Source organism: Eublepharis macularius, chromosome 1, assembly GCF_028583425.1.
Source record: "Eublepharis macularius isolate TG4126 chromosome 1, MPM_Emac_v1.0, whole genome shotgun sequence".
NCBI classification, from domain to species: domain Eukaryota; kingdom Metazoa; phylum Chordata; class Lepidosauria; order Squamata; family Eublepharidae; genus Eublepharis; species Eublepharis macularius.
In genome coordinates this window covers 105,690,894-105,835,072 of record NC_072790.1, presented here as the reverse complement: position 1 = coordinate 105,835,072, position 144,179 = coordinate 105,690,894, and the positions used below count along the sequence as shown (strand labels likewise).

The 144,179-nt window shown below is 41.6% G+C and overlaps 1 protein-coding gene across 1 annotated transcript; it reads left to right on the top strand.

Annotated features, from left to right (window-relative positions):
• The first annotated feature begins 32,971 nt into the window (after nt 1–32,971).
• On the top strand, nt 32,972–143,694 carry MAN1A1 (mannosidase alpha class 1A member 1). Its single transcript, XM_054987735.1, has 12 exons — nt 32,972–34,037; nt 45,416–45,512; nt 57,517–57,632; nt 66,507–66,587; nt 76,039–76,133; nt 98,117–98,240; nt 101,186–101,279; nt 113,677–113,792; nt 120,460–120,679; nt 125,560–125,732; nt 128,489–128,604; nt 138,228–143,694. The coding sequence occupies exons 1-12, from the start codon at nt 33,411–33,413 to the stop codon at nt 138,346–138,348; spliced, it is 1,980 nt and encodes a 659-aa protein (XP_054843710.1). The 5' UTR covers nt 32,972–33,410; the 3' UTR covers nt 138,349–143,694.
• The last annotated feature ends 485 nt before the right edge of the window (nt 143,695–144,179 follow it).

The following is a 144,179-nucleotide window of genomic DNA, read 5'->3' as shown; positions in this document are numbered from 1 at the left end:
ACCAGAAATAGAATGTATTTAAAAATACACGTGCATGATGGTTGCAGAGTCTTGATAAGGGTATTGGTTTCAGAATACGTTAATAAGCTTGGTGGTTTCAGAATAATTATATATTCTTAAAGGTAAATTCACAGACCCAGTCACAAAAATTAATTCCACACAATTCTTCACTCACAAAATCATTCTCTCATCCACACAGATAAAGAATCTCTCAGGCTCCAAACAGATTGACTGACTTGACAGAATTACTGAACTGAGCAAAATAAACTTTCTCTGAGATCCACCCAGATTGACTCAGGCTCCCACACAGAACACTTTCTTTCAGCACTCTGACTAAAACTGCAGTTCACTGCAGAGTACAGTTACCATCCAATCAGAGCACACTTTACTCACCCATCCAGTCCCCCTCCTTCTCACCCCAGGAGCCTGCATTTAAACTCACAGTAACAAATATTAAAGACCCCATGTTAACCACAAAAATAAAACACACACACTTATTTACATTGCAGAACATTAAAGCGGGCAAGGCCTTTGCCTTGTGAGGCTTGTGATTGGCAGATGGTTCCCACCTTGAAATAGTTGCTGCTGGAGCACCTGGTGGATTAGTGAACTGCAACCTTCATGTGAGGGATGGATATAAAGGTCTGTTCTTCTCCAGCAACTACCCACTCTTCTTCAAAGCTTCTACATCAACACTTTCATTCTACCACCCAAGCAGCTGCCTGGAGGAGATCAAGCTGGCCACAAAGAAGAGTAAGCAATACTACCGCCATGACAGCCACCCAGGAAAAAGCAAGCTACTCAAAGTGGGGAGGGGTTATTCCCCTTTCTCCATGGCCAGTTTTCTTCAGGCACTATGGGAATCCTGATTTGCCTCATGCTGAGGAGAGAGCAAGACAGCTGAGGACAGTAGAGGCTTCCCACTGCAGGAGCCGGTTCTGATTTTGAGTGAACCATCAGAGGATGACACTGTTAGTCCCTGGATTGGGTGGCTTTTCAAGCCATCCATTCACATCCAGGGTTATGAAAAGTGATGAGAAAGGCATGTGGAGCTCTTTAGAAATTGGGATCATTTCAACGGTAACCTGGCACAAGATACAAGTAACCATTTTATTTTTAAAACTCAACTACTCCATGATAATTATACAAAGTCTGAGGAGTTGTAGCAGCCTGGATAGTCCTACTTAACCCAGGATCATCAGAGCATGGGAGCTAAGTAGTGTCAGCCAGGTTAATATTTGGATGGGAAACCACCAAAGAAAATGGGAGTTGCTACACAGAGGAAGGTAATGGCAAACCACTTCCAATCTTCTTTTGCCTAGAATGCCCCAAGATTGGGGTAAACATGAATTAGTTGCAACTCAACGGCATGATCTTCTTTTTCCTGGGGAGATGTGGGGATTCTGTGTATGAGTTTGGATCAAGAAATGCAACTAAATGAGGTGGTAAAAGGGGGCATATTGTCAGTCCCGGGCAGTTAAATCCCCCAAGTTCTCCACAGTTAACACACAGGCGTTCCAGTTGAACTAATTTTATTAAAGATTCATTCTGTACAAGGTGTTCAGACAGTGAAATTGGCAGAAGTGGCATAGGTGGGGCTATCAATGTTAATTATAGGGAATATTCCTGCCTTTGGGAAAGAGGACCGTTAACAGGGGTGGGGTTGGAGTGAAACATTGTTTTAGAGTAGACAGTGAGAAAGATGAACTTATCTTTGGTTCTCAGGAAGAATACATCTTGAGCCAGTTTCAGCTAGCATTCAAGGACACTGGCTCAGTGGAGCAAGAAACAGAAAGTAAATATTTGCGAGATAACCTACTGGCATTGCAGCAATAAAGAACTTCCCATTCTCTCAGAGACCCGAGGCAGAGCCCATATACATTCATGGCAGATATGCAGGAAGCACATATAACATACTGCCCACCCCAAGAAAGTCCTCCCATCTTCACAAAAGACCTGGTTTGTTTGGATAAGCCTTATGAAATTTATGTATCAGTTTGGGAGCATTTACATCTGAGGTTTTTACCCACTCCCTTTGTCCCTCATCAAAGTGCTCCCAGCGAATTAAGTAAAACAATTCTCCCCGTTTTAACTTAGAGTCCAGAATGTCCTTCACTTCATAGTGCAGTTGTCCATCCACTATGAGGGGGGGGGAGTTCCTCAATCCAGATGCCATTTGTCAGGAGGGGGTGCTTTCTTCAGGAGGCTGAAATGGAATACGGGGTGGACATTTTTTAAGTTCTTGGGTAGATTCACCTCTACAGTGACTTCATTTATTATCTTTTTGACCTGAAATGGTCCCAGAAATTTCCACCCCAGTTTTTTGCTGGGTTGCTCCCCCCCCCCTTAGATTTTTAGTGGAAACATACACATAGTCCCGTTTGTAGTTTCCATGGGGCTGATTGTTTTTTATCAGCCTGTATTTTGTAATCCTCTTTGGTTTTTTCCAAAGTCTTTTTAATTATTTCCCATTGAGTCTTTCATGTAGACCACCACTCTCTTAGGTCCCCTGGTGAGTCGCTGCCTGGGGTCTTTACAAAGGGCATTGTTTGCCCTCATAAGCATGTGCTACCATAAAGGGGGAGGCTCCTGTGGAGCTGTGTACCATGTTGTTATAACAATATTTGGCAAAACTTAGAAAATCAGTCCCATTGTCTTGTTGGTAATTAATGTAGCACCTTAGAAATTGTTCTAATACTTGATTAACCCTTTCGGTTTGCCCATTGGATGATGGGTGGAGCTAAGCCCTTGTTCAATTCCAGCCAGTTTCAATAGCTCCACCAAAAGTTGGCAACAAACTGGACTCCGCAATCTGATATCACTTTGTCTGGAAACAAGTGTGGTCTGACTATCTGTTGCATGAAAAGAGTGGCTAATTTCTTGGCTGTTGGGATTTTAGAGATGGAATGAAATGGGCTTGCTTGGAAAATAAGTCAACCACCACCAGAATTACAGTCTTCCCTTTGGAAAGTGGGAGATCAGTTATAAAGTCCATTGAGATCACTGACCATGGCTGAGAGGAGTTTCCAGGGGCCGGAGAGACCTGGTGGTTTCCCCCTCCCCCTGGCTTTCCCCATCAGGCACACTTGGCAAGTGAATACATATTGCGATATGTCTTTTCTCATGTTTGGCCACCAAAACTGTCTTTGTACCAAACACAATGTCTTTAAATAGCTGAAGTGGCTGGCCAGTTAAGAATCATGTCAGTGTTTCAGCACCTCCCCCCTCAAACTAGCTGGTATGTATAGTTTGCCATGATGGTACCATCCGCCTCTCTCTCCCTTTTGCAGTTCATTTTTGGGCAAGGCCAGACAGTGGTATTGGTAAAAGAGCCTTGCATACTTCAAGCTTCCCTCCCCTGGCCACTGCAACACATACTAGCTGTTCAGGGTGTCTGGATATTCCAGATGTACTTTCCAAGGTGCACCCCCTGATCCTTTCTGCGCTGACCCCAGACCCTGCCAAGCAGAGTCAGGAAGCAGAGGGGAAAGAGCACCATGGACACTTTATATCTCAAGTTTATAATAGCAGAGGCTCCAGAGGCCAGCAGAATGGCATGTCCCATCTCCGGAGAGCTCTTACTGGTCCCCTGTTTGTACATTATGTTTCTGATACAACACAGGGGCTTTCCACTATCCATGCACTCTCCTAACATCCCTTAACCCTAAGATCTTTTTGTTCCAGCAATAAAGTTCAGAGTTTTAAAAGGAAAATAAAATTTTAAAAGGAACCAATAGCCATCAGTTGTCTGATGCAGTTTACAAAGGTCCAAACAGAAAGATTTTCTGTGTCTCAAGCTCTATTTTTTTTAAGTGATAATTTAACAAAAACCTCTCTTTAGATAGATCATGCTGAGTAAATACTTTATACAAAAAAGGCTTATTGTAGCTGTTTTCCTCCTAGGGGAAAAATTTAGCAGGGTTCATTACTTCTGCCAGGTTGCACAGATGTTACAAGAGAAAATTTTAGCTACTGACCAGCTGCAGTCTCAGGAGACTTTTACTTAGATAATGCAATAAAAATGGAGTGGTAAAAACAATGTATTTGCAATTAAATTCTCTGCTCCTATAGAAAAAATAGCAAAATTTTATGAGATAATGTGCACTTTCTAGGGTTTCATTATGCAAAATTATACAGCCTTTTCATTGCTGTTACATTTTTTGTACAATGAATGTTCTCTGTTTGGTAACTGGGGAATACCCTGAATTCCCAGGTGTGTACATTGTCTCAAATTCCAAAGTTAATTATATCAATTATTGACAGATTCCCTGAAAACAAACATTTTAATTGAAGGAAAAAGTGCACTCCATAAAACACCGCTGCATATTTTCCATCCATTGGAGTAAATTTTATTTTATATAGGGCTTCTGTAGGAATTCCATTGAAATAAATGTTGTTTGTTTTAAGCTTTAAACTTTTGGATAAACATGTTATATAACAGAGAGAGAGGGGGGGGTTAATTTGATCAATGTATGATAATTAGTAGAATACAATGTATTATAGTCAGTATTGAAATACTGTTAAAATATATAAAGCAGTGATAAGATAAGGGTAATAATGAGCCTTTTCACCTAAGATGAGGAGTGGAAGTAGGTTTGAATTTTGTATGTGTTGTTTATTTGAAAATATATATCTCAAGTAAGATTTTTGTACTCTGATAGCCCTTGTAACACATCATTCTGTAATTTTTTTCTTTCTTTAAATTTTTGTCCCCTTTTCCTTTTCTTTCTGTACCCCCTTTTCTATTTTAAAAATGTAGGAAGAAAAAAAAGAAAAATGGAAGTTATGCAATATCAGTACTCAGTAGATTGTTCCCTGGGGCATTAAAGGATGCAGGTTAGCAGTTTCCATTCATAGACAGTTTTCATATCCTTGCCTTCCAGTCTTAAATAGTATTTAGTACAAAAAATCCTAGATTTCAAACAATGTTTTGTTTATCTATCAATGTTTTTGTATCTTTGCTCTTTTTGATTTATTTTGTACAGCACTAACACCTACACCCAAGGAAGAGGTGTGTCAAATTCTGTTTAACTCTAAAGGCTTTCTTATTTATTATCAGGGCTTTTTTTCTGGGAAAAGAGGTGGTAGAACTCAGTGGGTTGCCCTCGGAGAAAATGGTCACATGGCTGGTGACCCCACCCCCTGATCTCCAGACAGAGGGGAGTTGAGATTGCCCTCCACGCCGCTGAGCAGCGCGGAGGGCAATCTCAACTCCCCTCTGTCTGGAGATCAGGGAGTGGGGCCACCAGCCATGTGACCATTTTCAAGAGGTTCCGGAACTCCGTTCCCCCGCATTCCCCCTGAAAAAAAGCCCTGTTTATTATAATTAATTATTTACAAAATGTACAACCTCCTTTCTGCCTTCGTTTGGGTCACCAAGGTGACTAATAAATTTCTTACCCTTGTAAAAACGAATGGGCTTGACAAAAGCTATTTTACTTGTTTCTTTTTTAGTTCCTAGTCTACGCTGTAGCATAGTGTTTAAGTCACTGGGCTGTGAATCAGTACTCTGCTGGTTTGAAACCCATGACTGCCTTGAGCCTTGGGTAAGCTACTCATCTCAACCCCAGCTGTACTGTGGGGATAATAGTAACACTAACTTTGTTCCCAGCCCTGAGCGAGGCACTAATCTGTCTTAAAAAACAGTATATACGTGCAGTTGTTGTTGTTGTTAGGACCCAAAACTGATATCTAAATTTTTATTCATTATATTTATTTATTTCAGCTTGTTACAAGTCAGAGAAGGGTATATTGTGCATTGTGCAATTGATTATGGTTATTTTCTATTTTGATACCTATGTCTTATACAGTTTGCTTGCCTTGGGTTCTTTTCCGAGGCATTTCAATGCATACATTTTTCACTGAAATATGACTAACGATGCACATTAGGATTTATAAAGTACATGTAGTCTTCTATAGTAACAAAGCACACTAAAATAATGGTAAATTCTATGGAAACTCATAATGTCCACAGGATCATTAGGAAAACAATCAAGATAAGCTGAACAGTTCTTATCTGAATTTAAAAGTCTTTCCTAAAGCCAGTTTGGTGTAGTGGTTAACAGCATGGTACTCTAATCTGGAGAGCCGGGTTTGATTCCCCACTCCTGCACTTGAAGCCAGCTGGGTGACCTTGGGTTAGTCACAGCTCTCTGGAGCTCTCTCAGCCCCACCCACCTCACAGGGTGTTTTGTTGTGGGGATAATAACATACTTTGTAAACTGCTCTGAGTGGGCATTAAGTTGTCCTGAAGGGCGGTATATACATCAAATGTTATTATTGTTGTTGTTATTAAAATATTTTAACCACATTATCAAAAATGCCATCCAACTTTTATTCCAGCTATAAGAAGGCAAGTTCTAACAGATTCCTATTCATATGCATCAGGCACAATGGATTTATTGTTCCAGCTCAAAAGCAAGCAAAACAACAAATGCCATATGGCTATTCACAAATAAAGAGATTGTTAAAAGAGAACTCCAAAAGAGTTGCCATATGCAAGTCACTTTTGTATCCAGCATTTCACAATGCACTTCTTCCACTGACAAGAACTGAGTACACACAGCTGACAAGGTAAATCCAGGATTTAATGGATGATCTGATTAGATGCAACAGTTTATTCCCTGGTTCTGCTCCAGTTAAGACTGCCATTTTGAGTCCATGTACAATCGGTGATTAACTTCCATTATACTTGCTCAGCAGCATTGTTTTATGTATTCTGGAAAGATGTTTTGCCTTTCATTTACTAGAGAAAGAAAGGTAGCAAACATCAGTTATGGAACTAAAAACAATTAGTGGCTGGAGTGAAGAATAAATGAATGTTCTGGAATGTGTGTGTTTCAGTTCTCTGATCGTCACTGTCAATTTTGTACATTCATTTGTATTATCCATGAATGTTTACATGTTGTATGATTCTTATACATAATTTGTATACATAATTCATACATATATCTGTATATGTAGGATACTTAAATCTAGAGATTTTGGTCATGGAATGGCAAGACAGAACTTTCAACAAACCTGAGGAAAGTCCCAAGTTGGCAGGAAAAAAATCTAAAAACTAGTAAAAATGCATTGAAGGGCTTTAACTCTCCAAAATGAAAGTAATAGTATTTGTAGCTTTAAGGTACAAATACCCTCCATGGCTAAGCAACAACACCAATATTGCCAGGATTTACGCCTTGGTTTCTGTCAGTAAAAGGTAGAATGAGGGGCAGGGCCCTTTCCGGGACTATTTTGGTCCTTAAGGAAAGATTCATCAGAGCAAGGCAAGGCAATGATAGCTGACGATACCATACACCTTGCATGAGTCACCCAGGACTGGCTGCTTGCCATTGTTCAATAACAGTTATCGAAAAACACCAGTGTGATGTGATAGCTAGAGTTTCAGACTAAGATCTAAAAGACCTAGGTAGGTTCAAATCTCCAGTATGCCATTACTTTGGACCATTTACACATGCTCAACCTAACCTACCTCACAGAGAACTTGTAGATAAAATGGAGGAGAGGAAAATTCTGTAAGCTGCTTTGGGTAACCCCAGTGGCCACCATCATGCAACTGGGCCTGGCCTAAAGCTGACAGTGCTCAACTCAGCCATAGTTTTCTCAGGTAGAAGCTACCAGGGGGAGAGAATGAGAGAGAGCTGGTGATGAGGGGGACAGATGAAGGTAGGATTGTTGGTGGGTGGAAAAGAAGCAGAAGGGGAGAGGTTATGGGGGTTTTCAGGAAAAGAAAAAATAGCAGGAGAGGGAAAAATGAGATGTCCTTGTTGGTCTCCTGCTTCTCAATATATCCCAGATGGAAACTGGAGTGTCCAGAGATTGAGGAAGGAAAAGTAATTGAAGATTCAGAGACCAAAGCCTGTTCCAAGTCTCCATTGAAAGTCCTGTGCAACATCACAGGAACAGTAGGTGGTATGATCCTGCTACAAAGTTACTATAGGAACTGAGGTAACTTTTATGGATAGATAATGCTATTATCTGGGGGTTTCAGTCCCCAAGGATCATGACTGGACTGAGGGGGGTGGGAGCTTGAATTCTACTGGGCACTTCAAAGTTAATGACTATCAAACTCAGACAGGAAGATTTGAGGAATATTACAGTGATCTAGATAGTTTTGCTTCATCAGGAGAGGTTTCACAAACTAAATTCAGGGGACAAAGGACCTAGTGGGATTGTCCTGCACTCTGTTGGGCTGGCTTCCACAGGATTCAGGCAGTCACTTGGCTGACTGCTCTCAGAGGTGCAGAGTGGCAGGACCATAGGGCTTGTATCTGTTGGACCATTTGATCCAGCAATGCAGCTCTCTCAAGCCTCAACCTAAATAGGCTGACAGCTAGTCTGGCTCAGCTATATCTGCTGGCAGGTTTTGAAGCTCAGGAGGCTGTGCTGGGCAATGGCCAGGATCTTGTGAGGACGTATCACACAGTGCTTTGTTCTGAGGCTGCAGGGAAGTAGCACACTGTCAACCTTTCCCCTTACTTTCTTTGTGCTAGTTCTGCTTGGACCTTTTACCACTGCCATTCCTGCAGCATGGAAGAGGATCTTGAGGGGCTATGGGCCTATGTTCATGTCCTATCTAACGGGGGCCTAGTGGTGATCTCTGAGGCAGGTGGCAAGGACTCCCTTGCAGTCAGTGATAGGGTAGTCAGCTGGGGCATGGTCAGCAGGTGCCTCTGCAGCATTAGGCTCTCTCTGATCCCACTGGTCCCCCTGTCTTCCTGGCCCTGGTTCCTCAGGCTCCTCCTCTGAGCCCTCCATGTCAGAGTCACTGGGCTGGTCAGACTGATGACTTGGTCAGAGATGGATGATGAAATTTTGTTCTAGGTGTATGCCTTGTGGATTCTTCAGTTCATTAGGGCTATTATTAGAATACACCTCCAGAGTTCTGAATGAGGATGTGGCTGATAAGATTGCTTCTGAGTGTACCTTTTCCCCAGGAGAGTCCGCTTCCCTATTCACATGAGAGAGTAGCTGCTGGAATTTTCCAAGGACCTCAGCTGAAATGCCTGTTCTCTATTTCACATATATTCCAGGCCTCAGGAGAGCCCAGTATCAAGGGGGTATGCAATCAACCTGGGGAAGTCCCAATGACCAGCTGTCTCAGTGGGCTTCAAAGGAAGCAGGGAAATGTGAGACTATGGGAATTGCCAAGAGGAAGGAAAGAGGAAATGGTGTGGGGAAATGATATCTCCCCTCCCACAAGACCTTGTGTGTTCCTAGCTGTGCAGCTTGATCCAGCTCAGCAGCCAGCGTGATGCAACACAGCCATAGTTTTCCCAGGTAGAGATTATTGGTGGGAGGAGCTGAAGCTTGGTGGAGTGGGGCAGGGGGGCAGAGAAAGGAAGGGTTGCCAACTCTGGGTTGGGAAATTTCTGGATATTTGGAGGTAGAGCCCAGAGAGGGTAGGGTTTGGGGAGGGGGGACTTTAGCAGAGTATAAGGCCATTTGGAGGCCATCCTGCAAAATAGCCATTTTCTCCAGGGGAAATGATCCCTCTAGTCTGGAGATCAGATGTAGTTCTAGATCTCTATACCCCAACTGGACATTGGCAACCCTGGCCTACATAGGCACCATGATGGTGAACATATACACATCCAAAGGTAGTAAACCTCTGAATACTATTGCTGGTAGGAAACATCAGGGAAGGCCTTAGCCTATATGTTCTGTTTGTTAGCTCTCCAGGGCAACTGGTTGGCTGCTGTATGCAACAGGATACTAAATCCAAAAGTGGATAACCACTGATCGAGGGGACAAAATACAAGCAAGTCAATACAATGGTTTTTATAAAGTACAAAAGTGACCAAGTGCTAGTGCTAATACATAATAAATATACAGTAGATGAAAATTCGTATCAATATATTCAATAGATCAATTTCATATCAAAATATTCCACAATCAATGTCCTTAATATACAAAGTTATTAGATAGCCGAATAGTCCTAGTGGTTATATAAAGGGTATATTTCCTGAAGCACAATAATAAAGTCTGTTCTCTTTTCTTTATCCTGGCAGTTGTGCAGAAGATAAGTATACAAAGAGAAATGCCATAAGTCACAGGTAAGTGATGATAGATAAATATTAATCTCTTGAATCTCTTGAACTTGGGTCGTCAGGGTCCTTCTCTTCGCATGTTGATTCTACCTGGAAAGAGAAAGCATTCAAGAGATTTATATTTGTTTGAAACAACAATATGTTTCAAACTGCACCATAATAATTTTTAAACAACTCTATAAAGCTATCTGATAAACAGAGAAAGAGCCACCACTAAATACTAGTGTTAAAACACAATATTAAGCACCAACATTAATAATCAGGCTAAAAGAAATATTTTTGTGTGTGTTCAAGGAAACAGCTGCATGAACTGCCAGGAGAAGCCAATTCCACAACACTGGAGCATCCAGAGAAAAGGCCTTGCCCATAGCAGACACCACTATGGCATCTGTCTGTGATGGTATCCTGAAAAAGACATATCTTGAGAAGCAGAAAGGGATGTATGGGGAATAAGAATCCCTCTGGTATTCTGTGCCCAAGATACTTAAAGGCTTTTTAAAGATTTTAACCCATCTTTAAATTTTTAAAGATTAAAACCAGCATTTTCAATTGATCCTGCAAAAAATCGGAAGACAATGAAGTTTTTAGATATGCGTGCTCCCTTTTGCTTACTCCCATCAAAAGATAAGCAGCACCATTTCAAACCAATGTTTCCCAACTGCCTCCAAGGGCAGCTTCATAAAGAATGCATTACAATAGTCTAAGTAAGCAACCAACATCTAGATGAGAGCAGCCAGGTTTTTTGTCCGGGTAGTGAACATAGCAAATCAGGCAAACTTGATAAAAGGAACTTATCATCATGGAGCAGTGGCAGATTTGGAACACCCTCAAACTCCTAATCTGATCCTTCAAGGAGAGTGTAATTTCAAACAGAGCATGTCATTTCCTCAGCCACCAAATTGCTTGCCATCATCAGCTCCATCCTGTCTGGAGTGAATCTCACCCTCATGCAATCTAATACACTCTCCAAAAATTGGTTCAGAATATCTGGTACTCCTACCATTTAACTTTTATTACCAAAAATGACTTAGGTATTTTATAAAAAATAGGAGCCAAAAGGAGGCACCGAGAGAGGCCACAGACTGACAGGGCAATAGGAAGGGATGACACTCATCAGCTGGCGAAAGGCGTGTCAGCCAGAGTGTCTGGGAAAGACTTTGCTGAAGAAATGGGTCCTGCATAGATCATTTAAAGAGAGGGAAGTGGCTTCAAAAAAACAAAGGGGACTTTTCCCCCCCAGACACAGGGAAGCAGCATAATAGCAGGGAAAGAGGAAGAGAAGTCCAGCAGCAGGTAAAAGTGGGAAACTATGGAGATGGAGAGCTTTAAGGAACAGAAACTGGATGTGGAGAGTGACATGGAGTCCATGGAAATACTTAACAGGGAAATCTATACAAGTGTAAATCATTCTGAATCCAACTGAAATCTTGGGACTTCTTGATGTCTAAAAATGAAAATAACACCTGCTTAACCTCTACATTATGGCGATGTGATATGTATGCTTGCCAGCTGCAGAAGGATGTCTGCCTTTCCTGTATTATAGAGAGAAAGCTACATTTTCACCTGATAAAATTAGGTATAGTTACTTCCAATAACTGCCCAGTTGTTAGTATCTGTAATGCCATGTCTAATTGAGACAGGCAAGTCAGAGTTGGGCTATTAATAGTTACACACTGTGCCCAAGCAATGTGCTTGTTTTAATATGTATCTTATTTTCCTAGTTGAGGGAGGATGCAGTTCTTCATAGTCAAACATATTATGTTGTTACTCAGCTTCCTATATTGCACAAACAGGATGTGAGGCTAGCAGCCGGAAGACAGGCTTGTCTTGTCACTTTTTACTCCCTTTTTTAATGTAAAGCTATACTCAGCGCTGCCAAGGGGAAATGCGCAGCCAAGGAGAGGAAAACGACTGCAGTGGCTGTTCAGCTCAAGCAACTATGCTGGCTCCAAGAGTGATGAAGCCCCCATGATGGAGACTGGCAGCTACCAGCTGCCTCAGACCCTTAAAAAAAACATGTTAAATGAGAACTCCATAACATTTACACAGCTGCATTTTGCACAGCAGGAACATTTTAAATTATAGCACTATCTGGTGTCAGAACTGAATTTTTCCAACCAGTAAATATTGCAATCATCAACAGAAGTGATCATCTTGAAAGACCTTTAAATTTGGCCAGGAGAAGATCAGTAGAAATCTTGATGATCAATGTCAGTCATGTTTCATGGGAGAAACTGTATTGGAGAGAGCATTAAGAAAAATGGACCAATGCTGCTAGATTAATTTTATGTTTTAAGTTAGATGTAAGCTACTCTGAAGACATGGTAGAAAGTTGAAATGTAAGTGTTTTAAATAAAACAGAGTTATCATCCAAGGATCTGTTTTAATTTACAGAATTTTTAATTCAAAGAAATTTTAATTCAGAAGTCTTTTAAGCAGCCAAATTTGTGGCAACCATAACATGAGAAAAATGAGGTCCACAAAAAAACGGATGCAGTAGAATCCATTAGAATGAAATTTAATAATTATATAAGAGAAAATATTCACACACAAAAATTCTGTTCAGAGTTATTAACACTATTCTGTTGATGCTTGGCAGTATTTTAACTTCAAGGAAGGCCAACAAAATAAAGCTTTAAAAAATAATAATCCTCCCCTTGTGTGTGTGTGGGGGGGATTGGCATTAGTACAAGATTCTGCCTAGATCTTGTTCCTTACCATATGTTTCCTTAATGTTCTGGTAGAAAGTAGCCCCATGAAGTCACTGGAACTGCTCTGGAGTAACAGCACCATAAATGCAGTTTTAATGTCAAAGACTTTGTGGGCTATTGTTAAATCATTTTATAGCTGTTCCTTTCATTTCTATGTTCATTATGCCATCACCGAATAATTTACTGCTTTGCAATGGGCTTTGGGCAAAGAGCCACATACAATAAAGGCATAGCTTTACATAACTTCTCAAAGAAAACTTATCTTGGTAACTTGGGTGAAATGTTGACTCATTGCTTAGGGCAAATTTTTCATTTAACTAATGGTTCCATTCATTTTTTTTCTTTTTTGATAACCTATCAGAAAATTGTTGCCTTTTATTTCAAATATTTGTGACCTTTTTTAAATCTGGGCAGCACTGTTTGTTTTCTTGGGACTTCGGAGATAGTCTAACTGAATATCCATCTTTCCATTCACAACCCAATCCCAAACCCCAACCTTCACTGGTGATTTCATTCAGAGCTCTTGAGGTCTTCTTTAAAAAGATATCAGTTGTACTTGTTAAGCATAAACCAAGAGGAGTCTTGGAGCACCTTAAAAAGACAGATATACTACGACATAAGTTTTTATGGACTAGAGCCCACTTTATCAGGTAGTTTAGAATAGTACAGCAACCTAAAAGCTATGCCGAAGAGCCATTGAATTACAAAATTATAGTGACTAATGCTCCATGTAGGATTCTCCTTGATGACATTCTTAAGATAGCAGACTGCAGCCCACTTTCCTGATAGGATGGGCTGCCTTGGTTTCCCCATCATCTTCCAAGGTCAATTCAGTGTGTCAATGATGACCAATAAAGTTCTAAACTGAGCTACGGAGTTGGATGTCACCAATATGCAGATGACACCCAACTTTATATCTCGCTATCCAGGTCCCCTCAGGATGCAGTAGAAATCTTGGACTACTGCCTGACAGCTGTAGTGAATGGCTAAAAAATGAACAAATTGAAATTGAACCCAGACAAGGCAGAAGATCTTGAAGGACATTGTATTCGATGGAGTTTGTGTGACGCTTGCAAATGCGGTTAAGAGTCTAAGGATTATATTGGATCCAGTATTACTAGTAGAACAAGTTAAGGCAACTGCAAAAAACACCTTTTACAACCTCACTGTAGCCTGGAAGATGGTTTCTTACCTCAACATGGCCAACCTGGTCACCTGGATCCATGCTACGGTAACATCAAGACTTGACTATTGTAGTGCACTATACATAGGTCTCCCATCCAAGTTAACTAGGAGTCTCCAATTGGTGCAAAACGCTGCGGCCCAACTGCTATCAGGACTGAGCAGGAGCATGAACATCACTCCTATTCTGCAGTCACTCCACTGGCTACCTATCAGCTACTGTGCTCAGTTCAAGATATTGGTTATCACATACAAAGCTCTTTACGGCCTTGGCCCGACCGCCTCCCTCTCTATGTTTCTACATAGATGCAGAAGAGTTAGCCGTGTTAGTCTGTAGTAGCAAAATCAAAAAGAGTCCAGTAGCACCTTTAAGACTAATCAACTTTATTGTAGCATAAGCTTTGAGAATCACAGTTCTCTTCATCAGATGCATGGAGGGCAAGAAGAAACTGGTCAGATATATAGGTGGAGAGGGAAGGGAGGAGTAGATGCAAACAGCAGCTTCTGATATGGAGATCAGTTTGCTTCTGTTAAGGAAGTCAGTTACTTCTGATAATGAGATAACCATTCATAGTCTCTATTAAATCCTAGCCTGACTGAGTCAAATTTACATATGAATTCCAATTCAGCAGCTTCCTGTTGGATTCTGTTTTTGAAAGGTTTCTGTTGAACTACAGTGACCTTTAAGTCCTTGATGGAATGTCCAGGTAGATTGAAGTGTTCTCCCACTGGTTTCTGAATGTTGCCATTTTTAATGTCAGATTTGTGTCCATTTATTCTACATGGCAGCTTTGCTCATCTGAACAGGGTCTCCTACAGATGCCACCCTACACATCGGCGAAATCAACAGCAGCCCGTGCACAGGCTTTCTCTGTGGTGGCCCCTACCCTATGGAATGGCCTGCCTCAGGAAAGCCCCCAATTTCCACAAATGATGCAAAACCAAATTATTCAAAAAGGCTTTTGTATCATAGGGAGGGGCTCTCAGATGCTTCACTAATGAGTTAAGGACCATAGACTTCACCACTATGTTGTCTTACGTACTACCTGTTGTCTTAAATATGCGCTCCTATGAGCTACTTGTGCTTCATGAGGTTTAATGTCAGCTCTAGAATTGTTTATGTTCTGTTTCAACATATCTTCAACTCTGTATGAATTCTTACTCATGTCTTTGTAAATTGTGTTTATTTACCCTATAGCATTGTTTATGGAAATGTTCTTGGAACTGACAGTATTAATCTCACACTGTGTAATCCACATTGAGTCTCAGTGAGAAAGGCAGACTATTAATGATATAAATAAAATAAATAAATAAAATAAACATTCAAAACACAGTACCCTCCCCATCCCTGTGTTTCACTGCAACTTTTAGGGCAGCTTAAAAGCACTCTCAAATGCTTCACAACAAAATTTGACAGTAAGAAAGGGTTTCTAGATTACTGAAACCTCCACTCCCAAGTTCCAGCCTGTACACCTCCTAGAGAGGTGTAGGATGTTTTTATTCAGATGTGTTTTGTGAGGCCAGGGATATTGGAATAGAAGAACTGATACACTGTTATCTGTCATAATTGTAATAAGTCAGGCTATACATTCAATAAATTAATAATAAATGACCAGGTTTCTGTATATAAGAGACCTGGGGGGCTGTTGCCATGGGTCTAACATATGGGGGTCACAAACCACCCATAGCCCCACCCTTCCCCATTGAGGGGGGAAAGAAGCAGCCTCCTGCCCCTGCTTGGATCTGCATCTGGGGCTTGGGCAAGTGGCTTCTAGAGGTGGCAGACACCCACCTCAAAAGGAGTAAAGGTTATTCCTTGCTTAGCCAAGCTTAGCATATTTACTCAGATGTAACACTCCCACATGAGTGTACAGATGCAATAAGAATTACTGCCAACTAGTAAACACGTAGGTAAGTGTATTTAGGATTAGCGCCTCAATCTTTTCCTTGCTATAAATTATTACAATTTTATTACCCACTCTACATTTGATACATGAAATATTTTATAAGTAACCCCTTATAAGTTAGAGGCCCCCAAGAAAGAGAAGATGACAACTGGAAATTCTGCTTAGCATCAGGGTGTGAGTAACGAACTCTGGTTTCTATAAGTAGCTTCCTACTTGCCTTGTCTTGGCTCTCAGCATTTTAGTGCAATATCACAATTGACCTATAGCACTAAAAGCTGAAGCTATTCATTTAGCTACAATAGTGCAGGAAAGGGGATTTTTTAAATCTCCCCCTCTTTATGTTATACTAGTAACAAAGCCCATTGTGGGGAAAATACAATGGGCTAGGCTCTAGAAAGAGGAGAGCAGGCGGGCAGGCATTGCCTCCTCCTCCATGACTGATCCCAGTTGGGTAAAGGCAGGGGGTAGGTTTTGCCACCTGCTCTGCTCCTGATCCCAGCTGGGTGAAGGCAGGGGGTGGTCATTGCCACCTCCTCCGCTCCTGATCCCAGCTGGGTGAAGGCAGGGGGTGGTCATTGCCACCTCCTCCACTCCTGATCCCAGCTGGGTGAAGGTGGGAGCAAGCATTGCCCTCTGCTCCACTCCTGATCCCAGCTGGGTGAAGTTGGGGGTCAGGCTTTACCACCTGCTTCTCTCCTGATCCCAGCTGGGTGAAGGCAAGGGGTGGGCATTGCCACCTGCTCCGCTCCTGATTGCAGCTGGGTGAAGGCAGGGGCAGGCATTGTTGCCTGCTTAACACCTGATCCCGTCCTGGGCTTCCTGCCACAGCACACTATCGAAGAGATGGGCTGCCTCTTCTGGGCTTCCTTCCATGGCAGTGCCCTCTGGAGGCACACCAGGGTAGGAAGTGAGTTGTCTGGAACACGCTTAGCCTTTTATATAGTAGGACAGGAAGTTTGTGAGGAAAATTTGGAATCAGGAGTGTACGCATCACAGCACACATTCCCATCCTATTTTCTCTATCAATTACATACACAAAATTCCAAAATACTTTTTAAGTTGTTGACTGATCATTTTCTGCAGCTGAAAGAATGTGGGGAAGGGCAATTAATTAAGACTGAAGGAACTATTTTTCCAGGATCATTTAGCTTCAAAGACTCTTGTGGATAGTGCCCTCAAATCATAGTTGACTTATGGTGACCCCTGGTGAGGTTTTCATGGCAAGAAATTAACAGAGGTGATTTGCCATTGCCTGCCTCTGCAACCCTGGTCTTCATTGGAGATCTTCCATCCAATGACTAACCAGGGCCAACCCTACTTCTGAGATCTAACAATATCAGGCTCACCTGGGCAAGTCAAATTTTATAATAATAATATTTGATTTATATACTGCCCTTCAGGACAATCTAACGCCCATTCAGAGCAGTTTACAAAGTATGTTATTACTTTCCCCACAACAATCACCCTGTGAGGTGGGTGGGGCTGAGAAACTCCAGAAGAGCTATGACTGACCCAAGGTCACCCAGCTGGCTTCAAGTGGAGGTGTGAGGATCAAACCCGGGTCTCCAGATTAGAGTCCTGCCACTCTTAACCACTACACCAAACTGGCTATTTAATGGGGCTTATTCCCAAAAAACTGTTCTTAGGATTTGAATTGTTTTATACAATACCTTTGGTATGCAAACTTCTTGCCTGATAAATGCTAGAGAAAGTGAGAGACTAGGCAGATATTATACATGGTAGAAATAGGGAACTTCTAACCAGTTACATTGTTCTAAGTCTGTATTTCATGTAAATGATTTGATAGAGTTAAAAAACCTAGGAAGTCAAAAGAATATATATTAGATGTAATTTTGAGTGAGGCAGTTTATTTCTGAGATAACTGGCTAGCTCTCCCTAAGATATGACTAGATGGAAAATTGTATTTATGTCTAAAAATCCAGTGTTTAAATGCTCCATGTATGTGTTTCCATTTGCTAGTTTTCTTGCTAGCTTTCTGTTTTTCACTTTATGCAAACCGGTCACATTTAGAGCACGCAAAATATGAATCTCATCGCACTTCTGAAAATAGAAAATCCTTATTAAGTACTCACCAAAATGACACAAAACTGTGTGTAAAATTTCAAGCCTTCCAGAATCTCTCATTAAGCCTAAACCTGATGAAGAGTTCTGGAGAACCTGAAAGCTTATAACACACTTTTCAATGAAATCCTAAACAGAGTTACTCCCATCTAATCCAATTGAAATAAATGAGCTAGACTGGAGTAAATCTGCTTAGGGTTTCACTTTTTATGTCATTTGCAAAAGAGACTTGTTGGACTGACCACCATCTAGATAGAATACAAAATAGCCCATGCCCTATTTTAGCTTTGCAAAAGTTCAACATGATTACACAAATTGATCACCTGGTACAAAAGGTTTACAGGGTTACAGCCCATAATTTGTTAGAATACAAACTTTTTAAAAAGATAATTATTATTCCTTTATGTTGTTCATTTTGTGCCAAGTAAATAAAAGAAAAAAGTTCATTCTTGACCTCTCTCTTTTTTTCTTCAAGGAGTACGTTTTGTGCCAAGTTATAATTGCTTGCGCACCAAAAACCATTGGGCCTATGCTGAATAGCTATGAAGACGATATGCAAAACAAGAGTTTCAGAAGAATTTTAGTCAGGACTTGTGATTTTGGTAACTGGACCGGAATCAAGGAAGAAGTGGGGGGTGGCGGGGAGACAGCGGAGTTACGAAAGGGATGTACTAAAAGGGATGACAGGATTGCCCATTGAAAATAATGGGAGAGGCTTGAAGGCCCATTGGAAATAATGGGAACCAGGAATGACCATTTACTTGCATGGGCTCCATTGACACACATTATAGCAAAAAAAAAAAAAGTTGCAAAGGAAATGTGGAATGGATTTTGGAAAAAATATCTCAGGGCTCAGAGAGACTATTCAAGGACTGGAATGACAGGCCCCTCAGAGGAATGACGGCCCCTGGGTGTGACAGAAGGGCTCTAGGACTGGAATGACAGGCCCCTAACTGGAATGACGGCCCCTGGGTGTGACAGAAGGTCTCTGGGACTAGAATGAAAGCCCCCTAACTGGAATGATGGCCCCTGGGGGTGACAGAAGGGGTCTGGGACTGGAATGACAGGCCCCTCAGTAGAATGAAGGCACCTGGGTGTGACAGAAGGGCTCTGGGTCAGGAATGGCAGGCACGTTAGTAGAATGACAGCCGCTGGGTGTGTTAGAAGGGTTCTGGGACTGGGATGACAGGCCCCTGATTGGAATTACTTCCCCTGGGTGTATCAGCTGGGCTCTCGGACTGGAATGGCAAGCCTCTAACTGGAATGACAGCTCCCATGTGTATCAGAAGTGCTCTGGGACTGGAATGACAGGCTTTGGAGTTGAATGGCACCCCTGGATATAGCAGAAGCATTCTGGGATGGGAATAAAACCCCCTGGGTGTTGAAGAAGGGCTCTGTTGCCGGAATGACAGCCCCCAGTGGAAAAACAACCCCTAGGAGTAGAAATATTCATTTGCAACCAGAGTCTCAAACGATAGACAAGGAAAAATACATTTTAGTTGATATTTTTGGACGATGTGTAGTATCACCAGTTCCATCTGTGTATTTATCCTTCCTGTCAGCTCCTCAGTTTACTTTTACTTTTATGCGGTTAAATCAGCCATCTCCTCTGTTTTCAAGCATAAATCCTCCCTTTGTCTCCCTTCTTGTTCTCCTTTTCCATTCAGCAGCCTTCCAGGCTTCCATGTTCCCCTAACGTGTCACACCTTGCCTGAGTTCCTTGCTCACTTTTGTACACTCTGATAACCACTGACCCAGAACAACCCTCCATAGTCTTTCTTTGAAAAATCCCATCTCATACTCTACTTGACAAACAGTTAACCAATTTTTGAGGGTTTTATCTTGTTTTATGTGATTACTGTTTTATCCCTTTATGTACTTGGTTTGTTATTACCCGTTCTGAGCTTGCTTGCAGGGAGAGTGGAGTATAAATCCAACAAAATAAACAAATATTTCAAAGGTCCTCAATCTTTTGAGCCTTCAGATCCCTTTATAATTCTGACACACCATGGTTAGTTCAGACCCCAAATGACTGCTGCAGCAGGTGAGCCACCCAGGAAAGAATGGCCCCAGTGTGCCTTCATTCACACAGTGAAGATTCTTGTAACGTGGTGGCTGCTTCTGCCAGTGGATGGGGCCCCGGGGAGCAGCACAGTGGTGCAGCATCCAGCAGGCGGGGCCCCGGGGAGCGGCGCAGCTGTGTCCCGGGGCCAGCAGCGCAGTGTCCAGGCATGCACTCTCAGCCTTCTCTGCTGCTGGGGTTCTTTGGGAGACAGTGGCAGGTCTGGCAGCAGCCAGGTCCATGCTAAGGTTGCCAACCCTCCTGGAGATCCCCACAAATTACAGCTGATCTCCAAATGACAAATTTTAGAACTCTTTCTAGAGTCCCGTCCACAGTCCTCTAGTTTACCCATCAGAACATCATGAGGATAGGACATGCAATAATGGGTTTAAATTATGGTTCAGATCATCCTGAAGCAAAGGCTGAGGGTAAGGGCAGAGGCATGGACTAAGCACAGGAGTGCATGCCTGGCAGCCCATGGCCATCCCCCTGCTGAGGAAATGTCAGGAAAGCCCTGAGTCAGTACAGGATCTGATCTACTCCTCGTGAGTAGCAGAGATGAGTCAGCTTGAAGAAAGTAGCTTAATGAACCCAGCCTCACCTGTAGGGGAAACTCCCTTTATAAGGCTGCAGCCAGTGTGGGGTTAGCTATTCACAATCGTGGTATTCTGGACCTGGCTGTTGCTGAGCTCTTAGGCTCTGTCTGCCTGAGCCTTGGAGGGTCACAGTCTTTGATTTTGGAATCTGTTACTTGACCATGGAGTTTGACCTGAGAATCTTTGTTGCTGGCCTTGTTGTCGTCAGAACTTGCCTCCAACCTGGTGAGCAGGACAGTTTTCATCCTTCTAATTCTGTTGGTAATAACAGTGAATGAGACTCTTACATACAAAATACTAAGTCAACAATTAGAATGAGAATATAATTGTCAGATGTTTAACTTTTGCAACAACTTGTTATTTAAACAATGAGTTAACTATTACAATGAAGTCTAAGTTGTAAATTATTAAACAATAGTATAACTTTAAAACTTCTTCTAAAATGTTACCTTTCTATTTTAAATCCTAATTCCCTCTAACTTCCTAACTGCTGGTGTGTGTAAGTCACACAACATTTGATTTGCTAAAGTAACTATGGTAGTCTGGTTCTTACTTAACTATTCCCTCCCTTAAGCCTTTACTCCACCTCTCTTGTTAGTTTTATTAACAATGCTATTAATATATTGTTCTTGCTCTAATGAAAACTGGTGAATTATACATGATGTTGTGTTCTAATCTCACACCAAATGTTTTAGCTTCTCTATTCCCACCCTTCCCTTTTCCCACCCTTAAATTTTCTTCTTCCCTTTCCCCCTCTTCCACTATCTACCCAACTAAAAGGGGGGGGGGATGAAATTAAAGCCTTGTTTTCCCTTATAATATTATTTAGGTTTGCAATTTATAACAGTTCACTTGAGTTAGCGTGTTGTTCTCACAAACTAGCTCTTGGTAGTAACCAAATCTGAGGAACTGTAGGAGCAACCGTGAAAGGTCCATACCGTCCCACCTAGAGAACCCCCCTTTCATAGTTTATATATGCTAGTAAGTACAACATTACTCTTCTGATGTTTTCTGTAAGTCCTGGTCAATTAGGTGTCCCAAATTGGAATCTTACTCCCTTTTTGAGAGGAGGGAGATTGTGGCATTTTTCTTTTTTTGATTGGGTAGGTTCAGTTATTTCCACTGTTCTTGCAAGGTAGGACAGTCATGGAGCTGGAATGCCTTTGGTTGAAAAAGCTGATTGCCTTGGTTCCACCTCTGCACTCTGTACCTCTATTTAGTCAGATGTTTCTGAACACTGTTCCTCCTGTGGGACAAGTGTCTCTGGACTTTGGCCCTCTCATGGGGTGGGTGTCTCCGGTAGTGAAGCATCTGGTACTAGATCTGCACTTGGTGTACCAGTGATGGGTATCATTGAGTCTCCTCGTTCTTCATCTGAATCAGGATATGTGATTTGGCTGTTCTCTTCAGTGGTTCCCCCCCCTTTTTTCAGGTATAGCCATCTTACTTTCATTGAAGTATACAGCTCTGCTCACAATGGTTCTTCTGGTTTGTGGATCATAGATCCTGTATCCTTTGCTTTGTGCTGAGTATCCAACAAGAATTCCTTGTGAGGGAATGTCATCTAGTTTGCCTCTCTTCTCCTTTTTAATGTAGGAGTAGGCCTTGCTCCCAAAGACTCTCAGATGTTTCACACTTGGGACATAGCCATGCCAAGGTTCAAATGGTGTGGCTTCAGTAGCTTTTGTCAGCAGTCTGTTCTGTGTATATGCGGCAGTCATGACTGCTTCTCATCAAAATTGTTTTGGTAGTTGAGCATCACGCAACATACATCTCACCATGTCTAGCAATGTCCTGTTCTTTCTTTCTGCTGTTTCATTTTGTTCAGGAGTGTAGGCCACTCTGGTCTGGTGTTCTATGCCTTCCTGTCTCAGGAATTGCTGTGTGGCACTGAAAGTTTGATGTTAATTATTGGGGAATCAAATACACTTGAAGACTGTACTTTGTTCCATTGTTCATCTGTTGGTGCGTTACTATCTTGATACCACTTTTTTTGAAAGCTTAGGATTTGGGGTTTCAAAGAGTGAAGAAGGATATTGTATACTTTTGAAATTAGGCCTTTTTGAGTAGATCCCATATTGTCTAATAGTAATTCAAATCCTATTTTTAGGTTGTTCATGATTTCCTTTAAGTTTATGTGAGAGGCCATATGGTTAAGTCGGAGGTAGTGATACCATGGGATATTGTGGTGAGTTTTCTAACACTGATTTGTCTAAGATCCCTCTTTTTTTTTTTTTTGGAAGCAATATCCACCAAGTGAGTTGTTTTATATTGTCTCTAGTTTTTACTGAAAGCAGAAATTTGATGAGGAGGAAACCAGCTCTGTGACAAAAAGAAGAGAATCTAGAAATTTCAGGGGTGCGTTTGTTTCTATAAAGGTCCCATGTTTTTAAAATTGCTGTGACAAAGACATTTTGCTTAATAGAAGATGGTTGAGAGTTTTGTTTGTTCCATATTAAACCTTAGATAGACACAGGGTAGTGTAGTGGTGGAAAAATTTTAGTCCAGTCTGTTTGGACTCCTATTTGTCACATATGAAGTATATTTGTTAAACGGATTGATTTTTGATAGTCTATGTCTGGATAATTAAATCCACGCTGTGTATTCTTTAGTCTTAATGCTGTAAAGGCAATTCTTGGGTGTTTGTATTGCCACAGAAATTTGTTTAAGGTAGTTTGCCATTGATTTAGAAGTTTTGGTGGTATTGCTATAGGAATTGCTTGGAAAAGAAACATCAGTTTGGGGAGTACAAAAGATTTTATTAAATGATATCTATCATACCATGATTGTTGTAATTTGCCACATTTAATGTTATTTGTGTAATGGTTTTAATGTGTTTTTCTTGTAGAAGTTTATTAAAATCTGATGGGATTTTGATTCCTAAATATGTTAAGTGTGTTGGCAATCATTGGAAATTATATTGTTGATGATGAATCTGAGTTTCAGTATAAGTTGCAAAACAATATAGGCAGAATCTGTGATTTAGTCCAATTAACTTCTAATCCTGAAATCTAGATTTTTTTGAGGTAGGGAAAGGATAATGCGCGTTTTGAAATATATAACAGCATGTCATCTGCGAACATGCTTAATTTATTGGTGTGTGAATCAATTGTTATTCCTTGTATCTGATTGTTTTCTCTAATAGCTATTGTCAATGGCTCCACAGCGATTGCAAATAGTATCGGGGAAAGAGGACATCCTTGCCTTGTTCCCCTGTGGAGGGATATTTTTTCTGATGTTGCTCCATTGTTTTTTATTTCTGCAGAGGGATGTGAGTACATTGTCTTAATTATTTGAAGGAAGTTATTTCCAAATCCCATCTGTTTTATGTAAATACGAATGTTCAAGAGAATCAAATGCCTTTTCCATATCCAAGGATAAAAAAGCTTCTTCAGTGTGTTGTTGTGTGCAGAATGATGTTTAAAGTTTTATGTATATTGTCCGTTAAGTCTCTCCTAGGGCACCATACCCTCTTTTTTTTGCAGTTTTTACAGTACTCCACTTTCCTTGGAACCCCCCTCCCCCTTTTCCTCGGTGTGATTAATGAAATAGCTCCAAACTGTGAAACTTCTTTCTTAGAGTTTATATCATTTGTAGTAGGAGAACCACATACTGCTTCCTCAGTGGTAGTTTCAACAAAGGAATATGCATATTGTTCTTTAATTGCTTTCTGTGTACAAAGGTATTTCAGGAAGAACCCCTCTTGCTTTGCTTGCTTCTTAGTTCTTTCTGCCTTTTGTTTGAGGAACTGATCCATATCGTTGTGTTTTATCAGCCACAGCTCCCTAGAAAAATGACTATATTTCCTAAGTTAGTTGATCAGTCCAGCATTAAGCCAGGACTGTAGTTGGCACAAACCCACTTAGTCCAAGCCATTCAAGACAGGGAGACAGTTCAGTTTATGGTGACGCATGTTGCATGGGAATGAAGCTAGCCAATCATGGGGTGAGCAATAGTGAGGTTATAGTAGTATGTCAACACATGCCATGTGACCCTTAACTCCAGGCTTTGCTGCTGGTGGAACAGATCAACTAGTGGACTGGAGGATCCTTGAAAACTTTACCACAATTGTATCCTGAGTATTAGTCTGCCTTCTGCTGCCCCTTCCCCTATTTATTAATTTAGCTTGTGGCTGAGACCATATACTGGAGCCATAGTTGCTGAGTCCCAGGGGTTGTTATTGCTGACTTATAAGTAGGTGAATGAATTTGGCAGGGAATCCATTTGTTATTTTTTCAAGGATTTGATGGTGACTAACTTCTTGTGTTGTGATTGGTTGGTCCAGATATTGTTTGTTCTTGTGAGATTTTTTTTCAAATTTCCTGTGGTGATAAATAATTTAAAATACGATTAGTGTCAGGATTATCTGATGTACAAAGGGTTTGGTAGTATTCAGCAAATACACTGGCTAATTTTTCAGAATTAGTTTGAGTTTTTCCTTGGGCACCTTTAATAGCTTGTATAGAATGAGAGGTTTTTTCCTTTAATTTTCAAGCAAGTAAGTTTATAGATTGAGTGGTCACATCCAATAATTTTGTTTACTATAAAGCAGATGTTCCTGAATTTGAGAAATCTCTAAATTTTCTAGGATTTTTTTTCTGTACGTTTTGTGTTAATCTTCTAGTTTTCTTCTAGATATTTCATTTCTAATGTTTTCTTTTTGCTTTTCATGATAGGAGGCAATGGAGATTAATTTCCTTCTAAACACCACTTCCATAGTGTCCTACACATGAATTTGAGGAACGCCACATAGTGTATTTGTTTCTAAACATTGTTTAATTTCTAAAGAGACTTTAGAAGAAATTTGTTTGTTAAATAAGTGATTTATTTAGTTTCCCATTTGTTTGACGTTATTTATTAATGTACATTCTGTCCACAATTTGTCACCAATGCTTGATGTGAGAGTTTGACTAATTAATTTAGGAGATAAGAATATGTAATCAATCCTTGGGTATATATTGTGGATAGAAGAGAAGTATGTATAGTCTGTTACCAGTGGGTTTTGAAGATGTCAATAGATAAGAAAGCATAAGAGCCATTAATTGATCTTAGCAGCTTAGTAACTGTATTGCTAATTTTAATTGCTTTGTCACTATAGGCAGTAAAATTTAAAAGGTCATTCAGAGGGGAGTGATACAAATTTTTACTGCTGACACATTGATTCACCCACGCTGAATGAAAGCAGCATTGAAAGCCAAGGGAATCAAGTGCACTCTGCATGAAGACAACTCGCCGGGTTGTTTTGATCTACAAGCAGCTCTCTGCAGTGAAAGCAGCTTTCTCAGTAATCATGCTTTGCAGTATTATCCAATAAAATTTTTAAAGTTTCTATATGTATACTCACAATATGCAATGCATTTATATTTTTTATTGCTTTCATATTTATCAAAATATTTAAGTTCACAGGTCAACGAATGGTGTCACAGAAATATAAATAATAATAACAACTGTGCTTATATGCCGCTCTTCTAGACATATCAATGCCTCACCCAGAGTGGTGAACCAGTTAGTGTTGTTCTTATCCCCCACAATGGAGCTGGGGCTGAAAGGAGTGGCTGACCCAAGGCCACCTACTGAGCTCATGGCACTAGTGGAATTTGAACCAGTAGAGTGCTGATTATGGTTTAGAACATGTACTTAGTGATACATATGCATTCTAAATAACTCTGTATGAACTTTACTATAGTCCCCCCCTGTATGTTGTATAACTGGTGCTCCTTTATCTTTGACAGCCAATTAAAAATAGTGAACAGTATCAGATAAATGTTCTGTAACTGTTAGCAGGGACCAAGGATGATCTGGTCATGTAACTTTTCCTGTCATTTTTCCTATTCATATCTCTTATGTTGCAGCTGGACATAGTGTCACTTTTGGCTAGGTAGAATGTCACATGATTTGAAATAGGAATAATTAATTAAATTATGATTGGTTTGAGATTTATCTGTTATCACATGAAAAAGATCTCAGATTTCTGCATAAGATAACATATAAAAATGCTAACCCAAATAGCAGATCAGGGTTTTGGCCGAAAGAGATCTCATGACGCTCTAGGTGGGAAACTTACCCTTGTAATGTGTGGTATGGGAACTTGAATGCATTTCATAGCTAATTGGAGTTAGATTTTGTTAAGAAATGTTAGGAAACTTCATTCTTGTTGTGTTTATCTGTTCTAATTTTGTATGATTTATTTAAATAAGCATTTATATTTTGATACCTTATTTAATGAAAAAGACTAGCATTTGTTAATGAAAGAAATCATTAAACTCTTAGGAGGAATCTCTGTATCCTGCTTCGGCGAGTGCAACAAAAAGGTCCATCCCATTTATTTTGTACTGACAGTTTCTCTAAAACAGAGAAACCTGTTTAAAGTTCTCACTTGAAGGTTTTAAGCTGCTCAGGATTTAAGATAAAACCTTCAACCCATCCTCATCACCATTGTGTATTTTACTTAATACTTTTTACTTAACATTTAATAGTAATGTTTAAAAGTTGTTTAATATTTATGCCTAATATGAATTATCATGGAAGCTATACTGTTTGAATTATCTATATACATATTTGAGCTGGAATGTTAGTAAACTTAAAATTTTAAGACATTGTTACAATTTTATAACATTACAACTTTGTACCACAAGTTTTAAGTTTTGCATGTAGAAAAGGTTGCAAAAAAAAAATTCTAAAAAAAATCCCCATCCCCAAAGACAAAGACAAGTCGCAGCTACACTGCTCCCTGGGGCCCTGCCCACTGGCAGAAGCAGCCACCATATTACAAGAACCTTCACTGTGTGAATGAGGGACTGTGGACGGGACTCTAGAAAGAGTTCTAAAATTTGTCATTTGGAGATCAGCTGTAATTTGTGGGGATCTCCAGGAGGATTGGCAACCTTAGCATGGACCTGGCTGCTGCCAGACCTGCCACTGTCTCCCAAAGAACCCCAGCAGCAGAGAAGGCTGAGAGTGCATGCCTGGACACTGCGCTGCTGGCCCCGGGACACAGCTGCGCCGCTCCCCGGGGCCCTGACTGCTGGATACTGCACCACTGTGCTGCTCCCCGGGGCCCCATCCACTGGCAGAAGCAGCCACCACGTTACAAGAATCTTCACTGTGTGAATGAAGGCACACTGGGGCCATTCTTTCCTGGGTGGCTCACCTGCTGCAGCAGTCATTTGGGGTCTGAACTAACCATGGTGTGTCAGAATTATAAAGGGACCTGAAGGCTCAAAAGATTGAGGACCTTTGAAATATTTGTTTATTTTGTTGGATTTATACTCCACTCTCCCTGCAAGCAAGCACAGAACGGGTAATAACAAACCAAGTACATAAAGGGATAAAACAGTAATCACATAAAACAAGATAAAACCCTCAAAAACTTGATGTATTGTTGAAGGCTTTCACGGCCGGAGAACGATGGTTGTTGTGGGTTTTCTGGGCTGTATTGCCATGGTCTTGGCATTGTAGTTCCTGAAGTTTCGCCAGCAGCTGTGGCTGGCATCTTCAGAGGTGTAGCACCAAAAGACAGAGATCTCTCAGTGTCACAGTGTGGAAAAGATGTTGGCAGGTCATTTATATCTATCTACTCAGGAGGGGTGGGGTTGAGCTGAGTCATCCTGTAAGAGTTTCCCAGGGTGTGGAATGCTAATGGCGGGAGGCTTCACTGTATCCTGAGGAGGTTCTTTTGCATATGGATTAGTGCTTGATGTGCTAATCTTCTCTGCAGGGCTATTGTCGGGTATAGAGTGTTTTGTTAACCTGGTGTTTTTCAGAACTGGAAACCATGCTCTGTTCATTCTTAAGGTTTCTTCTTTCCTGTTGAAGTTTTGCTTATGCTTGTGAATTTCAATGGCTTCCCTGTGCAGTCTGACAAAGTAGTTGAAGGTCTTGTCCAGTATTTTGGTGTCCTGGAATAAGATACTGTGCCCTGTTTGAGTTAGGCTATGTTCAGCCACTGTTGATTTTTCAGGTTGTCCAAGTCTGCAGTGTCTTTCATGTTCTTTTATTCTTGTCTGGATGCTACGCTTTGTGGTCCCAATGTAAACTTGTCCACAGCTGCAGGGTATACGGTATACTCCTGCAGAGGTGAGGGGGTCTCTACTGTCTTTTGCTGATCGTAGCATCTGTTGTATTTTTCGGGTGGGTCTGAATACTGCTTGAAGGTTATGCTTTTTCATAAGCTTTCCCATCTGATCAGTAATTCCTTTGATATATGGCAAAAACACTTTTCCTGTAGGAGACTGTTTTTCCTTGGTTGTTTGATTCATCCTGGGTTTGATTGCTCTTCGGATTTCATTTCTGGAGTAGCCATTTGCCTGAAGTGCGTGGTTTAGATGATTAATTTCCTCATTGAGAAAGTGCGGCTCACATATCTGTCTTGCACGATCCACTAACGTTTTCATTATGCCTCTTTTCTGTCGGGGGTGGTGATTGGAGTTTTTGTGTAAGTGCCGATCAGTGTGAGTACCAATCAAGAAACACTTTGGAACAAGAAAGCACATCTACTCTGTTCTTTAATCTTTCTCCTACGCTGCAGGGACACAAGAACCATTCCATCTTTTCTCACAACAAAAAGAATCTTCAAAACCACACAGGCGAACCACATTTATGACAGTCTAGAACAGGCTCTCTTACGTGAGAGAATCCACACTACCCGCAGAGAACTTGCTGCCACAGACAAGGAGCTATTTTGCTTGCATATCAACACCAGCCATAAAATGAGAAGTCAGGATTGGGACAAGGTCGATAATCTCACCTACAGGAAGATGGAACAAGTTTTTACCAACCACACATCCAGACAGAAGCAGAAGTTTAACAAACTACAGGCAAAAAGACAGACAAACCCAATGCTCAACAATGCACACATTGTCATCAATCTGACAGACTGTCAACTCTCACCAGAAGAAACCTCCATCTTGGCAAAGGGAGGAAACTTTGCAGTCACCCCCACCAGAATTCCTGTGGAAGACATCATTGCAAATGTAGAAGCTGCCGTTCGTCATCTACCTGAAGAGGAAGCTGAGGAAATAAGAGGAGAGACAGCCAGGATTCTATGAAAGGCAAAGCTTCCCACCAGCAATATAACACGCAAGGAGAGAAATGCCATCAAGACCCTCAATGCAGATCCAGACATCATCATTCTACCAGCTGATAAAGGCAATGCTACAGTGATCATGAAAACAGAGGAATACAAAAAGAAGATTAAGGAACTCCTAGACCCCTCCACCTACAAAAAACTAAAACGAGATCCCACCTGCAAAATCACCAGGCTAACAAATGCGCTGATCAAGAATTCCTCACTACATCCCGACACGCACAGAAAACTATGCAAGACAGAAGCACAGCCACCTAGACTATATGGACTCCCTAAAATACATAAGGATTCAGTCCCACTCCGACCCATTGTGAGTGCCATTGGTTCACCGACATATGAATTAGCTAGACATCTGGCCGTTCTCCTGCAGGACCACATCGGGAAAACCTCGTCTTACATCAAAGATTCAGCAGATTTCATCAACAAAATCAGTTCTCTGAAACTCAAGCCACAAGACATACTTGTCAGTTTTGATGTTGTATCCGTTTACCAAGGTTCCAGTAAAAGACACTATTGCACTTATTAATCAGATTTTCCCAGAGGATGTAACAGCCTTATTCCATCATTGTCTGACAACCAGTTACTTCCAATGGGATAACGAATTCTATGAACAGATGGATGGGGTGGTCATGGGGAGCCCTCTCAGCCCAGTTATAGCAAACTTCTACATGGAACATTTTGAAAAAACAGCTCTAGAATCAGCACCCCAGAAACCTAGTGTATGGTTCCAGTTTATGGATGATACATTTATCATTTGGAGCCATGGGGAGGAAGAATCGATGGGGTTTTTGAATCATCTCAACATCCACCTGAACATACAATTCACAATGGAGAACGAAATCGAGGGAAAACTCCCATTTCTGGATACCTTGGTCATCCGCAAAGCAAACTTTCAGTTAGGTCACAAAGTCTACAGGAAACCAACTCTCACTGATTGGTACTTACACAAAAACTCCAATCACCACCCCCGACAGAAAAGAGGCATAATGAATACAGCCCGGAAAACCCACAACAACCTCAAAAAATTGGTTAACTGTTTGTCAAGTACAGTATGAGATGGGATTTTTCAAAGAAAGACTATGGAGGGTTGTTCTGGGTCAGTGGTCATCAGAGTGCGCAAAAGTGAGCAAGGAACTCAGGCAGGGTGTGACACCTTAGGGGAACATGGAAGCCTGGAAGGCTGCTGAATGGAAAAGGAGAACAAGAAGGGAGACAAAGGGAGGATTTATGCTTGAAAACAGAGGAGATGGCTGATTTAACCACATGAAAGTAAAAGTAAACTGAGGAGCTGACAGGAAGGATAAATACACAGATGGAACTGGTGATACTACACATCATCCAAAAATATCAACTAAAATGTATTTTTCCTTGTCTATCGTTTGAGACTCTGGTTGCAAATGAATATTTCTACTCCTAGGGGTTGTTTTTCCACTAGGGGGCTGTCATTCCAGCAACAGAGCCCTTCTTTCTACACCCAGGGGGTTTTATTCCCATCCCCGAAGGCTTCTGCTACACCCAGAGGCTGTCATTCCACTCGAGGGCATATCATTTCAGTCACAGAATGCTTCTGCTAGATCCAGGGGTGTCATTCCACCCCAAAGCCTGTCATTCCAGTCCCAGAGCACTTCTGATACACACAGGAGCTGTCATTCCAGTTAGAGGCCTGTCATTCCAGTCCTAGAACCCTTCTGATACACCAGCGGCTATCATTCTACTCAGGGGTCTGTCATTCCAGTCCCAGATGCCTTCTGATACACCCAGGGGCTGTCATTCCTGTCCCAGAGCCCTTCTGTCACACCCAAGGGCCATCATTCCACTGAGGGTGGAATGACATCCAGGGGCTGTCATTCCAGTCCCAGAACCCTTCTGATACACCCAGGGGCTGTCATTCCACTGAGAAGCCTGTCATTCTAGTCCCAGACCCCTTCTGATACACCCAGGGGCTGTCATTCCACTCAAGGCCTGTCATTCCAGTTACATAGCTCTACTGAAGCACCAGGGGCTGTGCATCCTTTCTGGGGCCTGTCATTCCAGTCCCAGAGTCCTTCTGTCACACCTTGGGGCCGCCATTCTACTGAGGGGCCTGTCACTGAAGTCCCAGGGCCCTTCTGTCAAACCCAGGGGCCATCATTCCATTCCCAGAGCCCTTCTGTCACACCCAGGGGCCATCATTCCTCTCCAGGGCTGGTTATTCCAGTCTCAGAGCCCTTCAGTCATACCCAGGCGCTGTCAATCCACTCAGGGGCCTATCGTTCCAGTTCCAGGCCTTGTCTTCTACACCCAGGGCCTGTCATTCCACTCAGGGGCATGTCATTCCCGTGCTAGAGCCCTTCTAATACAGCCAAGGTCCATCATTCCAGTTAGGGGCCTGTCATTCCAGTCCCAGAGCCCTTCTGTCACACTCCGGGCTGTCATTCCAGTCTCATATCCACTCTAATAAACCTAAGGGCTGTCATTCCTCTCAGAGGCTTGTCATTCCAGAACACTTCTCCTACACTCAGGATCTGTCTTTCAACTCAGGGGGCTGTCTTTGTCTCAGGGTGTTTATGTCCCACCCAGGAACTGTCATTCCACTCAGAGGCCTGTCATTCCAGTCCCAGAGCGCTTCTGCTACACCCAGGGGCCATCAATGCACTCAGGGGCCCATCATTCCAGTCTCTGAGTAGTCTATCTGGCCCCATGGACCTTCCTTCAAAATACATTCCACATTTTCTTTGCAACTTTTTTTTTTTTTGCTGTTATGTGATTCAATGGCGCCCACGCAAGTAAATGGGCATTCCTGGTTTCGATTGTTTCCAATGGGCCTTCAAGCCTCTCTCTCTCATTATTTTCATTTGGCAATCTTGTCATTCCTTTTAGTACATCCCCTTACCAAACTGCATTCCCAAACTCAAATACTACAGAATAAACTCTGCTAAATTCAGGGCAATTAAACACACTTAACAGTACAAGTCAATGCAACATTATTCCAGTCTAAATCTAGTGATTGCGACAAGCTTAGACTGAGGAAACTGCGCCTAAACCAACCGATACTACAGCAGGTATAAATAATTATTTCACGCCTGACGAAACCGGAGACGAAACTCTTAATCTCGCCAGCGCTAGCATCGGCCGCCTTCCTCCGCCCGCGCGCCCACCCAGCCCGCAGCACCCCCTCCCCTTCCGTTATCGACAACGGTAAACTCATTCGCATGCCCCGCCCCCTCCCCGCCAGCCCCGCCCACTGAGTGATTGGTCCACTCCGCTCCTTCTCCATCAGGCGGGGCCTCCCCCTCGCCTTTCTTCTCTGCCGGCTGTCGCGGCTGCTTCAGTTCCGCACTCCAGCGAAGAAGCGAACGGGCGCGCTCTCCCTTCCTCCCTCCCATGAGCCGGCTTCCGCGGCGATAGCGGCGCCTCCCGCCTTTCTTCTCTGCCGAGGCGCCAGTATGGGCAGCCGCCCCAGCAGCTGACACCGCCGGTATCCCGGGCGCTTCCTCTCTTCTCGCCCAGCCGCCGCTTCCCTCCGGCGCCTCCCTTCCAGGCAGCCGCTCGGTCGCCTACAGAACTTCGCCGCGGAGAAGGAAGAGGAAAGTTTGGTCCGCCGCTGGCCAGGCACGGGGAGCGCGGGCTGGCCCGGCCGCCGGCCCGGAGGGTGGCTGCGGCGGCAGCAGCGGCTGGCGGGCGGGCGGGGGTGTGGCCGGGCCGCCCCGCTGCTGCCCCGCGGCCGGCGAGGGTTGCTCGGGGCCGGTGAGCCATGCCGGCGGGCAGCCTGTTGCCGCTCTTCGGCAGCCCCGCCGGGCCGGGCGCGTCGGGCGCCTCGCTAGGCGGGGGCGCACTGGGCGGCGCGGGGGGCAGGAAGGTGTCCGGCCCCAGCGGCGCCTTCCGGCTGACGGAGAAGTTCGTGCTGCTGCTGGTCTTCAGCGCCTTCATCACGCTGTGCTTCGGGGCCATCTTCTTCCTGCCCGACTCCTCCAAGCTCCTCACCGGCGTCCTCTTCCACTCCGCCGGCCTCCAGAAGTCGCCGCCGCCGCCGCCGCCGCCGCCGCCCGCCCAGGGGGAGCCGCGCGCCCCGCAGCCGCCCGGAGCCGGCAGCAGCAGCAGCTACGCGGGTGCCGCTGAAGGGGAGGCGGCGGAGAACTTGGCCCGGATCCGCGAGGACCACGAGCGAGCCCTGCGGGAGGCCAAGGAGACCCTCCAGAAGCTGCCCGACGAGATCCGCAGCGACATCAACCAAGACAAGTCCAACTTCCTCCAGAACAAGCCGGGCAGGAGGGAGGCGGCGGCTGAGCTGCCTGACCTGCCTTTCCGCGAGCCCATCGGGGCGGTGGGGAAGGAGCCCGCAGACCCGCTCGTCGGGCAGAAGCGAGCGAAGATCAAAGAGGTGGGTGGCTCTCGCGTCCCTTCCCCGCCCGGCCGCTTTAACGTGTGTTTCTTCCTTCGCCTCTTGCTTCTCCGTTTGTGTCACCTGCCCAACTCTCCCGCCTCGCAGTGACCGTCAGGATCGCGTGCTCCTTGCAGCAGTTCTTTCGCCGCTACCTTTGCAGGAAGCGGCTCTATAAATGTGGTTAGTAGGTACATCTTTAGAGGTGACCAGAAACTTCACATGAAGGAAGAGATAAGGACACGTGTCACTACAGACGGCTTTACACTTCGGACGCCAAGGTCTCTGTACACCAATGGGCAGTTCTAAAAAGGCGGGATGACACATTGTATCGCAGAGCTTCTGCAAAGCTGAAGCGACCACAAATGATGGGAGTTCTGCCTCCCTAGGAGTTCCGGAGCTATATGATTAAAGAAAAGATCAGGGGAAAGATGATACCAATATTTGAACCGATTATTCTTTCTCAGAGTTCTTGGAAGTTTTTTACCATAACTTTTCTCTATTTTAGATAAGATAGGAAGTGGACTCACTGCAATAACTGGATTTTGATGTTGGGGAAATAATGATAGAATCGCTCCATATCTTTTATTTAAACATTATGTTTTATTGAGGGTAAAGTGAACTTGATTCACTGAAGTCTTGCTAAACTCTTAAAACCTGGGTAAGTGTAGAGAAGGAACTTTATCATACACAGTAATTTTTACATGACCTGGGCTACCCTGATCTTGGAAGCTAAGCAGAGTTGGCCCTGGTTAATATTTGGCTGGGAGACCACCAAGGCAATCCAGGGCTGCTGCTCAGAGGCAGACAATGGCAACCCACCTCTGAACATCTCTTTTCTTGAACACCCTATGGGGTTGCCCTAAGTCAGCTGCTACTTGACAGCACTTTCCACCACTAATTCCTACATCCAAGGCACATCTATGTAGAAACCTCTAAAATGAGCATGCTGAGCATAACGTGTATGCAGTGAGAGGGGAGCCTAATCTGTAAAAGTGTTGCAGAATTTGCAATACTTCTATAGCATATGAATTTACTTCTGTAGCATGTGAAGTCCACAAAACTGACACAAAGGTGAAAGATTTCTACTTTGTGCCTTGTAGTTCTAGTACAACTAGTTAAATGATTTAGCAAAGTAATTTTTGTGCTGTTGAACAGTGCATTATTCCTAGGAGATTTTTTTTTAATGAGCTAGTAGGGCAGACCTCTGCCTTATATTGAACTGATTGCTGGTGAAAGGTTGGTGCTCAGTGTGGATTGTATAAAGCTATGTAGTTAAGGGACATTCATTGTTGTATGCTTTGATCTCTGATTTTAGAGATTTCCAAATTTCATAGGAGTAGCAGCAGCAGCTCTGATTAAAATGTTCTGGCAGCTCCATACAGCAGTAGAAACTTGTTCTATGCATCCCTAGTAATGTGTATGCTTGACCAGGTTTTAGAGTTTTGTTAGAATTTGGTTAGTTCAAGTTATTCAAGTCTCCACACTAGATTGCCTGTCACTGATATGATTTGCTAAGTAAATCATCAAAGTTCAAAGCAGCTACTGTTATCAGTATTGATGTAGGTGACACATCAGGCTTGTAATTACCAGAATATGATTTCATGGGTCTGTGGTGTTTTACCTATTCTTCGTTCATGTGTGATGAAGGTAAAATGATTCTTCAGCCTTATTACAAATGGTTTGTGAAACAGACTTACGGCTAAAGCATTGAATCTATCGCCAAGATGACTGTGGTGCAAAGCATCATGCCTCTAGTACTTTTTCTGATACTTCAACATACAATTTTGTATGCAAATGACTGCAAGCTAAACATGATCTCAGGAATGCATTAATAAATGTTCTGAAATTATGCCCTGTGTGTTGAGAGGCTGCTGTAATAGTTTGTTCTTCATTCCTAATCATCAAATACTTTCAGAGCAACTTCTTGCATCGTGTATACAATTAGATACTTTCCAAGCATAGTAACATTTTCATTCATGTTGAATATGTTTCTAGCAAGTTGGAAAAAAGGGACAGTATCATAAAATTACACCGTAACCATAATGTGGTGACTATGAATAGTAACTGAAGTAGCACATTGACTTGAGTCTTTCAGGACACTCCTTCAGGTGTTTGTTGGTTTGTATCACCTTTTTTATATCTGTTTCAGTTCTAAAAGGCCCCTTTGATAATCTTTCGTGCATGTTCAGTCTATGACTTACAGGTCAAATTGTAGGTGATACAGTAGTCAGTCTAATGTTGAGGAATCCATTGTTTTGCACTCTCTAAATTTCCAGGCTTTATCTTTCTACCCTAAAGAGAAAACATCCACCGGTTTTGGAATCAAGAGGAGCTCAAAACTTTAAGAGGCAGTTGAGTGTATTTCTGGTAATAAACTGCATATTGTAACAGGCCTGCCTAAATACAACCATAATCCAGTGAATGTGTTCTAGTGATACTACTTTACAAAAGGCTTTGTTTGTCAAGCTATTTATACAGTGAAGAAAAGGAAAGGCTTTCTAAAACTTAAGCACAACTAAAATGAAAGCCTTGAAGTCAGTCCATCGAAATTCATACATTTGAAAACTATGTTTTCAAAGGCTGGGAGAGGGTGATTAATATACTTCCTTAGATATTGACAGGAGATATAGTAGGATAAGTATCTTACAACCTGCTGCTAACCTCAGAAATAGAGGAAAGACCTTGGAAAGCTATTACGTCAACGTAGATGGTACTGGGCTAGGTGAACTAATAGTCTAATTCAATAAGAGCCACTTCATATGCTCATATGAGCTAAAGCCTGGTAAATTTAAAAGGAATTAAAGTATGGAAGTAAAATCTTACATGCCCTTTCATTTCACCGGGATTTTTCTTGTGCCACAGTTTACAAAGACTATGGCCCAATGCTATCTATGATCAATCAGAACTTGTTGTTTTACTACGAATAACAGCTCTGATAGAATTTTAAGAATGTCACCAGTTTCCTGTTTCTTGAAAGACTAATCTTCATGTTTTCTTGCCACTTCATTTTCTGTTGTCAAGGCTAACTTACATGCACAGATGCAAGTTTCAAACCTTTTTAATTTTTAGAATATCATTGTTAATATCACTCTCCATTTTTTGTGTATGTCTACTTAAAAGGTGTACTTTTCTTGAAGTCACATTTCCTTGCTTGTTTGAGAATTACATAATGTTCCACAAAGTTCTAACTTTTATCACCAAAAACCTGACCTCAGATACTAGCATATAGCGCGTGTCTTTAATGTTTTATGCATCTCTTTACTATTACAAGCATACTAAATTGTAGGTCTGTACTTTTTGGGCAACTGCTGTTTTGTAAATTATTGCTTGACTTTGAACTTTAACTTTATTTTGAAAATTGCTTGTAGTGTAGATAACTGCTGGAGCAACTTTGCTTTCCTTGACCTCTTTGTTACTAATATGGCTTTTAAATGCTTTTTGTGTCTTTCCTTTCAAATATGCCTTTTAACCACCTGAAACTGCAACTTAATGCATAAGCCGTAAGAAAAGTACCTTGACAGCCCTGTTCTGTTCATGTCTACTCAGTCACCACTGAGTTTAATAAGACTTCTTAGTAAAAAAATACTTAGGATTGCAGCCAAGTATAATGTTATAGAACATGGAGTTCTCTACAACTCACACCTAGATTCTTTTACTTATAAGTAAGTCTCATTAAATTTAATAAGCTGATTTCCAAGTAAACATGTACTTAGAGGAGTCATTCTTTAGCCTTGTACTATAAAACAATTTAGAATCATTAAGCTATATGCATAATGTTTTAACTGTTTCATTTGTCCATCATCCTTTATCATACCACATTTGGAAAATGTGTCTTGTCCCACATAGTCAGTCAAAATTAATTTTCCAAGATTGCTTTGCATTTGCTACTTGGAACTATCATCTATATCTTTGAAAGGTGTATTCTAGTGACAAATATACTGAGTTCTCATATAAGCATTGAAGAATGTTGAGATGCAAAACAGACATTGTGTTCTGAAGAATTCCGGAGCAACATATGTGCCAAACTGAGATTTATAAATCGTGCCCACAGTTCAACAACAATGCTTTTTCAAGGCTTGGTTCCCCTGTGGTATAATTGTTTCAGTGGATTTACTTGATCTTTGAAGTTCAGCTACTACTCCTACACCAGGATCAAATCTTTACTGTGTTTTACTGGAGTTTATTCTGATCCAAGTAATCTTATTTATTAGTGCAGCATAATTAAGAAAAACTCTTCTGTTCAGAGTATTTACCATAAATGATAACAAAGCATCTTTTAAATTTGCATTATTAAAAAATAGTGTATTTGATGCATGTTTTCTCAATAGGCTAGTCTTATATTCTGCAGGAAATTAAACCACTAAACTTCAGGTTATAGGAGTAAATATACATAAAACAGCTTTTTGGTACTTTTTCCTTTGTAATAGAAACAGAAGTGTTTTCTGGACTTGAGTAGTACAGATTTTTTTCCCCAGGTGTATGTATGCAGAGCAAAATGGATCCTCTAGTTATGCAGGTTTCTAGTCATAAGTTAGGAGAAGTTAATTGAATTAACTCTTATAGGTTGCTCCAACAAAGATGACTCAAGCTCAACTTCAAAATCTTTTAGGCACAATGTTATAATATATGTTATGTATTGCTCTTAGTTGCCTGAATGTCTGGGAATATAACTGCTTAGTAAAATTATGGTAATACCTAGCATGAGAAATTCTTCAACATTTCTTTTTAGAAACTAAGGCTGCAGTACTTCATTCATATTCTTCTCAGTATGGCATCAGTATCCAATAATTTCAGAATCCAATATTATTAAAGGCTTCCATCCTATACTGAATCTAGCAGCTTTATGACTGCATGATTTCAGAAGCAAATATTGCATTAAGAAATTGACAGTGGCTGATGAATTAGCGTTTCACTGACTAAAATTTGCGTGCATGCATGTGCTTAAAACACTTTGTCATCATTTTTTTAGCTTTAGCATGGATAACTGCTGAAAAATTATTAAAATATAGCTTTGCTGGTTCTGTTGTATGAAAGGAACAGTTGGACTTGCTTAGGTGGTTCTTGTTCTCCACCCATCTGCAGCTCTGAGAAATGCAATTCATATGTAGCCCTTCAAGATTAAAAACAAAGTAGTTTCAGTATTAAATTCAAAATTTATAATTAACACATTGCAATGTGAAATTATCATTTATGCAGTAACTGTTTATATGAAATCTCAAATTGCTAAATCAATTTTGGCTCAACTGCAATTTTTGCTGAGTTCAGTGAACTTGCATTGTAAATTTGCAATACTAAGAATTGCCACAAAGGACTCTAGTCATATTTGTGGCACAGCTATGCTAGTGGAGCATACCATCATTCTTATTAAAATAAATACATGGTTGCAATAGTATTTACATGCTTTGTTTAACTGTGATTGACCTCTGCAGGTAGGTCTGATGCTTAAGCACACCATCTTACATGACATGTTTCCCAGTTTTTAATGTTTAGAAAAGAGTACAGCCACACACCCCTTTCTAAAATACTCATGGCAGTATCAAAGCACAGGGTGAAATTACCAGTGTCCCAGAGTAACAGCACTGCTGTTTCCACAGAACCATTTTGCTCATATGAAAATTACTGTAGAGTTGTTACTCACCTCCAAGCCCTATCAAATAGACTTAAAACTGTTTAGTAGGGTTTCTTGTGGGTATTTTTTAAAGGAAGAACATGAACTATATTCCTTGTGTATTAATCTCTTGTACTGAACAACCTCTACTCCGCAAACTTTTGAAAATACAGGTCTTAGAATGTAGATTTTTCTTGGCCAAATACACATTTTTTACAGGAAGACTAATAAATTTAAATGTTAGAATGATAGGTAGGCACTTGTTGCAGGGACCCAAAATGTAGTCGTATGCAAGTTATTGATATAGCTTATACTGGAACTCATTCCATCTTAATATAGAAAGGCAGCCTTCTACCCAGTTGTCTGGAAAATGTTAGTGCTAATCTCATTCCAAATGGCTAACTAAAACAGTTACTAGAAGTGTCGATTTCTGTAAGCTGTTGCTCTCTGTCATCAACAGATGCTCTCACTTTTTAATCACATTTGAATAGGATGAAAGCCAGAAATGTCAAACTAGCACTTCTGGGTATCTCCTCGACCACCCACCCACCCTCAGTGCTTATAACTTATATTTAGGTCTCAATTTAAGGGACTGTCAAGTGTAAACTGTAATAGACTACAAACTATAAATTGAGAGTGAGCGTAATCTGTTGTCATGATCTTTATACATATGGCATACACTAATAATTATCCAGCTAATAGCCTTCTGTCTCTTAAAGCATGGAGTGTCTAATGCACAGTTCCTAGGCAGTCAGCCAGATTAGTTTTCAGCAGTGGCATCATGTGTCTCCAGATCTGTCTTTATCACTAGTCATATCTTTTGAAGAACTGGGCCACAACACTTATGTGCTAACATCTGGTGTCTTTTCCAGTGTTCTCAATAAATGTTGGTGGAGAGCTCCCAAAAATGCACTGTAGGTTTTCAGTGACTTTTTAAAATGGGCGGAGTTTCATGATTCTAACCTCCCTCAAAGATACAAAGGCTGTATGTAAATCAATGGCATAGCCCTTATTATAAGACAGTATTTGGAGCTTCTTAGTTGTTCTACTTTTAATTTTTAAAGCAGGCTTGGACTTGCTGCTGTGTTCTTGGTGTAAAACAATTTGTATATCTTTATGAAATGATTTCAAGTAAGATTACTTACTACACTCTGAAATTTGTGTGTCAGATGAAACACATTTTAATCACAATGGAAGCCAGTTGCTTAATCTTCATCTCCTCTATCCTGTGGTCATTTTTGAATGGTATCCCCTAACCTGCTTTCCCAAGCATTAGGGAATTTTGTACAACTTGTATCTGATTATAGATCTGCCCTTCTTTTCTTTTGAAGTGCTACTGAGTCATAGTGGCTGTTCCGGAACTAAAACTTACCTTGCATTTTAGCCGTTGAGAAAGACTGGCCTGATCCTTGCATTAAATGTGTGCATTTGTATATGACTGTGCCCACTAATGTGCCCACTGTTTTTTTTTCCATTGAAATAGGTGATAAACTGACATTTTTTTCTAATAAAGAAACCCAAGTATTCAAATGGATTTTATAGCCTGCAGAGAAAAAACTGTCTTTTGGGAGTGGGGGTGAATAACATTGCTGTCTATAGCTATATGAATTTATAGTGCCCTTAGGTTTTTCAATAAACTAGTTCCCAATGTGGCTTTAGTGTGAGTGACTGTGAGAGAGAGACTGTCAGGTTGTAGCCAACTTAAGATGCCCTGTAGGGTTTTCAAGGCCAGAGGAAAACAGAGGTAGTTTGTCATTGCCTGCCTCTGTGTACCGACCCTCTACTTCCTTGGTGGTCTCCCATCTAAGTACTAATCAGGGCTGACCCTACTTAGCTTCCAAGAGCTGATGAGATTGGGAAGATGGCCTATAGCATTTTTTAAAAATAATTGGTAAAACAATGAGGTTTGATTCACATACTACATTTTTGAGAACTTAAAACAGATGTATTCTGGTATTTGCATGCTCCCCAGGCATTCATGGGCCTGATTAGGATCTGGGTTGTGGTGTATGCTGAGAGGGGGCTTCCCCCATCTTCATGCACATTGATCCCCATCCAAATCCAGGCTCATATGCACCAGAGAAGCATGGTACTCCTAGTACATGTCTGATCCAAAGACTTGTGGCAGTCAAAATGTCTCCCAGTGGGGACCTGAAGCAGCTTACATCATTTTCCTCTCTTCCATTTAATCCTGTGAGGTAGGTCATGGGTCCCCAGTGTGGTGCCTGTGGACACCATGGTGCCCACTGACACCTTTCCTGGTGCCTGCCAGGTGTTCTTAGAAATTAGGCATGGCCAAGGCTTCTAGTTGTCCATTGGAGATTTAATTGGCTGTACAGACTTTTAAAAATAGCAGCAGCCACCACAGTACAAGGATCTTCATTGTGTGACTAAAGGTGGAAGCCTTTTGGTGGCTGGCTCTGCTTCCTGCAATAGCCATTTTGTGCCCCCCCCCATGGTATGTTAGAATTCCAAAGGTGCTCAACAGGCTCAAAAAGGTTGGAGACCCCTGGATTAGACTGAATGTATGTGACTGGCCCAATATCACTCAGCAAGCTTCCATGACAGAATGGGATTCAAATGGGATCCTAATCTGACACCCTAACCACTCTACCCAAACTGGCATCAGTCCTCAATCCAGGCACAGTAAAAGGGTCTGGCTACTGTAGTTTTTACCTCTGGTTGGTTCATTGTAAACTGAAAAGGGGGTGTTCTCTGCTGGAGATGGATTCAGGTATGGTAGACGAAGATGCCTACCTGTTTCCTTTTTTCTAATTACGATGAGGGTGCTCTCAGATAAAACTGGATCCCAGGTAGGATCCCAGGTATCATGTGATATATTAAAATATACTGTCATTACATTGGTTTTGTGTTGCATTTCAGACCAATTATGCAATGGCTATTCAAAGCAACCTTGCATAATTGGTCTGAAACGCAACACAAAACGTAACCATTCATCTCTTCTCCATTTTCTTAATTCAAAGTAATTTGATTTAATTGACCTATAGATTACAGCCATGATCAGTTACCTCCCTCAAAATTGTTCAGTTTAGATCCTTCAGATGTCCATTAGCATGTACGAAGAGCTGATGCCAACCTGCTTCTTGTTTGACAAGTGAGAACTTGGCATTTGACTAACAGCTGACGTTCTAAAAGGGCCAGGAATTCTGTTAACATGGAAATGCGCAACCCATATATAGTCCAGGTCCAGTTTTTGATACGTTTCAGGAAATTAGGATGGAAAATTGGCATTTATAAATCAGAATTTTGCTTGTACGCAGCTTTTCAGTCAAAATTCTAAAATGGGAGAATGCTGAAGATTCACCAAATTAATATTTCTGTCCAGCAAAGAGAACCCCAATATTGTAAACCTCTGTCCAGATCTCACCTCTACAACAGGATGAATATGTAACAAAGGGTAGCTCCTTAATCTGTTTTCAGATAAAAAGCATATACTGCTTACTATCCTGGCTTAAGGGAACTGCTTGATGTGTTGTCATACTTTACTTGCAACTTCAACTGATGCAGTGTTCAAAGAATAAGTATATAGCACTGACTTTGGGAAATAGCTGTTTTATGACATACTGTAATGATTTTGTGTGTGTGTGTGTGTTTAAATGCTTGGTGTGGTACAGATGAAGGGGGGGTGAAAGAGATGAGTAAGTGAGTTGATTGGTTGATGAATGAGAGTGTGGGCAGAGTGAACTGCAAGTTTTAGTTACTGAGTGGAGATAAAAGAGTCAGTCTGGGGAAAGCAAGCAAGCTGTGTGCAGCCTGAGCATGTTTAAGCATTTCTGAGAGAAATATAACCTGTGTGGAAATCTGAACTCTGTGTCTGAGAGAAACTCATTCTGTCTAAAGCAGGCAAACTGTGTGTGCGCCTAAGAGAAAAATCTATAAGTATTTGAGTGAGAAATTGATATCTGAAGCAGGCAAACTGTGTGTATAGCCTGAGAGAGAAAGCTTATGAAGATCTAAGTGACTGTGCCTAAGTAAAGTAACTTTAAGAACAAATAACACTCTTTGAAACCATCAAGCTTAAGAAATAATATGAAACCAATATGCTTATTGTAAAAATAAAAGTTTATTTTGGGGTCTTTTTTAACCCAGAGTATCTGTTATTCCCATATCCCATTCAGGGCCACATAGTCCCACAAAGTCCCTCAGGGCCACATAGTCCCACAAAGAAGCCTGATGCTTGGGCACATTATGAAAGGGGAAATTTAAATTATTTTGGAATATAATTCCTGGTGGCAGCAATCTAACCAGAGGGGGCAAGAAGAAAAGGGTTAAAGGCAAAATCTAATTGAGAAAAAGAAAGGGGCTCATAACACATACACTATCTTGAAACAGCTTCATTTAAAAGGTGTGCTGACAACTAAGTTGGGAGAGGCATCAGGCAGTTAATTGGTTTGGGAAGAAGAGTGCAGATGTTTTGGTTAGAGGTGGTTGGTTGATTGGTTATAGCCCCAATTAAATTTATATGGTGGAGCCCATAGGTGCTATAAATGGTTAAATTATGCTTTGGATGATCTGATCATGGATCCCCAACATAATATGTGGTTTGGCCCTGAGATAGCTATAAGCCATAGTCCTCCATAAGGGAGAAGTAAAAAGTTTCCAGAGAACATAAGAGTTTTAGTATGTATTTAAAAGTGAGAATGAATGAACAAAGCATGTCCTTCAGTTCTGCGTGCTTAAAAACAAGGCTGTACTGCTAAGGTAATAGCATAATAGCATAATAGCATAATAATTAGACTAGGATTTGATGAAGGCTAGCAGAGCAATCTTGTATGTGGGTATTGGTCTGAAATTTTTACTTGAGGTTGGATGCAGAGTTGCTGTGAATTCATCCCTCCTATTACAGGCTTCTGAATCCACCAATCCTGTTCTGGCAGGGAGAAATCACCTGTCCCCATGAAATGTTGTTTCTGGAGGTATTTTGGGCTGCAGTAAGAGGGAGAAGCTAAGAAAGATGAGCATCATTAGTGACAGTTCCTTCAGTCACATCCATCCAATTAATTTTTGGAATTAACTTTTTTCTGCATTTTCACTTAGAAAATTTCCCTGAACTGCAGGGGGTGGGAGGAGATAGAGATGGTGGTAATAAATCCCCCTACAAAATGTTCCAGGGTGTATAGTTTCTGGCTGTTCTAACTGCAGAATCAAATGAGTTTAAGTATGGCACTACAACTTGCTGATATGTACACTCTAAATCAGAGTTTAAGCTGTCCTTCACTTTAATGGGGGTATGCTGGCATCATTGCTTTGCTTTTTCCATTTGATCATCTCTGTACATGCACATTTTTTAATCTGTAAGGTGCTGCTAACGAAAGTGCAGTCTTTGCCAGGCATTAGATTTGCTATATGTAACTTGGCAAAAGTGTTGCAGGTGCATAAAATACCTTTGCTACAGTATCTAAGCATTATAATCCTGTTACTTTATAAGAAAGTTCTTAATTTGATTAATAACCTGTATGCTAAATTTCTTAATGAGAATTAATGGGTGTGCATTACAAATTCCTAATTAACAATGGGGAATGAAATCAAATACAACAGATTCAGTGTTATAACTATAGTACCATTCCAGCAATATGATGCTGTTACAAAGTTTAACATTAAAGTATTAGTCTATAATATGATACGAATTTAATTGCCAATTGAATTAAACACATTGATCTTTGGTGTACAGTTTATTTTTGGTATTATTTACTGCATTAGCTTCTTGCTAAATCAACATCATAATCTTGCTTTCATTTCCCACCAGATGACGAAACATGCCTGGGATAATTATAAACGTTATGCTTGGGGATTAAATGAACTGAAACCCATATCAAAACAAGGGCATTCAAGCAATTTATTTGGTAAGTAGGTTGTACTTTTGTACTTAATGCCATGAGCTGATTTACTGCTTTTAAGTCGGAGATTACATTAGAAGCGCATGCGCTCTTAACCAGCTGTTGTGACATATGATATCTTTAAATTGTTTATTGTTGAACATAAACAGTAGTACCATTGCCTTATATCAGTTTTGTTCCCTAATTACAGGAACTACAACACTTATACCACCAGTGATATGCTATTATATTGCATTACTGATTTTATCCCACTAATATAGGTCTATAGGGTCCTTAGGGTAGCAAAAGTAAAATCCATCATTTCATCTAAAATAACTGATTATTTTGAGCATCAAATTGGTAAACTCTAATATCTATTATAATACCAGCATACTAAACCTATATAGCAAACATTAAGTACAGAGTGCCATCTAGCTTTGGCAGACTCTTTTAAGACTGAAATCTTCAGTTCTATTGCTTTCAGCTTTGAATGTCTGTACTGTTTCCAAAAGGAAGATAGCTTCTGATTGGTATATTTTTAGTATCTGGTGGGCCAAAAATAGTAGGCCAATTTTGGATCATTACAATGAATAAAGAAAAATCTTTCTTGTTGCGTGGATCAGTTCAGGAAGTAACTTGTATTAGGGATAAATTCTTTACTACACTGGTTGCCTTAAAAATAGATTTGCATGAGTTGTATTTTTGTTCTCCCCCCCCATTAGAGTCATTGTTTATTATATTGTGTAACCTGTTTACAGATTGAAAGTGTAATCTGCCTCGAGTCCCAGTGAGCAAGGTGGACGGTAAATGAAAATAATAGTTTGTCTTCAGATTATGATAGAGTGACTCTAAAACCAAGTACCTGGTATCTGTATTTTTTTTAGTCAGGCAGAATGTTGACATTATTAAATGAAAAGCAGATTTGGGGGACATGTGAAATTCTTGGCAGTCCCCATTAAGCATAAGAACATAAGCAAAGCCATGTTGGATCAGGCCAGTGGCCCATCCAGTCCAACATTCTGTCACACACAGTGGCTAGAAATCCAGTGCCATCTAAAGGACTGTCAGTGAGGCTAGGACACCACATTCTTTCCCTCAGGTTTGGAATACTCTTACCCGTAGTGGAGTAAACTAGATGTTGAAAAACAGAAGATCTATGTCTTGTTCTCCCCTATGTCATCTATAAATACTCAATCCATGCCACCATGATGAATTTCCAAGTCCTCACTGAAGGGAGCTGAGGGAGGAAACTTTGAGTGTAGTGACTTGACACCTCTCTTAACATGTAGACTGTATGGTCAGGGAGGTGATATTAGGGCTATTATCAGTGGCAGGTCTGTTTCTGTAACAGTGGTTTATTCCTGTTGAGCTCTAATTAGTTGATTGCTCCTAATTCTAAACCATGCCACCATTCTCACTTTTCCAGACTTGTTCCTTCCTCCCCAGTGGGCCTGTATAAACTTGTATACAAGCAGTTCCTGGGATCTCTGTTAATGGTGAAATCCACAAATGTTACAAGGCAGGGTTCTCCTGGCTCCTAGTAGGAGAAGATTGCATGGACATAGTAGGAGTAAAAACAGGCTGGAGATCATTTGATCAGACCGTGAATAAGTGGAATCGCAAATTACAAATTTGCAAATGGCAAGGAAGGGTCTACTTTACAATGCACTTTTTCCAGGATATTCATGGTGATTCAAATGAATGTGTACAGAGTGTTACTTTTCTCTCAATCGTCAACCATGTCCTCTGTTCAGGTCTAATCAGCAGTGTCTTATGAGACCACTCTAGGCAACAACATAAAGTTGCCTAGTTGAAAGCCTTGCAGGCAACATCATAGATGGATCAAAATATTCAGTGTCTCTATTTGTGCAGAATGACTGAAGATATGAAAGCTGAACCCTTTGCAGATTCTTTATAATCTCTTTGATTGATTAGCTTTTTGGGCAAACTATTGAATATGATCACACAAAGAGAAATCTAGATGGTTGGCTTTCTCATTAGAAGCTCAGGCTTTGTTAAAAAAAAAACAGCCTATAATCTGAAATGTCAAGGTTGATAAAGAAATTTCAACCTTTCTTTGAGACCACAGTCTCCCCCCCGCCCAATGTTATTATTGATTCTAAGATTTGCAGCACATCATATTGAAGTTTCATATGAGTTAGAATATAACTAGAGATGGGCATGAACAGAAAAAAAAACCCGAACATGATGTTCTTTGTTCGTTGCCATCCACGAACATGGACTCACGAACAACCACGAACATGGCCCTGTTCACGAACATGTTCGTGGTTGGCTGTTCGTAGGGGCCAGCAGGCTCTCCTCCAGCCATCATCCAAGTTTGGTCAAAGTCCCTACTGCACCACTTCCAGGAACCTGACCTGAGCAGGCACCAGGAAAGGTACCAATAATAAATAATAGCTTGGCCCCAGAGCCTGACAGCAGCCCTGGAACCTGAGGGTGGGTAGATCCCTACCGCAGCACTCCCAGAAACCCTACCTGAGCAGGCAGCTGGAAAGGTACCAATAATAAAAAATAGATTGGCTCCAGAGCCTGGCAGCAGCCCTGGAACTTGAAGGGGAAGATCCCTACCGCACCACTCCCAGAAACCCTACCTGAGTAGGCAGCAGGAAAGGTACCAATTGTAAATAATAGCTTGGCCCCAGAGCCTGGCAACAGCCCTGGAACCTGAAGGGGTAGATCCTTATCCCACCACACGCAAAGAAAATTCAAGCTCCAATGCACTCTATCAAAATGCCAACAGCAACTGTCTCTCTACTGTCTGCAAAGTCAGAGCTGGGAGCCCCCCTCCCCCCTGGTCTTTGCTCCCGTGTTGTAACAAATTTGGAGCTCCACACTTGGAAGGAAGACCTGCCTATCAAGCTAAATTGGGCTTAGATTGGGGTTTCCAGGGCAACAGCAGGAGTTCAGACAGAGTTCAGACAATCCCTGTCTACCTTGCCAAGGGAATTGATTGCAGGTGTCAGATTGTCTGGCTTGACGAACAGCAATGAACAAGGCTTGCAACGACCACCTGTTCATTTAGAATGGGGCCTCACGAACAGCTTGTTCTGGAACAGCAGATTGAGCTGTTCATGGCTTTTTTTTGTTCGTATTGGTGTTCGTGCCCATCTCTAAATATAACTGAGAATGAATTACAGATATCGAGTCATACTATCAGAGCTAATTAAACATATTAAGTTTAAGTTAACACAACAAGCTGCAAATCTGAGAGATATGAGCAGTAACATTCTACTAATGATGTCAGTATATACTCCACAGCTGAACATTACACACAACAGAGAGTGCCCTTAGATATCTTATAATGTTAAGATAGCTATATTTTATGGATATAAGAATTTCAGATAGACTGGGTTTTGAGGTAGGATATCCTCTTTGGTAAAGTGCTCAAGAAATAGGAACCCTTTCTCAATGAACCCAGTTGTTTTAGCGTAAATTTCAGATGGGAGAGAGGCCAAAGTCTTTGACTTTGGCCATGTTAATAAGTACTCACTTTTGGCAATAGAAATTACAAAACTAAACAAAGGTTTGGTCATGAAAACCTGGCAGAGGAAACAGTAGGTGCCACATGATGTTGGCTCAAAGTTTCTTTTTGTGTAGCTAGAAGATTCTGCTTTCTGCCATGTTACTTGGTTGGTGAGCACAGATCTGCTGTATGAGAACACTAGAACATTCATAACTGTGCCATCTGTAGGGTATAGTAGCAGCTGGACATGATTTACCTTCTGCAATAGGCACTGAATTAGTTTAAGCTATTACAATGCTTCAAAGCTATTTTTTCTTTCTGTCCTCTTATTCTGGCAGTATGTGAAAACTAATGAGAATTTGTTTTGATTTGCTAATTATCACTAGAGTAGCAGATTATGACCTATAACAGATTTGCTTTTTATGGCCTAAATCTTAACTTCTGTCTTAAGCAACATTATAGCTTTTGTGAGACTTACAGGTGAACTATGGCCCATAGCATTGGACCATGCTGCCCAAATGTTCTGATGTTGCCAATTATGAAATGGTTCAGGAATGCTATACAAAATACCACCCTATTAAGTGGCTCTTCCTTAAATCCACAAACCTCAATAGATATATAAGCAAACTATTCAGATCAGTTTAGTCTGTCTAACCTTCCAGGCTGAGAGGATACGTGTTCATATGAATGTGATGGTGCCCTACAGAACACAAAAGATCTTTTCCTGTGACACCAAGATTCTGCACATATTCAAGTCTTGGGCAGCACCATAGAAATTTACTAACTACTTTAAGATAGGGTGGGAGGGGTCTGATAAGGTTTAAAACACTGATACGCAGCGTGGCACCTGCAGGTTCCATGGCAGCTGCCATTGAGTTTCATAGTGCCCACATCCTTCTTCCCCAAAGCAATTTTGGCTTTAGTTGCACTTAGCTCAGATCTGCTGAGTAGGCCACAGTGCTGCAGATTCTTGTTAGAATTCAGGTGAGGGAGGGCAAGACCAACCACACACACACACACACAAACACACAAATTTACAAATCAAACTGGTTTCTTAATAACAACACTGTACTAGCAACAGCAAATAATCAAGTAAAAAATACAGAACATATAACTTCACTCATAGGTATTAAGGATATCAACTGAAGCTATGAGGTGGCTAGCCAGACAGTGAGCAAGTACATCCGGTCTTCTCAGGGATGGCAAGGAGAAAGCTAGCACTTACAGTCATACTACCTTTGCTCCTGCTGTGGTTCGAGAGGATAGAAATTAGAGATGGGCACGAATCAAATTACGACCCAAAAAAATGCACGAACCAGACCGGTTCATGGAAGCTCATTTCCACGAACTGGTCTACTGGTTCATTTGGGTCGTATTAAAGGGGTAGTTTAAATGGCCATTTCCCGAGGAAAATGGCCATATAAACTTTCCTGCCACTTGCAAGCGGCAGGGCCCTTTAAACTGCCCAAACCCAGCTCCACATTTACCTTGCCCTGCGGGCCCGTGGCATCCTCTCATGAGGGGTGGGAAGACCATTTTCAGCTTCCTCCACTACCCTGCGGGCCCATGCAGCAGGTCCCTTTAAACTATCAGCTGGCCGGCGGCAAAGGGCGGATCCCCCTGCCGCCTGCCAGCTGATAGTTTAAAGGGACCTGCCACTTGCAAGGCAGGAAAGGGCCCTTTAAACTGTCAAATGCCCCTTTCACTGCCACTGCTAAGCAACTGGAAAGGGGCATTTAAACCCCACGGAACATGAACTGGTTCATAAACTTGCCCCAGTTTGTGCCAGTTCGTGGTTCCTGGTTTGTGAAAACTCACGAACCATGAACCTCATGGTTTGGTTTTTTTGTGGGTTGTGCCCATCTCTAATAGAAATAAGCTTAATTTGTTGAGATCGTGTCTTTCTCTCGGGTCTTGTGGCTCCTTTGATTGCTCTGAGCTTCCATGGTCTACATGATCCATTTTTAAAGAAAATGTTTGTCGCTTGCAATGGAGAAGTCAGAAGTCCAGTTGCACTATCTCCTTGCAACTGTCTTTTTCTGTGCATGTTGTAATCACATCTGTTTGTAAGATGAGCATGCCTTTGCATGTACATGTGAAGCAAAGGCCTATGCAAGAATTTTAGACATTCCTTAATCACTCCTCTTCCATCTTCTTCAAGACAGCTTTTGCATGTAGTTTCAAGCAGCAATTTCTCTTCTAAATAAGTACTTTGCATAATCCCCATTTAATTTTCCAGACATTTGTGCAAGACACACACGCACACTTAACACCTTGGTTGGTTTGGTAACAAAATGTTTAATTTTTCTCTTGCTTCCAAATACTTACCAAAGGGTCTTTCAGCAACTGTTCTTAAATGCAACTTAGCAAATCATCTTTATACCACATATCTCTTTAGAGAGGAAAATCTTCCTTTTCTCAGTTTTTAATTCCTTAGTCAAGTTCCAGCTTTGGTCTAGGGAGGTAGTTCTTGAACCCTAAACTCAGGGGTTACTTTATTACACTTTTCTCTACCTCATTGGATAAGGGTGCTTCAGAAGTGACAGGCTTATGCCCATGTGGAAACCATGTTGTGATAACCCACATTGCCTGTCCTCAAGAGTTCAATAATGCCCACAGGTTCAGCATGGTTGAGGACTTATGTCTTAACAGAACTCTATCCTTTGTTTGACATATTTTTGAGATTCAGTTTTTCTGAAAATATATGATGAAAAGCAGGGCACCTATGAACACTTGTTCAAAGGAATCTCACTTCCTCCCTTTATATTCCTCCCTTGGCAGCATTGTCTGGGGTTACCTGGCAACCTCCAAAATGGCCACTGAGCTCTCACTACACTGTTTTGTGAGATTTTGGTTGACATCTTTTGTTGTTGTCGTTAAAGCTATAGGCATAACTTCTGTTATTTGCAAGGTGAAGGTGTTAACCCCCCCCCTTTTGAGACTTCAGATTTTCTATATATCTCATGCTTCCTCCAGGTGTAGAAAAATCTTCCCTGACCTTGTTCAGATTTTTTTTTATCCATACACAGGGCCAGGTTGCAAACTAGACATGTAGATTTGATGGCTTATGTGAAACAACCTAGTTAAATAGCATACTCTGTCCAGTCTCTGGCTAAAGAAAGCTGAAGATCATTAAGAATACAGCCTGCAAGTAATGCATACATTTAGGCAGATATCTATGCGGTCCTTACAATGGATGTCTACCTTCCTGCTTCATTCCTGCCAATATCCACTGCACTTTATGTGCAGTGAATGTCTTGGTTGCTAGCCTTTACTTCATCTTCGTTCTTCTGTGCCTCCACACATGGGTACTGCGCACGCGCAGGCCAGCCGCCGGAAGATTTTTTATCGCTTTCCCAGCTCCGAAGGGGCCGTTTGCCGCGCGCCTCAGCGACCGTTTCCCGCCCAAACGGTCACATGCTCCTCCAGCGGCCAACGGCCCCTTCCCTCAGTTCTCTTCTTGCCGCCGCTTGAGGAGAACGTTCGCTTGTAGCTCCGTGCTTATTTGTGTCTTTGGATTGCTTTCTCGTGACTGACTTGGATCTGGATTTGACTTCTCTTCTGCTTACTGATTTGGACGGACTGATCTTGGTGAAGTATTTGACCCGGACTGTTTTTTGACTTCTTTGACTCTCCTCTTATTATTTCATACCTAGCCAGGGAAACACGTGAGTTGTGCTGCCTGCACATTTTCCCTTCCCATAAAGTTGGAGAGATTTCATAAGTAGTACTGACTGCACCTATATGCCGTGACAGATTAGTGCCCCACCCAGAACAGTCAGCAAGTCAGTGTTGTTATCCCTACAGTACAGCTGGGGATCTGGGGCTGAGAGGAGTAGCTTACCCAGGGCCACCTGCTGAGCTCATAGCAGTAGTGGGATTCAAACCAGCAGACTTGCAATCTAACCACCTAACCACTCTGTTATAGCATCTCTAGCAGGAGTGAGAGTTGATTAACCCCAAAGTACCTGTTTGCAAGACTGAGCTCAGTGTCCAGGTCCATGGACACTGAACAGCATGATGTACCTATGGTGCCTCAGGATGTTCTGATGAAGCTATTCTGTGTGTCCTTGTTGGAGTTATTATGAAGTATGCTACTTCAGTAGTTGAGTTGCCCTTGTAGAGCCATACTCTATAGTTTGCATTTATATATTCTGATTTAATTTGATAAATTATTGTAAATCCAATAACAGTTCCTTCTGGCGATTTAACCAGCTCCAAGATGTATTGGTAAATGAAATAATTTTATTTTTAGTGCTATGTTTATTTTAAATTGGATTATCTTGTTTTGCCCTCTAAATGATGCCAACTTGCATATTTCTCTTGGAGGACTCTGGGTTTGTTTTGGAGAAAAATGTGGTATAAGACGATTCAAGAGATCTACAGCATTAGAATAGTGCTATTTTTGCCTCAAGTAGAATATTTAAGACTAGACTAGACTTTGTCCAGCTACGCCATCGAAAATGAGGGGTTTGTCTTTCACATACAATTTATGGTTATGTCCATTAATATAAAGCGCTTTTTAGAGGGTTCATCTTACGTTCAGAGTTGTTTTCCTTTTGGATAAATTCCATTAACTTGTGTATAGTACCATTTGATGATCTATTTTTCTAACAAATACATACTGATTTTTGCTCTCTGGTTGCAGCTACGCTTGGTATAGAAGAACAAATGTGAGGTTGGTTGTTCATTGGTTTACATTTGTTTACATTTGTAGAGAATGGTGCTCTTCATGCAGATCCTACTGTGTGTGTGGTACCCTCAAGTCAGAGTTGACTTATGATGGTGGCTCCTGGTGGGGTTTTTATGGCAAGAGACTTTCAGAGGTGGTTTGTCATTGCCTGCCTCTGCAACACTGGTCTTCGTTGGAGGTCCCTCATCCAGTAACTAAGCCAGGCCAACCCTGCTTAGCTTCTGAGATCTGACAAGATTAGGCTTACCTGGTCTATCCAGGTCAGGGTGCAGATCCTAGAACTGTTAAGGCTTGATGAAAGAATATCTTGGTTTCCTGCTTGGACAGTCTTCGTGTGAATAGTCAATAACAGTCAAATTGTTATTTGCAGGTGCCTGGTTAGAGCTGCCTTAGTTGCATTGCTCTTTCTGTTTGGCTATCTTAACTATTTCTCTAAAAGGGTATACTTGCCTGCAGGCATTATCTGTAAAATTATAATCCACTTGAAACCTTAAATAGATTTGATTCGGTTTCGTTTTCCCAGCCAAGTCGGACGCTCCTCTCCGCAGGTCCGGGAGGAAACGTCCGAGCAGCCTGACCGGGCGGTTGACTCGCGAGTGTTAACCCCCAGGACTCCCAGTGAGGGAGGCAGGGTCCGGAGCGTGGCGGGAAGAACCCCCTGAAAGCAATGCAGGGGGTAAATTGCCCGTTTGCTCCATCGCGTGCAGCCGGGCCATGGAGAACTACGCAAACCAAGGGAATCTGCCCGGATAGTGATGAATCACAACAAACAAACAATTCCGGGAATATATGTTCGATTATCAATTTTTCATGTATTTAGTGCATAAGTGCAAAGTGCAAAGTGTAATTACATAAATATATACATTAATAAATATACAATAAATACAGTAAAAATATCTGATGTCTCTGTCTCAACATGCAATAAATACAATAAAAGTCCAAAATTGCAGGGGGAAGGGGGAAACTTTGGAAGAGGTGGTGAGACGAGCAGTCTTTGAAGCTATGCAGCCCTTTGTAGCGAAGTTAAATGAAATGGGGCAAAAGGTTGATTCAGTGGAAAGCGAAGTGAAAACCATTAAAGAAACAGCATCTGGAGCAGAGCAGTCTGCACGTGAAAACGTAGTACTCATGAAAGCAACAAGTAAAGAAGTGAAGCTCTTGGAGAATCAAATAATAGGATTGCAAGTGGACCGTGCCCAAACGGTACTGCGTCTTCAGAATGTAAAAGAGGAGCAAAGTGAAAATTTAAATGATTTGGTGTCGGGACTTTTGGCGCCATTCTCAAAGGCAACTAAAGAAGAGTTAAAAAGCAATGTTTTGGAAGTCCGTCGGACATCTTCAAAGTATGCAACGAAGCGTCAGCTGCCTCACGAGATTATTATTGATTTTTCATCTAAGAAGACTCGGGACACCATCTTATATAATTCGTACAATGTGGACTTGGACTATTTGGGCAACAAGGTTAAAATATTGAAGGATGTTCCATTTTTGGCTCGTAAAAGAAGATTTAAGTATAAAAGACTTGCGGCTTTCCTGAGGAAATGTGACGTAAAATACAAATGGTTGTTTCCGGAAGGCATTTGGTTCAGATATAAGGATCAAACCTACAAGATTACATCAGAAGTGCAGCTGACAGACTTTTTGTTCAACCATCAGGAGTTTCAGCAAGAAGAAAGTTCAAAGTCTGAAGGGGAAAGTGGGGGGGGGGGGGGAGAGAACGTGCGCAGCTGCTGCAGCTGCGCAGAGACAACTGAGACTGAGACGCAGGGGTGGGGGAAGAAAACCTGATCCTGAATATAGTCTGTATTGTATAAGATCTACCAATCTGATAGCATATTAGAAAGTTAACTTTTAAGAAAAATTGCAGCATGGAATACAAGACATGTAGAGTAGTGGGCGTTTTTTGTTTATATGTTGTTCTTCCCTTTTCCCCAGTCCCCGCTCTTTCCCTTATATCTTTGTAGTCTTTTGTAGTTTTTTATGTTAGATATTAAAAATAAAAAAAATTTTAAAAAAGAAACCTTAAATAGATTTGTTTTTTTCATTAAAAGAGTTTGCGATTAGTTGGTGAGGTCTTAAAGCTGATCTCCAAGTTCCCTGGAAATCTTTAAGTATGTCCTGTTTCTTCTCTGTTTGGAGCTGCATCTCTAAAATTCCATTCATAGCCATGTTGTGGAACAAATCCTTGCCTGGATTTATATCTAACACTAATCAGCGTTGGAATGCTTGTGTGCCATCCTTTTTATTACTTTACCATTTAGAACTTCCCTGCTTTTTGTCTTTATAAATGCCATGTAAATTTCTAGTTTGCCTTTTATAATAGTGTTTTTGAATACAAGACTGTGCCAGCGGGATAATACTAAGTCCACTTAAATGGAGACTGCTATAGTTATTGAAAGTATTGGAAGATTATAAAATGATGTTGTGGTTTTCTTAAAAAGTTGAAAATATATTAACTGAAATGGTGGTAGCATTTGGTTTTTAAAGGTTTGTTTCCTTTTGTGCCAGTTGGGAAAATGCAGTGATTTAGATTGGAAAGCATCACATGCAATTTCAGGAGCCTGGCACTGTATCGATTTCTACTGGCAAGATAGCACTCTCTAAAAAGAGAACGTGTGCTCAATCTAGAATCGTGTTTTTTTTTTTTTTGCTTTTTAAAAATGATTTAAAAGTTGCCAGGAATTTAGAATTATCAAGCTGATACGAGACTTGCTTTCCAGCTAAAAACTGAGCGCTTAAGAATAAGGTCCAGCCTGTTTTTTCTTATCCAAATTCCATGTGCTGAAGTCTCACATAATACAAGCTGCACCACTTTTTCATATCATTTACAGGGAATGGTATATTTGGGCATGGCATATCAGACAAATCCAGTACTTGTAGGAGAACTGCAAAAACTGAGCAGAAAAATCACTTGATTACTGTGACTTGGCTTCAAGACATGAGAATAGTTCACTATTGTCAAGTGATAATAGATTAGAAATTTTTCTACATAAACATCATCCATGTTTTCTAGATCTGTTAATGTGCCTCTAAAGTTGATATTTGTTTCAGCAATGTTTCATCTCTGTGTTCGGATTTATGCTGCTTTTCAGATTTCTACAATCTCATACCATGTTGTATTTGTTCATTGAATGTACTAACTGTGAGAAAGACAGACTATAAATAAATAAAAAATAATTTTTGTAAGGTTAGTGTTCAGAATTGTTCATTATTAGGACAACTCTGGGAAACAAATAACAGACATTCCTTAACTATTTATATTTCAGTCACTGTGTGGTCGCATAGAAGAGAAATTGTAAAAACTTGGTAAAATGACTTGGACAGAACTGGAATACTGCAAATTTGTTTCTAAAAATACTTATTTTCTTAGAACCAGCTTTATTGTCATGATGGCATACAATATATTTATATACAAAATAGAAATGCGACAATGGATAATACAACTTTGATTGAAAATCTAAAAAAGAAAGGATCTGTACAAGAGAAGTAATTATATTAGAAATTTTCAGTTTTTCAATCAAGAGCTTTCTACAAAATCAAGTATTTCCTTTTATTTACATTTCCAGGCTTAAAAAGGTGAAATTCTCTAACAAATGGATGAAGTTATACCATAGCACACAAAAGCATATTAGATTTCCTGTACTGCTTGATAGCCATATTTCTAGCATGTTGAAAAAACAAGAAAAATTCCAGAAATCTAATCTAACAATGAATATAAATTTGCCTTCATAATAACTGTAACTTAAAAATATATAGTCTGTGAAGCATAAAAGTCAGTAGAACTTTTGCTTGGTTGTATAATCTAGTTGCTGTATCTAGAAATCATCGGTAATTAAATTTTTGTCTCTTTTCAGGTAATATTCAAGGAGCAACAATTGTAGATGCTTTGGATACACTATATATCATGGAAATGAAAGATGAATTTAAAGAAGCCAAAGAGTGGGTAGAGAAAAATCTAGATTTCAATGTGGTGAGTTCTGCTGTTTAGATGGTAATAATACATAAATGTTGCTGTGCTGTGTGTCGAGGAATGTTTTAAAATCTTGATTTATTAGAAGTCTTATAAGGGGGAGAGTAGATAACATTTTCTTCTAAGCAAGTGAGTAGCCACCATGTTGTCTTGCACTCTTTCTCTGATGTCAGACTTCTTTGAACATTTTGAAGATGTGAAGGAAGCTATTCTTCTAACAATTCAAATAACAGGAAATCCCTTTCTGACGCAGAATTATATTTTACTTCACCCTTCTTCATTAATCTGTTTCCTGCATCACTGTCTTGTTTAACAGCTTTCATGTCAAGATATTGTTTGTGTTGTTATCCTGGAATTAGGGCTATAATAAATGTCTAGAAGTCTGTTTGGCTAAACAGTACATCCTTAGTTTCATGATGTTACCAAAGAAGAATGCAGCTGCAGTACAAGGCAACACTTACATGGAAATAAAATCCATGAATTAAATAGACTGACCTTGACATATGTACGCTTAGGATTGCTTTGTCAGTATTTGTTTTAGGTTAAGGTAAAAGGGATGAAGAAGTAAATCAAAATGTAATGCTGGATGTTAAATTATAGCGAATTGAAAAAGCAGCATCGATAATTGCTTAATAAGTGGCAAGGAGCAGGTAGCTATAAATGAACAGCAAAAACTTCTGAAACTGTTGCTAGAATATTGGGACTAGTGTTTAATGAACAATCTGGAGAAGGTTGCTTATCAGTGAGACAGAAAAATGTGACCATCTAGAAATAATACTTTGAGGTTAGAAGAGCTCAAAGTGTTGAATGAATTCTTACATTATGAGTGCAAAGTTTTGTCAGAGAAAATTTCCGGAAATTTTGAAGTCTTGGTGGGGGGGGGGGAACCTTTCCCCCCACCTTTGGATAGCATGTGTGTTTTGAAATAAATGCAGTACTTACTTTTCTGTCAAACTGTTTTTACTATTGAACAACATAAAATGCACCCATTATAACTTAACATAATATCCTATTTAACATATTATGGAATTTAAAGTGTAAATATTTCTATTTTATATAAGAAAAATTATAAGTATACCCCAATACCTGAAAGAGTTGTAAACTGCTGCACCCTGTGCTACCCTAGAATAATTTTTGCCATCAGGTAGGAATAATAAATTGAAAGTAGAAAACAAAGGGTCAGAACCAAAAATAGTAGTCCAAAACACTATTGCTAATGCATGTAAACAGTTTGGTGTAGTGGTTAAGAGTACAGGACTCTAATCTGGAGAACCGGGTTTGAGTCCTCACTCCTCCACTTGAAGCCAGCTGGGTGACCTTGGGTCAGTCACAGCTTCTAGGAGCTCTCTCAGCCCCACCCACCTCACAGGGTGTTTTGTTGTGGGGATAATAATACCATACTTAGTAAACCACTCTGTTAAGTCATCCTGAAGGGCGGTATATAAATCAAATGTTATTATTATTATATGACTTTGTTTTCTTTGAGATTGTTTGTTTGTGCTTAGCAAATTAGAAAGAAGGAGGATTGGTCCAGGCGTTCTGGAGAGTATCTCCAGTATGATTAAAAACAGAATGCTGGATTAGGTGAACCTTAGATCTGATCTGTCTTTTGGTTATGACTTGTATGAATCTGACAAAAAGGGTAAAAAAAGAATCATTAGGTGCTCCTTTTACAGGTCAGTTTAGATGGGTAGCTGTGTTGGTCTGCAGTAGAAGTGCAGGATTTTAGTCTAGCGGCACTTTAAAAGATCAACAAGATTTTCAGAGTATAATAAGCTTTCAAGAGTTAGGGCTCCCTTCTTCAGAAAGATGTCTGAAGAAGGGAGCTCTGACTCTTATTTGTTTATTTATTATTTATTTATGTCATTTATAGTCTGCCTTTCTCATTGAAACTCAAGGCAGATTGCACAGAATGAGCTTACTACAATCAGTATCAAGTACATTTCCATACAGTGTCAAGAACATTTCCATAAACAATGTCATAGGATAAATGAATATAAGTTGACAAAGACATAGTATTAGCAAGGAACCAATATCGGGTTGAAGAATTTCTGAAACAGAACATAATCAATTCTAGGACTTACATTGAACAACATGATGGATATAGGAGTACATATTTAAAGCAACAGATAATATGTAAGGCAACATAATGGTGAAATCTAAGGTTTCTAACTCATTAGCGAAACATCTGGGACCCCTTTCTTACAAAACTGCCCTCTTAGCTGAGAACTGGTCCTTTTTGAATCATTCAGTTTTGCATTGTTTGCGGAAAGACAGGAGCATGGGGGCTCTCCTGATCTCCTCAGGCAGGCCATTCCATAGGGTAAAAGCCACCACAGAAAAAGCCCGTGTATGGGCTGCTGTTGATTTCATCCCTGTACAGGCTGGCACCTGCAAGAGACCCTGTTCATATGAGCAAAGCTGCCACAGAGGGACATAGGGAGGCGGTCCCATAGGTATGCTGGACCACGGCTGTATGTAATAACCAATACCTTGAACTGAGCACGGTAACTGATAGTTAGCCAATAGAGGGACTGTAGGATGGGAGTGATGTTCAAGCTTCTGCTAGTTCCTGATAATAGTCAAGCCGCAGCATTTTGCACCAATTGGAGTCTCCTAGTTAACTTAAATGGAAGACTTATGTATTAGGGGTGTGCACCAGAAAAAAAATTGGGTTTCCTGCTTCGGGTTTACCCGAAGTAGGAAAAAGCTTCGTAAACACCCAAAACCCTAAGCGGCAAGCTGCTTCGGATTCGAGTATTTAAATCGCTTCAGTATGCTCCATAAATATTCAGAACATACCGAAGTGAGGGGGGAAGCTTCCAGCCCCCCCCCAACTTACCTGGACCCGGAAAGGGGTATTTAAACCCCTGCCAACATCTGCTTGGCAGGGATTTCCCTGCCAAACAGCTGATCCCAGGGTTTAAATGCCTCTTTCTGTGCTGCTTCACAGCAGCACAGAAAGGGCCATTTAAACTCCAGCCGGCCTGGAGCAACTGCTTGGCAGGGATTTCCCCACCAAACAGCTGATCCCGGGGTTTAAATGCTTGGAAAGGGGCATTGTAAACCCCAGCCAACTTCCATCAGCAGCTTGGCGGTGATTTCCCTGCCAAACAACTGATCCCAGGGTTTAAATTTCCCTTTCCCTTCTGCTTCGCAGAGGCATGGAAAGGGGCATTTAAATCCCTTGATCCGAAGCGATACAAATTGCTTTGGGAAGCTTTGATTCGGGGTTTCCGAATTGGGCCTGGCATGCTGGGCCCAATTCAGAAATCCTGAATCTTTGCGAATCAGGTCCGATTCGGGTATTTTACGCGAATCAGAAACCTGAATCATACACCCCTACTATGTATAGTGCATTACAATAGTCAAGCCTTTATGTTACCATAGTATGGATCCAGGTGGCCAGGTCGGCCATGTTGAGATAAGAAGCCATCTTCTAGGCTACAGTGAGGTTGTAAAAAGCATTTTTTACGGCTATTTTGACTTGTTTTTCTAATAGTAGTGCTGGATGCAGTAAAACTCCTAGGCACTTAACTGAGTCTGCAAGGGTCAGATAAACTCCATCAAAAGTGGGGAGTACAATATCCTTCAAGATCTCTGCCTTCCCAACAAACATCACTTCAGTCTTGTCTGGGTTCAATTTCAATTTGTTGTTTTTCAGCCATTTTACCATGGCTGCCAGGCAGCAATCTAAGATTTCTACTGCATCCTGTGGGGACCTGGATAGTGAGATATAGAGTTCAGTGTTATCTGCATATTGATGACATCCAACTCCATAGCTGTGAATGAGTTCTCCTAACAGCTTTACATAGAGGTTGAATAACATGGGAAATAAGATTGTGCCGCAAGATAGCTCCCATTCTGGAGATAGCTGATCTCTGATGGCAACCCTTCGAGTCTGTTCCATGAGAAATGATTTAAACCAATCCAGTACACATCCTTTGATGCCCACTTCTGTTTCTAAATGCCTCAACAGGATGGCATGGTCTGCTGTGTCAAAGGCTTGAAAACTTAACACCAGTTTGATATAGTGGTTAAGAGTGCTGGGATTATAATCTGGAGAGCCGGGTTTGATTCCCCACTTTTCCACTCGAAGCCAGCTGGGTGACCTTGGGACAATCACAGCTCTTCTAGAGCTCTCTGTCCCACCAACCTCACAGGGTGATTGTTGTGGGGATAATAATGACATACTTTGTAAACTGCTCTAAGTGAGTGTTAAATTGTCCTGAAAGGTGGTCTATAAATCAGTTCTTCTTCTCTTCCTCCTCCCCCTCCTCCCCCCAGGGTCCAATCTTTCTGATGAGGGAGAGGTCTTTAATGGTAGGAAGGAGCAGGTTCTCTGCAAATTTGGTGGGGGTTTCTTGAAAAATAGATTGGGGATTCTCTAACCAGATTAACCAGATATAGATGAAACATCCGCCCTGAGCCTGCTGTTGTGGGGAGGGTGGAATATAAATCGAAATAAATAAATAAATCGAATAAAAACATTGCTGAAACAAAGCATAAGCAATTAAACATATTTTTAACAAAGTGGAAATTACCCAATAGGAGCAGTGGGCAGTACCCAGTAAAATAGTCTACAGTCCCTGTCTCTTTTCATGGCACCTCTCTGAGCCATTTCTTATACCACAGCCCTATTGCCTGAGTAAGAAAGCCTTCCCGAATAATTCAGATTTGCATAGTTTGTGGAAAGCCAAGAGAGTGGGAGTTTTCCTGACCACCAAGACAGGTTATTCTATGAGGTGGAGGCGAATACAGAGAAAGCATGTGTACGGGCAGCTGTTGATTTTGCAGGATGGTATCTGCAGAAGGCCTTGTTCAGATGAGAAACTGCCATGGTGGAGAGAGGCAGTCCTGTAAATATGCTGGACCTAGTCCATGAACGGCTTTGTACGTGATAGCAATACCTTGAATTGAGCCAGGTCACTGATAGGTAGCTGATGGAGTGATTGCAGAATGGGAGTAATTTGCCTGGTCCACCTAGTTCCTTATAGTAAACAAGCTCCAGTGTTCTCCAATAGCTGGAATCTTTGAGTTGACTTTGAGGGGAGATCTATGTAAAATGCATTATGGACTTTTAATTTCAACGTTACTATGGTGTGGATCCAGCTGGCCAGATTGGCAAGTCTAAGTTGCAGTTGCATTTACTTGCCTCTCGAGCAGCAGTGCTACATCCAGTATAACCCCTATACTCTTAACTGAGTCAGCCAGGGTCAATTGAATCATGTCAAAGGTGGGAAGTACAATGTCCTTCAATCTCTTCATGTTTCCAACCAGCATCACTTCTCTCGTCTGGGTTCAATTTCAGTTTGTTACCTTTCAGCCGCTTGACCACAGCTGTCAGTGACTTAGGACCTCTACTGCATCACCTGGGGATTTGGATAGTAAGATATAGAGCTGGGTATCATCTGCATGTTGGTGGCATCCAGTTCCATAGCTATGAATGATTTCTCCTAAAGGCTTTACATAGAGGTTGAATAACATGGGGGATAAGCTTGCACTTCCTGGAACCCCGCAAGATAATTCCTACTTTAAAGCTAGCTGGTCCCCACAGCTACCATTTGAGTTCATTCTGTGAGCAACAATTTAAACCAACCCAAGACACATTCCACACTACCCACTTCTGCCTCAAAATAATTCAAGAGTGGCATCGTCTACTGTATCAAAGGCGGCAGACAGATCCAAGATGAGCAGCAAAGATGCTTGGCCTTTGTTTATATTCAGGCAGTTATAAGGGCAGAGGTACTAGCTGCACATTTGCTCTTTATAGCTCCACAACCAAAAGAATTAGAGACCTTTTTCCCAATGGAAGGTGGGAACTAGTACATTGTTGCAATATAGTATTATATTATAATACTTTTCAAACCTAGGGAAAGCTCTGTGGTAGCAGGGGGTGGCCTGAAGGAATGAGTCAAGGAAAGTGAATTCAATGAGAGCTAAAAGGAGAACTATCCCCTTCCCCCGCAAACTACTGGAAGAGACTGTGCAGGGTTCACAGCGGTGTTATAGCCCTGTACCCAAAAAGACTGTCCGTGGCTCATCCTTCCCTTCATTGTCTCATATTGGATATACAAATAAACTGTTTAGTTCTTCAGATGTCAATAAGTATTAAAATTACAAACCCTGTATTTACATTTTAGCTTTAGCTTTTTGCTGTGTTTCGCTTTTATTAAATCAAATATTTCAGCCACACATTGTACAATGATAGATGCTTATAGTTTGCTCAGACTTGCAGAGATGGAAAGAGAATATTTAAGTATCTGTCCAAATAGATTTTGCTTTCTGAAACCATTCATTAGTTATCTACTTGTAAATAATCAGATGTAGCCTTCAGTAGACCTTATCTGGTCCTGGAAGTGAAATAAAGCTTCTTCAGATGCTCTTCAAACCTCTTCTATCTGTGTTCTTTTCCAGGTTGGTTCTACTTTATCATAATAATATGAATAACGACCATTTTAAACACTATACCAGATACAATCCTTTGCTTCATTTGTTCTGCAGTATTCGCTAATGTAATAATATAACTTTATGAGAGTAGTGATTTGGCAGTCAACCTCAAAGTTCTACTTGTAGCTGGGGCTCTGAACCAATCCTCCAGCCAATCAAAGCCCTTGGAGTTTCACTGGATGGGAAGGGATGCGCCATCTCGGTTTAAGAGCAGCCTGGCACTGGAGTAGAAGCCTGTCTACTGTGTTGAAGAGGTCACAAAGGAACCTTGAATGCTGAGGAGCCCTGTCTGGGGTTGCCAGCTGTAGCTTAGGAAATTCATAGAGATTTGGGGGGTGGAACCTGGAGAGGGTGGGGTTTGTGGAGGGATGGGACCTCAGCAGAGTATAATGACATACAGTCCATCCTCCAAACTCACCCTTTCCTCCAGGTGAACTGATTTCTGTGCCCTGGAGTTCAGTTGTAAGTCTGGGACATCCCCAGCCCCCAGGTATTAATTTCCTACTCAATATCTGTGTTGTTATCTTAGGTTCAGGTTCAACAAGTTAACTTTCAGTAGGGAAAAAGCATAACCTCTGGGGAGTGGATTAAGAAGAGCAATTTGTACCTTTGTTCTTACTCTTTATCCTACACAAAACCTATAAATCATTTTCATTTTCTGTAAATAAATCTTTAGTGGTTGTTCTGCTCCAACTGTGTGCTGTCTATCTAGTCAAAATAGCTGTGAGAAAGGATTTTCTAATCACCTCACTATCAGGTACCACAGTATTAGAGCAACCAATAAAAGTCCTTTAGGGAACACAAAGCTACAGGTTACTATCTAGTTAATAAAAGGTTGTGTACCCCCTTTTTGTTAATAATGTGTCCACTGGGGTTTAATCTGAAGGAAAGGAGAGGCCAGAGCTTGGGGATAATAGGAGAGTATTCAGTCCAAGAAGCCTTTAATTGGAGGTCTCTCTCTCCTTCTCCATCTTCCATTATGCCAGGGCCCAAACCCACTTGAATTCAACTGACCCAGAAATTTCCTCATACACCAAGGTTCAAAGTGTTGGCTGGCCCTGAGAGTAAGGTGCTTAGACTTGCTGAAGCTGGGATATTCAGAAAAAGAGGATTAATAGTGGGGAAGACAGACACAGCAAGCGCAAACAAGCTGTAAGCCTGTATTGGTTTCAGTACATTGCTGCTGCCACCCCATCTCTCAGATCCGGTAGAGCTACCAAAGCCCTTCAAGCCCTACCCAACCCAGAGGTAGTTGCTCAGCTAATGAGATGGAATGTAGGTGAGACTTACTGTTTCCCTCAACCCACCTACACCCATAGTGGCTGCAATTGGGTCCCCTAAAGATGGGGAGCCCAACCATCTTATAGCTGCTGTTAGAACCCTAAGATCCTGTTTACTACAAATAAAAAGCATAGAAACAGCATTTTTTTTTACAATGTTATATGTAAAGAGGATTCGGCTACTTATATAAAGTAGTATACAGATTGTTTGCTAACTTCCATAAGCAGAACTTATGCAAGGAATCATTGCTGACTTTACCTTCTTTTCTGTTCCACCAGCCCTAAAAAACACTCTTGAAAGGTTACTCTTGAAATAAAATCCTAAAATTGAACACCAAAGAACAAATGACCCCAGTTTTATAGAACTGTAGCTGAAGTATGAAGTACATGTTAGAAGAAAAGAACTGATATTTTGTACCCTTGGGGAAACAATTGTGTGTTAAATGAATATACTTGGTACTGTTTCTGCTTGAGAACAGTTGTGCTTTTGGTCCTAATTAGTCACCCCATTTCTTCACAGGCCTCCAACTTCTTTGATAGATTAAAATCTGTTTGATATGACAAAAAGGACCATTATATTGTAGCTTCTTAACACATGATATAGGAAAGATTTATTTCAATAGACACACATTGAGGTGACCAAAGAAAGGGAAGATACATGTGAGATTCAGAAATCTTAGAAACAATATAGAAAATAGTAGTTTTGATGTAATATTGTAATGTGTGTTCGAAGGAAAATGAGAAATTTAATAGCTATCAAAGACTGTACATTTAAATATAGTTAATAGCAGAATCTGGTTTGTCAGCCTGATCCATTGATGTGCATCAAAGAAAGGAGTCCTTTAGAAACTGATGTCCTTTTGGAGGCTATTCCAGGAATTTTCCTAGGTTTTGGTATTTGCCAAATAATTACATGATATGGCTTCTTGAGGTAAGGAAAAACTAAATGGTGACTGTCTTGTTTATAATGATACTTCATCAATGTGAGGATGTCATTATAAGAGGGAAACTTTTCTTTAATATTAATATCTTGGATAAACTAAAGTTGCAAGATCCTAGAAACAATCAGACACTGTTTAAATTATGCATTTATGCTAGCAATTGAATTTGAGATTTAAAAGATTTTATATATTTGTATTTTTAGAATGCAGAAGTCTCTGTTTTTGAAGTGAACATTCGTTTTGTTGGTGGGCTGCTTTCAGCATACTATCTTTCTGGAGAAGAGGTAAGGTTGTCATTCCAATTAATCAAGTTTAAAGTTGCAAGTGTAAGTCCAAAGTTCTTAAGTGACAGGATATAGTTCAATAACATGATCTTGAATATGTGATCCCCTAGTGCTAGTCTCAATTGAGTATGTCTGTTTTTTAAAAGGTTACCTATAATTTAGCATCTGGGGACCAAAAGATGTTTGTGATCCATGTATAGCTCTCATTGTGATACATATGTATTCAGTATTCCTGATATTTGGATCTAGAAATACCGGTATAGTATCCATATCTGGGTTTTAATCAGGAATCCAAATATATCCTATCAGGAGGGCCAGGGAGCATTTTTTGTGCAAACTTAACCAAAAATGCAGGGAGCCTAGTCCCCTATGTCCACTACAGACTACCACCACCCAAGTTTCAAGAAGATTGGACCATGGCAGTCCAATTCTTTGGGCGCCAAACAAGGTGCCTCCAGCCACTTTCCATTATTTCTTATGAGGGGGATGGAATTACTAAGCAAAGAAACCTTAATTAAGACACAGGGGCAAACCCTGGCCAAAAGCAAATCCCAGTGTAAGCTGAACCAACAAAGTCCAACAGAACCAACGCAAACTAGAGAATCCCAGCAGAACCAATATCAAACCACAGAATCTTGGCAGAACCAAAGTGAAGCAAAAGATGCTCTTCGAAGCCTAAAAGAATCAATGTCACTCTCAGAAGTCAGGCAAAACCAGGGCAATGTGATAACACAACAGAACACAAAATATATAACAAAATATAACAAATACTAAACTATACCAACAAGCAAAAAACAATCTTCCTCCCACAACAGCAAGAAATACTACACAACCATTAGAAAACAAGCAAAACAACATACAACAGTAAAAGCAATTAAACAAAGTTTTAAAAGAAAGTTTTAAAGGAAAAAAGGCTTGCCCTTTTCCCTTAGCCAACACCAGGCCACCTCCCCCCCCCCAAAAGCAGGAAAACTGTAAGAATTTTTTTTTTTTAAATGATGACTTCTCAAACCAGTCCAGGTAGGCAGCAGTTCCTCAAGTGGTCCCAGGCTGGCAACAGAGTAATCAAAAAGGCACAGATCCAAGAGGCAGACTCCCAGAACAGCCAGAGGGTCAGAACACTCAACAGCACACTCGCCAGAAATCTCACTCTAAAATGGAGTGCTCTGAGCCAGGCCTGCTTTTATGTTATTGGCAAGAATTTGAAAGTTATCCCATCAAAGAATCCCTGGGATTGGCCAGATCACTAGAGCTCCTCCTATACCACATCCCATTGGCCACTCACTCCCCCCCCCTGCTGCCTGGGGAAAAAAGCCCAGGAAAAATCAAGAAGGGAGAAGCCAGCCAGCTTTAAAATGGTTGATGTAGTGATTCCCGAATAAAACCAAATAATTTGAGTATATTCGGAACCACTATTCAGTATATATGAATATATTCAAGTATGCCAAATATACCCAAATAAGGTATTATTTGAGTATATATTTGGATTAGGAATTAGAAATGGCACAACCTTAGCTTGATGCTTGGTGCCAGTGATGGACAATGAGTGATTCCACACACGTTGGATAATGCACTTCCAATCCTCTTTATAGATCATTTGGAACAGATTTTTTTGTGTGCGGAACAAAAAATCCACCTCAAACGATTGATAAAGTGCATTGAAAGTGCATTATCCAGCATGTGCGGAATCAGCCAATATACAGTATATCTGCTAATCTATCAGAATGACTTTATTCCCTATTTTATGCTCTGCAAATGGTCCAGTGCTATTAATTATAAATACTTTTTAACTATTCCTACTCAACCAGATGGACATTTACCTTCCATTTCTTACAGTGTAATCCTAAACACAGTTACTCCAGTCTAAGCCCATTAATTTCATTTGACTGGAGTAACTCTGCTTAGGATTTCACTGTCAGAGCGCAGTGATCTAACCAGTTAACTACTACTAACCCTTGTTTCTGGATATTTATTACTTGGTAATGTAAGGCAGAACAGTTACACGACAAAAGAAAAAGTGAAGACTTGAAAGTATTTTTTTAAATGCATAATATTTTTACTGATTATCCTTTGACCTTAAGGCCCTGTTCATTTATTCATTTCACACTCTATTCATTTTAAATCACTAGTAATCAGTCAGTTAGTATGTAACTGTATTCAGGAAATACAAAAATAACAAATGAATTTTTTCATGGGATATATTATGAATGGAAGATCATTAGCTTCTATCCACTAGAGTGATTCCGCAAGACACAGGATTTCTGTCAACAGAGTATTTCTTTCTCACCTTCTTCCTCCTGGAGCAGCCTAAAAATGGTGGCCCATTGGCTGCATTAGAAGATAAGAAAGTAACGTTCCTTTTTTAAATTTTTTTTTATTGGATTAGAAATCAATATAATGCTCATTACAATCAATTCCCTTTAAATATTCTAGTTCTAACCCCCTCCCTTCCCCCCCCTTTTGTTGACTTCCAACAGTTTTCCAACCCCTTGTCCATTTTTTCCCTTACTCATTTCAGACTTACTTTATTCTATTAAACATATACTTTCATTCTCTTCGAAGCTTATCTATTATAACACAGTGCTATCTCTATTCCCTTTCCCACTTAACTAAGTATTACATTCCTGACATATATTCTTTAATAATGTAACATTTTATCTGATTTTTGTACTCTATACTCTATCTTACTCATGCTAGTCTCGTCAATATGGGACAATCAATTTGTCCCCTGTTCTGCATAACTCTAAGTACTTCTATAAACATTGTATACATTCAATATAAGTCAATCAATTTGACTTGTACTCTATATGTTGCTATTTACTTCCTTCCACCCTTCTTATATTCATTCTATTTTAATTATATAGTTTACCTATTATACAGTTATCCGCCAGAAGCATACTTAGTTAACTTATCCCCTTACAATTCTTAAAATAACACCTCTATAGTTTAATACCGTATATAATAATCTAATAAAACAATTGCTTAGAACTTCTTCTTTAACTTCCCTCCCCCCAGTAAAGTCACTTCTCTCTTCTTTTATTGTATTTCAGTAATTTTCAAACTGCCACAGTTCTCCTCCCACCTCCCATTTTTTCACCAAATATTGCTTCAGCTTCTCCCAATCCATATTAAACTGTCCTGGATCGAGATCTCTCAGTTTCCTTGTCATTTTGTCCATTTCTGCCATGTACAGCAATTTGTAAACCCAGTCCTCCATAGTTGGCACTTCTTGTACTTTCCACTTTTGCGCATACAAAAGTCTAGCCGCTGCTGTCATATAAAATAACAACGTCCTGTATTGTGCTGGAATATCCTCCATTCCCAAGTTCAATAGTAGGAGTTCTGGGTTCTTATTAATTTGAAATTGTAAAATCTCGCTTATTGCTTCTGTTATTTCCCCCCAGTACTGCCTAGCTACCTCACAAGTCCACCACATGTGATACAACGATCCTTCATGCTTTTTACATTTCCAGCATTTATTAGACATATTAGAATTCCCTAGTGCAATTTTCTTTGGTGTCAAATACCAACGGTAAATCATTTTATAAACATTTTCCTTAATATTGGTGCATGTCGTAATCTTCATCATATTTTTCCACAAGTGCTCCCACGCCCCCATTGTTATCTCTTTGTTAAAATTTATTGCCCACTTCACCATTTGAACTTTAACTATCTCATCTTCTGTCAACCATTTTAACAACACTTTATAAGTCTTAGAGATTTCCTTTTTATCCTCTCGCAAAATTACCTCCTCTAATTCCGAATTCTCCATTCTTATCCCTCCCTTCACGCAGATCTCTGATCTGTCTATATTGAAACCAATCATAACTTGGAGACAACTCATCCTGCGTTTTAATTCTTAATTTAGAAGATTCTATTCTTGTTATCTCCTTATACGTTAAACATTGTTGTTCATTATCGACAGTTCTCGGATCTATTACTTCGTATGGGACCACCCAGGCAGGTATTCCGTCCTGTAGGTAATTTCTGTACTTCTTCCAAATTGTGAAGAGGCTTCTCCGAATGTAGTGGTGCAAAAAAAATAGAGTCTGCTTTTACTTTATCATACCACAAATATGCGTGCCATCCGAATATTTTTTTTATATCCTTCTAAGGCCAGTAGTTTGCGGTTTTTCAGCGTCATCCAATCTTTCAACCACACCAGGCAGATTGCATCATGGTAGAGTCTTAAATTGGGCAGCTGCATTCCACCTCTCTCTTTTGAGTCCTGCAATACTTTCATTTTCACTCGAGGCTTCTTGCCTGCCCAGACAAAATCCGATATTTTCCTCTGCCATTTTTCAAATTGCTTAGAATCCCGGATGATTGGTATTGTTTGTAACAGAAACATCACTCTCGGCAACACATTCATTTTAACTACTGCAATTCTTCCCAACCATGACAAATTCAATCTATTCCATTTAATCAAGTCTTGCTCTGTGTCCACAATTTCTCATAGTTATTCTTAAACAAATCTATATTCTTTGCAGTCAGTTCAATTCCCAGATATTTCACCTTATTTGTTACTTCACAGTCTGTTATTTCCGTTAATTGCTGTTGTTTTTGTTTAGTCATATTTTTGCATAATATCTTTGACTTCTTTTTATTTACATAAAATCCCGCCAAATCTCCAAATTCCTTAATTTTCTCTATTACCTTTGGCATGTTCTCAATTGGGTCCTCTACAATTAACATTATATCATCCGCAAATGCTCTGACCTTATAGGAAAAGTCTTTTATTTTTATTCCACGGATTGCATCATCTTCTCGAATCTGTATCATCAATATTTCCAGAACCAAAATAAACAACAGTGGGGACAACGGGCAACCTTGTCTTGTACCTTTACCTATACTCAATTTCTTAGTCACCTCATCATTCACCACAATTGCTGCACTCTGGTCTTTGTAAATTTCTTTCACTGCTCTTATGAATCTTTCCCCCATTTGTAGCTGTTCCATGGTGGCAAACATAAAGTCCCAGTTCAAATTATCAAATGCTTTTTCAGCGTCTACGAAGAAGAAACCAACCTCCTTATCACATCGTTTGTCATAATATTCAATAGCATTTATCACTGTCCTTAAATTGTCTTTAATTTGTCTATTTGGTAAAAAACCAGCTTGTTCCTCCGCAATAACTTCGGACAACCATCCTTTTACTCTTTCCGCCAGTATCTTCGCAAAAATTTTATAATCATTGTTTAATAACGAAATAGGTCTGTAATTTTTGACATTGGTCAAGTCCTGTCCCTCTTTAGGGATCAATGATATGTTGGCCTCGCTCCAAGTATCTGGAGTCCTTTGATCCTTCAATACTCCGTTGATCACTTCCCTTAAAAATGGCACCAGTTCGTTGGCCATTACCTTGTAAAATTTAGCTGTAAGTCCATCTGGGCCTGGCGCCTTTCCCAAATTTGTTGACTGTATTGCGTTCCTTAACTCTTCTTCCGTTACTTCACTGTTCAGTTTATTCCTCCATCTTTCCGAAATTACTGGGAGCTTCATTTTACCCAAGTAACTCGCTATTGAGTCTTCGTTCACTTCTTTTTTATTATATAACTTTGCATAAAATTTATAGAAGGCTCTACTAATGGCGGTCTGTTCCAGGCAAACTTTATTGTCATCACATATTTTATTTATTGTTCACTTCTCCTTTCTCTTCTTTAATTGCCACGCCAAATATTTCCCAGATTTATTTGCCCCTTCAAACGACTTTTGATTCATTCTCTTAAGATTCCATTCCAATTCCTTATTGTTCATTGCCATCAACTGCAAGATGCAAGAATTATCTGGTCATAGGAAAGTTCGTCTAATTGCTTCCTCAAAGAAGCTTTCTTTTGCTCCATTAGGTGCATAAATTCCAATCACCAAGACTCTCTTTAAATTCCATGTACATTCCACTGCTAAAAATCTGGCTTCCACATCTCTCACCACTAATTTTGGCTGTAGCTCCTCTTTTATATACAATGCCACTCCCCTTTTTTCTTTTTTGAGGCCGCTACAAAGTCATTACCCAATTTATTCAATTTAAGATATTTTACATCCTGCTTTCTAATATGGGTCTCTTGTAAACACACAATATCACATTTTTGTTTTAATAGCCAGTGGAAAATGTTTTTTCTCTTATTAGGTGAATTAAGTCCATTTACATTCCAAGATAAAACTTTACACTCTGTATTCATAGCCTTGTTGTTGGTAAGTCCTTTTCATTGTCCCTAATGAACTTTTCCATTTCTAATTCATATCTGATGCGCTTTTTCACTCCCCCAAATTCAAAGGACATTCCTTCAGGCAATTCCCATCTGTACCTTATTTTCATGTCCTTCAGAATCTGGACTAGAGCTTTGTATTTTTTCCGGTCTAGCAACACCGATCTAGGTAACTCCTTCATGATGATAACCGTCTTGCCATCGACCTCCAATGGATCTTGAAATTTCCTACTCACAATCATTTCTCTTATATTTCTAGTCGTGAACTGCACAATCACGTCTCTTGGTAATTTCCTCTGGGTCGCAAATCTTGAATTTATTCTGTACACCACATCTAGGATAGCCACAGTTTCCTCCTCCTCCTTCCCCAGGTATTCAGCTAACACCTCAGTGATCTGTTCTTGGGCCGTCTTTCCTTCCACTTCCGGCAAGCCACGAAACCTCAGCTGCTTCTCCATATGTTTGCTCTCCGCAACTGCCATTCTTCCCCTCATCACCCTCATCTCCGTTCGTTGCGTGTCTGCTAGGGTCTCCACCGCATTTTCCACTACATTGACTCTTTGCTGTGTCGCTTGCAGGTCATTTTGTATCGTTTCCATACCCTTCTTCACTTCTGCCAGTTCATTCTTAAGTGTCTCTTTAAACTCTTTCGCCAGCTCAGGTATCATATCCTTAAGCTCCTTAATCCCTTCTGAAAGTTTTTTATCCATGTTCTCTATTGCCGCTTGCCACTCTTTTTTCGACATCATGGAGCTTGCTTTACCTCGCTCCCACGAGTCTGCTCGCTTCCTTAGCTCCGTGGCGCTTGGCTTAGTGTCCTTTTAATTTAAATGTCCCGGTCTTTTTCCAAAAAAGTCATTTAAAGAGTCCAAAATGTCGGGCGTCTTTTCTCTATGGTTCCTCTATGGTTTTTGTAATCCAATATGGCTTACTTCCTCTTCCGCTAAAGCCGCAGCTCTTCCCCTTTCAAAAATGGCGATTCCCTTCTTCCTGTCGTCCAGAAAGGGCCGCTTCTCTCTAGCAACTCTATCACTATTACGTACTTCCTGTTTCCCGACTTCCCACAGCAGTTCTCGCGATGGTAAAACTTTCTCACAGCCTGATATCTCCTTGTAACCACAGGTATGTAAAACAATAGTCCAATTTCTTTAATAACTCCCTTTAACTTAGTCTTTTTTCTAATATAGTTCTTGCCGGATCCTCCCCTCCTTGTAATCAATCTGTTGCAGTTTAAAAGTCTACTTTAATGCTTCGTTGCTTTAAGTAATCTGTCCCGTTTCAAGAGATAGTGATCTTTACCTTCCCAAGCACTTTTCACGGGTTGTAATCGCTGTTTCAATCTCGGATTCCCATCAGTTCTTCTTATCCCTGTTGAAGCTTGGGCATGTAGGTCTTATGCCAACCGCATTGGCTCCAGGACTGCCGCAGAGATTTCAGCCGACCTGTCTTCGGGTGGGACCTCAAGGGACGGGAGGGAGTCCGTTGCGCAGGACCCCCCCTCGCCCGAGATCAACGCGCCCTGAGGTTCTTGAGCGTTCTATGCCTGTTCTCCGCCTGAGAACAGTTGGCCGCGGGCTCTTTTTGCCCCACCAGCTGTCAAAACAGCAGCCCGGACAGCTCAGCACTTAGAGCTGCGTTAGACCTTCATGGATCCCAAACCGGAAGTGAAGAAGAAAGTAACATTCCTTGAGCAGAAATCCTTCTGCCCATATAAATGCTTCAGTGAATCCAAGCTAATGACTTAAACCAGCCTGGTTCAAGTCTTAAATCAATTTTCTCTATTCTCTGGTACTTTAATCGCCAATGTGGGAATTCGAGGGATGGCCTTGCAGTGGCTTTTCTCCTTTCTCCACAGTCGGGGACAGAGGGTGGTGCTGGGGGAGAGAGTGTCCTCACGCCAGCCATTGGTGTGCAGTGTCCCACAGGGGGCGATACTCTCTCCCCTTTTGTTCAACCTTTATATGCACCCCCTCGCCCAGGTGGTGCAGAGTTTCAGACTGGGTTGTCACCAGTATGCGGATGACACCCAGTTATATCTGTTGATGGGCGGCCGACCTGAATCAGCCCCGGACATCCTGTTGAGAGCCTTGGAGGCAGTATCTGGTTGGGTGAAGCAGAGCAGACTGAAGCTGAACCCTGTGAAGATGGAGGTCCTGTATTTGGGCCATGGGCTGCAGGATACAGGGATTTGTCTTCCGGCATTTGAGGGGGCCCCGTTGGTGCCTGTCTTGTCAGTCAGGAGTCTTGGTGTGATCCTGGATTCCTCCTTATCTATAGAGGCTCAGGTCACGTCTGCGGCCCAGACTGCTTTTTTCCAACTACGGCAGGCTAGGCAATTTGCCCCCTATCTTTCAGTCCAGGACCTAACCACAGTGATCCATGCAATGGTCACCTCTAGGCTAGATTACTGTAACTCTCTCTACATAGGGCTACACTTGGGTCTGACCCAGAAACTACAGTGGGTCCAGAATGCTGCTGCTCAGGTCCTGATGGATTTAAGGTGATGGTGTTGACCTTTAAAGCCCTAAATGGACTGGGACCAGCATACCTGAGGGACCGTCTCTTCCCGTATGTACCCCAGAGAGCGCTTCGTTCAGCAGATAAGAACTTACTGGTGATCCCTGGCCCCAGGAAGGCTCATTCGGCCTCAACCAAGGCCAGGGCTTTTTCGGTACTGGCCCCAACCTGGTGGAACTCTCTGTCTGAAGACACTTGGGCTCGCCAAGATCTGGTATCATTTTGGCGGGCCTGCAAGACTGAGATGTTCCGCCCGGCACATGGTTGAGGCCAGTATTAGGACCATCATTGAGCCTCCCGTCACCTTCTCCTATCCAATGACATCCTGTTCATCCGGGTGTCTCCCTCTTTGTATTTGAGGGCAGGAATGTGCAATAGGCCATCTGAGTGATGATTTTATGAGATGATTTTAATTGTATTTATATAATGTATTTATGAATGTTGTACCCCGTCCTGAGCCTGCTTGCGGGGAGGGTGCGCTAAATACCAAGTAAAGTTAAGTTTAAAAACTGAGCTGAGGGCTGTGGCTCAATTCACACATTTAGCAATCACCCAAAACACGGTTTGGAGAATCTGGAGTTTGCGGCAGGATTATGCACTTTTTTTTTCATTATTTGATCTTGCATGCACAGTACTTTCTCCCTCGCATAGTTTGTCATAACATTGTTCATTGTGACATCTGAAGTTGCTTCTTCCTTATAAGATTTTTGTTTGTTTTTATTATGCAGATATTTCGAAAGAAAGCAGTGGAACTAGGAAAGAAGTTGCTTCCAGCCTTTAATACTCCTACAGGAATTCCTTGGGCATTGTTGAATATCAAAAGGTAAAAATGAGCCAATTACTTTTTTAAAGTTTCTATACCTTTATTGAATCACAGAATCACAGAGTTGGAAGGGGCCATACAGACCCTCTAGTTCAACCCCCTGCCCAATGCAGGATGAGCCTAAAGCATCCTTGACAAATATTCATCCAACCTCTTCTTGAAAACTGCCAGTGAAGGGGAGATCACCACCTCCCTAAGCAGCTGATTCCACTTTTGAACTACTCTGACCGTGAAAAAGATTTTCCTAATATCCAGCCGGTACCTTTCTGCATGTAGTTTAAGCCCGTTGCTTCGAGTCCTATCCTCTGCTGCCAACTGGAACAGCTCCTTGCCCTCCTCCAAATGACAGCCTTTCAGATATTTAAAGAGAGCAATCATGTTCCCCCTCAATCTCCTCTTCTCCAAACTAAACATTCCCAAGGCCCTCAGCCTTTCCTCGTAGGGCTCAGTCTCCAGACCCCTGATCATTCTCGTCACTCTCTTCTGCACCCTCTCAATTTTGTCTACATCCTTTTTGAAGTGAGGCCTCCAGAACTGCACACAGTACTCCAGGTGCAGCCTGACCAAGGCAGTATAGAGAGGGACTATGACCTCCTGTGATTTCGATGCAATGGCCCTTTTGATACAACCCAAGACCGAGTTTGCCTTTTTTGCCACCACATCACATCAACTGCTCATATTGAGGTTACAGTCCAATCTTACAGTCTTACAAATTTATGCAGTCCAAGATCTCTTTTGCATATGCTACTACCCAGAAGTGTATCCCCCATCCTGTATTTGTGCTTCACATTTTTGTGGTCCAGATGTCATACTGTGCACTTATCTATGTTGAATTGCATCCTGTTCACAACCACCCACTTCTCCAGAGTATTCAGGTGTTGTTGAATTTTAACTCTATCTTCTTGGGTGTTTGCCATTCCTCCCAGTTCGGTATCGTCAGCAAAATTTAATGAGTAGCCCATTTACCCCTTCATCCAGATCATTGAAAAAAATACTGAAAAGTACCGGACCCAAAACCGAGCCCTGTGACACCCCACTGGACACCTCCCTCCAATGTGATGAAATGCCATTGACCACCACTCTTCGGGTGTGGTCCTCTAACCAGTTCCCTATCCACCGAACTGTCCTGTAGTCCAGTCCACCGTCTTCCAGTTTACCCATTAGAATGTCATGGGGAACCTTGTCAAAAGCTTTACTGAAATCCAGGTAAATCACGTCAACAGAGTTCCCACAATCCAGTAAGCTCATCACTTGATCAAAGAAAGGAAACCAGGTTGGTCTGACAAGATCTGTTGGGGACAAAACCATGTTGACTTCCCCGGATCACTAAGCAGTCCTTCAGATGCTTACAGATCAATCCCTTAAACTGTGCTCTAGTATCTTCCCAGCAATAGAAGCCAGGTCATTCTTCTTCCCTTCCTTAAAGATTGGGATAACATTCGTTCTTCTCCAATCTTGTGGCACATCCCCAGTCCTCCAGGAGGCCTTGAAGATGATGGACAGAGGCTCTGCAAGTTCTCTAGAAAGTTATTTGAGCACTCTTGGGTGCACACCATCCAGCCCAGGGGATTTGTATTTGTCCAGTGCAGCCAGGTACCTCTCCACAACCTCTCTGTCAATGTCAACTAGCCACCCAGGTGTCCTGTCATGTCTACTACCATCTCTAGATGGGCTTGAGTTCTTCAGGGAGAAAACACAGGCAAAAAAGTCATTAAAGCTGTCTGCTTTTTCTCTGTCCTCTATCAGAGTTTCTCCTTCCACTCCCAACAGCGATCCAATTGCCTCTTTTACCTTGTGTTTGCTTCTCACATATCTGTAGAAGTTTTTCTTATTGTAGCGAGTCCCCTTGGCCAGATCCAGCTCATACTGAGCTTTGGCTTCTCTGATGGCTGATCTGCAGTACCTCGTAACCTTCATATATTCCTCTTTAGAGGTCTGGCCTTCTCTCCATTTCCTGAACATTTCCTTTTTCTCCCTTAGCTTATTCTGGAGCTCTCTGTTCATCCACATTGGTTTCTTGGAGCCCTTGCCATGGTTCCGTCTTGCTGGAATAGTGAGGGCTTGAGCTTGCAAAAGCTCATGTTTGAGAAGAGCTCAGCCTTCACTCGCTCCTTTCCCTTCCAGCACACTCCCCTATGAAATGACTCTCATCAAGCCTCTGAGTTCATTGAAGTCGGCCTTATGAAAATCTAACCCTACGAAAATCTAACCTACGAGTCTGGCTACGAACTTCCTTGGCCCCGTACGGCAACTGGAATTCAAAGAGGACATGGTCACTTCCTCCTAAGTTCCTCACCACCTTTACCCTGTGTTCCAGGAAAAAAGCAGCATATACATATGCTAAATTTGTGTAACAATTGTGATATGGAAGTCCTGCAGATAAACTTTCCTTTGTGTCACCAGTTATATTCCAGGTTTCTTGGGATAAACTCTTGCTATGAATGCATTATCAGTTTCGCTTTTAATGTATTTTTGAATAAAGCTGTAGACACTTCTACCAACTGAAATGAGTTTTTTTTCTTTATGAGTCACCCATTTCGAAATTTGCTGTTTTAAAAATATACTTCAGTAAAATAGTAAAATTGACCATAACAATATTATTCTAGGTTAGGTCACTATTTCTCAAATTCTGATTTTCTAAAATTAGAGTTTTTATTCTGGATTCATTCTTCTTTGGCAAGTAGTAAACAAATTGGTAAGAATTACACACACAAAAATGCATCCACAAATTTATGCAGAAATCCATTTGTTTTTCTAGTAAAGGTTAAAATCAAAAGAAGGTGGAATATACTACTTAAAGTAAACCAAGCAGAAATCCTGCTGCACTGTAAAGACTAACAAAATAGAATAAAATTATTAGCTTTTAAGATGCTTTAAGACTCTTCAGTGTTCATTGCAGTAGACTTAACAGTAACCATTAACATCAGTGGACTTAGAACAGTGTGACACTGTTTAGGATTGCATTATTGCATAGCAACACAGCTGCACAATTGTTTATAACATATTTTTCACATGAAATGATAACTTTTTTTTTTACCTCTCTGATACAGAGTGAGAGTGAATCGATATATTTATTTACTTCATTTTGTAACCCACCTTTCTCCCCAGTGGAGACCCAAAGCAGCTTACATCATTCTCATCTCCATTTTGTCCTCTAAACAACCCTGTGAGATAGGTTAGGTGGAGTATGACAGGTCCAAGGACACCCAGCCAGCTTCCATGGCAGAGCTGGGCTTTGAACCTGTGTCTCTTGATCCTAGTCCAACAGTCTAACCACTACACCACACTGGCTCTAATGATCTAATTCTCAACATAGCCAAATCTGTGGTTACTTAAATCCTGAGACTGGAACCATGTAGAGACAAGACAGATATTTTTACAAATGTGAAAAAGCCCCAGGTTTGCTGAAAAATATATATAAGCAGCACTTGCATCTTTAAGAAATGAAAGCTCGTAATGGTTGTTACTAGGCAACCACACAGCTTTTAAGCCCTTGTTTCTGTCAGTAAAAGATTAGGGAAGCGATAGGCTCTTCTGGCCTTTGAGGGAGAATGGGCCACGGCTAGGACAAGTGGCATCTACCAGATGACTTGTTATCATGCAACTTGCATGATAGCAAGTTTGCTGTTGTTACTGTTCAACAACAGCCACCCCACAAAAAGTAATTGTTAGAGTATCAGACTAGGATCTGGGAGACCCAGGTTCCAATCATCATCGTGCCATGGAAACTCACTGGGTGACCTTGGGCCAGTTATACATTCTCAGCTTTACTTACCTCACAGAGTTGTGTGGATAAAATGGAGGAGAACGATATAAGCTGTTTTGAGTTCCCATTGAGGACATAAATGAAAGTCAGGTATAAGTGAAGAAAATAAATAATAAAAATAGCTGACTTTTCCTCAGAACTCTACTAGGTGTGGACCCTTGGTCAGGTTTTCAGAAATGTGTGCGCTGTCACAATCTTGATGGGACAACTGTTTTCACGTAATACATTATTGATTTTGGAATTCCCACATGGAGTTGATATTGAAACACAAACTGTTACATTAAGTGCTCCTTCATGCTGTTCAGCAAACATTGCCAGTGTTGATATTCTTCCTTATACTCTGGATGCATCTTAAGTGTTTTTACTAATATTTTCACTCTTTTTCTAATGTTAAGAGAGCCTTTTAATTAGTAGGAAGAATATAAACAAACTGTTAGTTACATGATTGTGGGTACCAAAAACGTTGAAGGGAAATTGTGTGATTGAACATATTGTATGCTTTAACTGCTACCTAGCCAGAAATCTTGATTAGATTAGCATACTTCATTCAAAGGCATTTGTATAACAAAAAAGGTTAGGAAGTTGTATTCTGCTTATTTGCTATTTGCTTGATGATTAAAAAAAACCCCTTACTATGCCAAGATTAATAGTTGTAATTGACATCTCTCTCTTGTTATATGTTATGACTCTCAATTCATTTATCATAAATGCAGATATTGTGACAAACTGAACACTATTTTAGATAATGTTCTTGTAGCTTTTCATTAAGGAAAATTGATTGAATGTCAGTCAAAAGCCCTAAGGTATGTACATCATTAGAAATATAAAAACATATATTTAGGTCATGAAAAGCTCCGAGAGCTATACAAAAAAAATTAACTGTCAAAGGTTGCCAGCAACTAAAGATCAGTTTCACTACTATACTTTAAAATGTTACAAAATAAAGATAACAGGCATTAGATACAGTAGTGATAAATAATGTGTTTCAGCCCCTGTCTTCAACAAGTCCTGAGCACTAGGTTGCCACAGCATCTAGTCTTTTCAATAAACACAACCCCTTCATCTCTTATTGTCTCTTAGCTAGACTGTTGATGTTCTCCATAGTTCATTGTCGTTCTTCTGTGCCTCCACACATGGGACTGCGCAGGCGCAGGCCAGCCGCCAGAAGATTCTTTACTGCTTTTTTGCTCCAAAGGAGCCGTTGGTCGCAAGTGCACAGCGACCGTTTCCCACCCAAACGGTCACGTTCCCAACGGCAAGCAACAGCCCCTTCCCTCAGTTCTCTTCTTGCCGCCGCTAGAATTGAACGCCTGCTTCACAGCTCCGTGATCGAGTGTTTTTTCTTATTGGATATTTCGGTACTGACTTGGATTTTGGACTTAGACAACGCATCTTCTGACTGATTTGGGCTAATTCTGGACTTGGTGTGTATTGACCTGGCTTGTTTTGACGATGCGAAATCTCGACCCCTTATGGCTTCTAAGACCTTATTCAAGCGCTGTGCCCAGTGCCAAATGAAAATGACCCAGACCAATGGACACAATCTGTGTCTGTTTTGCCTCGGGGAGGGTCATAATGTACCAGCATGCAAGATCTGCCAGAAATTCACTCATAAAGCGAGACAGGAGAGGTCTCTGCGATTAAAAGAATCGCTGTGGCACAAAGTGTTGGATGGTGAGGAAACTCCGAGACCCCTTTCAGTAGCGGGGAAAACTCCGTTGTCCTCCCCAAAGGCCACTCAAAGTCCTACTCCAGCCGGGAGGCATTCGAGAGCGGGCTCAGTTGTGTCTTCCAAGTCGGTATCAAGATCTAGACCGACGAGTAAGACAACTTCGAGGGCAGGATCTGAGGTGGCAAAGTCCCCCAAAACACCTAGGGAGACAGTGCCTCAAAAATCGAATCTGACAGGAAAGTCGGTGTCGAAGCCAGGGTTGGATGGCAGTGCAGTTTCGGCATCAGATCAGAAGAGCAAGCCAGGTCCCACACCGGATCCGACTGGCGTGTCGACTCTGACGGCGGATCCGACTAGTGTATCGGCTCCGACAGCAGATCCGAGGAGTATTGCTACTCCAAGACCGGAGGTTTGGAAGGAGTCGACGGCCAAGAGGGCTTCGGATCTGAGAGCCAGTTTGGAACCTCCGTCAAAGAAGCCGAAGAAGTCTAAACATTGACATCCTCGGTCCCCACAGCACCGATCGACTGATGACGTGGTGTTAGTTTCTCCATGCGTGCCCTCACCTCACTTGAATTCCCTGGACCCTTCTGGCCTTGATGAGGAGGTGCCGGACCTGGGTGCATTTGTCGTAGTCTCCAGCGAGCATCGTTCCCCATCATCGGAACTGAGCCTGACTACCCATTGTCGGATCCAACGACACTCTGCCAGAAAGCCATCTCCCGCGTCTCCGGCTTCATCCACTCGGAGCCGACACCGGTTGTCTGAGGAAGAGAGTGCAGGCTCAGAGCGTTCCCTGGCTTCGCAACACCATCAGGCCTGTTATATTCCGGCCCCATATCGTTGCGAGTGGAAGAGTGCGCTGACGGGGTATGACTCCTCGGATCCGAGACCATCAACGTCCAGGCAGCGTGGATGGCTACCTCCACCATTCCCAACGGACGTTCGTCTGCCCCTGTTTCCGATGTTTAGGAGGTTGATGTCGAGTGCTCCAAGTATGGAGCCGAATCATTGTCGGATCCATCCCCAGATGACAACGTGGGTCTGAGTACGAGTTCCCCTTTTGAGGACCTCCGTATCTACACTGACCAGATGGCCTGCATGGCGAAGGCATTGGAGATTGACATATCCTCCGCAGTGCCCAGGACAAAGGACAAGCTGCTGTGCCGCATCTACAGTGAGAACCCAGCAACAGTGGGATTCCCAATGCTGGAAGGCCTGGAAGAGATAGTGGAGAAAGTGTGGAAAATGCCTTCAGATCTGCCAGCAACATCAAAGCGTATTGAGCAGATGTACAAGATCAAGCAAGGCACGTGGCAATCACTTGTCAAGCATCCTCCACCATCATCCCTGATAGCTGATGAAATTCAGCACAGGAGATCTGGTTCCTCCTCTGCCCCACCTGATAAGGAGGGAAGGAAGATTGATGCCCTAGGCAGATGCCAATACTCCATCTCAGCGTTGGGCCTCCGTATAGCCAACTACCAAACTATCATGGCTGGCTATCAATTATACTTGTGGGAGAAGCTATCCTCTTATGTCGCTGACTTGCCTGCAGACAAGAAGGCTGTGGTGTCCCTGCTGCAAAATGAAGCAGTTCACCTTTCAAAGCAGCAAATGAACACAGGGAGCCATGCCGCAGATACTGCTGCCCGGGGTATGTCAGCTGCAGTGCTCTTGAGAAGGCACTCTTGGCTGCGGTCAACGGCTCTCCCCATGGAGGTGAGAACCAAGATTGAGAATTTGCCATTTGAGGGAGATTCCCTATTTTGCAGCACGACGGACGAGGCTCTGAAAAAGAAGGAGGATAGGCAGACGGCTCAGTCGTTGGGAGTGGCCTTGGCTGAGAGGTCTGCACTTAAGCTACGGTATTCGACCAGATACAATCCATACCAGTATCATGGAAGATACCAGCACCGTCCCTACTTCCAACACAACCCCGCATCCCAACGCCAGTTCACTGCTGCGCAGCCACCAAGGAGACGTAGGCCATTCAAGCCCCGTCCATCTCATGCCCCTGCCCAGCAAAAAGATCTGCAGGGAGCAGGGAGGCAGTTCTGACAGAACAAAGCAACCACAGCCCTGAATTTCTCGGACAGGCTGAAGCCTTTCCTGTTTGAATGGGAGTCAATAACATCTGACTCATGGGTCTTAACAATTGTTAATAAAGGCTATGGGTTGGAATTCAGTGAACTGCCTGTGTGTATTCCACCATCAAGGGTGGAACTGGAGGATGAGATCATGTCTCTGTTGGCCAAGGGTGCTGTGGAGGAAGTGGCATATGAGGAGTCTGAGAAAGGCTTCTTTTCTCGCTTCTTCCTGGTTCCCAAAAAAGATGGGGGTTTACGTCCCATTCTAGATTTAAGGGGACTTAAAGTTACAAAGTTTAAGATGGTCACATTGTCTGCAGTAATTTCTTTGTTAAAGAAAGGGGCTTGGTTTGCTGTCCTTGGCCTGAAGGACGCCTATTTCCATGTTGGAATACTAGAGGAACACAGAAAATTTCTGGGGTTCGTTTACAAGTGAAGGGTGTTCCGTTACAGGGTGCTTCCCTTTGGCCTATCTATGGCACCATGAGTATTTACTAAGTGTGTGGCGTCTGTGGTGTCTTTCCTTCAGGTGAATGGCTGTACCATCTTTCCGTATCTCGATGATTGGCTTATCGTGGCAGTCTCAGAGACTAAGCTGTTGCAAGATGTGGACTTAGTAGTCAGGACTTGCAAACGTTTAGGTCTGCTTGTAAATTTTGAAAAATCAAAACTGGTACCAAGCCGTGTCTTACATTGGTGCTGTATTGGACTCAGTAAAGGGTAAAGCACTACTGCCTCAGGAAAGAGCTAAGTCTCTGAGGGGTTTAATTTCCATGTTTAAAAGAAATCGTTTCCAATCTGTGCACACAATTCAATGTTTACTGGGTCATATGGCAGCTGCTACATCAGTCGTACCTTTTGCGAGACTACATATGTGTCCGCTTCAAAATTGGTTTGTGCGAAGGTACAATGCTCTGCAGCACCCTCCATCTCTCAAGTTCTCGATACCTAGGGTCATCCTGTCCTCCCTTGACTGGTGGCTGTCGGATGACAATTTGTTTAAAGGAACCCTGTTTGGTTTTTTCCTTATTTTCTGAAGCTTGGTACTCTCCCATGTGTGGAGGCACAGAAGAACGACGATGAAAACAGGGTTGACATACCTGTAACTTTTGTTCATCAAGTTCTTCTGTGCTGACACACATCCCTCCCTCCTGCCCCGCTGTGAATTCCAGAAATACTACCTTCATGTGCTGGGTAGCGGCGGCAAGGGAGAACTGAGAGAAGGGGCCGTTGCTCGCCGTTGGGAACGTGACCGTTTGGGGGGGAAACGGTCACTGTGCGCTCGCGACCAACGGCCCCTTCGGAGCAAAAAAGCAGTAAAGAATTTTCCGGTGGCTGGCCTGCGCCTGCGCAGTCCCATGTGTGTCAGCACAGAAGAACTCGATGAACAAAAGTTACAGGTATGTCAACCCTGTTTTCTTATTCATATCACATTCATTCATACTACATTCATTTGTCCCAGCTATAATCAGAGATAGTTGTCTAGCATTAAAAAGCTCTGTCTCTTCCTCTAACTTTTTCTGGGCAAATTTCAGTTTTTTGGGTTTTATATACAAAGGGGTTATAAGTATTCTATAGAAACAAATTTGTCCAGTTGATGGCAGTTGCTCTCTGGATACAATATATTGCTGCTTGATACAATATAACCAAATCTAAAGTGCTCATAAATGTGACCTGCTTGTTGTATGAGTAAATGAAGACTTGTGGGTTTAACTTGGTCTTTTTACCATTCTCTGTAATATATGTTCCTTGAGCACAGGGGGTTGAGTTCAACTGTATCTCCATCACTGCATGAGTAGGACACTTCACTTGTGCCAAAAGTTCAGACAATTTCTTTTTTTTTTAATAAAATTTTTTATTGGTGAGTACGTAATTAATACACACATTCCCCTTCTTACCTAATTTATATCAACCCCCACCCTTTCCCTCCCCCCTCCTTGTAGACCTCCAACAGCTTTCCAACCCTTAACCTATCTTATTACTTAACTTATTTTCAACTATATTCTTCTAAATCATATGCATATTATATCTCTTATTCTAAGCATATTCAAATTCTTTTATATATACTATATCAAATCCATTAATATATCCATCTCTACGTCGCTATTTAAACTGTATATTTTTAATGGTCTCCTTAATAATAATACTAGCTTAGATTAATTAATAGCTAAAATTTTCCCATTAATGGTAAAGTTACTTCTCTCTTCTATTTTTAAAATCACAAATTAATAGTTTTCAAACTGCCACAGTCCTCCCTTCACATCCCATTTTTTTTCTAAATATTGTTTCAATTTCCCCCAATCTGCAATGTATTCTCCTGGATCAAGATCTTTCAATTTTCTTGTCATTTTGTCCATTTCTGCCATGTACAGCAATTTGTAAATCCAATCTTCTATAGTTCGTATTTCTTGCACTTTCCATTTCTGCGCATATAAAAGTCTTGCTGCTGTAATCATATAAAATAACAATGTTCTGTACTGCATTGGAACATCTTTCATTCCCAAGTTCAGTAGCAACAATTCTGGGTTCTTATTTATTTGGGTTTGCAAAACCTCATTAATTACTTCAATTATATCTCCCCAGTATTGCTTAGCTACCTCACAAGTCCACCACATGTGATATAGTGATCCTTCATGCTTTTTACATTTCCAGCATCTATCTGACATACTAGCATTTCCTAGGGCAATTTTCTTTGGTGTTAAATACCACCTGTACATCATTTTATATACATTCTCTTTAATATTAGTACAAGTTGAAATCTTCAGTGTATTTTTCCACAAATGCTCCCAGGATTCCATTGTTATTTCTTTGTGAAAGTTTATTGCCCATTTCACCATCTGGACTTTAACTATTTCATCTTCTGTGTGCCATTTTAGAAGTATTTTATAAATTTTCGAGATTTCTTTTTTACCTTCTTGTAAAATCATTTCTTCTAGTTCCGAATTTTTCAATCTTATTCCTCCTTTTAAACAGTCCAAGTTGTAAAGATCTCTGATTTGCCTATATTGAAACCATCCATAGTGGGGAGATAACTCTTCTTCCATTTTTATTTTTAATATTTTATGTTCCATTAATATTATCTCTTTGTAAGTTAAACATTGTTGTTCATTATAGACAGCTCTCGGATCTATTACTTCATATGGTACCACCCATGAGGCGATACCATCTTCCATATAGTCCTTATATTTCTTCCAGATTGTGAAAAGGCTTCTTCTAATGTAGTGATGCAAAAACATAGAGTCCGCTTTTACTTTATTGTACCACAAATAGGCATGCCATCCAAACAATTTTTATGCCCCTCCAGAGCCAGCAGTTTACGGTCTTTTAACGTTATCCATTCTTTTAACCAGACCAAACAAATTGCTTCATAATATAATCTTAAATTTGGCAGTTGCAGTCCACCTCTTTCTTTCGAATCTTGTAATACTTTCATTTTCACACGGGGTTTCTTGCCTGCCCACACAAAGTCTGAAATTTTCCTTTGCCATTTATCAAATTGTTTGAAGTCTCGGATAATTGGAATTGTTTGCAGCAAAAACATCACACGTGGTAACACATTCATCTTCACCGCTGCTAAGTTCAGACAATTTCTGATCTATGCTACATGCCACGACAATTGCCAGGGTCCTCTGACTGTAAGGAATAACTTGTTGAGGAGGGCACAGGGAACTCCAGCAAGGAGGTGGTAAAAGCATTCTGTCTGGTCCCAGTCTAGAGTATATTCAGGACACAATTCTGTGGTTATCTTTATGAGTAGAAGAAAAAGTACAAAGTAACGTCTGAAGTAATTGTCATAATTGCCTTAGTTGAAAGATATTGTGGTATATTTGATATGATTGTGATAGTATATAATTATGGTTAATATGTTAACATTTAGAGAATATTTCCTCCATCCTTGAATTTGGTGTGGGCTTTTGATGCCGATACTAAATCAATTTATACTAAATTATGAAATAATTAATTTCAGGCCAACACAGATTAACAGCATGATTAATGGTAATCAGTGGGGAGAGAATGAAGGTGCATCAGACACTTCCTTCTGTGGAAGAGGAGATAATTTCTATCAGTTCCTCCTTCCAACTGCAGAAACCCATTTGCTTTCTATGTTGTTCCTAAGGTTCCACTAACTCCAAAAGACAAAATCTGGGGAGCCCTGTAAGTTGCAGCAGGAAGAGGAACAAGAAACTCCCTTTCTGAGAGATCAGATCCATGAAGAGAACTCATTGGAATAAGGCCAGCATCTACACACTTTCAAGCATGGCCTTAATGCATTGAGCAGCTTGATTTCTCATGTGATCTGAAATTCTCAGTTTGCTGCATTCTGTTTTTAATACTGTCACCTAAATCACTATAGATGTGAAAGCCCCATAACCACCAAAGTTGTCTCTTCTCTGACATGGGACAATCATGTGTATGGCAAGATATTTCCAAACAATATTTTAGGATCTTGAAAAGTTATATACCAAGGTCCAGATTCAGCACAGCACCCAAAAGAATAATGGGGAATAAGTGTTCTTAAATAAACATGGTTTTATTGGATTAACACAGACCAAATTAAATAGCCATCATGACAATGAGGGGGAGGGATGGAGAGAGAGAGCTTGTAAAGAACAAACCTAAAAACTTTTACCTAATCACTACCTGCCTTTACAGAAAGCGAAAAGGGGAAAACCAAAGACACAAAAGCCTGATCAGGGTGAAGAAGTAGGAAGAGTTTCTTGGTGGCAGCAAGGCAGTTTTGGATTGGAAGTTGACCAGGCAGGGGAAGAGAGTGCAAGCAAAGCAGATCCAAGAGAGGCCAACAATGAAGTTGGGGTAACTGGAGAGATTCCAAACTGGCTACAAAAATTGTAACTGAGGGATAATTCTTTTCTGCCAGAAATGAGGAGGGGGAGAAATACTGGCCTTCAAATGGGAGAGTGATAAAGATTCAGTTTTCCCAGGGATGGGCAAATTTGAGTGATGAAGTTTTGTTGATACTAGCTTGATACCAGTGCTTCGCTACGGTATTTAACTGCTTTAAATAGTTATAATACTTACGGGAATGTAACATTTATGTTAACATTTTTTTATTTGTGGGGGGTTTTTTAAGTTGGTTTTGTAGTATAATAGCATAGTACCGGAGCTTCACAAAAGTGTTTGAATAAAGTGAAGCATGTTGATGCCAAAAATTGATAAAAGTGAATTTCAAAATGTAACATTTATTGAAAAGATTTTAAAAGGAAAAGATTGTAGTGCTATAAATAAAGTGGAACATACGTACAACTTTTTCTAGTGAAGGACCTCTTTGTAGACAACATTGCTGGTTTTCCCCTCAGGTGCTAGGATTAGTGATGGGCACGAACAGCAATACGAACTAAAAAAAGCCACGAACAGCCCAATCAGCTGTTTGTGAACAAGCTGTTCATGAGGCCCCATTCTAAACGAACAGGTGGTCGTTGCAAGCCTCGTTCTTTGCTGTTCGTCAAGCCAGACAATCTGGCACCTGCAATCAGTTCCGTTGGCAACTTAGGCAGCGACTGCCTGGACTCTGTCTGAACTCCTGCTGTTGCCCTGGAAACCCCAATCTAAGCTCAATTTAGCTTAATAGGCAGGTCTTCCTTTCAAGTGTGGAGCTCCAAATTTGTTGTAAGGAAGCAAAGAGCAGGGGGGAGGGGGGCTCCCAGCTCTGATTTTGCATACAGTGAGGGAGAGACAGTTGCTGTAGGCATTTTGAGAGAGACAGGGAGAGTGCATTGGAGCTTGAATTTTCTTCGTGTGTGGTGGGATAAAGATCTACCTCTTCAAGTTCCAGGGCTGCTGCCAGGTTCTGGGCCAAGCTATTATTTATTACTGGTACCTTTCCTGCTGCCTGCTTGGGTAAAGTTTCTGGGAGTGGTGCGGTAGGGACCTACCCCTTCAGGTTCCAGGGCTGCTGCCAGGCTCTGGAGCCAAGCTATTTTTTATTATTAGTACCTTTTCTGCTTCTGCTCAGGTAGGGTTTCTGGGAGTGGCGTGGTAGGGATCTTAATGGCTGGAGGAGGGCCTGCTGGCCCCCACGAACAACGAACATGTTCGTGAACAAGTCATGTTCGTCAGTGTTCGTTGTTCGTGGATGGCAATGAACAACGAATACCATGTTCGTTTTTTCTGTTTGTTCCTATGTCTAGCTAGGATCACCAGCTGCTGGGTGAGCTCACTCTGGAGCAGGCCACATAGAACTGCCCATATGAGAAGCAGTCCTCCCTCAAGTCAATTCCTGTCACTTTCAGAGTCTGACCCTGGGATTTGTTGATCATCATAGCAGAGCAGACCTTGAGGGGGAACTGCAGTCTCTTGAACTTGAAGAGGTTATCTGATGGTATGCATAGTATGAACACCGACTCCCCCCCGAGCATTGCTAGTGAACAATGTGGCCTCAATTACGTTCCTGTGGAGGGCTTTCACTCACAGTCTGGTGCCATTGCAGAGTTTGGGTGGGTTGAGGTTCCGAAGCAGCATCACTGGAGCCCCTACTTTGAGGAGAAGCTTGTGGGCTGGGAAGCCGGGAGGGTTGAGCATGTTGAGGAACTCCACGGGGTAGTGGACCGCATCATACATTTGCACCACTGAGTCCACAGATCTGTACTCCATTTCTGCCCCTTCGAGGGAGTTAAGTTGTGTTTCATTAAGTTATGTTCTTCATTAAATTGTGTTCTTGGGGGGTCAGAATGGCACACTTGCACAGCCAGTCCATGAACTTCTCCGTGATAGTGGCGAAAGCAGGGTATATTGTGGCTGTTAGGTCTGCTAGGGTCGTCACTACTGTGCCCAGGTCTACAGGGATGGTCACCTTTCCCTTGGACTCGGGATACTCTCCATCCCCTATTTTTAGTAGGAGTTCAGAGAATTCCCCAGTGGACACCTCGCCTCTCAAGTGGACCCTTGTGTTCTTTCTTAGTGAGAGTTTCCTGATGAGGGGCCACAGATATGACACCTTGACACACATGGTAACCTTGTCAGCTCGAGTTCCCCTTGAAATTGCTGGCAGAGTCTGCTGGAAGTCTCCAGCCAACTGCGGACACAATAGTATATGTTCTTAAAGTGCACTGTGCATTGAACGTATTCCAATTAGTTTAATCTTAAATAAGCTGCAATACCAATACTAACACTTACAGTGCAAGGCGCCTCCAACAGTTAGAAATAATTGCATAAACAATCAAAATCAACAACGATCAAAATAGCAGTTATACCATGTTCACTTCCAATAATTTCAGTGACAAGGTCCACAAGCGTGTTTCTTCTTTATATTCACGACTGAGACTTGGAGTCGAGGTAAGTGTTACAATAGTGATGTCTTCTTGCTTGTTCTTTTCCAGGAGTAATTCCAACAACCACAAGTGGCTGGCACCGATGCCATCTCCCAGGCAGGAGAATCCACTATGACCCCCAAGTCTCAGTGAAGGGGAGAGTCCCCAGCTACCCAGAACCACTCAAACAGGAAATTAGCGCTTCTCCTGTTTCAAACCAGCTTTTTCAAGAGTGTTCTACAAGCAGTTCTCTCCAGCTCCAGTCACTCAAAATGCATGTGACTTTTCTTAACCCGAATGGAAACCCAGGTACAGCTGTATCTGGGTTTCTGTTTGGATTAAGAGAAGTCAGTGTGGTCCTAGTGGATTTTCCCGCCCGGGTGATGGCATCGGTGCCGGCCACTTGCAGTTGTTGGAATTATGCCTGGAAAAGAACAAGCAAGAAGACATCACTGTTGTGACACTTACCTTGACTCCAAGTCTCAGTCATGAATATAAAGAAGAAACATGCTGGTGGACTTTAATGTCCTTGTCATTGAGATTCTTGGATGTGAACATGGTATAACTGCTGTTTTGATCGTTGTTGATTTTGATTGTGTATGCAATTATTTCTAACTGTTGGAGGCACCTTGCACTGTAAGTGTTAGTATTGGTATTGCAGCTTATTTAAGATTAAATTAATTGGAATATATTCAATGCACGGTGCACTTTAAGAACATATACTATTGTGTCCGTGGTTGGTTCTTGCATTTCCGGTTAGTTTACTCCACAGTGCCCCTCGGTTGTTGTTTATGGAAGTCTCCAGCCAGCATTACGGTGACACCCCTCATCACTCTCTCATTCCCTCTGACATCTTTGAGGGTTATGCTCAGTGCCTCAAAACACCCCTTGTGTGCCATGGTACTCTCATCCCAAACAATGAGTTTACAGTTCCACAGCACTTGGGCCATGTTGCTTTGTTTGTTTGTTTTTAAGTTTTTTATTTTTCAATATCTAACATACAAAACTACAATAACAGTAACTACAAAAGACTACAATAGCACAAGGGAAGGAAAAGAAGGGAGAAAAAAGAGAAGGGGAAGGGGGGTGGGAAAAAAGGGAAGGTAGCCTACAAACACTAAACGCTACACTTCAATGCTTTCCCTTCATACTACCATAATAAGAAAATAGCTTAATAAAGTAGTAGAGGAGTGGTTGATCATACAAATTACAAAGTACAGTTCAAGTTAAATCTTTTTCCCTCCCCTGGGCCTCGGACGCAATTCTCTCTGAGCAGCTACCGCCGCAGCACTCGTTGCCTCCCCCCTCCCTTCAGGCTTCGGATCTTCTTCTTTTTGCTTGGTATCTGGTCCAAATTCTGGATTTTTTTCCACAAAATCCCTTAGCTGATCTTCCGAATTAATCTTGTAAGCTTGATCTTTATAACTAAACCCGATTCCTTCCGGGAGTAGCCATTTGTACTTTATGTCACATTCCCTCAAAAGAGCTGCCAACTTCTTGTACTTAAATCTTCTCTTCCGAACTAAGAATGGAACGTCCTTCAATATCTTGACTTTATTTCCCAGAAAGTCCAACTCCACATTGTAAGAATTATATAGGATACTGTCGCGGACCCTCCTAGATGAAAACTCAATAACAATCTCACGAGGCAGCTGCCGCTTCATTGCATATTTTGAAGATGCCCGACGGACTCCCAAAATGGCGCTTTTCACTTCTTCTTTAGTTGCCCTCGCGGGTGTCGCTAAAAGTTCCGAGGCGAGATCCCACAAATCCTCGTTTTCCTCCTCTTTAACGTTCTGGAGACGCAAAATGGTCTGTGTTCGTTCCACTTGCAGTCCGATCAGCTGGTTTTCCACCAGCTTCAGCTCCCTGTTCGTTGCTCTCATAAGTGACGCACTTTCCCGGGCAGACTTCTCTGCCCCCCCCCTCGCTGCTTCTTTAATGGCTTTCACATCGCTTTCAATTAAGACCACCCTTTGATCTGTTTCATTCAGCTTGTCAACAAAGGGTTTTATGGCTTCCATAACCGCTCTTTTAACCAGTTCTTCAAGCGTCTCGCCCCTCTGCAAGGCCGCCGTAACTGACTTGCCAAGAGCAGGGCTCTGCTTTTTCGCTGCCATTTTAGGGGGGGGAACCGCCAGTCTTCCGAGCCTCTACGAGGGGGGAAAAATCCGAGTCTTCTAGCCTTCAGACCCCACCACTCCTCACATACGCTTGTAGTAACAGAAGGAATTCGCTTACTTGCCTGCTTTCGCCTAATCCTGTTCCTTGCCATTTTCCATGGCCCGGCAGCACACTAGGTGCCGCGCTCGTCTGCCGGCCTCCATAGGGACTTACGGGCAATTTACCCCCTGCCTCGATCTGTCAGAGGGCTCTTCCCGCCGCGCCCCGGACTCAGACTCCCTGCCTGAGAGTCTGGGGGCTAACCTTTGCAGATCAGCCGCCCAGCCAGGCGGCTCGGCCGCTTCTTCCTGGACCTGCCAAGAAGAGCGTCCGACATGGCTGCGAAAACGAAAACGAATCTGGCCATGTTGCTTTGTTTTGAGATGCTGCACAGGGGTGTTTCTGCATGGATGAGGTTAAGAGGCAGCTTGAAGGTAGTGAAGAATCATATCTCATGCTGGAATGAGCCTTGACCTTCCATGGAAGTGAGCGCCTCTCTACTCACCTTCCAGGATTGATTTGCTCATAGAGAGACTCTGCCACTCTGTGCACCTTGGGGTGATTTTGCTGGTACTTGGCCACTGCTGCTCGGTGCACCATAGGAGCATGCTGTGCATATTTCTTTGCTGCATCTCTAAATTGCTTCCTCCTTTTAACATCAGTGTATCTTGCATGACATCTGCTAGGAGGTTTCTTGGGGGCAGTAAGAGGTGATGGCTGTGAGAGGTGTGAGGTGGAGTTGGACAGAGGGAGGGGTGATGTGGTGGGCACTTCGGCAGGTGCATTTTACCTCAGGACACATTCAATGACTCCTAATAGCAACTGCATGCTGTTTAGAATGTTGGGGTGAGGACCAGTCAGGCCACATATGCAAATTACCATGAAAGGCTGGCCCAATTAGGGAAGAGTGGTCATGCTGGCAGTGGGCAGGAGAAGCAGGCAGCAGCCTGCCAACCACACAGGGAAGCTGTATCCCTATGGGAAAATACATTTTACCCTTTTTTACCCCCTTAGGGGGCAAATCCCTTCTTAGTTGGTGTTTACATCATGAAAGGAATGTTCTTCCCAAATTTCACGTTTCTAGGTCCAAGGGTTTCTGCTGGATGATGATGAGTCAGTCAGGACACTTGTCTTTATATAGAGAGATTGCTCTGGAGGAGGTTTGGAAAAAGTAGTACTATGTCTCAGTGATTGACAGGATTAGGGAAAAGCAGATATCTTCCTGTACAATCAAGATCTGGGGGAGGGGATTGGCTGGAATTGGTCCTTTGCTTATTGTTTTGGAAATCTAGTTCATTAATGTCAGATTACTTAGTGAGGAGGCCTTGAAGTCCTTTGGAATATAGCTTTCTGGTTTAATCTCCTTTAGGATTTGTTTTGTGTGATTGATGGATGAGCTACCCTGTATTCCATTATGCCCTTGGTGAGACTCACTTGTATTTGAAACCGGTGTGATGCAGAATCCATCTTTTATTTCTAGGCTCATGCTGAGACAAGATGGGGGTAAAAATGGGGGTCCTCATGAGGTGACGATCCCAGGGCATCAGTGCTTCTATTATGTTCTGTTATGGAATACACACAGTCTAGTCTATTATAGAATACACACAGTCTAGTAAGGTACAAAACCAGTCACTGTTTAAGTAATTTGGATGAAGTAGATTTGTAGAACATATGCAAATCTCGTCTAGGAATTTGAAGAATTTTTCTGCCTTGTGTTCATTGAACCAACATCTTTAAATGGTTGAAATCACCTGGATTTGTGTTAAATCTAATGAGTTCTCAGCAGTATACCTTTACAAACTCCTGGCTCCCAATTTACGTAGAGCCTTTTCTCTGGCCAGATTCAATGTTCTTCCTTCAGCCATTTTATCTGGCAGATTTCATGGGATTCCTTATTATAGCAGGTGTTCTTGTTTGATGGACTGTGTTGAAAATGTTTCCCATGTTCTTCTCCAGTGCCCTTTTTATCTGGCGCCACGCCGGGATCTTCTACATCCTATATTAGCCCAACCTTCAGAGTTTTCTGATGATTTTAAAGTTCAGTTCCTGCTTGACAACCCAGATGGGGAAATAACTGAAATAGTAGCTAAGTTTCTCTACAGTGCCATGGCTATACGCCATGACAAGTAATATTCTGTACTGGTTTTGCTGCACTGTTGCCCTGCTCCTATCTGTATTTTAATCTCATTTTGTATGGAGTCTCTGTATTTAAAAATTTTATATTTTATATATGCCAATAAAGGCTTGCTTGACTGGAAAATTTAATGAGTTTCATGCCAGTTTGCTTCAGCTGATGACTCTTTAGTAACAGTCCCTTGAAATGTGTAGCGGGAAACTAAGTTTAAGGCCTTAAACTTTGTTAACTTAAATTTAATTCTTTCTGACAGAAAAAAATTTAAAATCTCAATCTTTGTCCCTGTAGAATTTGCATGCTTTAACAGTTTTGCTATCTCTATTCCACACTATTTCTGAAGATAGATCTGATCATCATGATGAAGTAAAATAAATTCCAGATGTGAAATGTAGCATAGTTTTCTTTACATTCTCACCTAAGCAGTTTGCTGCATTGGCATCTCCTGTTCAGAAGCAATACTGAATCATATAAATCAGTGAAAATACACGATTAAATATTTTGTTACTTCTAATGTTAATGCTAGTGTGTATATCTTCAATTAGTGCTTGTGAGAACAGAAGGCATTTGGGTTCACACATGCTACAAACCCCCTGGAGTGTAGCCCACATTGTTACCATGGATTTCAGAAACTGCTGTGCATAGTGGTAGAAGGGCCTATAGGATATGGGAGAGATGAGAAAGATCTGTACTAGAAGAAGGCTGCTTACATTTTTTGTATCCAACCCAATGAGAATATTTCAGGGTTATTGCAAAAATCCCTGATATTTTGTCCAGGTTTACTTCATTCACACTTCTTGAGCACTCCCTATTTGAATTCCATTCTCCTCAGTTGATCTTTGATAGGGGTGTTTGGTTCCTTTTCTTAACAGTAACAGAAATACAAAGTGTATGCTCTGTACCATTATTTTGAACTTACTGAATTGGAAAATCTTGGTTGCTTTCTGTTTAGAAGTTTACAACCATAACTTAATGTGACAGTAGTAACATATTTTCTAATCTCCATGATGTAAGCTTTTACTGGTTTGCACTTACTATAGTATTAAGTCTTTTATTGAAGGCTGTGGTTTTGTTAAACCTTTGTCCCAAAAATACCTGTTGGTCAAATAATAATACTCGTATATTGTAGGTTTGAGTTCTTAAGAGAGATCCCAGTTTTATATAGCTCTTCATTCTGAGAATAAATTACATACTCTTTTTGCCTTGGTGACTGGCAGACACCTTAAGAAAGGAAGGATGTCTTTTGTGTACCAATTGCAGCCATGTAAAGTTTTCATTATGGGGGGAAATTAGTCATGAACATAATTAGCTTGAACTGAAAGAGCTGTACATTCCATTCTAAAGATGGAAATGAAGATGCTTATTTGACTTAGGGGATTCACTTATAGTTATCTTGGCGGAGGAGACTAAGGTCACAAGATATGCACCCTCTGATACTTAATACCTGTGCACACATTCACACATACGCAGACTCATCCAGGATTGCATAAGCTTTTGAGAGCTGTGATAATTTTATAGCTAGAAGCCTTAGTACAGGGTTGAGTTAGGATTGGAATTCAGTAGGTAGGGTAATAGCGTTGTATCACTTAATTCCTGAAGTCCAAGCTTAGGTGGGCTTCTCATCTGGTCTTGAATTTACGGGGAAAATTGTCTAATTGCTTCGCCCCCTCTTCTTGCTGACTGTATAAGATTTGCAAACAAAGGGCTAGAAATACTGGTATTTTAAATTTCAGCACAATACATTTTAACCATACTGCTCATAATTGCTAATCAAATGGCAGGTTCTCTCTAAATCTCCCTTTTTTGTTTTTTGAATCAGCTGTTTTTTTACATATTCTTCCTATGTGTGTGGGTGTGCATTCGTGCATGTGTGTTTATGAGTAAAACACAAATTGACTTAAAAGAACATATGAAAATCAATGAAAGCTGAACAATAAACACAGACAAGAAAAGATTTCTATAAAAAGTAGTGAACAACTTGAAGTAGGTAGTATGGTGTTTCTGTGGTTGAAGAACAGCCAGGGCTTTGTTAACTTCCGTAACTAGAAGGCATTCCAGGTGAAACTTAGAATCTCTGCATCTGATCTTTTTTATTTGTTTATTTATCATAGCCATATGCTGCCTCTTCAGTAATAGTTTACGGAAGATTATTTGGTTGGTAGAATTCAGTAGGCTCCCAAGGAAGAATATTCTTTTAGCAGAAAACCTATTGACTTCTGACAACAATAAGAACTTCACTGTTTATATGTTCATAGTGGGTACTTGTTATAGAGTTTGGGCATGTGCTGCAAACCCTACAGGATACTGAATCCATCCAGTTTCCTACCTTTTCTGATTATTGTACAAATATACTATCAGAAAACGCAGCTATAGTCCACTTGATCAAAATACAGTAATGAAAATCTTCAGATACTTTGCAAGTTGATAAACTAGATGGATTGAATTAAAATTACATCAGCTGTCATCACATCTTAACTCAAACTTTATTATTTGAGTTTATAGCGTTCTAATTGTTGTCTTGCTTAGTTTCAGCCACAAAATAAGATAGTTGTCAGTAACATTTGAATAGACCCATTTAAGTGATAGTATTCCACTAAAGATTATATCACTGATAACTGGAAAATGATTTGGTGATGCAAATTAAGATTTTGCATTAGGCCTCCTCTTAATCCTGGCCTTGTGTCTGATTATGTGTCTGAATAGAACAGAAATCAGTGAACATATGCACACTGGAATGATCCAGTGAGACATCGACTGGTCTTCTTCCTGGTGTCGGCTGACTAGTTTTTCAAGATATATTGTTTCTTGTCAAGCTGTTTCACAGTTCATGATATTGTAATAGTTTTAATAGTTTTATGCCTCATAATCTCACTTTATTTTTCTTCATTTTAAGTGGCATTGGTCGAAATTGGCCCTGGGCTTCAGGAGGAAGCAGTATTTTGGCAGAATTTGGAACCCTGCATTTGGAGTTCATGCATCTAAGCTACTTATCTGGAAATCCAGTATTTGCTGAAAAGGTTAGCTTCAAAACTTAAACACTTTTCATGGAGCACTACCAAAACACTAATGAAGATGTGACAAGTGACTGCCAAGTGCCTGAAATATCACCAGTTCCTTTTCATTTTAACTTGTTTTGATCATATCAACATATAATTCACAAACCATAGATGAATTCCTAGCATTATGCTTAATGGTTATATAACTAAAAGATGATCTTATGATAGAGACTTCATTTACTTATGCCATGAACCACATTCATGGGTGACATAGATTCATTATGATGATTACTATTCCCTCTTGTCTTCCTTGGCCCCTTGCTCCAATTTCCTTCATGGAGTGACCTCCTTAGACACTCAGAACAGCCTCTCTCGGGTCTAAGTCACAACCCAGCAGCAATAAGTTTAATGGACGTTTTTGGAACAAATGTTAACCCTTCACTTCCCTCAATCTCTCAGGTAAAACTCAAGGTTCACAATTGGATCCCTTCCTATTTAAGGTATAAAGTACACCCCAGTTTCACATAATAATAACAACATTTGATTTATATATCGCCCATCAGGACAACTTAACGCCCACTCAGAGTGGTTTACAAAATGTGTTGTTATCCCCACAACAATCACCCTGTGAGGTGGGTGGGGCTGAGAGAGCTCTGGGAGAGCTGTGACTGACCCAAGGTCACCTAGCTGGTTTCAAGTGGAAAAGTAGGGACTCAAACCCAAGTTCTCCAGATTACAGTCCTGCTGCTCTTAACTAGAGATGGACACGAATCGAATTACAACCCAGAAAAATGCACGAACCGGGCTGGTTTGTGGTTGTGGTTTCCACGAACTGGTCTACTGGTTCGTTTGGCTCGTATTAAGGGAGCAGTTTAAATGGCCATTTCCCCAGGGAAATGGCCATATAAACTTTTCCTTCCACTTGCAAGCAGCAGGTTCCTTTAAACTATCAGCTGCCAGGTGGCAGGGCCCTTTAAACAGCCCAAACCCAGCAGTGGAGGAGGCCAAAAATGGCCTTCCCACCCCTCAAATGGCCTCCGCGGCGGCCATTTGAGGGGTAGGAAGGCCGTTTTCTGCCTCCTCTGCTGCTCTGCAGGGTGAAAGAGGCCAAAAAAAGGCTTTCCCGCCCCTCGCAGGAAGAAGGGGAGGATGCCATGGGCCTGCTGGGCAAGTTAAGTGTCGGGGTGGGGGCTGAGGTTTGGGCCATTTAATGGGCCCCTCGCCTGCCAGCTGATAGTGTAAAGGGACCTGCCCCTTGAAAGGCAGGAAAGGGCCCTTTAAACTGTCAAATGCCCCTTTCCCTGCTGCTGCTAAGCGGCCGGAAAGGGGCATTTAAACACCACAAACCACGAACTGGTTTATGAATTTGCCCGAGTTCATGCCAGTTTGTGGTTCCTGGTTCGTGAAAACCCACAAACCACGAACCTCATGGTTCAGTTTTTTTGTGGTTCATGCCCATCTCTACTCTTAACCACTACACCAAACCACTACACCAAACAGTTTTGCAGAAACTGAGGGGCAGAAATTTTTAAAACTATGTGGAGAACTGTGTACCTATCCTGTATTTGCTCAGCAGTGGTGGGCTGCTGACTAGGAGTGTGCACCCGAAAGAGATTTGGGTTTCCCATTTCTGGTTTACCCGAAGTGGGAAAACAATTCAGATGTTTACACCGCTTTGAGCACACCAAAGCTCAAAGCAACACTTTTCTTGCTGCTTGCAAACAGCAAGAAAAGTGTTGCTTTAAGTTTCAAATGCCCTACTGCTTCCTTCACCTGAAGGGAGGGAGAGGAGGCTCCCCCTCCCATCAGGTGAAGGAAATGGTGGGGCTTTTGAAGCTGCAAGAAAAGTGTTGCTTCAACCCCCCCCTTCACTTCACTATTGGGGAGGGGGAAGCAGCGGGGTGGGAAATTTGAAAGCAAGCAGCACTTTTCTTGCTGTTTCAATGCAAACAGCTAGAAAAGTGCTGTGGGCACGGCTGCTGCCGCTTTGCCTGAAGCTTCCTGAAGTGGTACAAATCGCTTCAGAAAGCTTTGCTCCGGGATTCTCAAATCAGCGCAGTGATGCTGGGACCAATTCGGGAATCCCAAATCAGGCCGATTGGGGTTAAAAATCCAAATTGGAAACCCGAAGCACACATCCCAACTGCTGACAATTCAATGTATGCCCCTCTACAAGGAGCTTGTGCCCTGCCAACTGGATCAAAGGAACAGATTTTCAGGTTTCCCAGTGAACATAAGACAACTTCACTTTTAGCTGTGTTGGGAGGTTTTGGTTGCTGTTCTTTGCATGACTACTTGTAAATGTTTGTTTATTTATTTTTCTAAATCATTTGCCCATATCCAGCTGGTAGTGGTTTTATGGTTAGTGGCTCTGTCCAACACCTGCCATACTTGCATTGTAGCTACTGTTACACAATAGTCTCTTCCGTTTGCTGAACCAGAAAAAAATATCCACAAAATATATTGTGCAACTAAATGTCTAGTGGATTCATTTTCTTTTCAGAATATATTATGTATGTACTGCCTGAAAATTCAGGTTCTCAGGCATAAATATATGTGACTATCACTAATTTTTTACTACATGTAGCTATGATAGATGGAATCCAAATTCTACCATGAAAAAAGAAACTTTCTAGAAAGAGGCTATCAGTGAGAGAGTTTGAGATAGTGTCCATCCTGGTATAGATAGAGTGGTAGTCTTAAAAGTCAGTGTGAAAAAGTATTTTAACTTATTAAAATATTTATATCCTTTCTTTTATCATGGCTCAAGGTGGCTTATATAGCATAATTAAAACCATTACAATTTAAAAGCAGCATACTAAAAACTCCAAATACCCCCTTCCTTGCATGAGATATCTGAAGTGATATTCTAGTTGTAAGTATCTTGAAATAATTCCATTTTCTTTAAATTTGAAAAGTGTTGTTTTCATAATTATTTTCAACAAAGAATGCATGTTTTTCTATAGGTGATGAACATTCGAAAAGTTTTAAATCAGCTGGATAAACCAGAAGGCCTTTATCCAAACTACCTAAATCCTAGTAGTGGCCAGTGGGGACAGCGTAAGTTCATCAGTTCAATTTGTCATACTTGTTAATAAATGCTTGATTATTTCAGAGAAGGATATATACTTGTTATATTTGGTAAAGCAGGCAAAAAGTAACTTCAGCTTATTCATAAACTGGTCTTTGAATCAATGCCACGATTAAATAATGGTGTACTGTGCACCAAAAGAAGCATTGTTTCCTGGAAATGTTGAAGGAAATGGTTTCATTCAGTGCAATGGATGCATCCTAAGGACATTTGTGTTTGCTTCCTCCTTATGTGATTTTTATAAATATAGGTTTTAATACATGTAGATTTTTAAATTCATTAGATTAAATACTTCCCATAGTTAGTGTTGAACTTGTGACGTTTTGAATTAGAATTCAGCCTAGGAGTGCCAGGTCCCCTTGTCCTCCTGGCAGGAGGGGGTGGGAACCCAGTGCCTACCTTTTGCTGCTTCCTGATTTGGGATGTAAATCAGCCCACTGCAAAGCACCAGAGCACTTTTGGAGCAGCACAATGACATCACTCACGGGAAGTGATGTTGTTGCCCTGTCCCAGGAGCATGTCCAGGAGGCCCATTCCCACACCTTCTCTTTCCCCCGCTCCCCCGCCAGCCAGATCAGTGGGGGGGGAGTGGGTGGAAGCAGGGGATCCCCCACCTCCACCAGGGGAATAGGATCCCTAATTTGGCCATCCAAAGTACACCTAATTGCCACCTAAAGTACAATGAAGTACTCAGAAGGAGCTTTCATGCTGTCTTTCTCTCTCCCTCTCTGAATCTGAGACTTCCCTTTCATACTGTGTGTGTTTTTGGCTGACAGCTGCCACCACCTGAAAATAGTGTGCCCCAGTTCAGAATCAGTTTGAATGTTAAGAGTTGTTCCTATGAGACATCCATCATGATTGGGCTTCCTTATTCTCCTGAGAAAAGCCACTAAGGCAGTGCCAGAAGATACTGTCCTTCTAGTGTGGAGCTCTGGCATTCTGGCCTTACTGTTTTTTTGCTTTGATTGTTGATAGGTAGAAGGTGTGTCAAGTTCCAAAAGGAATTAGTGGAGTTGACTGCTGCTGGGTTGAGGAGGATGAACTGGACTCTCTTGTGGAGTCTGTGGATGGTTATGTGTTGGGGGCAGGGGCAGTGTAGATCATGATGGTATTGTCATTGCCCATGGGCAGAGGAGATTTGGCAGTGGAGATATGCAGTAGAACAATGGATGAGATGTAATAGAGCTCTTCATATGCTGAGTCTCTGTCCTTATCCAAAGAGATGTGGGTAGGGATGTGTTCCTAAAAATACCAGTATTTTTCAGATTTGGATTTTGGGAAGGGCATAAATGGTGGTATTCATGTTCCCCAATATCATTTCAGGTTCAGATTTTTCCAGGATTCTGGAATTATTCAGGTTCCATTTTTCCCTATGAAGAACTTATTTAGAATGGGCTGGAATAGTTGTTTCTCCCTCTGAGGACAGGAGGACATCTTGAGATGGACGATTCCCATCATTTGTTCAGGGAGGAAGGAACTAAAAACTGACTTCCTTTTTTCCAGTGGATGTCGCCCTGTTGTTCAGTTTTGTTCCTGCCTTGATTCGGAGAGCAGCTACGCAGTCATCTCTCTAAGCATTGCCCACTTGCCTACTTTGACTTCTGCTTCTTATTTTTGACTTCTGCTTCTTATCACTTCTATTACTTCTTCAAGTCTTTTTGCCACCCCTCCCCCCCCCAGTGTGGCAAGCTGTGGTGAGCCCTCCTGCCGCCCTTTTTCTCCATTAAAAAGACCATCTCGACTTTTTTTCTCCTTCTTCTCTGCCTTTTCCCTCTTTTTTCTGCCTTCTCAAGGGTAGTGTTCCTGACCTCTCTACTTCCCGCTCTTCTTTGCTGTGCTAGTGGCAGCCATTATTTTGGCCCTTCAAATCAGTCGATCACATAAGGCTTGAAGATGACAGTGGCAGGTGACTTTCTTTCAGAGTGGGAGCTAGCAGCCTCCTCCCCCCCATTGCCATTCCTTCCAATTCTGCCACATTATCTGGCCCAATTAAGGCTTCCTCCAGTCCAGCTTGAGAAGAGCCCAGAGCCTCCACTTCACATGCCTCATGCCATCCGGAAGGCCATTAAATGTGCCAAAAAGTGGCACCATGGCAGCTCGGGCAGAAGCAGCGCAACAGCCACCCAGGGTCCCTCTAGTGCCAAAGAACAGCACAGCAGCCACTCACAACCTCGCTGGCACTTCCTCAGCCTGTTAGCGCTTCAGCCACTCAGGGACTAGCTAGTGCTCTTACAGGATCCAATCAGAAGGCGGAGCAATATGAGGCTAGATCCACTGCCCATTCCAAGAGGCTGGGGCCCTCCAAGAGTAAAAGTGGCCACACAGAGGCATGACTGGCATCTCCTGACCCAAGGACCATGAGTAATATGCCTACTTGGGCTCTCCCCTGACCATGCCCAATGACATTCCTCAGGCAGGTGGTAAGGGAGGAAATAGCTGGCTTCCAGTATAAGGCGGGCAAGGATGAAGGTTCAGCAACTCAGCTATCCCCTGACTCTTCCCCCATCAGGAGGGAGCTTGGGGGGGCTACCACCATGGGAGAGCCTATTTATTATGAGGGTGACCATTTGGCTTGGGTCTCCCCCCCTTATGATGACGGTGACTGTGTAGACAGGGAAGATAAAGATTTCCTCTCCGATGAGAAAGAGGAGGGACCAGGGAAGGAGATTCAGTCTGTAGTGTTTGACAGAGGTGGAGATAGTAGACCAAGTAGCTGCTCTGCAGACCTCCTCAACTGTGGCATCCCTGGAAAATGCTGCATTAGTTGCAGCACTGCAAACTGAGCGTGCCATGATTCCAGTGGGGACATTGAGTCCCTGTGACTTACGTGCCTCACTGGGGGGGAAGGGTGGCAAGAAGACTCAAAGAAGTAATAGAAGGGATAAGAAGCAGAAGTCAAAAATAAGTTGAGGAAGGAATAAGAAGCAGAAGTCAAAAATAAAAAGCAGAAGTCAAAGCAGGCATATAGACAATACTTAGAGAGATGCCTGCATAGTTGCTCTCCCAGTCAAGGCAGGAACAAAACTGAGCAACAGGGTGACACCCACCAGAAGACAGGAAGTCAGTTTTTAGTTCCTTCCTCCCTGAACAAAAGTTGGGAATCGTCCATCTCAAGGTGTCTTCCTGTCCTCAAAGGAGAAGGACCCTTTACGGTAAGTAACCAATGGTCCATTTTCGACCAAATGACACCAACATTGCAGAAAACCTAGTCTTATGTGTCCGATAATCCCCCCCCCAAAAAAAGTTTCAATCAAATTGGACCAAGAGGCTAATTTTACAGGCCCCCAAACCCTAATTTTACAGGCCCCCGAACAAGGAGCCTAGGCATCCTACTTGTCTCCTTTTCCTATGGGGAAAAATGCAAAGAAGCCAATAGCCAAACGCACAAGAGTAACCACTAGCCAAAAGCCTCCAAATGCAAACAGAACAACAAGCCCAAAAGAATCAAAATCAAACTAGAGAATCCAAGCTAAACCAACTATGTTTTTTCAAACACCTAAACCTCACTTACAGTTAACTATTAATAAAACTTAATCAGACTTTTTGTTCTGTACATTCTGCAACAACTAAACTTTTAAAAACCAATAGGAATACCCCAGAATTCCACCAAACCACAAAACAAAACCAGGCAAAACTTTTTTCTAAGAACCAGAAAGGGGAGGAGAGACTGACCTTCCTCTCCCTGCTAACCCCCCCCCACACACACACACAAAAGATGAAAAACTTGAAATAATATTTTGAAACAAATTCCACCAGTCCTGAAGACATCCAGTAGACAGAGAGCAGTAGAAATCCAAAGCAGACTGCAGCAGTGAGCAACAGCACACTCTTAACAAAACTAGCTCTGAAACAGTCAAACTCCATTTATTCTCCTTTGCCCATGCACAGAATACTCCCCTCATAATGCTGCTTTTGAATGAGAAAACAGCTTGGGGGGAAGAGAGGAGAACGTCCTCACCCATGGCGGCATTTCCAGCCTGTTTGGGCTCTCTTTTGTTTTTAAAAAGCCGTTAACCGCAGCTGCTGAGTGACTGAAAAGAAAGTAACCTAAGTTGGGTTCAGGGATTCCAGACCTCACTAATTAAAAAACAGAATGAGAATTATCATGCTTGGACAGACAGTTCAAGTGCCCTCTCTTAAAACTGATCCTTGCCCAGAACAGCTGCCTTCCCCCTCCCTCCCTCTCATTGCTAAGGAACCCTGAGAAATGGGAGGAAATCTGTCCTGGGAACATTAAAATAGTAGCCCTGAGTATTCTTGAATATTTTTTAGATTGATATTCGGTATTCTGGAATCCCAGATACCATTTCAGTTGACTGAAATATGCTTGAAAAAATCCAATAAGGTATTTTTCAGGTATATTTTTGGACCAGAAATACCTAGGTGCACATCTCTAGATGTAGATGGTCATGCTGTCATGGAAGAATTCCCTTTTTCCTTGAACACCAGGGAGGCTAGCCAGGTGTAATATCTGGCTTTTTGTTGGAAATCCCAAGACCTCTAGGAGATTTCAGCATTCATGCACAAGCCATCTCTGGCCATGCTCAAGACTTCATGGCTGACAGATTGTTATTGTCATGGCAGGCAGATTGTTATGGACTCCAAACACAGGAAGATTATACATTAGACTACTGTTTTTGTACCAGGGTTAGAAATGAAACTTAGTCATTGGCCGATTCCACACGGCTTACCTGAAGCCAGGACGTTGTGCCATGTTGCGGATCATGCCGAGAAAAACACGAAATATCGCGTTTTCTTGCGAGAGTTTTGCGCGACAGTGCGCAAAACTCACACGAGAAAACGCGGTATTTCACGTTTTTCCCGGCATGATCCGCAATGTAGCGCAACGTCCCGGCTTCAGGTAAGCCGTGTGGAATCGGCCATAGTCTGAAGACTCAAGTGATCATGCCACCTCTCCTGCAGAGCAGAGGCCAATTAAGATGGTCTACCTTTAATTGCCTGTGATTCTGAGTGGATCCAGGTTTCCCTTTGGGGAACATTGAGAGCCTGTCTGGTGACTCAGACCGGGCTTTGATGGGAGAGTAGAATATTAGCAACCTTGAACTCTGACCTGGGTAACCCAGGTAAGCCTGATCTCGTCAGATCTCAGAAGCTAAACAGGGTTGGCCTTGGTTAGTAATTGGATGGGAGACCTCCAACGAAGACCAGGGTTGCAGAGGCAGGCAGTGGCAAACCACCTCTGTTAGTCTCTTGCCATGAACACCCCACCAGGGGGTCGCCATAACTCCAACACCAGCAACCTTGAATGCATCCTCTCCCCACTTCCAGTAGAACCCAGTTTTGTCATATATTTATAAACTGAGAGAACAGAAGATGGCTACTAATTTGTTTCTGACTGCAATTCAGAGTGCTTGCTTTGATTTAAAGATCTTTATAACTTGGAATCTACATATAGAAGAACTACTTTTTCCTATCTACAAACCCTGCTGTGTCCCCCTACCCCTGCATGTGATTTAGATTCCTTTACTGAAAAAGGTCAGGACAGTTGTAGCTCTATATACAGGATTTTCTGTGGCAGTCTCATCTTTATGGAACAGGCTGTGCCATTGAAACGGTGGCTATATCCATTTTTTATGTAGAAAAAGGTGCAAGGCAATTTTTTTTCAGGTTTCAATATTGGCCAAATTTTGACTTTATGCTGAAGGTTTTATGTAAATCACTTTGAGCTTTAAAAAGGAAAACTGATGGCTACCCTTCTATGAGTTTATCACAGAGAAAGAATTACAGGCCCCCAGTCAACTGTATCAATCCATTTTTGACAATTAGACCTTTTGCAAAACAAAAGGTAGATCGCATTGCAAACTTTATTCAACATTGATATATTTGGTTTTATCGACTTATACTCCAGTGTTAAAAAAAAGAAGCTAACTTTCTAAGGGTTTCTAATACACACCTTCTTACATACTATTTCTCCAATTCAAGGCGTATATTTACATAGTCATATTTACAGTTACTTAAGTATATAAATTGTGTTTTTTTGTTGTTGTTACCTTTCTCTTCTTAGTGTATTCTGCTATATCTATTTTTGATCCTGACACAATTGTTCTTGCCCCATCTTCCTTGTAAACTTGTAAATTTTCAAATAAAAGTTAAAAAAGAATTAAATTTTTTTTTTTAAAAAAAAGAAAACTGATGTACAGATAGATATACTATAGAGTGTTGGACTCTAATGTGGAGAACTGGGTTTGATTCCCCACTCTTCCACTTGAAGCCAGCTGGGTGACCTTGGGTCAGTAACAGCTTCTAGGAGCTCTCTCAGTCCCACCCACACCGCAGGGTGATTGTCGTGACTCGTGAGGATAATAACATACTTTGTAAACCGATGTGAGTGGGCATTAAGTTGTCCTGAAGAGCAGTATATAAATCAAATGTTATTATATCAGCTGCAAGTGGGTAGATATCTTTTGTTACTGCTACAGTGCAAGCCTAAGCATTTTTACTCAAAAGTAAGTCCTTGTACCATCAGTAGTATTTACCTCTAAGTAGATATGCATAGAATTTTGGCATTAAACAAGCAGCACTATATCTCTTGAAGGTCACTACTGGACTATTACTATTATTCCTGTACATTTCTTTAGGCAATAAATTGAAAATGATTTGTAACATCATGGGTCAATTAGATTTGTCTCTAGCAATAATGGGTATAATAGCAGATCTTATTATTGATGAGACCCTGCTTGTGCTATTTAGTCTGCAAATGTCAAGAGTTTCTGAGGTAATTCATTTAGGAAACTGTAAAGGTCATTTAAATGCTGCTATTCAGAGATCGACCTTCCATCACAGAGCTTTCTCATTCTTTTGAGAAAGCGTCTTTCCGTTTTGTGTTGCAAACACTCATGTAATAAATGCGGTATTTCTTTATTCTTATTTTTACAAAAAGTGTTGCATTTATAAGCTCTTGGTAAGCCGATTTTGCCATAGTGAGCTTCTTTGAAAAAGTGACAGCAAAGTTAACATTTAAGAGACCTAAATACCAGGTCACAAGCTGTTGAAAAAAACCTATTGGAAGGGTAAGACCTTTGGGCAGGGGGTGGATTCTGTGCTCCTTTGGTTTCAACCTGGAAAAGCAAGTGTTATTTTTTTTTAAAGAACAGAGGAATTCAAAGTGCTGATTTGTGATCCAAGAGGTTTTTCTCTAAGGGACAATTATATATAGGTCCTCCTTAGTCTAAAAACAATATAGGTAACAGCGCTGAGAGTTTCTTTGGTAAAGTTCAATATATCCAAGAAAAAGACTTGTACCATATCATACATTCCCTGATGTTGTATCTATTGGCAAAATAGCATACCTGTTTGTGACAAGTTGGCGTGGCATGAGCAAGCATCGGTGGGGTTAAATGCTCCTTTCCATAGTACACTTTTGTGAATATTATTCAAGTACCCTGGTGGTTGCTTGGAACTTCTTTTAAAAAAGGCAGTGGGAAATCGTGATCCTGGATCTCCTACACAGCATGTCATTCAGCTCCTTCAGTCATTATTTGATCAGTATATGAACTAATGGAACAGTACATTTGCAAAATTACCCAAGTATTTCAGATCAGGCTTGTTTGACTCTCACTAGATGAATGTTTATGTATCTGATCTTATGGTTTGGCTGATAAAATACATGCCATAGAATGTGTTGATCCAAGATAAATTGGCCAAGTAAAATTGGGTTGGGAAATAGTTTGGTTGGAGTTCTTTCATGCTCACAGAGCAATGTATTTTGAAATGTCTTGTGTACCTTACATGAGTTGTTGAAGGGAAGAAAAATGTCCTGAATAAATAACTGATTTTTTTTTTTGCAAGGAGGACCATAAAAAGTTGAAGTTACTTCAGGCAGGGGAAAGCAACAGCTTTAGTTTGACAAATGGATGATACTGGAGACAAGCTCCAGAGTTGATTCCAGCCATTTGACAATGTTGTCAAATGAATGGCTTTCAATATCTGGTCCTACAAGTCACTGGTTCAAAACCATTTTTAGCATGAAGAATTTAACCAGCCCCTCAGCTGGTTAAAAACAGGAAGACAAAAGTGACTCTCTGTCAAGGAGGGATGCAAGGGCAAGTTGCCAAGAAGAAAAGTCATTGTCAAAAGGCAGCTACTAGCATGGGGTATGGTTTCCCCATAGCATGTAGTTTGGGTCTCAAAGAGAAATTAGACTGATCTCACTTGGACTGCCTGAGGCTGGGAGTCAAGAGGAACAGGGGAGACAAGGGTTGGTGTAATGTCAGGCCTTGAAAGTAGTTTGTGTATTTGATTCCTGCTAATTAAGGTGAGGTTTTGAAAGTACATTTACTGTAGTTAAAAATTCAGGCCTCTAAAAGAAACAAGAGGGGGCTGGATGGGTGAGTGAAGTGTATTATGTTTCGATGGTAGCTTTACTCTAGAGGGCAGAATTGTTTTGAGGGAAAGAGTTCAGTGTGTGTTGTCCTTGTGTTTATCAGAGCTGTTCTGCGGAAAGAGAGAGGAGTGAAGTGTTGTAATCTGAGGGAACTCTGTGTGTTCCTTTCTTTGTTGATATTAATAGCCTAAGTAGCAGCTGGGGGAAAGGTGTCAGTCCACTTAGAAACATTTGAAGATCTGTACCTAACTTGAAAGCAATTCACTTATAAACTACTAGTAACAAAGCCCGCTCTGGGAAAAAACACAGTGGGCTCTAGAAAGGGGAGGGCAGGCAACTGGCCATTGCCGGTAATTGATCCCAGCCAGGTGAAGGGGAGGTGGGCATTGCCTCATGCTCCACACCTAGAGATGAGCACAGAACAGAAAAAAACCGAACCACTTGGTTCTAGGTTCACTCATTTTGCCAGAATACGAACCACGAACTTCCAAATCGCACCTTATTCCCAAACTGGTTCGAGTTCGGGGTTCTGCTACCACCTGGCGGCACCCCCTGTGCCCACTTGCACAACCCTACAGGCGACCACACACCTGGTGTATGGGTCATGTAGGCGGCCACCCCCTCCTTGCAAGCGGGTGTTGGAAGGCGGCCAGCAACCTCCCAACTTGGGGCGGGGGGTCTGGCTGCTGTGTGGTGTCATCCCCTGTGCCCGCCCTCACAGCCATACGGGTGCGTGCACGCAAAGGCGAGCTTAAGAAGCGTGCAAGTGGGGAGCCTGAAGACAGGAAAGCTACCTGTGTAGTTGTCAGCAGGCAGCCCCCAAAACCAACTCCACCCAGACACTGTCCCCAGCTGGAAAGGGGCTCAAAATAAAATGAAACAGTGTTTGTGTGCTGACAGTGTGCATGTGCACAGCAGAAGCAAGCTGCACTCGAGAAGCGTGCAAGTGGGAAGCCTGCAGACAGGAAAGCTACCCGTGTAGTTGTGTGTCAGCAGGCAGCCCCCGAAACCAGTTCCACTCAGACACTGTCCCCAGCTGAAAAGGGGCTCAAAATAAAATGAAACAGTGCATGTGCTGATGGTTTGCACAGCAGAGACGTTTGAGCAACCCTGTGCAGATGTGAATCTGCACACCAGAGGCACGAGCCCAGTGACACTGGCTGGAGAGGCACTCCAAATAAAAGTGAAGAGCACTGGAGGAGTGTGCAGAAAAGAGGGCAGACTTCACTGCACCACACAAGTCCACACAGAGAGCAAACAGCCCCGTGCGGGTGTGAATTAGCTCACCAGAGGCACAAGCCCCCCAAAACACCACCTAGTCAGTGATGCAGGCTGTAGAGGCACTCCAAATAAAAGTAAAGGGCACTGGAGGAATGTGGAGAAAAGAGGAAAACTGCACTACACTACACAAGTGCCCACAAGTGCACACACACAGGGAGCCAACCTACAGAAAAGTGAGTCTCCTTGGAGGGGGAGGCCCACACAAAACCCTCCAAAAGACAGACCCTCCAAAAAGCAGAGGAAGAAAGAAAAGCAAATAAAAGAAGGGCTCCTTGGGGAAGGGGTGGCACAAACCCCCAGAAACCATACCAGAAGATTGGAGCTCAAAAAAGCAGAGGGGGAGAAACAGAGAAAAAGCAAATAAATCTCACTTAGAAAAGCAAGAACCCAGTCCCACTCAAAGGCCTAGGACTAGGCTGGGGAGAGGTGTGTGTGAAAAGCTAGCATTGGAATGGGGTGGGGAAGAAAGGGAAAAGAGCGCCCTTTTCCAAGAACCTCCCCCAGTCCCCAGTAAGAAAAGAAAGAAAGAAAAGAGGATTTTTAGTGCCTTCCCAAGAAGCAAGAAGTGGCCACAAATCCGCTCCTAGCAAAACAGCCAGCCAGGCAGCCAGCAAGCTCTCTACAACCCACTCAGAAGAAAAATGAAACCAGGTCACATGGCTTTCCATATTTATAGGAAAAGCCAAGATTAGAACAACACAGGAGCGCTCTGGTTGGAAGAAAAAGGTGCCTAACATGGTTTTGGAGGAAGAGATTGGTGTTAACATGGCTGCTGAAGACCCATCTCCTCAGTTGCCTTAGAGATCCTAACCCTCCCCCCCCTTTCCCTGGCTGGATTAGCCAGACATGGGAGCTCTCTACTTGCCAAGGACAGCTGCCAATCAAATGTGGAGGCCTCAGATTGGGGGCAACCTGAAGACTGCCACCATTGCCTGGGTGATGGAATGAATGTGTGTTGCTGCTAAAACCAGGAAAACGGAACAGTAGGAAAGTTTGTTTGTTTCTTTAAAATGTGGCTGCTCAGAACGCGTTTCTATAAAAATGAACCAGGTGTTCCAAACGGAATTATGTTCCGTGGTTCATTTTCTGACCATCTCTATCTACTCCTAATCCCGGCCAGTGAAGTGGGGGCAGGATTTTCCTCCTGCTCCACGTCTAATTCCAGCAGGGTGAAGACAGGGGATAGGAACTGCTGCCTGCTCCACTCCTGATCCCGGCCATGTGAAAGGGGGGCAGGCATTGTCACCTGCTCTGCACCTGATCTCGGCTGGATGAAGGGGGAAGGCATTGCCATCTGCTCTGCTCCTGATCCCAGCTGGGTGAATGGGGGCGGGGATTGCCTCCTGTTTTGTGGCAGACTCCATCAGGGTGAAGGGGAGATGAACATTGCTGCCTGCTCCGCATCTGATCCCGGCTGGATGAAGGAGGGCGGGCATTGCTGCCTGCTCTACGCCTGATTCGGGGGGGTTGAAGGGGGAATGGGCATTGCCACCTGTTCCACTCCGGATCCAGGCTAAGTGAAGTCGGAAGCTGGCATCGCCTCCTGCTTCGCTCCTGATCCTGGCTGGGTGAAGGCAGGGGATGGGCTCTGCCACCTGCTCCACTTCTGATCCCGGCTGGGTGAACGGGGGGTCTGGGATTGCCTCCTGCTCTGTGACTGATTTTGTCCAGGGGAAGAGGGGCGAGCATTGCTGCCTGCTCGGTGTCTGATCCTGAGCCCCCCAACCTTAAACGACTTCTCACTCACAATCATGAATCGGCCAGCAGAGTCACCAGCACAGGTACCAGGCCCTGCAACAGACCCAGATGCCAGCTCTGCCCCTATGTCTACCCAGGGAATACAATTACAGGACCCAATGGCATCAACTACACTGTCTCTGGCTCTTACAGCTGCTCATCCTCCAATCTGATATATGCCCTCATGTGCCAACAATGTCCTTCTGCTCTGTACGTTGGACAAACCAGCCAACCTCTACGCAAAAGAATAAATGGACACAAATCTGACATTAGAAATGGAAACGTCCAGAAACCAGTGGGAGAACACTTCAATCTACCAGGACATTCCATCAAAGACTTAAAGGTCACTGTAGTTCAACAGAAACCTTTCAAAAACAAAATCCAACGGGAGGCTGCTGAATTGGAATTCATATGCAAATTTGACTCTGTCAAGCTGGGACTGAATAGGGACTATGAATGGTTATCACATTATCACAGGTAAAAGATTTCCTTTACAGAGGCTGGGTCTGGGGGAGCCCAGTGACACCTGGCATGGGCTTGCGGGGACCACAGTTCTCTTTGTCAGATGCATCTGACGGGGAGAGCTGTGGTTATCGAAGGCTTATACTGCATTGGAATTGTTTTTGCTGCTACAAACTAACAGGGCAAACTCCAACTGACCCCAACACGAAAAGGAGATGTTTACATTTACTAGCAAAGGAATGTTTTGGTTGCACCCTCCCTCCCTCTCCCCCCCTAATTGCCTCTTCTCTCTCCTCCCTCCCTCCTCTTCTATATTTGACCAGTTTCTGTATCATGTGTCTGACGAAGAGAACTTGATTCTCGAAAGCTTATACTACAATAAAATTGGTTAGTCTTAAAGGTGCTACTGGGACTCTTTTTGATTTTGCTAGAGAATTGTTACAAAAAGTTATATTGCAGTTAGTCTATAATGCATCACAAGTAGTTTTTTGTGTTTAAACTGAAAGTGGAATCTCAATTGATCCTCTTCTGTTGCTTTTCAGATCATGTCTCAGTTGGAGGACTTGGAGACAGTTTTTATGAGTATTTGCTTAAGGCATGGCTGATGTCCGATAAGACTGATGAAGAAGGCAAGCAAATGTATTATGATGCTGTTCAGGTAAAAGAAGTATAAATATATTTATGATCACCACTTAATGGATCCAAAGAAAAAGACGTTAAGAAACTTATTTATTTGATGTTATTTCCTACGCACAAGCTAGAAAAATTGGTATTGGCACTGCCCAAGAGGTTTTAAGAATTGGAAAATGCTCTCTCAATCATAAAATATATTTTAGATTTATTCTTATATAAAAGCTTTTAAAATAGGTTTGTGTGCAAGTTTTAGCTTTAGTTCTCAGTTTATAAATTTAAGAATAAAGTGTTGTACTAAGAATGACTTACTCCTAACTTTCTTTAGACTGTACCTATCTTATGAACCTATGTCCAGATGCCCAATTTTTAGTTTCTCCAAAACTGTAATGTTAATCCAAGCCTAATCATGTGCAAAAAAAAAAAAAAATGCAAAACTCAAAAAAATGTGTAACTCTCTCCTCAGAATTGCTCGGTAAAAGAAGCATTTCAGTAAATTAGTGGAAGTGTAAAGAATTTGTCAATTAGGAACATTCTGATGACACTTTTCCTGTTCTTCAAAACACTGAGAATGATCTTACAGTATTATTTTCCCTACGCCTATGTGAACAGCAATAACTGAATATTGAAAATCTATAACTTTGAAGCTCAGCTCTCTCTGGCTGTTGTGTTTTACATATTTTACAGCTGTCCTTGTTTAATGAAGATGTATCATTTATTATTAAGAATATATATATATGTATTAATATGAAATGCCATACTAAATGCAGCTCTAATAAAAGGTAGTTCATTAAATAAGCCTGTACCCCTTTAAGCAGTTACAATCTAATTAATTAATTGTGGCTGAGCTCAATAATAGAATTATGGAGAAAAGGGTAGGGGGGGGCCTCAATTAAATCGGCAAACCCTCACCCCTCCCCTTCTGATCCTCATAAGCTGCGACCATATTTCTGTTCCTACAAGGTGTATAGTACAAGCTATTCATATAATCAATGCTTTTTTGGTTATGTCAGTACTCATATATAAGGTTGCAACAGTTTCCATCCATTCATCCATTAGGACTTGAAAGACCCTCTCAAAAGTGCTGGTACTCAGTATTGGTGAGTACTGCCACAAAAAAGCCCTGCGTATAATGCTGAGGTCACTGTGAAGCAGGTTTATGAGGACATATATACAGAAATCAGGGAAGTGATTAGGAATACTATGCCCAGATCAGACTACAAACTGTACCACAACTAACAACCTCCTGCTGTTGAATATCAAATACGTATTCTCGTTAGCATTAATTTTTGGTTTATGTCATCAAAAAACAGCTGCTCTCAAACCTTCAAAATCTTCCTCCTCTTTGTTCTCACTATGCTTGTGAGAGATGGCAATCAGAAATAAAAATACCCCTCAATGCTGTGTTCACTCAAATCACCCTTACACAAAAAGGGTTCAGCCTGCATGTATAGTGAATGGCTCAGGACAGCAGTAAATAGCTCCTTAAACAAACTCCCCTTCACCAGTGAAATCTCTGCATCATTCTACCTACATACAGTGTCAAAATAATGTTCACAGAGGTGTCTTCTTGTATGTTTGACCTATCGTCCTGCTACCCTCTTAGTTTTATAATGGGATTTTCAGGAAGTCGCTCATTGCTTTTGGTTAGGTGTGTGCTTTTAGGTATTTCTGATCCAAAACAATGCTGGAAATTCCTGTATCATCTTGGAAGTACCTGAAATGAAACAAGGCATTCCTGAAATTGGGGGTTCCCATTTTGGGGCTTATTTCAGCTATTTTCAGGAGACTTGACATCCACTCTCCAGAAGCCAAATCAAATCTCCCAGTTCAGCATCCACTGAAAAAAGTGGAAGTAGACCTGGCCTGGGGAAACTGGATGCCAACTTTACCAGTACCTAATGTTCCTGAAGCCAAAAAAATTCAGTCCAAATGTATTTTGTAAATGATACCATTACTCCTAACATTTCAGAAAAATGATATGTCCTTTCTGAAATAATGAAACAAGACTAAAATGATTTTTTTTTAAATGCACAGCCCTGCTTTTGTTCTTTGTCATGTCATATGGGAACTACGCATGCGCAGGCCAACCACAGATATTCTAAAACTCCTAAAGGTGCAAGACACTAGCCTAGCCTTTTCGTCTGCCCTTCCCCCAGCATGGCTATAAAAGGTGGGGCAAGTGGGTCCCTTTCTCAGTTCTTCTTTAGCCGCCGCTGAAAGACGTGTCTTCGCTTACGCTCCTCAGTATCCTAGTTATCAATGAGACATGACTTTAAAGTCTCTCTTTAAAAAGTGTACCCAATTGAGGTATGAAGATGGCCCAATCTGATGTGCACAATAAATGCCTGTCTGGGCAAGGGCCATGACATCTTGGTTGAAAGCAGCTTTTTTGTAGTCAGCCTGAAGGGTGCTACAGTCTCTGAGAATACTAATACTAATACTAATGCTGCACACAAAGGACCACAGCAGCCAGAATGGGCCTCCTTGATTTCTCCAGCATGCTTAGCACCTATTGCTGCTGAACGGGACCAGTCGGTTCCAGTCATTCCCTCAACAGCTCTACCTCAGTGCTAGTCTGAGCTGCCTTCAAAAATGGCTAAACTCAAAGCAAAGCTTGCCAATAAACAGTCAACCCCGAAGTCGCAAAAGAGGAAAATGGCCTTCTCGCCTCCAACCACATCAGTGGCATTAAGTCACCCAGAGTTCTGAGAACTCCTTTTCCAATGCCCAGACAGCATTCTGCATCATGAGAGATCCCAAAGATTTTAGATTTGCCATCAGCTATTTCTCCACTGCCACCTTCCCCTATGCAGCCGTGGAAAGATGCAAGGCTTCTTCAGATTCATCCGAAAGCGACAATCATCAGGAATTGGCTGCGCATCACAACCACCATCAGATCCGTTATTCTCCATACACTTCACCATACCATTACTATACCTACAGGACTGAGGGATCGCCAGGCATGTACCCTCCTCCCCACTATTACTTCCATGATGAAGACAGTTACGTCCCCATTCACCCAGAATCAAGAACTAGTAAGGCCAAGCCTACATCAGATCCAGCCATGGTTCCTGAAGACATCGATGTTCTGGAGCCAACTCTGAATCCCATAACTCACTTGGAGAATGACTCCAATGTCTGATCAGATATTGCTTCCAAACCTTCCCCACCAGAGTTTCTAACAGAGGACTCTGCTGTATCTCAAAGTGATGATCTCTGTTTTTATACCAAACAGTTAATCCAGATGGCGAGATCCCTGGAAATTGAGGTGACCCGCTCTGCTCTAACCTCTTTGGATCCAGTCTTCAAGGTCTTTCATTCAGAAGTGGCAGGACCAGTGACATTTACACGTAATGAAAGATTTATGGTCCAGATTGTCCTCGACTCTGGCAACATCTAAAAAACTGGACAATATGTATAAAATGAAACAAGACTGTTCAGGCTTCCTGTTTACTCACCCTCCTGCCAGCTCTATTGTCACTAAGACCCTGCAAGGCAAGGGCCTTCAAAAAAGCATGGGCCATTCAACTCTGATAGATAAACAAGGTAGGAAACTAGACATACTGGGCACAAAGGTTTATGGCTCCTCCACTTTAAACTTTAGAATTGGCAACTACGAGGCCATTATGGCCCAATATCAACTCTTTTTATGGGAAAAGCTTGTCCTGTATCTAAGCCTTATCCCAAATGATAAGCAAAGACTAGCAAAAATTTTACAAGGAGAAGCTCTAAGGCTCTCCAAACAACAAATTAATACTGCCAGACATATTGGGGACTGCTCTTCCAGAGCTATGGCCTCTGCAATTGTAATTTGTAGACATACATGGCTTACAACCTCCACCAAAGAATGAGAGTGAAAGATCTTCCCTTTGAGGGGACAGAACTATTTTCATCCACCATGGACGAGGCATTCAAAAAGATCAAAGATGATAAATTGACAGCTTGGTCTCTGGGTATTATACCCATACACCCAAACCCCTTAGACAAAAACTTCCTCCAAGCCATATGCGCCTTATAATACTAAATATCATTGGTTCCACTCCCAACCGATGCAGGCATTGCCCAGAGGCTCTAAACAGCCTTCTTCCTCAGCCTCTGCTCAGCCTCATGTGGTGAAAATTTCTGTGGGTTGGCTTGGGGGGAACTGATTGGAATGGATTTTATTAGGGCAAAGTGTAAAATCCCACACCACTGTTGGGCAAGCGGACACAGCCTATTCCCCCAACCCCCTCATGGTGCTTTTTGTTCGTTCCATGGCCCTCTGCATGAGCGATCTTTTGACAGGGATGCTTCACAATCCTTCTCTTAAGAAAGTTAAAACTACACACTTAATATAATGCTCAAAGGACAGAGTTTTATTTTCTACAGAGACTAAGACCACAAAGCAAGTCTTTACAAAGATAGAAACTTAACATTACACTCTAAGTCAGAATACAGCTTAACACTTTAACTTATAAATACAAGGCATACTTAATACTTAACCTAAGTCATGAAACGAACAAGGGTCCCCTTGGACTGAGCTTAGCCGGGCAGAGGGGTTCCAAGCTGGAACCTCTCTTGCCGCTTGACCAGAGCGTCAGCACCGTTCTAATGGCAGTCACCTTCTTTTAAAGGTGTCTAGGGGAGCTTGTGACATCACTTGGTAGAATGTTCTCATGCCTAAGGATTCCATAGATCGTACCTTCCTGCTTATCAGTTTTCCTTGCGGGGCAGAGGCCTTTGGCATTCATTCAGCGTGCTCAGAAAGCGAAATGCTTCAAGCTGAGAGGCATCTGGTATGCTCTTGCGGTTAAATGTGAAAGGACCTTGAAGGTGTCACGGGGTCCTCACTGTCCTAAATTCTTTCCCTAGCCTGCTTGTGAAGGAGTCAGGAGAAACTAAAGTTAGAGGAAAAGTAGAGCAAAGGTGAAAAGCCTTTGCTTTAAGTGTTTGAGAGACCTTTTTTCTCATAAGCCTGGATGGAACAGTGCTAAAGGCCTGAGATTTTCAGAACCAAATGCTATCATTTCATAATTCCCACGACATCTCGGAGGAGATATTTCTGAGCTAAATCAAAAATCAAAGGATCATAAGAGTAAGAGGGGGAAATGCAAATAGGAGGGTGCCCAACCGTGGAATCTGAAAAGCCCAAGAGACAATTTCCTTTTTCCTGCCTGTGAAGAATATTGAGCACATCTCTTGTTGAGTTCTGCAGCAAACATATCTCTTGTTGGAGATCCCCATATTGTAAAAACAGGGTGAAGAAAGTCCATGTGGATGGACCATTTGTAGTTCTGGGATTTGGATTGATTTAGCACATCTGCAAGCACATTGTCCTTGTCTGCTATATAAACTGCATAGAGAGACACTTTAGAACATATGTGACTGGCCTGCAAATGCACAGCTCCTATGTGTGCTTGTACAGAAGATCACTCAGTGAACAATAATTACGAGTAAGTGAAACCTTATTTTCTTCTTTCTGAGACTTGGATCCAGCAGTGTGTTTTCATGGACAGAAAGATTTTCACCTGTGGAGCATAACTTTCTCACCTTAGTTGCTGCAGCCTAAAATGCCCCTGAAATATTGGGGACATTTTAAACTTCAACAGGAACAGTGGGGAGCGGGGGAAAGTTGCACTCTGTGGGCAAAAATCCTCCCATCTACAGAAACACACCACTGGATCCAAGTCTGACTCTTCACAAAGTGAATAGCTAAATTCAAGAATTTTGTTTGTAGGAGAAGTTTTGTACCTTTCCCCAGCAGCTCCTTCACCCCAACTAGACAAAATCAGTCTTCATTTGTGTGGTTCTTGATGGCCATCCAGGTTAGACTTCACAGTTCTTTTCTGCTCATTAATCTGCTGGAGATCAGTAATGTGCACTGCTCACTTTGACCGTAGTCAGGATTCTTTCTGATTCTGATGTTACCCTGGATAGAGCAGAAGTTTTAAAGCAATCAGTGAGACACTTCCACATGGTTAGAAAGTTTCCTCTGCAAGTGTATGTTATAGATTGAGTCCACTAACCTCTTAGGGACAGGCAACCTGCTGCTAACTAGAGATCCTTCCAGGAGACATAACATGAGTGTATCTGATTAAACAGTCATTGATTAAATTATTGTGATCTCACATCTCCATCTCCGGGATTATTATCTGACCTTGAATATTCAGATTCCCCATTTGAAGGCTAATATCCTATGGAACTGCTGTTGAGAGATTATTCTCCTCTGCCCCCATTACGGGTATCTTGGATTGGGCACTCGCTATGTCTGAATTTTTAGCACTTTTTGTAATAGATGTCTATTGCATAAGAAATGAAAATCTCATATGATATTGCAGGCTAGGATTTTGCTCTTCCTGAATTCGAATTATTAATCCGCACAGAAGTGGATAAAGTAGTGCTGGACAGGAAGGGTTAGAACCAGTGGAAAATTTCCATTAACAAAGGGAGGCATCTTCATCGATCCCCTCAAGATGAAGACCTCCAGTTCTTTACTTCCAGCTCTTCCTGGGGATGGGGGTCCCCTGGCCCCCAGGGATAGAATGGTGGACATTTGGAGCTACAGCATAAGATGCAGGTTAGGAAGTCCTAATTCATTAATAGAAATCCCTTCTTTCATTGGAAATTTGTAAGGGATCCTAGCCAGAAATTTTTAGATATCTATTTTACATTTATTGCACACTATAATACACAATTACGTTTTATTTTTGCAGTCCATAGAGACCCATTTGATCAGGAAATCTGGCACTGGTTTAATGTACATTGCTGAGTGGAAAGGTGGCCTGCTTGAACACAAAATGGGCCACCTGACTTGTTTTTCCGGAGGGATGTTTATTCTGGGCGCGGATGGAGCTCCTGCTGAGAAAATTGAACGCCACATTGAACTTGGTGCTGAAATTGCCCGGACGTGTCATGAGTCTTATGATCGCACAAGTAAGCATTGAAAACTTTTGAGTAGTTCTGTGCCAGAATATTGTTTTAAATTTGTCTGTTTGGATAGTGTCATCCTTTTAGGGGGGTTTTTCCACCTGATATCATAGACTTGTGACACTGTTACCTGGAATAGGGCTCCTTGCGAGTAAGTGGGAATTAGGGCAAGGAGCAAGGCTATGTGAGAAGGGTAACTATGGGATAACCACCAGTATTAACGGGGTCCTTTCCCCAAGGAAGCAGATGAGGCTTGGTGCTTTTAAGGTCAGAGAGTATTTTTATTTAAAGAAGAAAAACCAGGAAAACCAACATACAAACAAGAGGCAATTAAAAATGGTTGGTACACACACACATACACATGAGTCCTAGGAAGCTAGCCAGAAATTGGAATAGGGTGAAGGAGGAGGGAAGTATATTTACCAGTCTCTGAGAGTAGTGTAGTTCTCAGAGGAAGAAAGCTTCAAACGTTCAGTGTGCTTGGCCAGAAAGAGACTTTGGGAAGTGGCCCCACGGGAGCAGCACTTGGATCCAGTAAGTGTGCACAGTTTTAATGGGGCAAGAGCCCTAGTTCTTTTAGGCCCTATAATATAGGGCAAAATGTGTCCTGAGGCTGGGGAGCCCCATCAGCCATTGGAACAAAGGCCGTAAAGGTCGATCTCTGGGAATTACAAAGGTTTGATTACCTTGATTACTTGCTGCCAGGGTGTGTGAAAGGAAATGCAGAGTCTCTCCTGCTGCCTCACAAACGGGCAGTTTGCTAATCTCCCCGGAGCTGGGTTGATGAATTTAGATATGAAAATGCATGTTCCCAGAGACAAATTTATCAGTGCTGGTTGGTTGATCCTTGAACTTAGGGTGGGGATTTCATCATGGAAGGAGGGTATTGGAATGTGCTAAGTGGGTTGACACAACAAGACCCTTTCTTATCACAGGTCATGCAGCAGGGGAGGCAATAAATCAAATCACCTCAGTCCTCTGTATTTGCATGAACATTCCTTTAATGCCTTAATCTCCCGGGAGGGACTCAGCAACACCGGCTGGAATTCCCCCTGCTGCATATCAGGCTGCATTACTTCAGGGTAGGGGTGTGCAATTCAGGTTTCCAATTCAGGAAAAATACCCCAATTGGACCCGATTCACAAAGATTCAGGATTTCCGAATCAGCCCCAGTGTACCAGGTCTGTTTCAGAAACCACGAATCAAAGATTCCTGAAGCGATTTGTATCACTTCGGGAAGCTTCGGGTCAAGGGGTTTAAATGCCCCTTTCCATGGTGCTGTGCAGTGGCATGGAAAGGGGCATTTTAACCCCTGAATCAACTGCTTGGTGGGGCATTTTAACCACTGAATCAGCTGAGTCAAGCCTCCGGGGTTAAAATGCCCCTGTACAATGGCACAGAAAGGGGCATTTTAACCCCCAAATAAGCTGCTTGGCGGGGAGTTCCCTGCCAGGCAGCTCAGTCAAGCCAGCGGGGTTAAAATGCCCCTTTTCGTGGCACTGTGCAGCTGGCTTGACTCAGCCCCATCACATCCTTTGCTTGCTGCAGAAGGGGTCGGGCGATTCCCTGGCCCGTTACACAGAGAGCCAAGTGAGTGCTCCACAGCAGGGCTACAGAATAAAGCCTACAGCCCTGTCGCATCTTTCTCCCGCTGCAGAAGGGGTCAGGTGATTCCCTGGCGCCTTGCACAGCGGGCCAAGTGTGCACACCACGGCAGGGCTGCTGGCTGATGCCTACAGCCCCATCACATCCTTCATCTGCTGCAGAAGGAGTCGGGCAATTCCCTGGCCTCTTGTGCAGTGGGTCAAGTGAACGTTCCGCGGCAGGGCTGTAGGCTTAAGCCTGCAGCCCCATCGCTTCCTTCGCCTGCTGCAGAAGGGGCCAGGGGATTCCCTGGCCATTCCAGCAGTGGGCCAAGTGAGTGTGGGTAGGTTTTTAAACCTATACTTTTCTAGCCCCTTGCAAGGGGCTAGAAAAGTGTAGGTTTAAACTTCCCTCCCCACTGCTTATTTCACCCAATGGGAGGGGGAAGAGGGAACCCCCTCTCCCCCCGCCCCCCATCGAGTGAAGTAAGTGGCCAGGATGGAAGTTTAAAAGCTTTTCAGTGTTCTCTGAATATTTACGGAGCGTACCGAAGCCAGTCAGTAAGCAATTTCCAAAGTTGCTTGCCACTTCAGAAATTGCTTATTTCCAACTTTTTTTCCTTCTTCAGAAATTCCGAAGCAGGAAATCCAATTTTTTTTTCTTGCACATCCCTACTTGAGGGGCCCTGTGATTTTTATATCACAGGCAGCTATCAAACAGCTATTAAGTATGGTGGAGGCCAGGGCTGACTGCTTACAACACATTCAGAGAAGATCATGTAATTTCTAACTTAATATGTTAAGGGGTGGGAAGAGTTCAGAGTTCTTTCAAGAAAAAAAGGACCCTGAAGAAGCTTGCTTTGTGCTCTTGAAGAAAAGTAATGGAATGTTGTATCAATCATTATCATTATGTTGTTCATCGCCCTGAGCTGTATGTATTCAGGGGGAGGACAGTTTACAAATTGAAACAATAAATAAATAAACAAATAAATAAATATGTTCAGCCCACTCAGTAGCAGGCAATGTTGTCATGTTTTTTCTACAGTAAGCTACCTCGCTGATGCAGTCTTCTAGCTGCTGTAAGTAGAGATTGGTGATGCTATCATATTTCACAACCGTACTCTTTTGACTCAAAAAATCCCCATGTTGTGTTTTCCTTGTGCAATTCAAACCCATGAGTCTTTATTTTCAAGCCGTTTTCTGTTTTCTTGCACCACATTTTCCCATCTTTTCAACTGATTTTTGTATCAGTTGTGTATATAATTAGTGTGGAAAAGCAAAATAAAAGAAACAAGCAAACAAAGAACACAAACAATGAAAATAGGTGAACAAAAAGGTTTATATCATTATAATAAAACATCCTTTTAAATGCATATTAGTGTATCTCTGAAAGCTGCTGTATGACAGTCTATAATCTGTTTTCTTAACTAAAAAGTCAACATTTTTTATAGCAAGATTTGTACCAGTTTCAACAGAAACTGTGTGCTTGTTTGACAAGCATGTGTGAAAAGCTAGACAGAACTCCCACACCAAAAGTTATTTGAAAACTTGCAAATACTCGCACTTACTCTCATTTATGCCCCTGTTAAAATCCATAGAGAGCATACATGGTGTTCTAAAACTTATTTATATTGTTAGATATATTTATTTTAAAGTGTTTTACGGTGAGATTTTAAAGGTTTCACCAGTCTCTAAGAGTATTACTTCATTCCTGAGTACAGATTTTGACTGCAATTACTAATGATTAGTAGAGGTGTTTCAGTAAGGTGGAATAGTATCTTCACACTTCAGGGCCAGTATGATGTAATATTTAGTGCCAGAGATCCAGGTTCATCCTCCTGCTGTGCCATATAGCTCAATGGATAACCCTCAGCCAACACTCTCGGGATATTTTAAAGATATAATGGAGAGGGTCATGTATGCTGGCCTGAGTCTCTTGGAAGAAGGGTGGAATAAATGTTATAAACAGCGCAGTAATAAATGAACTTCTATCTGTATAATGCAGGCATACACAGCTGTTAGTTAGCAGCAAAAGGTAATATAGGCCAAAGTTACTACAGAGGCTACCTTTACATTATAATTTAATAGTAAGTTACCAAGCATTTCAAACGGAAATTATGTATAGACCAGGAGACCAGAATTAATGACAAAGAAGTTTGTTTCAGATAATCAAGTGGAAGGAGTGGGTTGTAGATTTCGTAGGAGAGGGTTGTAGATTTTCTTACTATGGAACAATGTACATACAACTTGCATATACACTGTTATATGTCTATATCATCCAACCTAATTAAGATCTTCTTCTCAAGCTCTGCCCTCTATGCCCTTACCTGCAAAGCGGAGAGAGGTAGCAACCAGAGATGATGCTGTTTCAGCAGTATGACCTTGCCTCTGGAATAGTCCATCCCTGAGGCTCACCTGGCACCTACTTTATTTTCCTTTAGGTACCAGGCCAAAAATTAGCCTTTGAATGGTTGCATCTTTTTTAACCTGCTTTATGAACTGCTGCTAGCCCAGGGACTGTTTTACAGATATCACCTTAGGCTGATCAGCGTTTGTTTTTATGCTGCCTTTACGCCCTCGATCTTTTTTAATGGATTGTTTGGTTTTGTTGTATTTTACCATTGAACCATCTGGAGGAAGTCTGTTCCGAAGAAGCAGCTTATAAATGTTCTGGACAACAGCAACAACAAAAACCTAAGCCGCATATGTGCAGAGATGCTAAGAAATAATGTAAATAAACATTGGCTCATTGGCTCAGTATACACAGTTTAGAGTGGAGGTGTGTGTCAGTAGACTTTTAATTTTCCAGAATTCAACAAATTAATTTTATGTACTTGGCAAAATTAGGATTTTAAATGTTAAAACTCAACATTTTCTCAAATATGTTTTTTCTGTTAAGAGAGGATCTAGACGTTTTCAGAGAAATATTCAACCAACAAATATTATACATCAATCACTATTATGAGAACTTGCAGTGTGTTTTGGCTACAATTTGCCATGTTAATGTTTACTATGGGAATACTTTATTTTCCTTCTGAATTATTTCCTCTTAAGAATGTCTATAAATTATGGGTAAGTCTAGTTATGTTTTTCAAAATATTAGTACTTTCTCCATTGAGACCTAGAACTTTGTGCAGCAGTAGCACATACATTAACTGTTGGAGCTGAAAAATTGCAAAAGTTGTTTCTGCAGGGTAGTATTAAACTAACAAAAGTAACTCAACATGGTTCTTCTGCATGCCAAAGACTTAAAAATCTTTCACACCAGTGCTGATCCTGTTCTATATTGATTATTGTGTCTAGGCATGAAGCTGGGACCAGAAGCCTTTAGATTTGACGGTGGAGTTGAGGCAATTGCTACAAGGCAGAATGAGAAATACTACATCTTGCGACCTGAAGTTATAGAAACCTACATGTATATGTGGAGATTCACCCATGACCCAAAATATCGGCAATGGGGTTGGGAAGCTGTAGAGGTAAAATAGATGGAGCCTTTAAAATCTTAACCTTTAAAATCTTAATGTTGACAAAGTTATATTTCAAAATTGTACAACATGAATTTTTTCCAGGCTGAAGAGCTAATAGCAAAAAAGTAGCATGGTGCTTAAATAAAAGGAAGTATGATTACAGAGAAGTATAAGCGTACATCTGCTTCTATCTAATAAATTAAGGATTTGATCATGTAATATTACACTGAATTTTGAACAGTTAGCTGATTTTAGAATGTTCTTGCTTATTGCAAAGGAAAACACATTTTTTAATGTATCCACTTTCCATTCAGTTTGGGATGAAATTCTTTCTGTTTCTAATGTGTATATTGCCTTTTTAAATTGCCTACAAGACTGGTACTTAATGTTCTCCCTCTAATATGGCAGGGATAATCCTTTGGATGAGCAATCTTTGACAGTTTCATCAGATTAGATAGCAATTACAGCTAGAAATGTTTCTGTCCACGCAAATGGAAATGTAAAATGTGATTGCTTGATTGTCCAATGACAAGTGAGCAGCAGGGAGGAAGCTCTGCTTTCTCCCTGATCCTCCTCACCAGCTGATCTGGTGCTGCTTCTCCCACTGAAAAAGGCAACAGCTGTTTGTTTGTATTTTTGAAGGCTTTCACGGCCGGAGAACAATGGTTGTTGTGGATTTTCCGGGCTGTATAGCCGTGGTCTTGGCATTGTAGTTCCTGACGTTTTGCCAGCAGCTGTGACTGGCATCTTCAGAGGTGTAGCACCAAAAGACAGAGATCTCTCAGTGTCACAGTGTGGAAAATAAGTTGGCAGGTAATTTATATCTACTCAGGAAGGTAGGGTTGGGCTGAGTCATCCTGTAAGAGTTTCCAGGGTGTGGAATGCTAATGGAGGGAGGCTTCACTGTATCCTGAGGAGGTTCTTTTGCATATGGACCTCCTCAGGATACAGTGAAGCCTCCCTCCATTAGCATTCCACACCCTGGAAACTCTTACAGGATGACTCAGCCCAACCCTACCTTCCTGAGTAGATATAAATTACCTGCCAACTTATTTTCCACACTGTGACACTGAGAGATCTCTGTCTTTTGGTGCTACACCTCTGAAGATGCCAGTCACAGCGGCTGGCAAAACGTCAGGAACTACAATGCCAAGACCACGGCTATACAGCCCAGAAAATCCACAACAACCAGCTGTTTGTTTGCTTGCTTGCTTGCTTGCTTGCTTGTTTGTTTAATGTTTAGAAAAATTATGTCACCTCTTCAGAGACCTGCTTGTGACAGCTCAAATATAAAACAAAAATAAATCATAAAAATATGTCAGTAAAACCATTAAAAACCCAGAACATAAAAACCAAAGCATTTTTGTGTTAGTTACATCTCTACAAAGAATTCTGCCTGCAACTACCACCCCAAGCTCATAATTAATCTACTCTTCAATGAATAGTTTCCGCGGATGCTTTGAAACCTCATCATTTTATTAATTCATAATATATTTTTGCCATGCCAGGTAAAACAAAAACTCAAGGACATTTCTGACATGTTAACAGAATTTAAAACAGGAAAATGAGATGTTTAACGTATGCTTTGCTTTCCTCCAAAATGGCTGCAAACTTAGTATACCTGGAAGTTCAAGGCATATTTTTTTAGCTTCTGCATCTCAGCCATTTTAAATCTCTTTTGAAACTAGGACAGTTCACATTCCTCTCCAGGCAGGCTCTGTGTCATATTTTAAACTAATGGTACAAATGAATGATGAATAGAATTTTCAGACTGTATAATGGTAGGTGGTTGTTGAGCATGTCTCAAGTAATGGTCTCTCAGCTCCATATTCTAAAATACATAAATTATTAATAGACCGAAAAGGGGGAACTAATGTACAGCTGTTAAAAAGACCTCACTAGATAAACTGTTCAGGAACAAAAATAACATCATAAAAATTAGGTTATATTTTTGCAATGATGAATGTATTTTTATTGCTCAAATATGAATAAGTGTCAATATAACATTTATCTATTGTATGAAGCGCTTGGTCTAAATTGATGTATAGAATGGATGAATTAAGAAATTGGAAATATAATCTTGTACATTCAGATTTCTTTCACTTGTGGTGGCTGTACCCTGAAATTCTGGGGTGTCTGTGTGAAAGATAGAGGAATAAGGCTTTGTAATTAATTAGTGGCTGCAAAAGTTCTTTTAACAAAACTTCCGTGTATTAAGTATAGCTTCAAAGAAAGAATGGTGGAAATGGCTGATAATCACTGAAATAGAGCAGTTTTGTAGTGCAGGAGGTCAAAATACTGATATGGAACCCTTTATTTGTTAGATGAAATTTGAATGAAATTCAAATATTTTTTCTTATAATAGACAAATTTAAGACCATAGGTTTGATCCAAGGTTTCTGCAAATGTACACCATTTGTGAAAACATTGAGCTAATCCCATATACTGCTATCATTTTAAATCCTCTTGTGAATGTGTTTTAGGGCTGTTTATATATTATGAATACTATAGAAATTGCAATCTGTTTACTTATTGCAGAAAATGAAATTAAAAATAGACTTAAAATAGTCATGATTCCCTTGGTCCCATTGATTGCATGTTAAACAAGAGTTTTAAGGTCACCTTATACAGAAACTTTACAAAAGTGTTGTGTATATATTATTGGGATTACTAGATTTGTGCATATTTTAAAGTAGAACCACACATTCTAAATTAGTGAAGGTCTATAATATTAATATATAACTTTTTTTTAATTTGTAACTCAGGCATTGGAAGAATACTGCAGAGTAGATAGTGGCTATAGTGGCGTCAGAGATGTTTACAGCAACCATCAGAGCCATGATGATGTGCAGCAGAGTTTCTTCCTTTCAGAAACGCTCAAGTAAGTTGAATTTTAAGAGTTCAGTTTATGTAAAATTGCAAAAGTTTAGCCATTTTTAAGAATGTATGACCCTGTAAACTTCTGGGTTTTTTAGGTTAAAGGAATTCAATTTTTTCCCCTAAATTTAGAGAATAATTTTAAATAATTCAAGTTTAGCTGCCTCATAAATTTAGACATTTTGTTACACCATTTCACTTTTCCTATGCCTGTCAGTTTTTGCATTTTACACTTTTGTAATGGATTGTATTATCTAGTTAAGGATAAATTGCATCAGCTATTGCATTATTCATGTTTAGATCCTGCATGTGCACTTCTCCAGCCTTAGGAAAGAAGGTGCATTGCTAGCTGATTTATATCCTAACAATTTACACCCACTGAGTAGAAGATCAACTGACTATTCCAAATCATCAGCATAACGGACAGCTAGCTCCACTGCATTATTTAAAGCTACATTGTATAATTATTATTACTTATTATTACTATTATTTATTTATAGTCCGTCTTTCTAACTGAGATCCAAGGCAGATTATACAGTGCGGGTGGAAATACAATATAATCAACAGCCAGGACAATCACTGAACAAAGTATAATAATGAAGAACAGAAAATTCAGTGAAAGAGATAGAAGAGAGTATGGGAGCAGAAAATTTGACAAAACAAGCATAAAGCCGAGTGCAGAGTTGAAATCTTTCTAAATCAAAGTGTAATTAACTTACATGGCATGTTTAGCAACATGGAAAATTCCTAGTAGGCGCATGTCTATAGCAGTAGACAATACCCAACAGAGTAGTGTATAGTTCCTGTTCCTCCCAATGCATCTCTACAACAGCCCTATAAACTGAGCAGAAAGCCCTCCTGAATAATTCAGTTTTGCATAGTTCTCAGAAAGCTAGGACACTGGGAGCTTTCCTGACCTCCTCAGGCAGGACATTGTTAGCCGCCCTGAACCCATTCATGGGGAGGGCAGGCCAGGGTATAAATTTGATAAAACAAATAAAAATAAACTCTTTATGGTGGGGGCTACTACAGAGAAAGCATGTGTTCAGGGAGCTGTTGATTTTGCCCAACTGCAGGGCAGTATCTGCAGAAGGCCCTGTCCAGATGAGCAATGCTGCCGTGGCTGAGCAAAAGGGGAGAGCAGCTCTGTATCTAGAATAACACATAGGCTGTTAACTGAGTCAGCCAGAGTCAACTGAACCCCTTCAAAGGTCAGAAGTACAATGCCCTTTTGTTTGCTTTCATCCAGTTGACTCAGTACCTCTACTGCATCAGTACCTCTACTGCATCATCAGGGGATTTGGATAACGAGATATAGAGCTGGATGTCATCTGCATATTGATGGCATCCAGTTCCATAGCTATGAATGAGTTCTCTTAAAGGCTTTACATAGAGGTTGAATAACATGGGGTATAAGATTGCGGTTTGTGGAACCCCACAAGATAATTCCGCCATTGTGGATAGCTGGTCTCCAATAGCAAGCCTTTGAGTATGTCCTATGGGGAACAATTTAAACCAGTCCAAGGCACATCCCCTAATACCTACTTCTGCCTCTAAGTGCCTCAGCAGGATGGCATGGCCTAAAGTGTCTAGGCTGCAGATAGATCCAGAAAGAGCAACAATGAAGCATGGCCTTTGTCTACATTCAGGCTTAGGCCATCAACCAGAGCCACCTCAGTCCTATAGCCTGGAATCTCAGTGAGAAAGGTGGACTATAAATAAATAAATAAATATTTTTAAAACCTCACACACTGAACAGCCGTCATCAATATCTGCATGCTTGCTGTCTGTCCAGAGAATCTGAAAAACTTAGCAATTGTACAGTAACAATGTTACTCTAATAAACTGGAAAAAAGAGAGGAGAAATAAATGGTTCATCTACAGTCTTCTTGTGCAGTCCCACATGGGACTGTGCACGCACAGGCCTGCCGAATTCGGAGATTTTTAAAGCTCATAACCACTAGGGGGCGCCCTTGCCTCTCAGTGCGCCTGCGCAGCCATATTTCCTGCCGAAAACAGCTTCTAAGAGGCGGGGCGCCCCTGATGTACTCTCAGTTCCTCTTTTGCCATCGACTTGAGAGGTTCTGGCTCACTTTTACTTCTTCAGTGAGAGATGTCTTATCTGTAAGAATGTTGGAGAAAGCTTTATTTAAGCGATGCATTTCATGTGACAAAAATGACTAAATCTGATGGCCACTCTAACTGCCTGTATTGTTTGGGGGAGACCCACAACACACAGGCCTGTAAACACTGCCACACCTTCACCCCGAAGGCCAGAGCAGAGCGGGCGGGTAGATTGCAAGCCTCTTTATGGCAGCGTGCCATGGCGGCAACCGATCCTCTGGCACCGGCAAAACCTTCTGCCTCACCTGGATCATCTACCCTGCTGAAACCCGGGCCCTCCAGAGCTAAGACACCTCGTTCCCATTCTTCCCTGGCCCATACCGAGTCTCGACCATCAGATCCAACCACCTCGGTTCAGACCTCGGAACCGACTGCTTTTACCTCATCAGATCTGACTCCTTTGGATTTGAGGCCGGCAAGGGCACCTTTGGAACCACCTGTGGCCACATTGCATTCACCCCAGACTGGGCGAAATGGTTCCGTAACTTTGAGGGTGTCAGAACCAAGGACTCCTCGGAGTGGATCAACATCTGATCATCGGAGTCAACATAGTGACTCATTGGTTCGGAAACCTTCGGATCTGACGGGACCATCGGAACCATCAGGAACAAGCCTAGAGAAGAAAAAGAAAAAGAGACATCAAACTTCCAAACGTGATAAGCAAGTCTTGGAGAGTGTTATTTCTTCACAACCACTGGGGGAACATCGGAACGAAACTGGATCCGAACCCCCTCAAGAAGAGATATCATGGGTCAGGTGATCATGTATCACCTCGGAGCATTCTCAATCTAGGAGTCTTATGGAAGAGGGTGTCATCTTAGTTGAGAAACCCTCAACATCATTGGGGAGATTGAAATCACCCTTCCAGGGTTCTTGGTCCTCATGCTCCTCCCATAGCGAGAGGGGCCGCTAGAGAACTAGAGGGAGCCCATATTGCCGTGAGAGAGAGAGCCCTTACTCAAGGCATCACCATCCCTTGGAGGGCTCTGCCCCCCATCGATATTACAGGGAGGGCTCTTATTACTCTGATCACAGAACCAGGGATCACTCCAGGTCCCCATCAGTATGTGCCTATTCTTACCCAGGTTCCAGATGGACCCCAAGATTGTCAGATACTGAATATGATGAAGGCATCCACTATGAGAGATCCTATGACTCCCCGCCATCGGACTCATCTGACGGCATGATTGGACCAGCAGAAGAAGCATCCCCTACGGATGATTTCCATGCTTATAATGAGCTCCTTCAACGTATGGCGAAGGCACCTTAGATTGACGTGGCCTCTACAGAACCACGTTCGAAAGACAAGATACTGAAGCACATATTTTCTGGATCAACACCGGCCATTGCCTTTCCAGTGATTGAAGGCTTTGTAGAGCTATTGATGGGCTTAAATCTCAAGACAGCTTCCACTCCTGCCACAAATAAGAAGGTAGAGAATCTCTACAGGACCAAAGATGATTTGTGCCCATTCATGTCTCTACATCCTCCCCCATTCTCCTTGGTGACGGAGGATATGCAAGCTAAGCCAAAACAAGGATCCCTGTCAGTTCCTTCAAACAAGGTAAGTAGGAAAATTGACTCTGGGCAGAAAGGTTTACGCCTCTGCAGCCTTTGGCATTAACTATGCTGCAGTAATGGGTGCCTGTCAACTGCTGCTATGGAATAAGGTAGCCACTTTTATTCTGCAACTACCGGAGGATCAGAAGATCTTTCTCCAGGTCATCCAAGAGGAAGCGGTCTGTTTGTCCCGCCACCAGATCAACATGGGCAGGACTATGGCAGATACCTCCACTAGGTCCTTACTTTCAGCACTTGCTATCTGCAGGTTTGCGTGGTTGAGAACAACAGCACTGCCAACAGAAACCAGAAATAAAGTTGAGGATCTCCCCTTTGAGGGGCAAACCCTTTTCTTGGAAAGACGGATGAATATTTATCGAAGATGCATAAGGATAGACTTACATCATGTTCGTATGGTGTGCTTTCTCAACACCAGGCTTCTAACAGACCACAGTACAGATCTTTCACTAGAGGCCGCCAGCATAGTTTTTCACCCTTACCGTGGATACAGTTATCAGTCTCAGAGGCATTATCAGAGCCCACAATCATCCTTCTCGAGGAGGAAACAGGGCCATAAGAACAAGCAGAGAGCTCACCAGCAGCAGACCAAAGAGCTAGAACACTCCCAAAAGCAATTTTGACAATTGCAGGGACCTGCTCCGTTGTTTGGGAACAGGCTATGTTCATTTTTCTCTGAGTGGTGCCTTATTACTTCCGATGTTTGGGTCTTACAAATCGTTAAAGTTGGGTATAAAGTTGAATTTTTTCAGTTGCCTGGTCTCCGGCTCCCTACTTTCTCCTCCCAGAGTACTCAACCTGGGGTGTTGTCTGAACTCTCGGCCCTTTTAGAGAAAGGAGTGATTGAAGAGGTTACAGATAGTTCCCCTCCTCTACATTTCTACTCACATCTTTTTGTGGTAGAGAAAAAGGATTGGGGCCTCTGCCCAATCCTGGACCTTCATGAGTTGAACAAACTTGTCCGGGTCCATAAATTTAAAATGACCACTTTGTAAACAGTCCTGGCTTTGATACCCCCTCAGTCTTGGTTTGGGGTCATAGACCTAAAAGATGCATATTTTCATGTTTCTATTTTTCCGGACCATAAGAAGTTCCTCCGCTTTACTTATGGTACTCATATCTTCCAGTACCTTGTCCTCCCCTTTGGGTTATCCACTGCCCCTAGGATTTTTACTAAATGTATAGCGGTGGTTATTGCCTTTCTTAGGATGCAAGGTTGTTGTATTTTCCCTTACCTTGATGACTGGTTGATAGCTGGACAGTCAGCTGCTGATGTAGACAGACACATTTCCGTCACCTTGTTCACTTGTCTTAAATTGGGCTTGTTTGTCAATCAGAAAAAGTCAAAACTTTCCCCTTCAAGAGTCACTCAGTTCATAGGAGCTGTCATTGATGGTGTACGGGATACGGGGTTCTTGCCTGTGGAAAGGGCCCAAAAAATTAGAGTACTAACTAGAAAGTTCAAGAGATGCAGGTTTCAACCAGCTAAGCTTATTCAGGTACTGTTAGGCTACATGGCTTCCACTACAGCTGTGATCTCATTAGCGAGGCTTTGGATACACCCACTTCAACTCTGGTTTACCTCCATTTTCTTCCCAGAAAGGGACTCCCAGAGTAAGAAGTTTAGCATCCCACAGAAGGTCCTTCTATCTCTGGATTGGTGGATGGAGGAGTCTAACCTATATGAGGGTGTCAGGTTTGGATACGGACAGCCTGAGGTTTCAGTTAGGACAGATGCCTCCAACTTAGGTTGGGGCGCTCATTGTGAAGGATCTCACGCACATGGAATTTGGGATGAAGCTGAGCATCAGGAACACATTAACCTTCTGGAGTTGAGAGCAGTATTCTATGCTTTAGTCTCTTTTTCAGATACTGTTCGGAATAAAACAGTACAGATTTTGACAGATAATAGTACCACTATCATAGATCCAGAGGAGTTAGCTGTGTTTGTCTGTAGTAGCAAAATCGAAAAGAGTCCAGTAGCACCTTTAAGACTAACCAACTTTACTGTAGCATAAGCTTTCGAGAATCACAGTTCTGACAAAGAGTTCTGATGCATCTAATGAAGACAGCTGTGATTCTCGAAAGCTTATGCTACAGTAAAGTTGGTTAGTCTTAAAGGTGCTACTAGACTCTTTTCAATTTTACTACCACTATGTTTTATATAAATAAACAAGGGTGTATGGCATCTGTTGTTTTGTGTAAGGAGACCTTGAGAATCTGGAATTGGGCAGTAGACCACTCTGTGTGGCTTCTGGCAGTCCATATCCCGGGTGTAGATAACACTGTGGCAGATCACCTTAGTAGATTGCAGGGAGACAACCACGAGTGGTCCCTTCAAGACATGTATCTATGTCCTGTCTTTACAGAGTGGGGGTTTCCCAACATAAACCTTTATGCTTCGAAAGAAAACCGCAAGACTCCCCGTTATCATTCTCCGGCCATGAAAGCCTTCGACAATATATCTCCCCGTTATTGTTCCAGAGGAGGAGTCGGTCTCAAGTCTCTTGGGGACGCATTTCAACTAGAGTGGTCCAACCGTCTCTACTATTTGTTCCCTCTGTTCCCACTGTTAGCCAGAGTCATCAGCAAGGTTCAGGTGGACAGAACGACGGCCATCCTGATAGCCCCATATTGGCCGCGACAGCCTTGGTTTCACACACTCCTGAGACTACACACTCAAATGTATCAGTTCGTAATACAACCAGATCTGCTGTCGTGGAAAGGGGTGTTCCACCACAGAGTAGACAAACTCAGACTGACAGCCTGTCTGATCCTTCAAGATAGGTCTTCTGTGAGGGAATGATGCATGTACTGGAAAATGCTCGGCATTTGTCTACTCGCCAATCTTAAAGTGGAACAAGTTTACTGTTTGGTGTCAGGAGCGGGGGTTGAACACATTAGCCTCTCCCCTCTCTGAAATCCTTGACTTCCTATGGGGACTCAAAGGGGGTTGTCAGATTCGTCCATCAAGGTTTATTTGGCAGTTATCTCCGCCTTTCATCCCCCCGTGGATCACAGAACAGTTTTCTCTCATTACACTTCTAAGTTATTTTTGAAAGGATTGAATAACTTGTTTCCCCCTGCCAGGGCCTTAGTTCCTCAGTGGTCATTACCCTTGGTCTTGAGTAGACTCATTTCTAAGCCTTTTGAACCTTTAGCCACTTGTTCTTTACGCTTCCTTACTATGAAGGTGGCGTTCTTGGTAGCAGTTACCTCGGCTAGGAGGGTGGGGGAACTAGCAGCATTATGCTGTGAACCCCCTTATTTAAAGATCCATTCGGAGAAAGTAGTCCTTAGGACCAAGGTGGACTTCTTACCAAAAGTAGTTTCTAAATTCCACCTATCCCAAGACATTTCCTTACCTGTATTTTTCAGAGATCATGCTTCTGAGGCAGAAAGGGCCCTCCATACTTTAGACGTACGTAGGGCTCTTCTTTTTTACCTGGATCATGTAAAGCCCTTTTGGGTAGATTCCCATCTTTTTATATGTTTTGCAGGTCAAAACAAAAGGAATAAGGCCAATTCACAGACATTGGCTTGCTTGGTGGTTCAGACTATTTCGTTAAGTTATAAAACTGCGAACTTACTTTGTCTGTTGGAAGTGCGTGCTCATTCCACTAGGTCTCAAGCGTCGTCAGCAGCCCTTCTGAGGGGCGTCCCACTCCAGGACATCTGTAAAGCAGCGACATGGGCATCGGCTGACACGTTTGTCAAGCATTATGCCTTGGATGTCCTAGACAGGAAGGAAACGATAGTGGGCACAACAGTCCTACAATCAATCTTCTTGTGACAACTCTTAAGTACTTCCACCCAGGTATTTAAGGTTTGTAATCTCCCATGTGGGACTGCACAGGAAGACCGTAGATGAAAAACAGTGTTGCTTACCTGTAACTGTTGTTCATCCAGGTCTTCCCTGCAGGCACACATACCTTCCCTCCTTCCCCGCTAATATTCTTGGTTCTTACCTTGTAGTGCGGCGGTGAAGGAGGACTGAGGGCACGTCGGGGGCGCCCTGCCTCTTAGAAGCCGTTTTTGGCAGGAAAGATGGCTGTGCAGGCGCACTGAGAGGCAAGGGCGCCCCTAGTGGTTATGAGCTTTAAAAATCTCCGAAGTCGGCAGGCCTGCACGTGCACAGTCCCATGTGGGACTGCACAGAAGACCTAGATGAACAACAGTTACAGGTAAGCAACACTGTTTATAGTTTTCATGGTAGAGGAAGGTAAATGGAGGGAGGCCACAAGAAATGATATAGGAAACAGTGCTAATTGAATTTTTTTAAATAATCTGTCAGGTGAAACAGCAAAGTAGGAAAGTTTGCAGGTAGCAACAAATTTAAGAGAATAGAAAAACCCTACTTGACTGCAAAGAGCTGTCCTTTAAATCAGGGACATGCTGCCTTTTTTGGCCTAATAGCTGAAAAAAATGCAGCATCTATCTGTGAAGATGTTGGTGTGCTGGCACACAAAACAGAAGGGGGATTGAGGATTATACTTATCCAGAAGCACCAAGCACCAGTGGTGCTGCCAGTATCTCAGGAATTTGCCCTGTATGGTTGGGTTGGGTAGAACTGGGACTGGGAGGTGATGACTGGCATAAGTAAAGCATGTTGTCTTCTTCTGCACCTCCCACCAGTGTCATGTCTAAAACAGTTAAATATATTCAAAAGCCAAACTTTTCACCAATGCTGAACCGAGCAACGAAATTCTTGAAATTCTCCTTCATCTTTATCTGGGTTGAGACAGTGACAGTTGAAGGCAGTCCAGAAGTAAAGTAAATGGTAGATGATCTTGTTGAAAGAAATATAATAGAAGAACCTAATTCTCATGGTCAGCAGAATACAGGTCTAGTGATGAGTTGGATCCTATCATATATTTCTGTTGATACCCAATCACTGGTGAAAGTGCCATTGTATGGCAGTTTTTGCTAATTCTCCCATGATTACAAATCACAGCTTCAAGCTTTTTGGATACATTTCCTTCTCTATTATATGATTTTAGTTGCTCAGAGCTGATTACAAACATAAGATATAAAATCAAACAGGGTAACAAAAAAATATAAAACATCACTATAAAGATTCATTTAAACAGCAGCACACATATTGCACAACCCTCCAGTATCAACAAATCTGTGGGGCAGGATGGCTGATTGATAAAGGCAGCAAACCCCCCCCCCCTTTATGGCAGGAGGTTGGGTGGGTGGCTTGCCCACCTCAGCCACCATATGCCTGGTGGAACATCTCTGTCTTACAGGCCCAGTGGAATGATAAAAAAAAATCCTGCTGGGTCTGGGTCTCCTCAGACAGAAAGTTCCACCAGGTTGTTGCCAAGACAGAGAAATCTCTGGTCCTAGCTAAGGCAAGGCAAACCTCCTTGGGGCCAGCGATTGCCAGTAAATGTCTCTTTTCTGAGCAGAGCACCCTCTGGGGAACATATGGTGAGAAGTTGTCCTGTAGGTATGCCAGTTGAGGGCCGCTAAGGGCCTTACAGGTTAAAACTAGAACCTTGAATCTGATCCAGAATTCAACTGGGAGCCAGTGTAGTTGGTGCAAGACTGGTGTTATATGCGACTGGAATGGCGTCCTGGTCAGAACATGCACAGCCACATTCTGGACCAGTTGCAGCTTCCAGAGGAGGCCCAAGGGAAGCCCAGTGTGAAGCCCTTTTTTGTCTTTCAGTGTTCTTGTCATTTTGAGTTTCTGTGCTAATTTCCCTCAGAATTTCTAAATTTTTAGTTTCATTTCTTTTCGAGCATAGTTGCAGCTAGGAACATATATAGATATTTTCTTTCTCTCTTTAAATTATGCATAAATTACTGGTGTGGTTTAATAAAAGTTTGGAGAATGATACATACACGTGACTTCTGCTATTGCTGTATGGATCTTCCAGTTTTGTGGCATACTAAATATTCTTCTTTTTTCTTTAGGTACTTATACCTATTATTCTCTGAAGATGATCTTCTTCCGTTTGATCACTGGGTCTTTAACACTGAGGCACATCCTCTACCAGTTCTCTCAAGAGAAGAAGAAAAAGGAAAAAGAAGCTAGATAAAATAATCATGAATTGGGGGCACATTATAGATTTATTAAAGTCTGAGTAATTTTTGTTTTAGTTTTGAACCAATTTTTTGCAGTCTGATGTTTACCTATATACTATTAATCAGGGGACCTAAATACCCATTAATTATAATTAATTTTATTTATGTTCTTACAGGGGTGTGGGGTGGGTGAATTTGATTGGTCATCTCTATATTTTGTTATCTCTATATTTTGTTAGGCCGCAGTGTGCATCAAGCCAAATAGAATAGAGAGGTTAGCATGTTACTTAGTTCCAGTTTTATTTTTGACTGCAAAATTCTTTCCTCCTCTGTGAGGAGATGTCTGCTTTAAGCTGTAATACTTTGCTGTGTTGCAAAAAGCCATAAAGAATTAAGAGCTTTTTTTCTTTTACTCTTTTTTTTAATGTGGTTTGTCTGATCACTAGAGACAAATCTCCTGACTGTGACAGCCTCTTCTTATGCGGGTCTATTGTTAGTTGGTAATTTGAATATTTAAGAAGGTGTACTGTTCAGGAAAACTGCAGAAGAAATATTTTCATCTCATCTGAAGCCACTGTTGTATTAAACTGCAGCGTCATATTGAAATCAACTTGGTAGAGCCTGAATTTTGAAACCCACTCCCAATTCTGATGCACATCTTACCTGCAAAGTGTTATCAGATAGATTTGATACTTACTTTTTTAGGTGCTGTACTTTCAGTTTTACAAGTACCCACCAAACCAAAAGCAGGGAAGCAGCCTCCTGGACATGCCGTTACCTATAAATTTAATGAACCTGCAGTTTCCTCAGTGCAAGTGGAGTTTCTGGTGAATTTGCCTCAGAAGGCATTAATTGCTTCCCTGTTAAATGTTCAATTCCATATTGTGATATGGGTTAGTCTGTGAATTTTTTTTTGTGCATTCAAGCCTTTATACCATTTAGAGAGTGGAAGAGGCCAGTTCCTTGAGACTGTTGCCATTTCAAGCATTCCTTTTAGCACTATGAGACCTTTGGTAAATATCAGAATCAATGCTGTGAAAAAGGAAAGAACATAATATTTCAAAGGGGCCATGTTTCAAACATTAATGTTCAGCTTTGTTTACTTTTGAGAGGTGGAAGCTACTGCTTTTAAATGCTTTGCTTTATATAAAAAATCTATTTTCTGTGTCCTTGCTAATCAGAATAACAGCAATGATTAAAGTTTAATTTTGATAGTAACTCTGATGAACAGACTAATCAAGGTCAGGGTGAGAGAAGGCACAACTCCTTTTACCTGTTTACCATTAGGATGCCTTCAGAGAGTGAAATGCTTGAATGAATAACATTAGTCATAGAATGATTTTGTGTGGTGTCATTTGTAAACACTGGCTAGCTTCCCTCATAAAAGCGGAAAAGAAATAGATTGTTTCTAAAAGGTAAATTTTCCAGAAAGCAGCATGTGAGTTTTGTTACTTACAAGAGTAAACGAGTTGTAAAAGATACACGTACCTTCTCCCGTAGTACACATAACACTAGATTTGCTGGCCTTTTTAAAAGAACCTAGAACAGCTGCTGCACCTATGAATACTTCTTCTCTGTTGCAATCTTACTTATACTTTCAAGTATGAGGCCTTTAGGTTTGAGCCAATATAGGTTATATCTTGGTTGGAAGATTCTTGGAACAATACATAAAATTGGTTATCAATAAACAAAATGATCATATAATCTGCATCCATTTCTTTGCAGATGACCATCTTTTTAGAGTATCACATCATAATATAGTGACTTTTTTCATATTGCAGTCCTCATACTGCAGTGCTGTCACAGGGTCTTGGATCCACTTGTGAAGGCTATTGGTTGTGATGTTATGTTGGTGCTCTTAAGACAGAATTGAGCCAGTTGGCTGAAAATACGATTCTGCAGTCTGAGTGAGTGCACGACATAGGCAATGGCTTCTCTTCCCCCAAGTATTCATCAATTTCCTTTTCAGTGTCTCTCCTTCTAAATCACATATCCCACCCCCCATATGAAATCTTGAATGCAGTTCTGGGAGAGCAGCACAAGAAGCATAATTATTTTACGTAAAATGAACAGGTCCCAGAACTACAGTATCTGATTCTGAATTTCTCTTAACATTCTTTACTGATCAGAATTAGTCAAATGGGGGGGGGGGGAGACCCATAACCTCTTCAGGTGATAGGTTGTTATGTGCATTTGCTTAATGTTTTACACACACACTTTCATATTACTTTTTTATTACAAAGTGGTTTGAAAGCATGATGAGCATAAAAACAATGTGGTAAATGGTGATCTAAGCATTCTTTCACTGTAGTTTCTGAGATGAGAAATATTTCTTAATACTTTTATCAAAATACTTAAATGTTTCCAATGGGGGCCGTCAGGAAAAACATGGCTCCTGGTTTTCCAAATCTTATAGATGCAATTGGGAAAAAACAAGCATAATTCTGTTTAACTTCCTTTTCCCTCATGAATGACTCATATCTTAACAATTACTTTCTCTTAGATTATATAGTTTAACTGTTAATAGTCTGTAGTATGTTTCCCAGCATATGACAAGTAAGATTGCTATATATAAATTTAATGTGGAATTGATTGCAGAATGAAATTAAATGCCCCAATTTTTAAAGTAAGTCCCAGTGCCTTCTGCAGCTGCACGGAAGACAGATGTGCAATACATAAGTGTAAGGAGGGATATAGTTGTAAATGTATACTGCTATGCAGGTATTTCCATCCCATCACTAGGAAGAATGAAGTCTGTATCTGTTAACTGACAATGCATTTTTTAACTCAAGTTCATGGCAAAAGTAAATATAAAGCAGAAATTACAACTGGGTTAATCATTGTGCAGTGCTGAGAAGCCACAAGTCCAACAACTTTTTAATTTATCAGAATTGCAATCTGTAAAACAAAATGCATGTGGTTGGTGTCCATTTCCTAAGTTATTTCTTGAAGCACTATTACTTTCTGTTGGAACTATCACTTATGTTAGAGTTAATGACATCATGACTCATCTCTCTTCCAAACTCTTTCCACCACAGAAGCATGGTAACATTCCTGCCAGTATTACCTTATGGCTCCATGCTGCAGCCAGTCCTTTCCCAGCTTTGGCTCATCATCTATCCAGATAAGCATGAAATATTCTAAGCTATATATGATACCTTGAATAAAAGTTTGCAACTACCAATCCCTTTTATACATAAATCCCAAACATTTTATTCTGGGTGGGGGGAAGTGGATTCTGTATCTCCCTGGTATACTGGATACATTTGCAGATGTAACAAATGTATCCAGTTTGTACAAGACGTACAAACTGGACCCATTTGTCTCTGCTATGTTCTGTGTATAAGTGTTCCTGATTTTACATAAAATCCACAATAAAGAATGTTTTCCATTCACAACAGGCTCTGGACTTTTTGAGAAACTCTACACATGAGACTTAAATATCCTTTGCAGAAATGCTGGCCTTCCAGCAGCTGAACTATTAAGAGAATGTCAAATATATATGTACGTATTATTAGTAACAGTTAAACATTCTTCAGCTCAGATTGTAAAATGGCTTGACAGTTGCCAATGACATCTGTCACAGGGTTAATAGTCATAGGGTCTTTTTAAATTCAAGTGTAAATTAGCTTAGGGTGCATATTTTGTTTTGTTTTGCACATGTGCATTATTTCACTGCTACTTGAGAATTGTGTTGCAGGAGACAGGAAAGTGGTTGTCCTGGATGGAATACCAATTGTTAAATCAATTGATTTGTTCAGGAGGCCTTTTTTTGCAAATGGTCAGACTGCTAATTTTCTTTTTTTTAAATCACAGTTACATGAACTTTACTTCTCTTGTGCGTATGGAGGCATATGAAATCTCTGGGTGCATTGATTGCTTGAACCAAGATTTGCAGGAGCCAGGGACAATTCTGTAAATTACATAAACATGTTGAAAGTTCAAGTCAGTTTCAGCAATTAATGAACATGTGCCAGCACAGCACCACACATCCTTATGCCCTGAGAAATGCAGACTGTACCAGCATGAAATCAGCTCAGAATATTCTCAGTTTTAAAGCAGGAGCATAAGACCATTTTTAGGGGCAAGACAAAACACTTTAAAATATAGTTAGTATTGGAAGCTGAATAAAGATGTATCAAGTACATTATGTTTAAACTTCAGCATCATCCCTAGAAATTACTATATTTTGTCAATAAGCTATATTGTATTCCAACCCCAAACAAGGATATATGCCTAAAAACATCTTGTTCCCAAAAATGTACTGACAGTAGAAACGAAGGGAAATAGTTAAGGTATGCTTAGCATTTATTACTGCCCAATATGTGGATCTCCACTCCTCCTTTATTTTGCCATGCTTCCAATGTGTGCCCCATCAAGCCTCGCTGTTGCCATCATGGGGGAAACTGGTCCAATGTGCAAAATATTTACTCTGCTCCTGTGGTGTATTTCTGTCAATCAATACAGAAGAAAAATAAGTTTAGAAGGAAACAGAAATTGTACTTGCAGATTTTTGTGAATTCTACTTAACCAGGCTAATCCTTTAAAAGTAATCAACACGAAGTTTCATATTTCTCTCTATGGAATATTGTAATCCTCATAACTTTCTCATGAGCGTTATAGTTTGAAAGAGCACAAAATTTCTAGGGTTCTGTAACTGCTATGGTAATCAGGTTGTATGTACAAGCTGCACTATAATGTACCTTTTTGTAAAGTGATGTAAGTAGACAAGAAGATTGTATAACTGTAGAACTGCAAAAATTTAAGAGAAACATGTTTTATATGTTCAAAAGCATTGAGGTTGTGTGTCCAACACACACAAAAACACCAAAGTATATAAACTTCAGAATTATTACCATTTTAAATTTAAATCTACAATCCTGAAATTGTTTACAGTGGTGTAAATATCTTAACGAAGACCTTAGTATTAACAATAGCCTCACAACCAAGCTCAATGTGAGCTCAATAGGAGATAACCCTGGGATGACTGAGGTACTGATGACCACTGTAAATGTAACTTAGAAATAAGGCTTTTTTAAAAGTATCTCTTCCAGTTTAGACAGTGTCTAAATTTTCATTGCTCTCAAGCATATAACACAATGCAGTTGTTTTAAATATATATTATATCCTGAAAATAATTTAAATGCAGTGTGTGTTGTATGACAGCTGTACCATCCCAATGACACCTTGCTGACTTCTCATGTAGTCATTTTATGCGTTTTTTAATTTTTACATATCACACTTAGTCTTTTCCACCTTTATAGAAATCTCTGGAGTTATGAGAGATCAAAATGCTTAATTTTTAAGAACTATATTTGTAAAAAAATCTCTATTGTGAATAAAGCCTTTTACTACATCTTTTTATTTTTGCAGTTTATTTTCTTACTAAGAGCATTATGAATACATTGTTCCATATAGTTCATATTGTCTGTTCCTCTGGCTAGCAGCAACTCTCCATGCTGCCAAGCAGAGAAAGGATCTAGTCAAAACAATAACGTTTACTTTCATTTTACTTTCTACAGCTTATTAGAAGTGAACTTAGAGCTTAGTTTCAGGAGGAGTAGAGTGGGTAGTGCCCGAAGAATGTAATGCTTAACAGGGGGAGGGGACAGCCATTCCTATCAAGAAGGTTCTTCTGTACTGAACTCTTAGGTTATCAATAAAACCTTTAACTCATGCATCCTTGGACTCATGCAGTGAAGTTACTTGAGATCTAAGCTGGCAGTCTCTGACAGTCATTTGCTCTCTCAGCCCTGGAGCTGTGCCTAATGTTTCCTCCCTCTCCTATTGTGGGATGTGCCTTGTTTGGCCCCACCTTTTCCTAGCCTCCCAACTTCCTGT

Bases quoted from the DNA above. Each gene is read 5' to 3' on its own strand.
- MAN1A1 (XM_054987735.1), top strand. From the start codon at position 33,411: ATGCCGGCGGGCAGCCTGTTGCCGCTCTTCGGCAGCCCCGCCGGGCCG. The intron at 57,633-66,506 runs GTGAGTTCTGCT...TTGTATTTTTAG, and splicing joins AAAATCTAGATTTCAATGTG to AATGCAGAAGTCTCTGTTTT. The intron at 101,280-113,676 runs GTAAGTTCATCA...GTTGCTTTTCAG, and splicing joins TAGTGGCCAGTGGGGACAGC to ATCATGTCTCAGTTGGAGGA.